The 131,674-nt window shown below is 45.3% G+C and overlaps 28 protein-coding genes and 1 long non-coding RNA gene across 41 annotated transcripts; 17 read left to right on the top strand and 12 right to left on the bottom strand.

Annotated features, from left to right (window-relative positions):
- The first annotated feature begins 460 nt into the window (after nt 1–460).
- LOC6593825 (60 kDa heat shock protein homolog 2, mitochondrial) lies at nt 461–2,439 on the top strand. Its single transcript, XM_002018868.2, has one exon. The coding sequence runs from the start codon at nt 533–535 to the stop codon at nt 2,225–2,227; it is 1,695 nt and encodes a 564-aa protein (XP_002018904.1). The 5' UTR covers nt 461–532; the 3' UTR covers nt 2,228–2,439.
- Nucleotides 2,440–4,394: 1,955 nt separating this feature from the next.
- LOC6593824 (very-long-chain (3R)-3-hydroxyacyl-CoA dehydratase 3) lies at nt 4,395–6,288 on the top strand. The gene is made up of 4 exons (XM_002018867.2): nt 4,395–4,530; nt 4,604–4,955; nt 5,021–5,366; nt 5,429–6,288. Exons 1-4 carry the CDS (start codon nt 4,450–4,452, stop codon nt 5,760–5,762), a joined length of 1,113 nt encoding a protein of 370 aa, XP_002018903.1. The 5' UTR covers nt 4,395–4,449; the 3' UTR covers nt 5,763–6,288.
- A 3,182-nt stretch (nt 6,289–9,470) lies between these two features.
- Nucleotides 9,471–10,664, top strand: LOC6593823 (ficolin-2). Its single transcript, XM_002018866.2, has 2 exons — nt 9,471–10,454; nt 10,522–10,664. The coding sequence occupies exons 1-2, from the start codon at nt 9,481–9,483 to the stop codon at nt 10,661–10,663; spliced, it is 1,116 nt and encodes a 371-aa protein (XP_002018902.2). The 5' UTR covers nt 9,471–9,480; the 3' UTR covers nt 10,664.
- Nucleotides 10,665–11,186: 522 nt separating this feature from the next.
- LOC113565439 lies at nt 11,187–12,002 on the bottom strand. Its single transcript, XR_003408587.1, has 2 exons — nt 11,550–12,002; nt 11,187–11,487 (listed from the first exon to the last, which is right to left on the bottom strand). It is a non-coding gene; the product is annotated as an uncharacterized LOC113565439 (long non-coding RNA).
- Nucleotides 12,003–13,101: 1,099 nt separating this feature from the next.
- On the bottom strand, nt 13,102–16,716 carry LOC6593722 (protein toll). 2 transcript variants are annotated; one of them, XM_026987404.1, is made up of 3 exons: nt 15,394–16,716; nt 14,128–14,850; nt 14,002–14,045 (listed from the first exon to the last, which is right to left on the bottom strand). In XM_026987404.1, exons 1-3 carry the CDS (start codon nt 16,434–16,436, stop codon nt 14,036–14,038), a joined length of 1,776 nt encoding a protein of 591 aa, XP_026843205.1. In that variant the 5' UTR covers nt 16,437–16,716; the 3' UTR covers nt 14,002–14,035. The 2 variants fall into 2 exon arrangements, with proteins under 2 accessions (XP_002018901.1, XP_026843205.1); XM_002018865.2 differs by having other exon boundaries at nt 13,102–14,850; nt 15,394–16,656.
- Nucleotides 16,717–28,238: 11,522 nt separating this feature from the next.
- LOC6593721 (fibrinogen-like protein 1) lies at nt 28,239–29,480 on the top strand. The gene is made up of 2 exons (XM_002018864.2): nt 28,239–29,194; nt 29,274–29,480. Exons 1-2 carry the CDS (start codon nt 28,260–28,262, stop codon nt 29,407–29,409), a joined length of 1,071 nt encoding a protein of 356 aa, XP_002018900.1. The 5' UTR covers nt 28,239–28,259; the 3' UTR covers nt 29,410–29,480.
- A 671-nt stretch (nt 29,481–30,151) lies between these two features.
- Nucleotides 30,152–32,193, top strand: LOC6593720 (sialin). Its single transcript, XM_002018863.2, has 5 exons — nt 30,152–30,243; nt 30,303–30,937; nt 31,006–31,384; nt 31,462–31,700; nt 31,756–32,193. The coding sequence occupies exons 1-5, from the start codon at nt 30,195–30,197 to the stop codon at nt 31,909–31,911; spliced, it is 1,458 nt and encodes a 485-aa protein (XP_002018899.1). The 5' UTR covers nt 30,152–30,194; the 3' UTR covers nt 31,912–32,193.
- Nucleotides 32,194–34,181: 1,988 nt separating this feature from the next.
- On the bottom strand, nt 34,182–44,411 carry LOC6593719. 3 transcript variants are annotated; one of them, XM_026987229.1, is made up of 3 exons: nt 44,295–44,411; nt 37,008–37,604; nt 34,182–34,215 (listed from the first exon to the last, which is right to left on the bottom strand). In XM_026987229.1, exon 2 carries the CDS (start codon nt 37,426–37,428, stop codon nt 37,111–37,113), a length of 318 nt encoding a protein of 105 aa, XP_026843030.1. In that variant the 5' UTR covers nt 37,429–37,604; nt 44,295–44,411; the 3' UTR covers nt 34,182–34,215; nt 37,008–37,110. The 3 variants fall into 3 exon arrangements, with proteins under 3 accessions (XP_026843030.1, XP_026843033.1, XP_026843031.1); XM_026987232.1 differs by lacking the exon at nt 44,295–44,411 and adding an exon at nt 38,228–38,563; XM_026987230.1 differs by lacking the exon at nt 44,295–44,411 and adding an exon at nt 38,187–38,206.
- A 1,436-nt stretch (nt 44,412–45,847) lies between these two features.
- On the top strand, nt 45,848–47,180 carry LOC6593718. Its single transcript, XM_002018861.2, has 2 exons — nt 45,848–45,983; nt 46,039–47,180. The coding sequence occupies exons 1-2, from the start codon at nt 45,886–45,888 to the stop codon at nt 46,553–46,555; spliced, it is 615 nt and encodes a 204-aa protein (XP_002018897.1). The 5' UTR covers nt 45,848–45,885; the 3' UTR covers nt 46,556–47,180.
- A 339-nt stretch (nt 47,181–47,519) lies between these two features.
- On the top strand, nt 47,520–48,031 carry LOC6593717 (vitelline membrane protein Vm34Ca). The gene has a single exon (XM_002018860.2). The coding sequence runs from the start codon at nt 47,562–47,564 to the stop codon at nt 47,958–47,960; it is 399 nt and encodes a 132-aa protein (XP_002018896.1). The 5' UTR covers nt 47,520–47,561; the 3' UTR covers nt 47,961–48,031.
- A 1,272-nt stretch (nt 48,032–49,303) lies between these two features.
- LOC6593716 lies at nt 49,304–62,861 on the bottom strand. Of its 6 annotated transcripts, none has more exons than XM_026987224.1 (7): nt 62,472–62,861; nt 56,132–56,550; nt 52,314–52,445; nt 51,759–52,210; nt 51,613–51,685; nt 49,854–51,149; nt 49,304–49,777 (listed from the first exon to the last, which is right to left on the bottom strand). In XM_026987224.1, exons 2-7 carry the CDS (start codon nt 56,546–56,548, stop codon nt 49,649–49,651), a joined length of 2,499 nt encoding a protein of 832 aa, XP_026843025.1. In that variant the 5' UTR covers nt 56,549–56,550; nt 62,472–62,861; the 3' UTR covers nt 49,304–49,648. The 6 variants fall into 6 exon arrangements, with proteins under 6 accessions (XP_026843025.1, XP_002018895.1, XP_026843026.1 ...); XM_002018859.2 differs by lacking the exon at nt 62,472–62,861 and adding an exon at nt 56,606–56,653; XM_026987225.1 differs by lacking the exon at nt 62,472–62,861 and adding an exon at nt 56,626–56,642.
- LOC6593715 (dynein intermediate chain 3, ciliary) lies at nt 57,153–59,205 on the top strand. Its single transcript, XM_002018858.2, has 2 exons — nt 57,153–58,723; nt 58,785–59,205. Exons 1-2 carry the CDS (start codon nt 57,185–57,187, stop codon nt 59,112–59,114), a joined length of 1,869 nt encoding a protein of 622 aa, XP_002018894.2. The 5' UTR covers nt 57,153–57,184; the 3' UTR covers nt 59,115–59,205.
- Nucleotides 62,862–63,265: 404 nt separating the features above from the next.
- On the top strand, nt 63,266–64,032 carry LOC6593714 (60S ribosomal protein L24). The gene is made up of 3 exons (XM_026987165.1): nt 63,266–63,285; nt 63,445–63,520; nt 63,585–64,032. The coding sequence occupies exons 1-3, from the start codon at nt 63,281–63,283 to the stop codon at nt 63,969–63,971; spliced, it is 468 nt and encodes a 155-aa protein (XP_026842966.1). The 5' UTR covers nt 63,266–63,280; the 3' UTR covers nt 63,972–64,032.
- A 159-nt stretch (nt 64,033–64,191) lies between these two features.
- LOC6593712 lies at nt 64,192–71,887 on the bottom strand. Its single transcript, XM_026987164.1, has 6 exons — nt 71,709–71,887; nt 71,096–71,648; nt 69,764–70,526; nt 66,742–68,778; nt 65,291–66,666; nt 64,192–65,228 (listed from the first exon to the last, which is right to left on the bottom strand). The coding sequence occupies exons 1-6, from the start codon at nt 71,791–71,793 to the stop codon at nt 64,274–64,276; spliced, it is 5,769 nt and encodes a 1,922-aa protein (XP_026842965.1). The 5' UTR covers nt 71,794–71,887; the 3' UTR covers nt 64,192–64,273.
- Nucleotides 71,888–72,579: 692 nt separating this feature from the next.
- LOC6593599 (inhibitor of growth protein 4) lies at nt 72,580–74,011 on the top strand. Of its 2 annotated transcripts, none has more exons than XM_026987615.1 (5): nt 72,580–72,641; nt 72,707–73,063; nt 73,122–73,330; nt 73,596–73,754; nt 73,815–74,011. In XM_026987615.1, exons 1-5 carry the CDS (start codon nt 72,605–72,607, stop codon nt 73,914–73,916), a joined length of 864 nt encoding a protein of 287 aa, XP_026843416.1. In that variant the 5' UTR covers nt 72,580–72,604; the 3' UTR covers nt 73,917–74,011. The 2 variants fall into 2 exon arrangements, with proteins under 2 accessions (XP_026843416.1, XP_026843417.1); XM_026987616.1 differs by having other exon boundaries at nt 73,122–73,288.
- A 914-nt stretch (nt 74,012–74,925) lies between these two features.
- On the bottom strand, nt 74,926–77,498 carry LOC6593598 (interferon-inducible double-stranded RNA-dependent protein kinase activator A homolog). Of its 4 annotated transcripts, none has more exons than XM_026987156.1 (5): nt 77,423–77,498; nt 76,516–77,307; nt 76,171–76,453; nt 75,506–75,643; nt 74,926–75,390 (listed from the first exon to the last, which is right to left on the bottom strand). In XM_026987156.1, exons 2-5 carry the CDS (start codon nt 77,274–77,276, stop codon nt 75,145–75,147), a joined length of 1,428 nt encoding a protein of 475 aa, XP_026842957.1. In that variant the 5' UTR covers nt 77,277–77,307; nt 77,423–77,498; the 3' UTR covers nt 74,926–75,144. The 4 variants fall into 4 exon arrangements, with proteins under 4 accessions (XP_026842957.1, XP_002018889.2, XP_026842959.1 ...); XM_002018853.2 differs by having other exon boundaries at nt 74,926–75,393; nt 77,423–77,497; XM_026987158.1 differs by lacking the exon at nt 75,506–75,643 and having other exon boundaries at nt 77,423–77,497.
- Nucleotides 77,499–80,479: 2,981 nt separating this feature from the next.
- On the bottom strand, nt 80,480–83,633 carry LOC6593597 (coatomer subunit beta'). Its single transcript, XM_026987277.1, has 4 exons — nt 83,279–83,633; nt 82,586–83,205; nt 81,937–82,519; nt 80,480–81,871 (listed from the first exon to the last, which is right to left on the bottom strand). Exons 1-4 carry the CDS (start codon nt 83,631–83,633, stop codon nt 80,682–80,684), a joined length of 2,748 nt encoding a protein of 915 aa, XP_026843078.1. The 3' UTR covers nt 80,480–80,681.
- A 440-nt stretch (nt 83,634–84,073) lies between these two features.
- Nucleotides 84,074–85,028, bottom strand: LOC6593596 (dnaJ-like protein 60). Its single transcript, XM_002018851.2, has 4 exons — nt 84,943–85,028; nt 84,763–84,886; nt 84,369–84,697; nt 84,074–84,303 (listed from the first exon to the last, which is right to left on the bottom strand). The coding sequence occupies exons 1-4, from the start codon at nt 84,993–84,995 to the stop codon at nt 84,138–84,140; spliced, it is 672 nt and encodes a 223-aa protein (XP_002018887.1). The 5' UTR covers nt 84,996–85,028; the 3' UTR covers nt 84,074–84,137.
- Nucleotides 85,029–85,190: 162 nt separating this feature from the next.
- On the top strand, nt 85,191–87,148 carry LOC6593595 (protein disulfide-isomerase A5). The gene is made up of 3 exons (XM_002018850.2): nt 85,191–85,972; nt 86,027–86,638; nt 86,698–87,148. Exons 1-3 carry the CDS (start codon nt 85,315–85,317, stop codon nt 86,958–86,960), a joined length of 1,533 nt encoding a protein of 510 aa, XP_002018886.1. The 5' UTR covers nt 85,191–85,314; the 3' UTR covers nt 86,961–87,148.
- Nucleotides 87,149–87,436: 288 nt separating this feature from the next.
- Nucleotides 87,437–89,440, bottom strand: LOC6593594. The gene is made up of 2 exons (XM_002018849.2): nt 88,511–89,440; nt 87,437–88,430 (listed from the first exon to the last, which is right to left on the bottom strand). Exons 1-2 carry the CDS (start codon nt 89,189–89,191, stop codon nt 87,798–87,800), a joined length of 1,314 nt encoding a protein of 437 aa, XP_002018885.1. The 5' UTR covers nt 89,192–89,440; the 3' UTR covers nt 87,437–87,797.
- Nucleotides 89,441–90,314: 874 nt separating this feature from the next.
- On the top strand, nt 90,315–92,631 carry LOC6593592 (transcription factor TFIIIB component B'' homolog). The gene is made up of 3 exons (XM_002018847.2): nt 90,315–91,372; nt 91,432–91,760; nt 91,819–92,631. Exons 1-3 carry the CDS (start codon nt 90,382–90,384, stop codon nt 92,551–92,553), a joined length of 2,055 nt encoding a protein of 684 aa, XP_002018883.2. The 5' UTR covers nt 90,315–90,381; the 3' UTR covers nt 92,554–92,631.
- Nucleotides 92,632–92,785: 154 nt separating this feature from the next.
- LOC6593591 (NADH dehydrogenase [ubiquinone] 1 beta subcomplex subunit 9) lies at nt 92,786–93,455 on the top strand. Its single transcript, XM_002018846.2, has 3 exons — nt 92,786–92,909; nt 92,985–93,124; nt 93,185–93,455. Exons 1-3 carry the CDS (start codon nt 92,812–92,814, stop codon nt 93,379–93,381), a joined length of 435 nt encoding a protein of 144 aa, XP_002018882.1. The 5' UTR covers nt 92,786–92,811; the 3' UTR covers nt 93,382–93,455.
- Nucleotides 93,456–93,523: 68 nt separating this feature from the next.
- LOC6593590 (DET1- and DDB1-associated protein 1) lies at nt 93,524–94,168 on the bottom strand. The gene is made up of 2 exons (XM_002018845.2): nt 94,087–94,168; nt 93,524–94,023 (listed from the first exon to the last, which is right to left on the bottom strand). The coding sequence occupies exon 2, from the start codon at nt 94,000–94,002 to the stop codon at nt 93,682–93,684; it is 321 nt and encodes a 106-aa protein (XP_002018881.1). The 5' UTR covers nt 94,003–94,023; nt 94,087–94,168; the 3' UTR covers nt 93,524–93,681.
- Nucleotides 94,169–94,355: 187 nt separating this feature from the next.
- LOC6593588 (immunoglobulin-binding protein 1) lies at nt 94,356–95,656 on the bottom strand. Its single transcript, XM_002018843.2, has 2 exons — nt 95,471–95,656; nt 94,356–95,403 (listed from the first exon to the last, which is right to left on the bottom strand). The coding sequence occupies exons 1-2, from the start codon at nt 95,603–95,605 to the stop codon at nt 94,414–94,416; spliced, it is 1,125 nt and encodes a 374-aa protein (XP_002018879.2). The 5' UTR covers nt 95,606–95,656; the 3' UTR covers nt 94,356–94,413.
- Nucleotides 95,657–95,789: 133 nt separating this feature from the next.
- Nucleotides 95,790–96,704, bottom strand: LOC6593587 (glutaredoxin 3). Its single transcript, XM_002018842.2, has 3 exons — nt 96,480–96,704; nt 96,142–96,404; nt 95,790–96,086 (listed from the first exon to the last, which is right to left on the bottom strand). The coding sequence occupies exons 1-3, from the start codon at nt 96,687–96,689 to the stop codon at nt 95,909–95,911; spliced, it is 651 nt and encodes a 216-aa protein (XP_002018878.1). The 5' UTR covers nt 96,690–96,704; the 3' UTR covers nt 95,790–95,908.
- Nucleotides 96,705–96,975: 271 nt separating this feature from the next.
- On the top strand, nt 96,976–99,505 carry LOC6593586 (ribosomal RNA processing protein 1 homolog). Its single transcript, XM_002018841.2, has one exon. It carries the CDS (start codon nt 97,097–97,099, stop codon nt 99,080–99,082), a length of 1,986 nt encoding a protein of 661 aa, XP_002018877.2. The 5' UTR covers nt 96,976–97,096; the 3' UTR covers nt 99,083–99,505.
- Nucleotides 99,506–107,271: 7,766 nt separating this feature from the next.
- On the top strand, nt 107,272–108,486 carry LOC6593584 (phenoloxidase-activating factor 2). The gene is made up of 2 exons (XM_002018839.2): nt 107,272–107,506; nt 107,572–108,486. The coding sequence occupies exons 1-2, from the start codon at nt 107,291–107,293 to the stop codon at nt 108,424–108,426; spliced, it is 1,071 nt and encodes a 356-aa protein (XP_002018875.1). The 5' UTR covers nt 107,272–107,290; the 3' UTR covers nt 108,427–108,486.
- A 4,715-nt stretch (nt 108,487–113,201) lies between these two features.
- Nucleotides 113,202–119,948, top strand: LOC6593582. The gene is made up of 8 exons (XM_002018837.2): nt 113,202–113,727; nt 114,649–114,768; nt 115,837–115,924; nt 116,135–116,610; nt 117,144–117,865; nt 117,923–118,093; nt 118,166–118,319; nt 118,387–119,948. Exons 1-8 carry the CDS (start codon nt 113,374–113,376, stop codon nt 118,891–118,893), a joined length of 2,592 nt encoding a protein of 863 aa, XP_002018873.1. The 5' UTR covers nt 113,202–113,373; the 3' UTR covers nt 118,894–119,948.
- A 1,325-nt stretch (nt 119,949–121,273) lies between these two features.
- On the top strand, nt 121,274–122,798 carry LOC6593581. The gene has a single exon (XM_002018836.2). It carries the CDS (start codon nt 121,286–121,288, stop codon nt 122,717–122,719), a length of 1,434 nt encoding a protein of 477 aa, XP_002018872.1. The 5' UTR covers nt 121,274–121,285; the 3' UTR covers nt 122,720–122,798.
- The last annotated feature ends 8,876 nt before the right edge of the window (nt 122,799–131,674 follow it).

The following is a 131,674-nucleotide window of genomic DNA, read 5'->3' on the forward strand; positions in this document are numbered from 1 at the left end:
CTTTCGTGTTTCCTGTTCCACTGTCTGTCTGTGTGTGTGTGTGTGTTGGGGTGCCTGTCTGCGACTCTCTCTCTCTTTCTCTCCATCTCTTTCTGTCGCTCTGAATCTGCGTTTGTGTGGTAGTTTACCAACACGTGCACGCTACATTTAATAAACGAATCCCGAAAACAAGCAGGAAACATGGCACAAATGTAATATTTGTTGTTAAAATAAAACGACGGAAAGGAAAACAAGTTGTAACATAATAAAATGTGAAGTGTAGAGGAACGACGAGGGCCATACCCTGCAAAAGAGTTGGAAGAGAACGAAATTGATATCAATTTGTTCTGGCTGACGACTAGCCACCTTAAAGGTTTTACCTGGTATTAGTTCTCTACTTATTATATCTTGTATTACAGGAAAAGTCACCTATCTGATATTCAAAATTGAATTTAAAATAGTTTACATTTTTACATTTGCTTTCAAATTTCGATTATAGTAGCAACCAAATTTACTGTTAACCCAAGACCCAAGGAAACGTCTTAAGAGGAAAATGCTGAAGCGCTGTGGACGGGATGGACGCCGCTATGTCATCGGAGCCATTCGCACCTATGCCAAGGACATACGCTTTGGTCCGGAGGCGAGGGGGCTGCTGCTGAAGGGCGTGGATATCATGACCAATGCGGTGTCCGCCACCCTGGGTCCGAGGGGAAGGAATGTCTTGATCGAACAGCTGATGATATCGCCCAGGATCACCAAGGATGGGATCACAGTGGCGAATAATGTCCAGCTGGACGATCGGCGCTGCAACATGGGGGCCCAGCTGCTCAGAGAAACCACCAGAAACACGAACAACGAAGTGGGCGATGGTACCACCACGGCCACCATTCTGGCCAGAGGCATGGCCAGCCAGGGACTGGAGGTGATCCGCCAGGGGCAGGTCAATGTCCACGCGCTGAGGGAGGGCATGCTCGAAGGATCGAGGGTGGTGTGCGATGCGCTCCAGAGCATGTCCCAGAGAGTCGAAACGATCGACGAAGTGGTGGCCGTGGCCAGAGTAGCCCTAAATGGAGACAAGAGACTGTCCGAAATGATTGGCCGCGCTATACAAGAGCTCGGCGAGGGCGGAGTGTTCCTGCTCAAGGAGTCAAAGAGCCTCAGCGACGAGCTGAAGGTGCAACAGGGTATCACTCTGCCGGAGGGATTCGTCTCGCCTCTGTTTGCCTGCCAGGGGAGTGGAAATCGAGTGGAGTACAGCAATGTGCTTTTGCTGGCCACCCTGGCCCACGTTGAACGGCTGGAAGATATTCTGCCCGCTCTGGAGTTGGCCAAGAGCAGGGAACAACCGCTCCTGATCATAGCCACTGATATATCAGAAGAGGTAGTAAAGGCTTTGGTCATCAATAAACTGCGGAATGGCCTCCGAGTATGCGCCGTCAAGGCTCCCAGCTTCGGGTCAGAGCAGCGGGATCAGATGCAGGACTTGGCACTGGCCATGGGGGCCAATCTTCTGGAGAACACGACCCGTCTGGCTGCGGTCCAGGGCGAGGACCTTGGCGTCGTAAGCGAGGTCATTGTCGACTCCAGCTCCACCCACCTTCTACACCCACGCATCCACAACGCGGATCAGGTGCAGGCCAGGGTCCAACATATCAGAGCCCTGCTGGAGGAGGCGATCACCGACGAGGAGGTGGAGAAGCTCAACGAGCGCATGGGCCGACTCCTTGGCCATCTGGCCACCATCTACGTGGGAGGGGCCAACGATCTGGAGGTCAGCGAGAAGAAGGACCGTCTCAATGACGCCCTTCATGCCATGCATGGGGCCATCAGTGATGGCATTGTCCCAGGCGGCGGTACTGCCTACCTCAGGTGCATTCCCGCCCTGGAGTCGCTGCCCCGTTCGGAGATACCGGACCATCAAATCGGCAGAGACATTGTGGGGAACTCCCTTCGCCTGCCCTGCTACACGATAGCCCGCAATGCTGGCGTCAATCCGGCCGAGGTCATCCGCCAAGTGCTGGAGGGGAGCGGCAACTTTGGCTATGACGCGGCCGCCGGGGAGTACTGTGATCTCAAGCAGCGCGGCATTGTCGATCCCGCAAGTGCCCTGCGATCCGCCATGTCCGAAGCCGCTGGCATTGCCTCCCTGCTGGCCACAACCGAGGTCCTTATAACAGAGGAGCGCATCAGACCAAAGGTGCCCCGGAATCAAGTGACCAAAGATCTGGCCAGCCTCATTGGAATGTAGAAAAAAGCATCCCACAAATGCTTTGCTCCGCGGTCCGACGTTTGTCTAAATTTTAGCATGTTCTTAAATGTAGGAAACGAAATCATTTAAAGTATCGATTATTGGTGGTTTCTAGAAAACTTTTCGCCTCAAAACGTTTTCCTTTTAATATTTAAAGCGGTGCCAACATAGTTGCATTGTTTACAGGGTACAATTTAGGCACTCAAAATAAATATTAAAAGTATATCCCACTGTCTGCTATCTGGGCTTTACGTTTTCTTCGATATTTCCTTGTTTTTGTAGTGTATAGCTCTTGTATGTCAAATCCATATTCTTTGAACTTATATGAACACGCATGGCACACGCATGCAGTGGAAACAGGAGAAATAGCTGGTGCCTCCCATTCCCCACTGCGCCTCTTCACCCACTCCTACTGGACTTGACCTTAACCATTCACTGCGTTTTGTTTGGTCGCAGGCAACATCAAATAATGTTGAAGGGACAGCAGTTTCATTAGCGAGTATCTAGATATACTCGTGTGTATCCGTATCCACTTTATGTAACCATGTAGCGACGTCATTAGGCGCAATTAAACAGAGAGAGAGAGAGACAAGTAAAGCCCGGCACGTATACGCCATTGTGGCCTAACAAACTGAAACATCTGTTTATTAAATCCCCACCTTAACCCCAGCCCACGTCTCACACACGACGGAAGTATGCATAATTCAAGGGTGGATCTTTTTTTGGGTTCCTTGTTCGTATTCCCTGGTATACCCTTAATATTGCATTCTGAATAATGTAGAATACCGCAAATCGCACGGAAATAAACAGATACCCATATTTGAAGGGGCGCCTGAGAACTTTGCAATGCTTACGATGGAAGTATATAGTATACAAATATTTAGATATATGTACTGGCTAAACTTACCTTTACACGGAGATACAGATACAGCTAAGCATATACATATATAGATAGATAGATAGATGGGCGGCTCGATAAATAAATCTGGACAGACCCAATGTCTAACGATTCTTGAGAAAGCGCAACATTTTCTGTCGCCCGCGTCCGCGTTTGCGGCTGCGTCTGCGTTTGCGTCTGTGCCGCGTGTCGGTGTGCAAAATGATATGGAAATGTGCGTGCGATGGCTGAAAAATAGATACAGAAGAAAATACGGGTCAGGATTAGCAATGGATATCTCCTCAAGCCCTAACACTGATAACACGTATGCCCCATTGTGATTGCTGTGGTAGTATTATTAGTTGTTGTTGATGTTCGTCCTAAATACAAAATACGAAATCCAGTGGCAGAACACGCTTGACAAGTGGTCGCCTTTTGTTTTGGCAACGCCCACAGCCCAGCCCCGAAAAGGAAGGAAACCCGGAAACAAGTCAAAATAAAAAGGACAAAACACTCTGCCATGTCGTGCCATAGAATATGGATAATTCTCTCCACACAGATTCAAACGCAGGGTCCTCCATTGTGGAGGGTTGGTTGTTGGTTCTACTCTTTGTTTATTCCTCCAATTTCTGCGGTGGCGGGACCATAAATCAAAATGTCCGATTTAGTTGCACAGCGAAAGGGGATGACAAAAGTTGATTAAATCTATGCAATGACAAAAATACAATAGGCTCATTGGAAATGCAATGAAATTCACATACACAATGTTTAAATTTAGTTTTGAATAAAAAGCCGAAAAACCCAAATCATTAATAGTTTTGTTTTATTTGTTTTATTTCCAAGAATTCAAATTCTCGCGGTTTTCTTACTCAAGTAAAAGCTTTGTGCTATGCAACTAAGTGTCAAAGCAGTTAGCTTGCAACAGCTAGAAATTGTGAGAACCTAATATAGCTGTAAGACATTAGACGTTGCTAACTTTGCTGCGAAGACCGAGATAGCAAGCCATCTCCAGACACACCATCTGGCTATTAGTCGAAGAGCTAATGCTAATAAAATTATATTTTCGAAAGCCAGCCAGCCTTCAAAATTGATTCTAAAGCCAAGCTGACTCATATATCTGTCACGCTTTTACCGCATTCTTGGCACCATTGGTCAGTTGGCAAAGTCTTAATGCTATGGGACTATAAGGGTTTGTTCTGCGGTAGTGTGACCAAAGTGACCAAAAATTCTTTGCCTTTACCATATCGTGTCCATAACAATGGACTAGGGCTGCAAGACCATAACATAACATATTAAATAAACTTCAAGTGATGTCGGTGGACACCGACGAATACTTTCCGGAAAAATGGCACAATTGAGCCCCCTGGTATATTGGTCGCAGACCAAACAAACGCTACAGCTGAAGGTGGATCTAAAGGATGCAAAGGTCTGTGGATGTGCGCCGCAAAGTTACTTCATAGGCCGCGAAAAATCAATAATGTGCACCAAAATTTTCACAGGGAGCCATAGCGGACTTTTCGCCGGTTTCGGTGGCCTTTAGTGCGAACGGTCATGGGGCACGAGGTGTAAATGCGTACAAGTTCGATCTGCACTTCTACGCCCTGATTGATGACGAGAACGCCACTTTTGTGGTGAACGACAACAAAATAGAGTTGCAGATAAAAAAACTGGAGCCGGCATGGTGGCCGCGTCTTGTGGCCACTCCCCAGAAACCCCACTGGCTCAAAATAGACTTTGACCGCTGGCGCACAGAAGACGATGTGGAGCTGGAGGAGGCGCCGCGAGATGTGCGACAGGACTATGAGAAGGAATACAAAGATCTGCAGAGGCGAGAACTCGGTTATGTCAAGGGTGAGTAGGGATGAGTGGCATTTAAACTGTGAGTTTCCCCAGCTTCATGCAAATATTACTTGCAGAGAAAACCAAAAAGGTTTACCTGATGTTCTACAACCTGGCCATGTTTGTGGGCTACTTGTATGTGGTGTCTGTCATGGGCGTGCTCTACTACCGCGATGGCTCGGACAGCATAACTAAGACGTACGCCCATGTGGGAAATGCATTCAAATTTATCCAGCTGCTGCAATACCTGGAGGTTATGCACCCGCTCTTCGGCTACACCAAGGGAAGCCCTCTGGTACCCTTCTTCCAAGTGTCGGGACGCAATTTTATATTGTTTTTGATGATCGAATTGGAGCCCCGAATGCATGCCAAACCCGTGGTGTTCTATGTGTTCATCATTTGGTCTCTGGTTGAGCTAATACGGTATGCTTCTGCCCCTTCAAATGAGTATTAAACCCCATTAATTTTCATTACTCTCCGCGCAGCTATCCCTTCTATCTCAGTCAGCTTTTGGGACGCGAGGTGGGCCTTCTCACCTGGCTGCGCTACACCATCTGGATACCGCTCTACCCCATGGGTATCGTTTGCGAGGGCATTATTGTGCTGCGAAACATTCCCTACATCGAGGAAACCAAACGTTTTACAGTGGAAATGCCCAACAAACTGAACTTCACCTTTGACATGGTTCTCTTCCTGAAACTCTACCTCCTACTGCTCATCTTGCCGGGCACTTATCTGGTCATGTCGCACATGTCCAAGCTACGTGCCAAGAAGCTCGGACGAGGACGCGGCAAGCGCAGGCAGCTCCATGCCGACTAGTTCACGCACTGCCAGGTGCACTGTTTTGTTCCTTTTACGACAAGTCGTTGGATATACCCTTGCAAAGGCTCTTTTAACTTTAGAATTTTGTAACGCTCAGAGAAGACCATTTCTGACCATTTAAATATACTCGTATGTATTGTTAATCAGGAAAACAACCCGAATTTATCCAGCCATGTCCGTCTGTCCTGATGTACGAAAGCTTACAGTGATATCCATGATCCGTAACATTGTAGAGTAGAGAGACTTTCTATAACCATACTATCACTGAATGTTTTTCATGACGTAACATATGGCATAAGCTATATCTAACGCGAGATCTGTAACCCCATCTGTTTCGAACCATAGCAACAAACGGATGTTAACAGAGGTTAAATCTGTTGCCCAACTGCAAGGGTATTTGTACATCGGTGCGCCGATGATATTTTTATGCATTTTTCTAGTTGCGTTTTATAAAGCATGAGACCCAAAGAATTATCTGTATTCATCATTGATTATCATTAAATTTTCTCCTTCATATTACAAATGTCGCTGGTTGATTGATTAATGGTGTGGGCTTCCCTGAAGTATCTGAGGCAGTATATATATTGGAACCGTCAAATCGAACCAGTATATAGCTGCCATTAGATCTTTTTTTTAATATTTCAAATTGGATTAAATGTTTGACAAAATAATTCTTAGAAACCTGAGAGAATTATTTTTGTTCCTGAAGATAATTCAATCACATTTTTCCACATTAATATTTCATAAATAAATAATCAAAGAAAAGGCATACAAATCATATAACTCTCGATCTTCATTAACGTTGAAAACTTCAGCTACTGAAGCGAGTCCTTTGCTCTGGTTATATCAGTAGTACCTGTAGAACAGTGAGTTTGTATCTATAAACAGATTTAAAGTAAAGAAACTTCCTTTCTCTGTGCATTGCTGACCCATTCGGACAAATCAAGGGGCAAATCCAGTTCAATTGGTTGGTAAATTAACATCAGCTCAAAGGTCTTTTTTATGTCGAGCGTGATTTGTATGTGGCTGGAATGTGTGTGCACTGTACATATAGAATATCTGAGCCGACATACCAATAGACCACGTGCACTGAGGGCTAACATTCTGCCAGGCGATGACTCGTCCGCCTTTTGTGCCGTCTGATGGGTAATCCAATTTGCACTCGAGAGCGATGCACAAGTAGCTGCCGATCCACTCGATTGGGAACTGGCTCTGATTTCTAGCCGGCACTCGTTTTCCGCTCCTGCCTTTGTCATTTTGAGGCGAGTGCCCCACATGCGGTCCAATTATTATTTATGAGAAATATAGCGTGGATAGACAACGTCTATCTAAAGGTCTAGACCTTTAACTCGGCTCGAGTTCCCTTTGTACTTGGGTAATCAATTTGTGAGCAACGGTTGCGACAGAAACTCAAGTTCCTTCGTTACTTAAGTCTGATGAAGTGGCGCACTAATGGATTCGACGCAAGTGCAGCCAGCAATTGTCACCTGGAGGGTGAAATAAATGATCCCAGCCCAGGCGAGCAATTAATTCAGGCATGCAACTAGGTCCTCCTCCAATGAAATATTCAATGCAATTTGCAGTTTCTAATCTTCATACGGTTTTTTTTTTTTTTGGTTCCTTTTTGTACTTTGGAAAAATCGCATGGTACCGCACACGGAACTGAGTCAGACCGGGGTTAACGCACAACTAATCACTAGCCATGGCCGACCGGGACCGCGACCGGCAGCTAATAAACCCCACGGAGAAGGCTGCCCACTTGCTGATAAATTAGTTTTTGATTAATGCCAGGCACGGTACACTGCGATTGATTTACAGGCACTGACCAGCCGAGCTTGGGCCACAATTCAGAGGCAGACAAATGGTCGGACTTATGCCACTCGAAGGCTAGCCAGCAGGGAGGGGGCGGGAGACGGAGCTGAAGATGAGGAGCTGCAGACGTCAGCAGTTGCTTGCAGTTATGATTTAACTCCACTGTCCTACTGTCCCTTTTTCTACCCTCCCCCTTTGGTGGGTGGGTCATTTATCAAGCACGCCTCTGGCAGCAGCACTAGGCGGAATGGTCAGCACCAAAGCCACGCACCAAAAAGTCCTAAAATATGAACAATTGGCCTAGCGTGAACTGCACACAATCAAAGATAAGTGTCGGTCGGTCCTGACATTATATACAATAGCAATCCCAGTACATAAATCTGTCTGTGGGGGGTGATCAATCAATTTACCAAATTAAATACCAGCAAATAGAAGCAGCTGTCCAGATATGAGATACTTTTTACGTCAGTGAGGGTCTTAAGACTTTCGCCATCTCCGACCCCATTCCGGCAGCTTTACTTCAGCAAATAAGTGATTTCCAGCGCCTTAAGGACCGCCAAGGACCAAAGAGGAGGGAAACCGCAGCCGGCACCACTCTCTGAACTTGTTAATGACCCCTTTGTGTCGGACAACGAAATGCATTTTCCGTGACGACCACATGGCACGGCACTATGCAGTGAAACGAGCACTAATTGCAGAACACAACCGCAACGAGGCTACTGCCACACACCACAGTTGGGAGAGCTGGCAATAAAATGCAATAAAATCGAATGTTACCGAGTGCCAACACACACGTGCTCTTACAATGCAAGCATCAGCAAATAATATTCGGAATTTATATTTGAGTGCTGAAAGGGCAGGAGACGTCGTCAATGGAGCTTCCACAGAAATCGCAGTCGGGGCCAGCAACAATTTTTGGATCCACTTTCGACTCGGATTGGTTGTGGCGCATGACTGAGCCATTGATGCCATCCACTCCCCCCACACAAACATATCTGGTCTTAGGCCCTTGAGAGTCCCATTCTATTTTTGGGAAACTAGTTCATCGGCAAGCATCTTCAGTATTTGAATTTCGGCTGAGAGGAGCAGGAAAAGAACTATTGGCCATCAGGTCACGTCGGTCGCATCGGTCACAGGGGCTTCGGGGCTTCGGGGAAAGGGCACCGGCAACAGACACATTTTTCTATAGTTTATTTTCACAAAAGTTATGATAAATGAAAAGCAGTTGCAAACAGATGTTTGTGATAACTACTTGAACTCACAGACCACCACTCCTCATGCTTTGGCTTTCAGTTTATGAAAAATGAGCCAAAATGATTATTTGATGGCAGCTGCAAAGTGTTGGGGCAGCAATCAAATGTCATTACTTAGAAGCTGCTAAGAAAGCGAATACAGAAAACACTTGCAATTTCAGAGCTTCCCCAGCACGGATGACATGAGGTGGGGAGTCCGCAAGGGTTCCTAAATTCAGTTTATGGATGCACCGCAAACCATATTGCACAAAGCTCGTATGCTACATTATTGACTCCGCCAAACACTGCCACCAAATGAGGCATCCATGAAAAATACTATTCAAAAAGAACCAGAGAACATAAGATAGAAGAGGTCCGTAATATAATGCCTGTTCCCTGAACTTCTGAAGAAAGTGCCCTTGGCATATGGGCATTTTAGAGATGATAATTTTGTAATAAACAAGCTATGCAACGAATACCGAGAATATTATGCACTGAGTTGATAGCTAGAGGAAAAATATATCATGCATGAGTTATCACTTAAAGACTTACATATATATAACATATGAATACATACATATATTATTTTAATTGTGCTCATTTTTACATGAGCATCGGACCCATTTCCCTCAGTTTGCTTTCGAATCGACTGTGCGAGAGTCAAGTGAAACATGAGGAGCTCGGCTTTCTTGGTCATCGTCTATGGGCTTTTGTTACAAGGAGAATCCTCCCTCGCCAGTGAAGACCAAGAAATACATGTCACGCGGGAAGTTAACCTCGGGGATCAGTGCAATGGATATTGTTTCTTAGTGTTAAAGCCCTTCCTGGATTTTTTCACCCAGCTGAAAGAAGCAACCGATGCCAACAATGAAATGAAAGACAAAATAAGCTCATTGGAGGTCACCATCAGCAATTTGCAGAGCCAGCTCCTAAAAAACAATATCGAACAAATCAAGGACAGAGAGATCCAAATCAAGGACAAAGACAACCAAATCAAGGACAAAGAGAACCAACTCAAGGACAAAGATAACCAACTCAAGGACAAAGATAACCAAATCAAGGTCCTCAGAGAGCAGATGGAACTGGTTTCTGGAGTGCTGGCCGAAAAGAACGATCAACTATCGAAAATCAGCCAAACGGCGGAGAACATTCCCGAAACGTGTGGCAGTGGCACCCCAAATGGCGTTTTTCAGATAAAGGTCAGGGGAATAGAGCCGTTCCAAGTTCCCTGCGTATCGGATTCGTCTGGGTGGACTGTCATTGAAAGGCGGTTCGACGGAAGTGTGGACTTTAATGGAAACTGGACGGCTTACAAAGACGGATTTGGAGATATCCGGGGAGAGTTCTTCCTTGGTCTGGAAAAGGTGCACTTGATGACCGTAGCTCAGCCTCAGGAATTGCATATACAGCTCGGAGATGTTGATGGCACTTACCGCTATGCCAGATATGACAATTTTGTTGTGGGAAGCGAAGAAGAGGGTTTTATGCTTAAATCACTAGGTGAATATTCGGGAAATGCTGGGGACTCCCTAAGGTCGCACGTGAATGGAAAGTTTGCTACTGTTGATCGGGACAGCTTTAATAAGTGCGTTAATTCTTTTGACGGTCCGTGGTGGTTTCAAGATCCAGAGTCTTGCGGACACAGGTAATTCTCCAATTTTCCACTCGAAAACACGACTCAACTCATTTTTATTTAAATTTTTCCTTTTTAGTTCGTTAAACGGTAAATATACCAAAGATGGGATAGCCCATGGAAAAAATGGAATTTCTTGGGGCAACTGGAATAAGTTTGATTACAAACTCTCACTGACTTTTGTGAAAATTATGATAAGACCTAAGAGTCCGCAGACCTGAAGAATAATAATATATTTAGTTAAGCTTATCTTTGCTCAAGTAATGTAGATCCAATAAAATTTAAAATTTTTCACCCGACAAAAAATGGTTACAAAATGTCTGCCTTTGAGTTTTTTGAAAATTGGAAGTACTTCTCGGGCTTTAAGCTTTTAATAATTCAGGTGGCCACTTTCCTTGTAATACTCACAGCGAGGCGTTGGCCAGTGGGCAGGCCATGAATCTTCAATGACCCCCACTTACACCCGACCTAAATGGGTGACGGGAAGGCACAGGCAAGGACCAGAAGGCAATTGTGTGGTGAAAGTACTAAATGCGTTTTCCTCTCTTAACCTTTGCCTTACCCTTTAGGATGGCATTATACAATTAGTGAGAAGCAAGCTTTTCCGACCCCGTTATATATTTAATAATCATGAAATCCCAACGAAATTAATCTTATTCATAGTCTTCTATGAAGGAAAACATTCGTGGGCGAGATTTTTCCAAAGAAATTTCCTTGAAATAAGTATTATCTATACCCAAAATATTAATAATCAGTACAATATATTTTTAGAGTTAGATTTAGATTTAGTGCCGTTCTTTAGGGAAATTGGCTTGTTTACTTATCGTTGACTTATCGCTGGCTTGGCTGGTCCAAGGTTTTAGGTAATGACTAAGCAAAGCGTTAATCCACGGAAGTGCATAATTCGAGTTCGACGGTGGAGTTTTTTCAAGAGTTCCTTCAAGTGACTGAATAAATATCAAAGCCATTTGGCTGTGATAATATTTTGTTCCGAGTCTTCGGATATTTCGAATGTGTCAGTTTCGGCATCCACATTTAGTTATATCTAAAACCAGACTACAGGCATATTTATATGAGTTTTTACAAGAATTAAAAAACACAAATTACCTTTAATTTTGTAAATAACAATGATCAAATGTGATTTCTGAATGCTGTTACTATAAGAAGTATAGATCTTGGTGTCTTATGGACAGAAGAAAAGTGAACGAACTTTGCGGCAATGGACATTGATTCGGCCTCAGACTGTTTGTAGCTTTGCCAAGTCCTCCGAGACCTCCGCACAGCTCTTCAAGGATCTCTTTTTCTTCCGACAACCCCCATTTGGCAACTTCCCCTCGTCGGGCAAACATCGCTTGCGCCGGGAATGGTTGGAGCGTTTATTAGTCTCGCAGTATCCATCGACCAATTCGTAACCTGGCTCACAATCATCGAACGCAAACCTTGACACTACTGCGACATCTCGGCACGCGTTACAAAACTTTATTTCCGGCGGCTTGCACCTTAGTTTCTTACGACCAAACACCAGGACCGCGAGGCAGGCCACCTGCAGCAGAACCAACCTTATGTTCATCGTGCGATTGAGTGGGGAATGATGGGTTCAAGTTCTGGGTAACATTAACATGGTTCCCGCCTCATTGGTTATGGATAATACCGGGACATATCAATTTGTTCCCCACAAACAATGTACAATGCACTGTTACTGGTGGAAAAGCAAGGAATATGGAGAAATATATGGCATGTTTCGAGCTGTGTCTCATTTCAGTTTAGTTCTTTAGGTTCTTAGTATAATTCTCCAGTTTTCCACTTGCCTTATGACACTCGACTTTTCGGACGCGTCGCCCACAGCGGAACAGAACGTTGGCCGGCGGCAGGCAATGAATCTTCAGAGACGCCGACAGACCCCGCTCAACCCAGAAGGGTGACGGGGCGCGACAGACAAAGGCCAGGCAATTGTGTGGCGAAAGGACCAAGTGCCACATATATTTTCACTTATAGCTGGTTGAAAATTGGCTTGGCTGGGCCTAGGCCTCGCCTCTGCCTGGGCATAGTCCTCGATTCAGCAATGGAGGCCAGCGCAATTACTGAAGTGGATAATTCGGGTTTGACGCCGGCGGGGGCTCTTTAAAGAGTGTGACTGAATAAATATTTAAGCTAGTTTATCGAACGGAAAGAAACTTTCTTTGATTATTCAAGTGGCAAATATTTTGGTCCGTGTCTGAGGATAATTACATAAATACAGGCATATTAAATCTATTGCGATAGTCAGCCTTTGGACATGCATTCATCCATGCAAAGTAAATAATTATAAAACTTTTTTATTCATTTCACTTCACAAAAAAATGGCAGCAATTTATTTACAACATTTTTCGTATAAAATTGCCTGCATTCCATGCTCAAAAAGGACCTTCATAAATATGACTAAAGAGTGTCTAAGACACAATTTTAATTAAAAATGTATTCACAAAGTGACACAATTATTTGGGCCATAAAACGTAGCAACAAAACAAAAAGGAAACCCCTGAAAGCCCTACAGAAAGCCTGTCTTAATCCCCCATAGAGGAATTATTAATTCACAGAATAATTACAAATTCTTTTGGCTTTCTTCGTGGGGCTGTCCATTTTATTTCCTGAACAAAAAAATGCAAAACAAATTTTTGGAAATTGTATAGCAGTGGCTTTATTCACGACCCTGCAAAACGAACTATACTATTCATTTAATATTTTCTTAAAGTAGATGGTTTTTATTCTTAATATTGCTTTTTGCTGCTTTTTATCACCGGACATTTTCTTAGAAAACTTCATGAATATCAACTAGAACTAATACATTGACTCCGGAATTGATTCTAACCGTAAGCAATGGATCCAAACGCATAGAATCTAGCATTTTTGGCCACAATTTCAGGGTCTTTTCCAGGGCTTGCCCCAATCTACAGTCCTGTCGAAGGACTGAAAGCTTTTTGGATCGGTGCCGACCTGAAGGAAGAAACGCCCATTAAGACCCGAGTAGAGCAGCCACAGAGTACAATATATCCGCATATATCGACTAAATATACGTATATGTTCTCAGACGAGAGGGCCGGCATGCTTCTTTTGGCCCTTGAGCACACGGCGATTGTGGGGCATGGCATAGCAAAGTTTGCTCCAGAAGAGTGGATCGCCCCACTTGAGATAGGTGTTGAGCTTCAGGTAGGCCCTCAGCTCGCTGTCAATGCCGTTCATGTTCTCCAGTTCCCTGTAGAGGATGATGATGATGCGCTTGCGCTTGTCCTGCAGTGTGGCCTGATAGGCAATGCGGAACTCCATGCGGGCCCACACCGAGTCGATGAAGTGCTGCGACAGGATGATGATCACCCTCTTGGAGTCGTCGACGGTGCGCACGATCTGCTCCGGAATGCAGTCACCCACCAGCCAGTCGCGATCGTGCAGACATATGCGGAAGGGATGCGGGCCACACTCGAGCTTGGGCAGGAGTTTGCTGATCAGCTCCTCGTCCTTGTGCGAGTACGAAATGAACGCGTCGTAGGTCTTGTCCTTGTCCAGCTCCTCTTCGGAGACCCACCACAGGCACAGGTTGTTGTTGTACAGCCAGATCTTCAGCTCCATCTGGAACATAAGGTAGAACACGCTGATCAGGCAGACCACAATCACCAGGCCGCCCACAATGCAGCTGATGAGCAGGACATACGACGGGCACAGGTCGAAGGCCTCCATTTGCTGGAGAGCCTTGTTCTGACGACTGCACTGCAGCTCGGCAATGTCGTCCACCCGCTGGGGACTGGTCCTGACAAAGAACAGCAGCGGCAGGGCATCGCAGTCGCAGATCAGGGGATTACCCGACAGGGAAATGGTCATTGAATTGTTCTCCTGCTGCAGAAACGTGATGAACTCCTCGCTGACCACACTTATTTGGTTGCGGCGCACATCCAAGTTGCTCAGGTTGACGGGAAGCTGCGCCCCCGAGCCCAGACTGGTAATCAGATTGTCGGCCAGCAGCAGGGCACTGACATTGGCATAGCCAGTGTGTTGGTTGACAGTCGCGGGCAGCTGGGTCAGGCTGTTGTTTCCCACCTTCACCACGGTGCTGACGAGCGTTGTGTGGGGCAGCGCGGGCAGCTCCTCCAGGCTGGCCCCTCTGCAGTCGACGATCAGCTTGCACGAGTTCCTCTGCACCCAGCAGATGCAGCGCTGGTCGCACTGCCAGTCCTCCGACTTGTACTGGCACGTCTCGTCGTTGGTGCAGATTATGGCCTCGTAGCTCATCATCAGAGTGGCCCCGTAGAACTGGGTGTTCGACATGTCGATGAAGTTCAGGCTTCGCACTTCTCGAAACACGGTCGGCGCCAGGGCAGTCAGGGAGTTCTTGTTCAAGCTTAATATATTCAGCGAAGTGAGTGGGATAAATATCGTGCTGGGGGTGTAGGAGATTACGTAAGGATTAGTACTTTTATCTACCAAACACTTTGCCTGGATCTGTGCGGGCTCTCTCTCTAGGCATTTATAGCTTTCCTGTTTCCTGCTTCTAACTCTTTGAGTGATCGAATCTATGACCTATTCTTATGACACATACTATTCGTGTGCGTAGCTCTATGGCTACTCATACTACAGCCACAACATTCTAAAGTACCGAAAAAAGTTTTTAAATAAAATACTTAACGTAGCATCGATGGAACTCTGATAACACCCTTTGACTGTCTTGGGAGACACGGAATACTCGCTGAGCTATCGCTCTGCCGTAGCTGATAAGAGATAGCAGCAGCCCCAGCCCGAGCCCCAGCCCGAGCCCCAGTCCGAGCCCGAGCGATAGGGCGCCGCTGTCGAGACCCTGTTTTCTGATTAATTGCTCTGTCTTGAGTTGAACCCTATCGGCGAGAGGGCCATCTTTTAATCAGCATAGCACAGCACGCGAAGGCGACAAATGAGGCAGAACAAGAGAGCAGGGTGGAGCACACACCTTGATAAGTTGGTGAGTCTATTTTTGGATAGATCCAGAATGGTTAGGTTGCCCAGGCCGTAGAAGACCTGCTCGGACAGACTGTTCAGCCCGTTGCAGGATAGATCCAGGGTTTTCAGGTTCGCCTGGTCTCGGAACATTCCGCCGGGCAGCCTGGCGAGGTCCTCGTTGCCGTTGATTCTGATCAGCCGCAGCTTTTCGCTGCCCTTGAACATGCTCTTGTTGACATGCCCAGTGGCCTGGGACAAGCGCACCTCCACCAGCTGCTTCATGGAGCTGAAGAGATGCGGCTGCAACTCGTCGTTGCGATCCCGTTGCGGGCCCGTCAGCTGCAGACTGAGGTTCCGCAGCTGCTGGAGCTCTCGCATCAGAGGCTGCTCGAACTGCACCATGCTGGGACTCTCGATGGTCAGCTTCTCCAGGCTGCCCGTGACCGAGGAGAGCAGTTTGCCCGGCAGAACCTGCACATTCACGGAGAGCTCCAGTTCTGTGAGACTGTCGAAGGCGTGGAATATTGTCTCCTGCAGCTGCGTGACATCACTGACAAACTTTAGCTTCTTCAGCCCGGGAACTGAGCCGAAAAACCACGTTGAGATGTTCGCCGGAGGGGCTGTGCTGTCCTGCTGATCGGTCACGTCGAAGACGTCTTTGGTCACGACCGTCTCCGAGGTGCGGTCCCGGAAGCGCATGGTCTCCACTGACTCCACTCCCAGGCCGTCGAGCAGGTCGTCGACAAAGGTCGCGGGCCAGAAGTTGTACGCGTCAAACTCGATCTTGACCAGCCCGGTTATGTTGAAGCGCGGCAGCCAGGTCAGCCCGTCGACGGCGTAGTAGCTGACGTAGATGGAGGGCCCCAGCTCGGACATCTCGAGCAGCAGGGCGTACTCGTCGGGGCAGTGGAAGCGCACCACATTCGCCTCCGCCGCACAGCTGCAGGGCGGGTCCACCTGCTGGCAGAACGTTGGCAGCGGTATGATTTGGCCAACAGTCACTCTCACCGAAACGGCCCAGAGGAGCCACACGACCACCACATTGCCGAACATGTCTTGAGCACTTTGCCCCACTGTTTATTGGCATTTATTATAGATATTTGCGGTGTATTATTCTTGTTATGCGACGCGACGAGGCGACCGAGCGTCGGAGCGAACGCGGCGTTGGACGATGGGTGAACACGGCCACGATTCGGCTATGACTAAATCACAGCTGTTTGGGCACCAGTCAGCCCAGGTGATAACAGGCCAATTGGCTTGGTCCGAAGTTGTTCTCTTTTTTTTTACCCCTTATCACACCGTTTCGTATCGGAGTCGAGAAGGAAGCCGCCGCCAATGCCAGTGCAAACATCAAACTAGGGATGGCAGTTGCCTCAAGTTTCAGCGCGATTTATATCTTAACAATGGAACACTGAGAACTTGGCTTTGAATCAGAGTCGAGTCGTTCGAGGGTCTCACCGAGCCTCGTAAACAAAATTAACCATTTAATTCCGACTTTATTACAATGAAATCAAATTGAAAGGCACAACAAATTTCCCATCTCTAATCGAATGTCCACAAATTTATTGCACACCTTAACTGCTTAAGCAGCAAATCGATGATTTATTTGAATATAACCATCCTAATTTGACAATAATCCCGGTCTCAGAGACACATCACTTTCCCGATAACGGCCACGGAACTCATTAAAAATTTGTCTAGCCCAAATTGTCATAAAGGTAATGGTCGTTTTGTGTTTTTCGGCAAACTTATAGAGTCAAAGCTGTTTGTTTTTCTTTTTGTGAGTTCGTAGAGAACTTTTATCAAAGAAAGCGGTGACTTTCAAGTACTTGCCCAGCTATAAATGGCACGCATGAGTCAATGGCCAAATGCCATTGACAGAACTGTACGAAAAAAGTGTGGCAGACTTTGAGGGAGTTAGCAGAAGTCCCCTGCGGCCCCAGCAAACATTCAGAGTACAACAGGCGACACCGTACAGAGCAGTAAGTGCAATGCAATGAAAGAAATTGTAATTTTCTTTAAAGTATTGTGGTATTTAAATGTTGGTCGGGCAGTATTCTCTGCTCTCCATTTAAATTCAAATTATTTTTAGTCAAATTTCAATGTACAAGCGCCAAAACAAATTGTAGATATTATTGTGGGAAATTTCATAGATATTCAATGAAGGGGCAAACACTAGTTAGGGCTGAGCCGCACCTCCAACTGTCACGCATTGGCCTCCCCTCCGATCGCACCCCTACAGTGGGACCTCTGGTGGACAGCTGTGCGGCCACCCACGCTTCAGTCTCAGGCACCAGACGCGCCACGCATACTTGAAAATAAATAAGCCCTTGTCGCACTGGGCCAAGTCCAAGTCAATCACTCGAACGGGAGGCGGGGCTCCTGAGTCGGCCTTGAGGAAGCCAAGGACATTCGGTAACTATGGACTCTGGCTCATTGTCGGGCCGTCAAAGTTGCTCATAATTTACGGCACGTTGGCGGCTCAAACTCAATTAAACAAACAGTTTTGCACTTCGTTCTGGGCCATTGGGCGAAACTTTTGAGCAATGCAGCATCGCCACGTGTGTCCTCACCCAAAGTGACCTTTCGGCGGGGCTGGCTGGCTAAATGTGAAAAGGCAAACACAATTACACGCCCAATTACACAGATGCGAAGCTGCGAAGGACCAAGCCCCCTCATCATCAGTAGATATAAACGCACACGCACTGTCCCTGGCATTACGCCTAGGCACGGGGCCCTACACCTTTTGTGCCTATACATATACCACCCCTCTCCACCCACGGAACCCCCAGGCATCCCAGAAATGCCAAAAGTGGTTCTCCTGATGAACTGGAACCTCCAAATGGTTTTTAAAACTTGCTTGGGAGCTTTTTACTGAATTGGACCACAAAAAATATCTAAAAATGGAGTACATTTTCAGCTTGGAAGTAAACGTTTTCATTTCTACTTGGACTTGTAGGCATTTACTATTGGAATTATAATCCCCCAGCTAGAACTAGTTCCCTGAACCGATGCTTTCCCGAAATGCACTCATATTGAATGCGTTTTATCTCGTCGTGGCCACTGGCCACGAGCTGTGGACATGCGGGCTATCTATGCCTGTGCATCTGTGGATGCTGGCCATCATCCAAACACCAATCTGGATGCTGCTAAATGCCAGCGGGGAAACAATAGAGCGTCCGACCTTTGACTTTTGACTTGCGGCCTCCCGGCCTCCCGGTCAGCGAAACACTGGACTTGCACTGAAGAGACGGGTTGAAGGAAACATCAATCAGAAAGAGCTGGGTTCAAGCAGCTGTTAAAAGGTCATTTCCCATAAGCGTCAACACTAAATTAACGCAAAACACAGACCGACACTCATGGTCGAAGTCATTGGGTGGTCAGAAGCAGGATTCGGAATTGTCTGTCAACTGTCAACTGTCAGCTAATGCGATTGTGATGGCAGCTGGGATTGGCCCCAAACCCATTTGACATTCGGCCAATTGCATGCCAGCCGAAGAGGAAATGCATTTTGAGTAGCACATTGAGAATTAAATCAAAATATATATATAGAGAAATGACAACGGATAAGCTTTGTGGCTAAACATCAGCAGCCACCAGCCACCAGCCACGAGCGCCCCAGATGTGTCCCCCTTGCCGTTGCAGTTGTCCAACGCAACCGCAAATACATTTTGCTCTATCCTGCCAAAGCAATTTTCGGCTGAGTGGCTTTCGGCGCTGCCTCTGCTGTCTCTGTCTCTGTCTCAGACAAAATCAAATCTACTCCGACAAAAATCGAGAGAATGCCATGGCATAAGAATGGTGAACAAGATCAAGTTTAAGCAACAAATCAATAAACTTTTGTGTTTTGTTAGCAGATTGCCAGCTGAGAGGCACCCCACCCCCACTTGGCTCCACATCGAAATGTGCAACGTTGCGTATACGAAATCTGGGCAAATTTGTGAAGGAACAAGTACAATTTGTTTTCCTACTAGGGTTCCAGAGCACAGCATGGAAAGGCACACAGCACTACACGAAATGCACTTAAGTCGGGCTTCTGGGTGAGCGGTCGCAAGGAAATGGAAAATAGAAAATGGAAAATGCAAAAGGGAATCGCTTAAAGTGGAAACGAATTCTCGGTACTTTGTCGAAAATTTGTCAACATTCACAGAACTTCCAGTCTGCCAAATATTCCCATGGCATAAACACGACTATGCGTAGAAGAATTTTCGTATCCTCTGGCATGGGGGAGCACTTAATATTCCATTGTGTTATCCTTTAATATGCATGACGTGTGCAATAGCATGCTCGTTCGAACGTATGTACATAGGTGGCCCTCTTGGCTCTCTTGGTCCTCTTGTAATCGTCCAAGCACAGGCCACTTTGGAAAATTAACATTTAAATTCATTTTGCATTCCATTTAAAACTCGTTTTCAGCTTTAACGTAATTATTATGGGACATACATATATTGTATTTCAAACTGCACTGCAAACCAATTTTTAAGGCTAAGCCAGCCTTGGCTATCATCGGTGACATCTCATTTCTCATTGTGTCCCAGGCCTGTATATTGAGCGTACGCCATGCCACGTCTGCTTCTGCCTCTGCCTCTGCCACAATTCCCCACATGATGCCCGTCCTTTTGGGGCCACCCACTGCTTTGCTCCCTCCCCGGCCGTGCTTGCGCCACATTAAATGGCAAAATTGTCAAAATGCCGCAACAAATGGCGACCGTGGCACGTCCGGTTATTGTTGCTGTTGTTGCTTCTTGTTTTTCCCGACATTTTCTTTATTTTTTGAAGGCTGATGGCTCTTTGTTGTAGGTGTTTGCTCCCGGGCACTGGGGAAATGGTGGGATTTGGTGGCACAGTGCCTCTGGAGAATGGATGGAGGTGGAGCCGGAGCCGGAGCAACTGCATCCATGTGTGTAGCCCCCGTCCGATTGTCGTTCCAGTTTCTTGCCTTGGGTGCTGTTGTTCCCATTGCAAACCCATTGTCGTGTGCAACAGCAGAAAATGTCGTCAACATTTCTTGCGGCCAGCCACATGTGCTGTCCTTTGTCTCAGTCCTCTATCACCCGCCTCTATCTTTTGGTCGAGCTCTGGCCAGGATTGCACTTTGTAATTCGTGCGCTACATTAAACGATTCTGTGGCTTTTGGGCAAATTTCAGACCGATTGCAATCGCTGTGGTAATTTGGGGCCAGCAACCATCGTCGTGTGCCTCGACTTATAGCAAGCCTATCCTAATGATTCTCTCTCTTCAGCACAGCTAAGCGAATTTTATTCGGTGGCCTGTATACCTGTACCCCAAGGACATCCGTATGGTATGGATACACACATGTGAATGAAAGTTCGTCGAAATTAAACAGCAGCTGAAGCAATGTCTCTTTCCCCTTCCGGCTCTGTCCCGCACTGGGATCCGACTTCTCTTTTTCCGTATATTATTCGGATGCAGCAGCGCAAGTGTTCGAATGCAACGGGGCATGAAGCAACTACGACAAAATAGAGAAAAATCCAACTACAACAGCAGCAGGAAGTAGGGGCAGCAACAAATTCGACAGCAAACAGCGCGAAAAGAAAAGCTGAACAAAAAACGCGAACGAAAAAGAAAAACTACGAAATGCCAGGGCAACAAAGTTGCAAGTTGAGTTCAGCAAACAGCGCGCAGCATGCTGGCTCTATACTATATGCAAGTATATATGTATCTAAATCCTAGTACTAGTATCTGCAACTGCAACTGTGTAGAGGCTGTCCTCCTCTACCTGTGGCGCACTGAAGATAGAACGGATAGATGGATCCAGAGAGGGAGAGGGAAACTTTTTCAAGTGTTGTTGAGTCGGTCCTCTCTCTCCATCTCCTTCTCGTTCTTGCTCTGCCGATTCTCTTGGGATTTTCCTCCTTTTTGGGGCCAAGTTTAAACAACTGCAAGGGACAAGCTGTCGTCCAGCGGATGTGTAGGGTAAACTTTTTACTTAAAATTCGACAGGCAAAAAATAATAATAATAATATTGTGCTTAAGCATAGGACCTCCGTCTCCTTCAGCCGAGTGCAGCGAGTCCGCCAAGTTCGAGACGGAAACTCTTGCCAGATGCCGGGGACAATGGTCAAAGGAAGCAAATTAATGCTTTTTGGGCGAACTTTGCACTCAGCGACAGTACTTTTACAGATAGTTATGGGGTGTGTTGGGGGGGGATAACTATCTGTGGCGCTTATAGGTAGACTATCTGCCCAGCATACATGTGTCTAGAGATATGTTCTCTGTTTGGCCACATTCCATCCGCCCCACTGTGCAGCATTCGCAGGGAGTTGCCTTGGCTAGATTACTTTTTGCAGGTTGCCCAAAACAACTGCAGCGCATAAATTTTGCAAGAGCACACGAACCTTTCAGTCATCTGCATCTTGCCACTTTTATTTGCATAAGCCCCGCTAGTTGCACGAAATACGGTGCGTGCCCCGACCTGCCTTTCACTCATTTTGCATTCCACATTTGGCGTGCGCTCAAGTGAAAGGTAAACATACAATAAATTATAAGCGCCCACACACAGTCCCACTCACACTCGCTGCATGCCACATGCCACGTGCCACGTGGCCTCTGTGCAGGCTGCTGTTGCCACTGCAGTGCTAGTGGAAATTAATGAGACGTGAGGAAAAGGTGCGCTCCGCACAAATGCTTCAAGTTACGCAGTTTAGCAGCTGCATCATTCGATTCAGCGAGCTGCAACATTGCAACATTATCATTGCGAAAATTTCACATTCGACTGGGCCACGGATGGGGGCCCAGGGAATTGCCTATCTGGGTGAGTTTTACTGCAGGTAGACAATTTTGGGAGAAGGAAAAGGAAAGCAAAGAAAAGTGATTTCAGCAACTTGGAAAAGTCTTTTCTGCTGGCTTTGGATGGGGATTTCAACTAATGACCTCGTGTGGGGATTTATCATCATTCAAATAACCCCATCACATATTCTCCTAGAGCTTTAAGGACCTCTTTTGTGTATAGGTGTGTACTACATACCCGTATTCTCGTATGTGCAGAAGATTCGCCCAATTATTATCGGCTTAACACACATTCCAACCATTTTCTCATTTCATTTAATTTCCTTGCGGCAGGCGAACTTTTTCGCCAATAAATAAAAGCAAAAACTTTGCACAACTCTTCCAATATGGCAAAAGATACCAACCAAAAGCTAATCAACGTCAGCTTAATCATTCTCACAATAATCATCATCAGCAGCAGAAGAAGCAGACACCAGCAGCAGCAGCAGCAACTCCAAATGCAATTAGCTGCGACAACGTAAAACTTTGCAGCTTATATTTGCCCCACCACCCCACCACTCCCCCACAACCCAGTCGCCACCCCACTGAACCGCTCACACACTCGACTGCCTAATTAGGAACTTTTTCGCATAGACAGAGGCGGGTGGAAGTCGCTCCGTACTTTGTTATATAATGGCGAGAAGTGCCGGCGGAATGAATACTTTCAGCAGCCATCAGCTGTATCTCGTGTGTCATGTCATCACGGCAGGAAGCAGCCCAACAGCCCAACAGCAACATGAACCTCCTCTGGATGAACCAGTTCTGTCGAGAGTGCGGAAACTGCAGCCTCGATTATGTCATTCGAGTGTCGTCCCATAACCACAGTGGCGTGCCCCACACTCTCCCCCCCAGATGCCGCACCACGCTCCATATTTGTTATATCGCCATAATGCATGTCTTATCTGTGGCATCAACAACATCGACAACATCGACAACATCGGCCGCAGCGACATGCAACAGTTATGTGCGTGTGTTTTTGTAAATGTTTGCTCGTTTACTAAGTGGCAGAGTAAGTAGGGTTGTGTGCAAATATTTTCAAATTTTACATCTTCATTAACCAAGCCAACAGGAAGGGCGCACACAACTTGGTAATCAGCAGGACTTGCGCCTGCCATGAGAGGCACTTTGGGGAAAGGATTCCGGACGTGTACTCGCACCAACATAAGATTTGTTTTCATCCGAATATTTGCAATTCAGATAGTCCTTAATGTAATCACTACGATCCCTTTAAACTTTTGCCATAATTGGTTCTACATTTTGGGGTTTAATTAAGTAATTTTAAATATATATTAATATATTATGGTAAAGGCATGATGGTAATATCTATTCATTGAGATTTAATTGGAGTTGAAAGGGTTCTCAAAAGAAGTTCATTCTAGAACTCTTTTTGGAAATTTTCTATGTGGTCTATGGTTGTACGGAATAAAGTCTTATATGAAAACGTAAAAGGCAACACGAAAATATTGTCAATTAATTAAAAGTTCCTGCTGCTCCTGCCACTGCCTGGTAGACTATAGTATTAGATAATAATATTAAATGAGAGATGAGCGATTGCAATAATATTATTCGTACTTCGGACCTTGAGATAGTCGCATGAATGGGAAAAATATACTGCTTAAGATCCTTGAGATTATGGTTCTAAATATTAAACGAGTTGTCTACAAAATTAAAGAAATCTAAGAAATAATAGCAAGTAATTTTCTATGGGCCAATTTTTGTAAATTTGGGGAGAAGTGAAGGGTAGAAGAAGAAATATGCTTGAAAACAATCCATCGTCCTTGCCATTTGCATAAGATTCATAAAGAATATTATCACCACTTTTTGTTAAGCTTTTGTGAAAATCTACTTTTCCATTTTGGTGAAATTATCGCAAATCGCATTCAAGCTGAATCCTTTCGATCCATTGTGCAATCAATATTGACTGGCAAAAGCAAGTGGCTCTCAAATTTTGGCCAAATTAATACGATTTTATTGCCGCCATTGTCTAGTGCCGCGGCAGGGTGTGACGCCATCCAACTGGAGGCCATTTGGAGCCCCTTTCTGCGCTGCCAGCGCCTGAGGACATAAATTTGTGTATGTACTCGTAGTAGTTGCGTATACGCAATGCCATTAAATTAAGCCTGACATTGTTATTATGACTACAAACAAATATCAATTAAATTTGAATAAAAATGCAATACACATAAATCCAGTTCGGTGGGAGAGAGTGTTTATGGGTGCATGGATACAAGCCAACCCAGCCAGCAGCCAGCACCCAGCAGCCAGCACCCAGCGGATATAAAGATGCATGGAGTGCCAAATGATGCGCAACCACTTATGGCTTCTGCCTGCAGCTGCCTTTCGCCTTTCGCCGCTCGTCCCGCACTTACTGGCACGCATCCTGGCATCCTGTCACGCATTATAAGTTTATTATGTGCTTTTTGGCCCTCGCTGCACTTGGTTTTGCCTCCGAACCAGACCGGAGCCTCTCGCTCTGGTTATCCATCTGGCAGTGGTCCTCGCTCTGGTTCTCCCTGCGACTCCCTGGGACTCCCGGTTGCGTAATTTCCCATTCGCTTTTATGCTGGAACGAATGTGCATAATTTGTCGGCATAAATCTTCGACGAGCACTGGACGAGTTGGGGTCTCATTTCGGTTCGATGCGGCTAGGCGATTGGCTGCCATGGCCGTTAATTTGTGGCCTAATTGAGCGAGTCGCAGGCGGAATCCGTTCGGCCACGTAACGAGGTAGTGGCCGAGTACATCTGGCGATAACAACTGGGCCCAACTGTTGCAACAGCTTACCACTTATCAAATAGACTAGACTAGTAGAATATTTCATCCCATTCTATCGACTCGACTCAAAAATCGTTTAAGAGATCGTACAATTCCCTTTTCAAATCATACATTTTTTTGGTTATTCGCATTGCAGATGCCGAGCCAGAATAATGAAAGTGTGCCAAGCCATCAGATCGCAGTTTCTGAATTTTAAAAAAATATTTTTGGGTACACTGCAAATTCCAAGTATGAGGAAGTGATCTACTCATCCAGTCCTACTGCCCGATTTCTTTCCCATGCAAAAGACTGTCGCACAATGTAATTAGAATCAGAGAACCACCTAGGAATAATTACATCCATTTACAATGACCCTATTGTAGTAGCGAATGAAACAGGAAATGGATCGCAAATTTAATACAAATTAATTTATAAATATTAACCGGGCTGAAGCGATGTAAAACATAAACTGCAGAAATCGCGACAGCCAACAGCAAACATTTATTGGTATTTTTACTTTCTCAAAACATTACAAAATAGTTGTCTTCTAAGGTAATTTCATAGATACATAGATATGTACTGTATAGAATACAGTATTTAATTATAGTGAAGCCATAACTATAGCTAGTGTGAAGCTATTTCTTCATCAAATATGGCATTCGTGTCACGTTTTTTATTTCTAAACAGAATGCAATTTTTCCCAAATTTATTTGATTTAAATGCAAATTCTTTACATTCTTGGACCAAGGCCAGGTGGCATTCAGAGACTCACATGATTACCAAATTGGTCTTGGCGGAGAAATCCCCCAGAGCAAGCCCGTGTCTAGATCCTGTCAGAGCCAGAAGTGGAGTCTGGCCTTCAAATGTCAACCCAAACTAAAGCCCCGTGTGCAACAGTTCAAGCAAGAGCAAAAGCAGGTGGCTCCGGCTTAAAGGGTGAAAGAGTGAAAGGGTGAAAGCCAAAACAAAACTTTGTGTTTTGGCTAATTCCGGGGGCAAGCACGCATGCACTTGCCGCCCCGCCCCACCCCGCCCCGCCCATGGACTGCCAGTCGGATCAGAGTGGGGCCGGAATCGGGGGCGTGGACACGAGCCGGGGAGCACAACATTTCGTAATTGAAGCGCAAGTTTTTGATGCCATGATAAGTTCAAATGCAGCCTCGTCCTCCCTCAACGCTCTGCATGACTGCCGCACAATGCCATACATGAGGCGATTAGGAAGGGTTGGATGGATGGATGGATGGATGGCTGGGTGGGTGGTTGGGTTGTGGGGTGCTGGGCGCTGGGCGCTGTAAGACGCCAACGCGTCCTTGAGCGTACTTTTCTGCCACTTGCCTTCTATTTGTAATTTTAACGAGCTTGCTTTCGCCTTCTCTCTTGCCTTTGCCTTTGCCTTTGCTTTTGTTTCTGTTTCTGTTTCTGATGATGTTTCTGCTGCTGTTTTGCCTAGTGCCGAGTGCCGAGCACTTGTGCAACAATATTTGCAGCAAGCTGCTCAAAGGCCCTGCCACTATATTCTCCTGCTATTTGTGTTCACTTTTTTAGTCATCCATTCTCCTTTCAAATGTTTCTTAGGGGCGAGCGTGTCTCAAAAGAAAATGAGTTTTCTTTGCCATTTCCCGACTGTCGCGCTGTGCATTTGGGAAAGATTTGATACATGCAAGCCATATTTCCCTCCTTCCATGCCACCCTCGGCAATTTCCGGCGGAAGCGCGAGCAAACTTTTGCAGGTATTTAAGTGGCTGCTCCTTTGCCGAGCTGCGAGACAAGAACTCGGCTTGCCCTATCCAACCCACTAGAAGTCGACTCCTCGGCTCCTTGGCCTTTCGCCATTCTTCAATGTGCGCACTTCCGTTTCCGGTCTAGGGCATCGACAAAAAAAAAACTGCAGCCCCCACAGCTGCTTGAGTCGAACTAGCTCTGAGTTCTAAACTTCAATTAATTTACATTGAATTGGGGTTTTTAAGAACCTTGTCTTCTCTCTCACTTCGTCAGCTCGGACTTGGTGCTACGATGGTGCTGTCGTATTGCATAATCCACCACAAGATATTAAAGATACTCTCAGATAATAACTAAAACAACATGCTGTTAGTAAAGATCCGATTGGAAAATCTAAAAATTGTGCCTTAATCTTAATCTATGTATTCAGTTCATAGTTTTCTTTGTTAATTCAAGGCTTTTACTCTTTTTCTTGACCTGTTTTTGAGAATATAGGTCGCCAAGGTCGACTTTGTGGTAAATTAAAGATACTTGGAGTTCCTTAAGAAAGCGTAGCCAGAAGGACCAGCTCCTCTGTGAAAGTACCTACATATATGTACAGTATATTATGTGTATTAGCGTGCTTTTGCCTGCTCCTACTGTACGTATGTCCTACGATTCGAGTATATGCCAAAACATACTTAAGCAGAGACCGCTATAGTGATTTGCATATGTCTCTCCGCTGTGGGGCCCTGGCATGAAATACGAGTTCGTATTTACTTCAACAGCAAATTGCTTTTAGTGGCTCTGGCTTTGGCTCTGGCTCGGACTTGGACGCGCCTAACAAATTATGTAAGCGTTCCCGCTGTCGCTGCTGTACGGTATGGGGAGCGTCGTGGTGGTGGTGTGTGATTTATTAACAACTAACGTCTGGGTCTGGGACCTACCGAAAAGAAAAGAGAAAGAGCCAACCGCAAGTCACCTGCCAGCACAAAAGCCAATTTTAATTAAGGGAAACATTTCAAGTGATGTGAAAATGAAAGTGCAGGAAGAGTGCAATGAAAAAAAAGGAGCACAAACTAGGCGAATGGAAAATGTGTCATGGAAATGCGGAAAATGCCTTTTGCCGTGAGAAAAGTGAAAGCAGAAAAGTGAAAAGTCCACGCCCCCTCCGACACGGTCAAATGGCGAGCCCTGAAGGCAGACCCCTGACGAATGCAATGGGGGCGAGTGGGGTAGGGGCAGGATAGGGTGTAGGTGTAGAAGAACCCCTTACCTGTCCTCAACTTTAAGGCCAAAATGAAATTTTCATGCATATTTTTGGTCGGCTAAGCGGAAACAGCAACAGAAATTATATTGCTTGTGATTCTACAAACCGCTAACGCCTCCAAAGCACCGATAACTTTTTATGGGTCAAATACAGTCAATCAATACAGATAATACTACTCACTGAGTTGATAGCTTGAGATCACACCGTAGCTGTAGGGACGTTTCCTATCATGACTGTGCTATCAGGTTCGGGAATCCAACAGATGCACATACGCATGCACATTTTTAATTGGCATTTTTACATGAGCATCGGACCCATTTCACTCAGTTTGCTTTCGAATCGACTGTGCGAGAGTCAAGTGAAACATGAGGAGCTCGGCTTTCTTGGTCATCGTCTATGGGCTTTTGTTGCAAGGAGAATCCTCCCTCGCCAGTGAAGACCAAGAAATACATGTCACGCCGGAAGTTAGCCTCGGGGATCAGTGTAATGGATATTGTTTCTTAGTGTTAAAGCCCCTCCTGGATTATTTCACCCAGCTGAAAGAAGCAACCGATGCCAACAATGAAATGAAAGACAAAATAAACTCATTGGAGGTCACCGTCAGCAATTTGCAGAGCCAGCTACTCAACAGTGAGACGCAAATAAAAAACAATATCGAACAAATCAAGGACAAAGAGAACCAAATCAAGGACAAAGACAACCAAATCAAGGGCCTCAGAGAGCAGATGGATCTGGTTGCTGGAGTGCTGGCCGAAAAGAACGATCAGCTATCGAAAATCAACCAAACGGCGGAGAACATTCCCGAAACGTGTGGCAGTGGCACCCCAAATGGCGTTTATCAGATAAAGGTCAGGGGAATAGAGCCGTTCCAAGTGCCCTGCGTATCGGATTCCTCTGGATGGACTCTCATCCAGAGACGAGTGAACGCCAACGAGAACTTCAATCGGAGCTGGGCAGACTACAAAATGGGTTTCGGCGACCTCCGGGAGAACTTCTTCCTGGGACTGGAAAAAATCCATCGAATGACCCTGCTCCAGCCTCACGAGCTGTACATTCAACTCCAAGATGTTAATGGAAGCACCAGGTATGCTCGCTACGACGATTTCAAAATAGGAAACGAGGAGGAAGCCTACGAACTGATATCGCTGGGAAAATATTCAGGAACAGCCGGAGATTCCTTAACTAAATATCACCTAAACATGAAATTTTCCACTTTGGACCGGGATATTGACGCTAATGAGAAAAGGAATTGCGCGCAATATTATGGAGGTGGTTGGTGGTTTTCTGCTTGCGCACAAAGGTACTCACTCTATTACGAATTTAACGCTATTAAATATTCTAAACTTATAATGTGATTTTCTTATTTTCTTATAATACAGTCATCTCAATGGAAACTATTATAAAGATGGTACAAGTGAAGTGCGTGACGGCATTTTTTGGGGTACTTGGAAAGACTATGATTTCTCGATCTCGCTTACATTTTCTCAAATGATGATAAGGCCAAAAACGCTATAGAATGTACATATATTCTTAAATGATGTATTCGTAATTAAAGCAGTTCAATTAATGCTAAAAGATGTTTATAGTTAAATTTATATATGCAAATATATATGTATATATAAAAAAATCTACCAATCCTTACGTTCTGACTCACTTTACCACCTTCTAAATATTTCATGTTATGCTTAAACTGAACATAAACAATATATATCCCTGAGATCTGTCTATATCCCACCAGGGGGCGCCACGTTGGACGAGGAAGACAGAGAGAGCAAGCGCGAAACAAGAAAGTCAGCCAGGGGAAAAGGTTTTCCTAAATCTGGCTATTGATCCAACCGCGATGTGATTCTGCTAGATATCGTTACTTTCTATTGATCTCTATGATTCTGCGTTTTATATTTTCTCGTATCTTCCACCTTGTGGATGGCACATGGATTCTCGCGATGTGATACGCGATGTGTAGGGCACACAAAATCGGATTTATGTAACTATGAACGTGTAGACGACTCTGAGATGGCTATGTTCTGAGGGTTGGTAACAAAGGAATTGAATATACATAAGTACCCCTGCACTCTTTACTAAGGAAAATCCCTAGTTCGTTTTTGTTAGGTCCCCCCAACGGGTGATCCTCAGAAGCCAGCTCTCCATGCTCAATATTAAACCATATTCCATTGGGACGAGTAGGATGTATTTTAGCGTCAAAGTATAACTCCATTCACTTCCCACAAACTATTTGTAGACACGCACACACAAAGCATTTGTACATTTTTCAATTTATCAGAGAACTTTCGAGAGTACCGATGGAACAAGAGGATAACAGACCCGAGTGGGGGAAATCCGTTAGTAAGGGTAAGTCGTATGTCACAATTGCATACATATTGCATTTCATTCTCACATCCATGGGGCAGTCTGCCTGTTGCCCCAACGTGTCGTGCTGTCGTTGATGGGATTCTTCAGCCTCATCTGCACCTTCACGTGTCGCGTTTCCTTGTCCCATGCCATCACTATATTGGCGATATCCAATCGCACCACGAATTCTACCGATGATCTGCCAGAAGGCGTTTGCCCAAAGGAAGAGGTGACGGAAGGTGGTGCGGCGTATAAGGGACTATACGCGTGGGATGAGACGCAGAAGGGCATCATCCTAGGAAGCTTCTACTTCGGCTACATCATCTCTCATTTGCCAGGAGGCATTTTGGCCGATTTGTACAGTGCCAAATGGGTGGTGGCCTTCTGCGTGGGGGTGACGGGCATTTGTGAACTGCTCAGCCCCATTGCCATTAACTTGGGGGCGTATTATTTGATTGCCCTTCGTGTGCTGATGGGTATTGCCCAAGGTCCAATCTTTCCCGGACTGAACGGTCTTCTATCCTCCTGGGTGCCGAAGAAGGAGCGGAGCACACTGGGAACCCTGTGCTTCAGCGGCAGTACGATGGGCATCATATTGAGCAATGCCTGCTCTGGCCTCCTCCTGCAGTACTTTTACTGGTCTGTCATGTTCTATGTATTCGGCGCATTATCTGTGATTTGGTTTATTGTGTTTGTAAGTATAGACCGTATTTAAAAGTTCGAATACGTTGTCTATTTTGTTGTTTTGTTGTTCTCCCATAGGTTATCATCTGCACTAATTCCCCGTACGCTCATCCCTTCATTAAGCCCACGGAGCGGCAGTATCTGGCCGAAACAGTTGGAAACGTCAACAAGAACAAGCCTGCAATACCCTGGAAGCCGTTGCTGATCAGCGTCTCCATGCTCAGCCTGATCATTAGTCAGATGGGCCACGATTGGGGATACTACGTGATGGTCACCAATCTGCCCCTCTACATGGCCGACGTAATACAGTTTAGCATACGCTCCAACGGCCTGGCCACCGCCCTTCCCTACGTCGCCATGTGGATAGCTTCCTTGGTCAGCGGCGTTGTTGCCGACTGGCTCATTCGCACGGAAAAGATGAAACTGGTCACCGAGCGGAAACTGTTCACACTTCTGTGTAGGTCCCACTCCACTCCACTCCACTCCACTGCACTCTACACGGACCGTCCTACTTATCATCGCTACCCTCCGCAGCCGCCTTCTTCCCCGGCCTCTTCATGGTAGCTGCCTCATATGGGGGCTGCAACAAGGCGCTCGTGGTTGCCTTGTTCACAATCTCCATGCTGACCATGGGCCTCTACTACGCTGGTCAGAAGCTGTCCGCCCTGGATGTGAGCCCCAGCTATTCCAGTACCATAACGGCCATCATCAATGGTCTCGGTTCGCTGACGGGACTCTTCGCCCCTCCCATAATCGGGCTCCTAACTCCAGATGTATGTATACGAAGCATTCTTTACGAAACCAATTTCCACCCTCTACGCTTTCCAGAAAAACCTTGTTCAATGGCGTATAGTATTTTGGGCCTCCTTCTTGATACTGACTCTGTCGTCCATCGCCTTCTGGTTTATGGGTAGCGCCGACGTTCAGCCCTATGATCCCATGTACAACAAAACAGAGAAGCCTGCAGAAAACAAGAATAAATAATCAAATCTCCCAATAAGCAACACACAGCGATGACCCATATAGAGGCACCTTCAAAATCCTCAATATCTATATAATTCTGTTTCAATTAATAATGATACAAATTTTGATTGACACAACGCCAACAATCAAAGTCTACCAAGGTCCATGGAGCTCAGTCTATGGACGATTAGACGAGTGAAGATCCTAGCCTTGGAATCAAAACCCTTTAAAAACTGTAGATTTAAAACAAGCTAAATTTATTCTGCACGAATAAAAAAAACCCAAGAAGGTGTATATTTTCTAGTTTGCCAATGAAATAATTTGTGTTTAAGGCATTTCAAATTTGAGGGCACTGTTTTATGGCATTTTTATGGCATTTATTTAATAGTTACGCACTAAAAATGGCATCGATTTTTTGGCAGAAAACCGTTTATTTCGTGGCTCCGACACGAACGGGAAAAGTGAAAGCAAATCGATTTTCACCTGGGCCGGGGCGGCCCTTCAAGGTGTGTCGCTTTCTGGGAGGGGAGGGGGGGGAGAGGTGAGCGTGAGCGTGACCAGGCGAATTACTTAATTAACGCACTTCACTGACAGAGCCAAACCTCGTCCTTGTCTCTGTCTCTGTCTACGACTGCGTCTTCGCATAGCAAACCATCGTCCATACAGTCGTGTTTGCAGGGCAATCTGCAGTGGCAGACCTCGACCTTGTTACCCACATTGGGTTTGGCATTTCGTTGACAAACTTGACCTCCTGACCTCTCCGAAGTGGCCGGTACGGTACCAGTTTAAAATGTCTGGCAAAAAATCAATAGAATTCGTGATATCCTAATCACAGGGCTGTCGGCAACAGAATCTCCCAAGGATGCCGAGGCCCTTGCTTTTGGTGGCCCAAATTGACAGGCCTCCATTAGTGTGATCAAATATGCAGACATTGCCAATTAGATGAATTTTTTATGTGCCCAACAAATAAGCCATAAAGAGTGTCAACATGTCCCACACAGACACAGACACACACAGCCCCACGAGATAAACACTCACGTATGGTTTTCACAGGAAAATAGGAAACAAGGAGAGAAAAAAAAAACACAAAGTTTTCCTTCCCATAATCTTGATCTACTTTTCATGTACCATGCAACGAGCTCTTTGGTTTATTATTTATTGGCTTTTCGATAAGCCAAATTGCGTCGCGTCTGTTTTCTGTTTTTTTCTTACATACTTTATGACTTTATAATACCCCCTCAGAGCGCCGAGTGGTTCGCATAAATCTTGTGATTATAGTTTGGGCCCTGATTTGTTTGTGGCTCCTCCGAGTGCCATAAAACAATTACCTGGACTTGTTTAAAATTTGAAATTGGATTTCCCATTGACAAAAGCTCGGCGGGAAGGGGCAAACGGGACACAAGCCAAGCCAACAAACAAGCCCAGGCACAATCACAGGACTGTGGACTGTTGACTGTTGACCGTCTATGATTTTCAGTTGGAAACATTTTGTTGGCCCAGCCCTGGGACGACTGTCGCATGTCAGTCAACAAATTTCACAAAATTTACGTTGCCATTCAATATTGTTGTTTGTCAAACATTTTCGGTCGAGTGGCGCGCAGGGCGTATGCCCCACACACTCGTACTGTGCATTACGCATACGCCCAGTGCCACGAGTTTAACATTTTTTGGTCTTATTATGAAATATGCAAATATTTCTAGCATTACAATGGAGCATACGTGTGTGAAGTATTAATTACTATAATACTAATACAAGTTTTAGGCATTTGTAAGTCTCCAGACAGGGTATACCAAGGAATTTGGGAACAGTCCCTGGGCCAATCAATGACTGGACTATAACAAATGCCTTTACTACGCGCCAACCAAGCCGTTGGCTAATATGATTATGGTGAAAACAATTAAATATAAATCAATACGAGTATTCCTTTCATATGTACTATATGTAGTGTTCTACAGTACTCACATTAAGTCAGCAATTGTTCCATAAACTGCGCCATTCGCCGTGCCCGTCCACAAGAGGCCGCTTTCAATTTGTCGCTTTCATTGCGGTAGAATTGCGGTAATTATCATGGTGTTACCGGTTGCGTTTGTTGTTGTTTGTTTTGCTGAAAGCTTTTCACTTGCCTGGCTCCGACACACGCAAATTGAAAACTGATTTTTCAATGGATATGAGGAAACAATTCACTTTGCACACACGCACACCACCTCTAGAGCCTTTATTTATCTATTTTTATTGGCTCCAATTCGAAAATATAGCTCCTTCTATTGCATATACGTTTCTATGTATCCATCGGGATTATTCTACTGACACCAATCGATTCGCAACTGAAAGTAGACAAAGGAAAATACCGCATTAGCTCGGGTATATCTTATAATATTGTATACGTTGGCATCTTATTCCAGTCACATACACGTACCCTTTATCTAATTTCCCAAAAAGCAATTCCCCGACCTTGTCTGCCAAAGGCATTTATACCCATTATCCCTCATCTAATTTGTTGTAAATGCACGCGTAAGCGCCGCTAACCCAAAAGCAACGCCCACCAAGCGATTTGATTGCACAATGGCTAGACGTAGCCAGAGCCGTACAACAGCAACAATGCGACAGGATCCACTCACTATACTCGTATACTATGCATACAGACCCTGTTTCTGTGTGGGGTTAGACAAATATATAAAGGGTAATAAAGGGTTTAGTTACGCAGACAAGGGCAAAGCACATCCATAGATATGCTGTGCGACTGTGTGTAAATTGAATGAAAAAAGGCTTCGTGTTGCACAGTGGCACAAGCGTTGCAATTCCTACCTCCCGGGATGTAAGAGATCATTCCTCAGCTCAAGATATCCCCAGAAGTTCCTGTCCAACAGCTCTATCAAAACCGTATCTACGGATATCGATTATCCATCTAAATAAGCTGCGGACACTGTGCTTTATGGGGGACTCTTTTTTCAACACTTTCCCTTACTTTCTGTTCGGTTGTGTGGGAACAGCTGTGGCATTGCCTGACAGCCGTACGCCATCGAACTTGAGGTCTTGAGTTTGGGTTTCCCCATTTATTTTTATTTTTTCTGTGTGTTTTCGGGCATTTAATGCACGTTTTTCACATACTGAATGAATTTTGGATTTTTTCTGTGGGCTAGTCCCACGACATATGTGAGTCGGTGGAGTGGCTTGCATAAGAGCGCTATCCGCCGCGAAAAAAAGGCTTTAAAGTCGCATAAAAGCCCGGAGCTGAAGGAGCCACGCGAAATGCATATTAACCTCAGCCATAAAGTCTGATGATAAAAAGAAAAGTTCCAAGCTGACAATACCCCCGAAAGAAATGGCCATTTACGAGCAGACCAGCATGTGGGGGCGTTCTCTATGGGAGAGCATAAAATCCAGTAATTTATATTTATACTTTTTTATATGCGTATTCTTGGAGCTAATTTGAGGTTATTGTTTTGTTGAGTATTTTCCTACCTACATAACCAAGATGTGGCTCAATTAATTTGGCATACAACTCTCTCCCCATTCGAATCCCAATTCTTTGGCCAAACACAATGAATTATTTGCCACACCGTTCAGGGGCTCGTCAGAATTTAAATGCACCTTTAATTATTCATGGGAAATCTTTGAACACTTGCGACTATTTGGATTAATTAATTTCTTGGCCGTAAACGCATTTGCATGCCACATAAATTATGCCCTGCGGCCATATGTATTTTTCTTCTTTTTTTACAAACCTGTGGCCAGACCAACAACAACCAGAGCCAGAGCCAGAGCCTCGCCCACACATGTCCAAAATGTAGGTCAGCAATGTGAATTGAAAATCACAATAAAAGTTAGTTCAGTTTCTGGGACCACAGGCTTAGATACCCTTACGTATTAAGTCCTGTAACTATTTGTTCTTCGACCAAAGAGTGATCTGTCTGAAATGGATATATAGTTCCGTCTCTATAGGGTATGCGGGACACTCAAAGGGACTAAGTCACCATACCTCCTGCAAGGGTATCTTTAAACACGCTCACACATTTCAGCGTGTGTGTACTGCTAGCTTTGTCGCAGTGTAAAATCAATTTTCATGAAATGTGCCACGCGTCGTATGAGTAATCAGCGGGAGACAGGGACAGGGACAGGACAACAAACAAAGCTCGAGCCAGAGCGTATGCGTAATGCGTGCAAAGACGGCGCTAACATATTGCGCCATAAATCAATTTCGCACTAATTTCAATAAATCGAACTGCTTCACAGAAGAAAACAAAACAGAACAGAACAGAAAATTATATAATTCGATAAACAGCAGACAGACTAACAACTACTAACTACTAACTAGTGCTAAAGTGGTGGCCTGGTCTCAATTATTTGCATGTTGACCTTGCTCACTAGATTAGCCCCAAAGCGGGGGCTAATACCCATAAATAATGGGTATCCCTGCAGAAAGGTAAGTACCATCACGTTTGTCATCTTCTGATCTTCCCGAGGGATCTACAAAAGCGCCTATTTTTATCTAAAACTAGCTTCTAATTAAGTCAAATATAAGGAATACATATACAGTAGACGCTCGGAAATTATAAATCTCAGAAATTAGAATCTTCCAGGTATTAGAACCAAACTTTTTTTGCACTGAACTCTCCAAAATTATAATTTCAGAGCGTATTTTGTTGTTTACTTTTGCTGCAATTTCGTTGATCCAAAAAAGGGGGTTTCTCTTATTTGTTACAAAGTCAAGACAGTTCAGTTCAGAAGAGCCAGTGTATAAGTCAGAAGTTGATCAAATCCAACTTTCTTCGGTTGGTTGGTTGGTTCTTCAATCCATTTCTCATAACCATGCTATTGAAAGCGCAAACAATTTACTAAAACGGTGCAAAAAAGACATACACAAATAAACATATACTATATATCGAATCTCCTGGCCCTTCGTAATGTATAAGGTGAAGAAGCCCAAAAAACAAGATGATATGAGACAAAACTGAAGTACTGAAATTTGTATCATGTACAATCAAAATAATTTTCTGTATTGCTTAAAAACAAATTAGAGTCTTTCGAGAATTTCCGAGCGTCTAGTGTATCCATACATATATCTAAACATATATAAAACGAACCACCCAAAAGTATACATCATATAACATTTTACCTGCTTTTTATGTTAGGTCGAGATTAAAATATTGCTTTATATTGTAATTGTTTCGTGTAGTATTTTGTTGGTTATCTGCTTGCAGTTCTTGGTAGAATTGTTCTTAGATCATCATGACTATAACGATGAAGTAGCAACAGCACATAAGAATCTTGAAGTTTGACAGTTTGGGTGCCTTGACTTTAACCGACCTTTGCCTCTTCCTGTTCAGCTCGGACTGCAGTTGCAGTTTGGATTTAAAGTTCTCGTAGTGTGGGTCGGATGTATGGATGACGTTATTCTCTCCACCCTCAACGACCTCAACGACTGCGACTATGTCTTGGGCGTCGCGGTGGTGGTGGTGGTGCTGCTGGTGCTGGTGGTGGTGGTGGCTGCCGTTACTGTCGCAGATTTTGATGTTGTCGCAGTTTTGTATGCACATTTTCCACGGTTGACCTTTCCGCTGGTACTTTTCCACTTTTCTTTGGGGGAATTTATTTGATTGCACTTTCACAGTTTCACAATCGCGTATCCTCGTGTGCGCGCATTTTCCCCATGCAGTTTATAGTTTGTTATCAAAGTCAGCGGATTTCATGGCCGCACCAATTCGGGTTTTTCCTTCATCAGGGTAATTTCCGAATTTCCAAAAAATATGCGAAAAAAAAACAACACCAAAGAGAAAACTTTAGTTAAAGTTTGCCCGAAATGAGCAAACATTTGCTGGCCAGCAATTTGAGAGGTTAATAAACATAAAAGCAAGGCACCAGCGGGGACTGAAAGGGAATGGAAATGGTTGGTCAATGGGGAAGAACAGAGGTGGGGGGCGGATGGGGATGGGGGAGCGGAAGGATCCTCCTAACGCACAAAAGAACAGATTCCTAATAATCCTACTTTGGCGAGTTGTCAAAGAGCTGAAAGGAAAATGATTGGTATGAAGAAACCCCACATCCCAGGATGTGCCTCATATACATATGCTTGACAGTTCATTTTGTTGGGCATGAAATTCCGTTTAACCCAAAACAAAACAGACCCAATCCCGATTCGTGTTTTAGAAGGCTGTGGCATTGTGGGTTTGTTATGGCCAACGCCGAAGACACGCCTGGGAGGGCGAAGCCAAAGCGTTTAATTCAATCTCACTGTGAAATATTACGGAAAGGCCACGTGGGCCTGTCAGAGTGGCAGCCCGCCGACCTGGCCCACCTTGCGGAAAGGACGAATAAATTTGCAAAACTTTGGCCAACTTTCACTTTTCACTTCATTTGACGCGAATTTTGGCGCTCCTTTCAAGCGGTGGTGCCCCCGCCTGTTGTCTCTGCGGCCGTGGGGCCGTTCTGTCGTGCTGTCGCGGTGTCGCGGTGTCGCGGTGTCGTGTTGCCGTCTTGTGTGGCACACACGATGGATTCGCTGCCGTTTTGTATACTAATGGGCAACGGCGATGGCAGGATGCCAAGCAGCTGCGTCCTCAGGTCCTGTGGGAAGACCACTCTCTCTCTCTCTCTCTCTGTGATTCTCTGGATCTGTCGCTCTTTCTCTTCGTTCGAGTGCGCGCGCAGTGTCCTCGGGAGAGGACTCCCTCCCTCCCCCATCCCTATTCCCCTGCCTGGCTTGTTTATACCAACAACTGTAGGAGCCAGCAGCGGGAAGATTGTGTACAGCACAAGTCGTTGATTGTTGTTGGTTTGCTGTTTTCGGTATGTGCCTCTTGTTGCAACTGCAACTGCAACTGCCTATTGCACATCGCTTGAACTTCTCCAGCAGCGGAGCTCTAGGAATTTAGAAACTTCATGCTTGGCCAGACCAAAAGTCCCTTCCCCAAACCCAGACCACACCAGATCCATATGTGATTGCCCCTCATCCTCTTTATAGCGTGGCCAACACGCCCACGAAATGACTTTGAAACAAATTCATGTTGGCCTTTGGCTCCGGCTTCGACTCTGGCTCTGGCTCTGGCATTGGCCACTCGCATTAAAGCCAGAAGTTATAGCCTTCTTTGGCAAACAGAAATAAATTATTCCAAATAATATATGTTTATACATATGTACTCCATGTATCCATGTATTGCCCATCAAGTTGACTAATTTGATGCTTTCAGCTTAGTGTCTGTCAATGGGTCTGTAATGGAGGCCAAACAAATGGCCAGAATGTGGGTGAAAACTTCGGAGATTAATACGCAATCGATTTAAATCATTTCGAGAATATCGAATCGTGAACAACTATCCAGAATATGCAGAAACCAGGGGAATTTTGGGAACAGCTTGGTTTATTTAATGCAGCTTGAAGCTGGGATCACTATAGTCGACTATTCGAATATAGCTTTCTTACTTGTGGGTCTTATGTAAGCTGTGGCCTTGTGATTCGGTCTCCTTTCACGCCAAATGCGAATTTAATCCTCACTATGGCCTCCGTCTACGCGGTTTTCTATTATTCGATGGCGGCAAGATATGGGGACAACTCTTGAAGGATCTCTTCCTTTTTCGACAATGTCCATCTTTGGTCATTCGCTCGTCGCGCAAACAAGGTGACCCTTCTGTCCTACTGGCTGGCTTCATGGTCTGGCAGAACCCTTCAATCATATGGTAGCCGGGCCTGCAATCCTTCAGCGCAGTCTCTGATATTATATTAGGATCTTGACATGCGTTGCAGTACTCGATTTTGTTTGGCGGGCAATCCAGTGCTTGGCCCAACACCAAGAAAGCGAGGACGCCAAGGTGCAGCAGCAGCACCTTCATCTTCGGGCGATTGAATACGCGGCGATGAATTCTGTTGGCTTTTATACGTTTATTTCGGATCACTATTTCACGCTCCATTGGCCACGGTCAAAATTGAGACATTCCCATTGGTTCCGGCAAAACGAGGAACGTAATAGCTTGTAAAATAGCTTCCAGTCACGGTTTAATGCAAAAAGAAACGTTCCTTAATTTGTTAAAATAATAAAATAACATTTCATCGATCGCTCGGCCCTCTATTGGCTCCTTACTCCCTCTGATGTAGCTCTTGGCTAACCCAGGCTATGCAGATCTTGGTGCTGTTTCAAACCCTAAACCAAAGTTTTGCCGGTACGATGGTAAACATTAAGATGGGCATTCTAGTGCTTATAAAGGAGCTGACGGGAACCATAAATGTGCAAAACCACCTGTCGCCGTACTTTTCTCTTAATTTTAATCAGTTTAAGTCAGTAATTAATTCGATTGACTTGTCGATGGCATAATTAGAGGCCAGCATTTTTTCTACTGCCTTCTACTACTATCTTCTTCCTCCACGTTCTTTTCGATGGCAATTACCGTTCGCAAATCCAACTATTTGCATACAAGTTTTTGGATCTAATGGATCTAATGTTTGGGCCAGCACCAGCAAAGCAAGGACGATGTTTGAGCGATTGAAGGCCTGGGCTGATTTTAGTTGATTTTTATACTTTGACAGCACATCGTTCACGGTTCATTTGAATGAGTTCCGGCAATGCCACGGACAAACAGTCCGGTATTGCCGTAACGAAACAAAAACTGTGACGGACGTATTAAATGAATACATTTATAAATACTTATGTACTATGGATGTTATTCAACCCATTGTAGCTGGCTAATTGGCACATAATTAGAGTTCTTTCTAATAGTATACGAACTATGGAAATGAAGAAAAAACTTGTCGCAGTACTTTTGGATACTGTCTTCTCAGTTTAAGTCCATACGATACAAACAGATTGTGATTACTTATCGAAAAGTTACGGGCTACTCGTCGACGGCCTTGGTTACAGTTCTATATATCAGAATGTATCCATAGGAGGATTCTAATGTTCTAATGAACGGGAAGTGTAAGTGCTGGTTTACGGCAGCGGTTATTGGTCGTAGGGTTTTTTTCTAGGCGGGCATCTTGCTGGATAAGGCTGATATACGTATCTATTGAATGTATATAAATATGGACTTTACTGTTCAAATCTCAAATATGTTGTTCGACCGACCGTAGGTATTTACAGAGGGGCGGAATTTGGTTTCTTTTCATACGTTTAAATCGATCACGAATCATTTGTTATGGATACAAAAAAAAATATAAAAAATAAACGTAGCACAAAAATATGGTCGTGATACAACTAGTTCCTCAATTTGAAGGTCATTGACACAATCTTAAAACCGCTAAGTATTATCACAGTATCGTATCCGTAAGATGCACACCTAAGCAAACAGTAGTTATCTACATATTTATATAGTAAATACACCCAGACCTAATAAAAGACGCTGAGTCCCGAATAGTTACTCTTAGATTTAAATATTTATGCCATTCTATTTGCCCCGAGAGTCGAGAAATTAACCAGAATGCTTTCCTTTACCTTAATATGAAAATAATAATAAAGTAAATATATTTCAAATTTAAAGTAAATATTTTCCTCTTTAAATTACTTTTACTTCCTATAAATTTAATATAATATATTGATTTTTGGGTACTTTATATTTAGTTTAAATATTTATATTTAAATCAAAGTTAATTCTATTTCATTTCGTTTATGTATTTAGTTCAAATATAGGTTGGTTTCTTTTGACTATGGCCTTTTTCCCTCAGTGTATACATAGCCTTGGATCTGCATGAACTGCAATGCAGAAACAGCAGCAGCTTGAAGCCCCTTCGTAAAGCCATGTATCAGAACCAGATGACTAAATACTAGCCATCATACGAGCTACGAAGTTTACTTGAGGAAAAGCTTCAGAAATTAACATAGGGGGGGGCTCTACCCCGATGCTCGACTCCCGGTACTCTTGTAAGATCTCTCAATTTCGTTCTTTTTCGCTTAGCGAAATCTCCAAGAAATGGTCGAATCTTCGAATGACTACTTCTTATATATTATTTATTGAAGATAGTTTTCATCTACTTGTTAGACTGGTAGATTTGTCGATTTATTTTTTGGCCTTTGCGAGAGCCATTCTTTTATGTGTTTTGCATATCAGCTCAACACTTAGCACTCCCAGAGCACTCGACCCCCACTCCAACTCCGACTCCGCCTCCGCCTTAAGAGTGGGGGGCAGGAGGGGGGACCCGAGTTGTGTATTCAACGAAATTATCATCTCGCTGTGCACGCCTCGTCCTCGTACGTGCCGCCGCCTAGAAAGGACGAGCTGATGTCTGTCCTTGGGCCATGGATGGAGAGCTTCACATTTTCAGACCCATCCACCCCCGACCCGGACCCGGATCCGGACCCTGGCCCGGCCCCCATGGTCAAGCTGCTTATCTCATGCAAAACACTGGTTGCTTTAGCGACGAAAAAGCCAAATGGAAAGACTCGCCAAAACAGGAACTGGGGCAAAAAATTGCAAAAGTGAAATGTCGAAATCTTTTCCAGCCAAACGAAAGAACGGAAAAAAACGCCTCAAAATTATACACAAGTTTTGGTGTTGCCGAGTTGTGACTCTGCCTCAACAAGTTCCATGTTGGGCCTTTTGGCCAGACTTAAAGCCAGCAAGCCTTTGGGTGGAGGCCATAAACCATCCAGGCCATCCAGGAACTGGAATTGGCAATACCTTGGTACATGCATAAAAGGCCAGAGTGGAGGGCAAAGGCAGTTAAAAGCCAGTTTTATATTCATTACAACAAGTCTAGCAGCAGGAGCAACATCAACAATTTACGACTCCGGACCGGGTGGGGGGCCGACTTCTTTTATGGTCACCACACAGAGCACACCTCTCTCCCACTCTCCCTCTCGCTGTCACTATGTCTCTCTGTTGTCCTGTTCAAGCGCACCCACACACACACACACACACAGCCTTATACATATACATGCATACACGCACGCGAAAACTCTGTCAAAATGGCCGATGGCCAAACTCTAAAAAACTTCCGACTTCTGTTGCTACTCTAGCCTGAGACTGTTCTTTGAATGGGCTGTGAATCCTAGAATGCTATTTATACCAGCCTTAATCGGAGCGATTAAATGTTTCTCAGATATATGTTTCAGATATATGCTGAAAAGCAAGAGTACATTTTCCAGATATTTAATCATATTTTCTTAATTAAATTATTCATTAAGACAATTAAAATTAGTTTTTGCAACAAGTTTTCAGAAAATTGTTTGGCTTGCATTTTTGTTGCGAAAGTTTATAATTTTTAAGTTGTATTATTCACGCACAGTCGTGCGTTCAAGATACACAGATTAAAGTGAAATCATAAATAAGTAATGCCACTGAATGCCAGAGGATGTGGGTAAAGGGATCTGCCCTACCATGCTATGTACATGCTCGTATGAACCCTTCTCTTGGCGTTGTATCTCAACAGTTTTAATGGTGCAAGTGGCAGCAGCAAGCCGTGTTAGCTAGCCCCAACGGAGGTTGTGTAAGAGTGAAGCTAACGGCAAAATTATTGAAGGACGAGTCCGCGCCCCCATACACACCGTAGACACACCTAAAGCGGAGCCCCGACTCGACCTAGACAAGAGCAAGCAGTACAGAACACTGCAGTGCAAAAAGCGAAAGTAATGGGCAGGGCGGAAAACTTTTTCTCTCGCTTAACTAACTCAACGAGAACCCAGATGAAGCCCAACTCTGCTCAGCTCATTCTGAAGGACTTTCTGGTTCACAGAGTTCTTTTTTTTAGTTATTTTTTGTTGGTTTTTTCGGCTCCTGCAATTGCCTATTTGTTTTGCGCTAACAATTAAACGGCAACGAAAAGTTTGTGGGTTGGTAAATTGCTTTACACGCCACTTGAACACGCAGGCAACGAATGGCGGCCGCCGATCGAGTTTAATTAAATTAAAAAATACTAGACAATACCAGAGGGCCCAAGCCCAGGCCGAAACCGAAACCGAAAGGAAAACTTCCAAACAATTCAAGAACTTCTTTACTGAACATCCAGCACGGCCTAAACAAAGAGCTGAGCACCGCCAAGACAAGATATTGAAAAGGTATAGTACCCCCCTAAGAGATTTACCAAAGATTGTCCAAATGTAATTGTTAGAAAGACGCAACTAGTTCTTCAAATGTCTGTGGCTTTTTCACCTAGAACTTCCTTATGGAAACAGAGCCCGATACCCCAGTATCCTCCACAGACAGTAGCCCGAAGTAGGTGACACAGAGCCCATCAATTATGTTCAGTAAAACATTTCAATTCGAACGTTATCGGGGACCAAACACTGCAATTATTCAGCCCACAGGGCATATCGCATGGCGGCTAGTTCGGTGAGTGGCGAAAATAAGAGAAAACTGAAATTGTTAAATTGTTAAATTCGGGCACTCTGGTGGGGCATTCGATCAGGCCGTTGCTGGCCGTTTGCCATTCAAGTGGCACGCATAAACGAAGCTGCCTGATAAGAGATACATTTTTTTTACATACTTTCGGTTAAAGTTACTGCGACGACAGCCACAAAAACAACAAGATGACGACGAAGGAGACGAGGAGACGAGGAGGATATTGCTATTTGCACTTGACACGCACTTCGGGATTTAATTTAATTTAATTGAATTTAGTTTAATTTATTTAACACATTAACATTTATTTGATTAGAACACACAGAAACATCCAAGCTCTTTAGATTATATATATTTTTGCACGGTGAATTATCTATATTCTATATATTTTGACTATATTTATGGGGGATTTGTTGAAGCTACTGTTGCTGTTTCTTCAGTATTTGGTTTGATATTTTTGTGCTGTGAGTGTGTTAACGAAATGAGGAAAGATTGTCTACTGAGTGTGCAGAGCTGTTCGGAGTCGCGTCGAGCCAGAGGACCAGAGAGTGGCGTGGCTTTCGGCGTGCCACCGATTGTGTGCGTATGTGTGATGTGCGTCTCGGGTTTCCTTTTTCCTTGGGAAAGTGCGCGCGCAAAATGGCTTCGGCATCGGCATCGGCAAAGGCCCCACAACAGCTGTGCTGCTCCAGCTGCTGCCGAGAGACGGAAAGTGCGCTGCCGCCGAGAGCGCAGGCCCAGTGAAAGAGCGGGTCAGTGCCAAAGTGAAAGTAGTTTTGTTGATTAACATCCTTCAGAGTTTACCCACATTAGAAAGGTCGCCAATTTCACTGATAATAGCTTTTCTCGCTGCTGGCAATGCTGCCATAAGCTAGTGGGAGAGCCCCAGCAGGCACAGAGCGAGAGAGAGAGAGCCAAAGAGGCAGGTAAAGAGAGAGAAAGCAGACAGGAAGTGACTTTGGTAAGTGGCATTTCCCCAAACAAATTCAAGAGGCCACAAGTCCATTCGCCAGAAAATAAACCAAAAGCAACTAAAATATGCAAAGATTGAGCTTCGAATTGAATCGAATGGAGAATAGTGTACAAAACCTAGCTATTCCGGCAGATCTGCATTATTAGAATAAGTTAGAATAAATATTTATTTGAATATTTGTCGATGGTCTTGTAGGTCTCTGGGTCTCATCATTATCTAGGAATATTTAAGATGAATAAATGCCTTATAAGCTTACTACTTTCATAATTAAATATATTTTCATGCTGTAGCTGATCGATTCTTAGTTCCAAGGCCCAGAAATCGTGACAGATCATCTTTTGCAGCTCTCGAATCCCCTGCTTTTGATTCCACTAAATTCTGTCTGCGTTAAATACAAACCAGTCCCGGAAACACTTGAAATGGGTATCTGTGCTCACGAAGGGGATGCAACTAGTGGATTTTATTATAAGCTTCGGTAGTGGGTATCCTACAGTCGGCATATAAACTATAGTATTGTATAGTGCATCTTAGAGCACTTGTTATAAGTGAGACTGTAACCCACACCCAAAACGTGACGATATATCGCGAGCGATAGATATCTGAGAAGCTCAGTTTTTTAGAATCGAAATGATTTTGGCTTCATTTCCATGTCGGTTGCTACGCTGAACATGAAGCCTCTTCTACAGAAGAAATATAAACAATCAACTATTGTATATAACCCGGTGCAGTCGAAAACTAGCTTCAGTTAGCGAAATCTGTTGAGATGTGGAACAAACCAAGCCTGGGAATCTTTCTCCTCTATCTGATGGCCAGCGGGGGGAACGCGTTGCCCGCCGACGTAGCCAGATACAATAAATTGGGGTATGTCCTTTTAAATCAAACAATAATTGCAGCCCAAAACTCAATCTACCGACAGACAAAGCCCAACAAAGCCAGCCAGCCTGAACTGCAGTGCGGCGACCACGACCAATCGGTTGGGTCTGGACACTGAGAGCACCCCGTCGCCACCGGAATTCGAGTACGCCCTGCTCGGTCAGGATCCTAAGGATCAGCATTGGTATCGCGTCAGTCTCACGCCCACGAAGAACCAGACGGGGTATCGGGCCCAGTTCGCCACCCGGAAGCAGCCGCCCTTCGACGACCAAGTGGCACACAAGCATGACAGGACCATTGGCGAGCTGCTGGATTGGCTGGACCATTCCGAGGAACGCAAACTCCTGCAAGTGTACCGGGACGTGTTGGACGACGAGCAGAGGGAAACAAATCAAAGGCTAGATAATGAAGTCCGCAGTGAAAGCGACTTAAGGCCCACAAAGAGCAACCATCAGCTGCACCTGGTGGGAGAGGAGACGACAACCCCGGCTCAAAGTCCGAATGAAAGTGAGCCGCAGGCAGTCCAGAACTTTGTATACTTTATAAAGGGACTGGAATGATTCCGAAGAAAAGCATTTTCCGATTTTAATTTACTCCAAAACTTTTTGACAATGAATTGTTTGAAACCCTATTCTGTTCTTAAAAGAAATTTTATAAATCTGCATATAGAAACCAAATAATATTAGTAAAGTTCCTTTAAATTTCCTACACGAAACTTTCACCACAGAACAGCAGCTTTCTACCACACGCTCTCTTATACAGGGGCTCTCACATTGAGAAAGGCAAAGACCACCGCCAGACCCTTGTGCGATTGCAGAACATGGCCAAAACGAGGCCTCGTCGAAGAGTTAACTGACACTTGCTGCTCCACTTGGAAGACCATGGCCCATTTCGGGACTTTGAAGCGTGGAAATAAAAGCAGAGAAACGAAACACCCCGAACATGACACGAATCGGATGGTCTTTGGTGGTACCAATAGAATAGGTTGCCCTGCTTTTCGATTCAGAGCCACTTGGTACTGCGAGGTGTAGCCCTGATCCTAGAAGCAACAGTAGGACAGATTATTCACTCGAATATAGCTCCAGCCTCCGCTGGAGGCAGTTGCCTGGGACGACAGCGGCAGCCCAGTGGTTGCTCTAGAATTTCAAACATTCTATTAGCAGACACAAAAATCCAAATCTGTCTCTACACCAAACGAAATTTTAAAAGCTGCTATGCTTGCCATCAGCTGTTTATCATTCTCTTTTGGGAATTTTTCATTAATTTCATTTCGCAAATTTAGCATTCGGAAAGTAGTGAAAGATTGTTTACTCGACAAGCTCGGTGGCCCATAAAAAAGTGGAGGAAATATTTCTAATTGTCGCTTTTTGTTGGCGCTGCAAAACGTAGACTCTGGCAGAGTGGAAGGGGTCATTGGGCATTGCGGTTGACTCGGCATTTTCCGCGAGCTACAGCCAGTTAAGTGAAGTTATCCAGTATATAAAGCAGTCGGGGCCAGCCGAAGAACATCGCAGTCCGCTTCCAGCCAGTCTAAGAAGTCAACACACAGTCGAAAGCCTAATCGAAATGAAGTTCGTCGCTATTATCGCCACCATTTGCCTGCTGGGCACATCCGTTGCCGCCGAGAAGAGGCAGACCGTGGGCTCGGCCTACGGCGGTGGATACGAGAAGCCGGCAGCAGCTCCGTCCTACTCTGCCCCAGCAGCTCCATCCTACTCTGCCCCCGCAGCTCCGTCCTACTCTGCCCCCGCAGCTCCGGCGTACGCGGCCGCACCCGCTGCTCCTGCCTACGCGGCCCCCGCTCCGGTGTCCATTCCGGCCCCACCTTGCCCGAAGAACTACCTGTTCAGCTGCCAGCCCAACCTGGCTCCAGTCCCATGCAGTGCTCCGGCGCCCAGCTACGGATCCGCCGGCGCCTACTCGCAGTACGCCCCTGTCTACGCACCCCAACCCCTCCAGTGGTGAGGAGAGGAGATTAGAAGCATCCAAAAGTGGAAAATGACAACAATAAAAAAATATTTATTATGCAACATAAACTTTTGATTCATTTGTATAACCGGCCCTCAAAGAGTAAAAGGATAAGCATAAGGATATTGGATGCCCACAGATTTTACCCCAGAACCACCTACACTCTTTTAGTACTGCTGTAAAAATCACATTTCTTTTTGAATCAGCTCTTTGCCGTTCCCAATGTATTACAAAAAACACAATAATTTATAATATTTGCGTTGACGGCAGAGGCGAAGGATCAACAGGAGCCCAAAACAGAGCCAAATGCACAGAATATACGGATAGATAGGAGCTTTTTCTTCATCTTCTGTTTTTAGAAGAATCACAATGTCCCGATAATTTAGATTTTCCCGACAGTGTCTACACTCCATGTCCACAAAGTCATCCTCAATTGCCCATGGCCAACCATGCGCCGACTTCAACGAAAACCCGAGCATCTGCATCAGCAAGCAGAGCTCCAAGTAGTACAATATGCGGTGCATAAAACAAGAGTGAAATTTGTGTTGCCTCTATCCCGAAACGACTGAAGGCATACACGACAAGCCTGGTCGTTTTATAGGCTAATCCCACGGATCGTATCACATCGCCACTACCGCCCTCCTCCGTCTGGTCAAGCGAATTCCGGGAGTTGTAATGCAATCCGATCAAAGTCAGAAGCAATCACACATTTACAGAATAATACGATGAATTACGATGAATAATCTTTGTTTATATAGCACTCGAAACTCTGGTCTTTAAAACTAAATTATGGTGTAAATTCAAAGCAGCTGTGGGTCCTAACGTTTCCAAAACCATCCTACATTATTGCTCAGCAGCAATAGCATAGTCGATAATTGCCATATTGCGGAGAAGAGGGAGTGAGAGAGGTATGGATATAGTCTAATACTATCTTCATTCATCGATATTCTTCAAGGAAATGCTTAATTTCTTGATAAATTAATCGCTTCCGAAGACTGAATACCTAAAAACTGTGCCATAATTTGATATGGCTAAGAAATCCGAATAATATGAACATACGATGTGTCAATGAACTGCCTGATAAAATCGTTGGTAAATAACATATAAATCATTATAAGTAACGAAAAGATAACGCAAGATGTACGTATTGACGTCGATAGAACTCAATTGAAAACATAGATAACTTCAATAAAGCTTAGCAATAACTAACAATAAAGTCAAAATATTCGATTGATGGAAAAGAAAACTAAAAAGTATCTAATGCGATATAAGATATATCGTAACGCTGAACATCAGAACTTAAAAGACCGTTTAAAGGGCACTTTGCACGGAGATGATAATTATTTTAAAAGTTATTCAAAATATGTTTATTCACTATAAGTTTTTCTTTAATTGCATCTTTCTAGTTACCACATCAGTGATTAATAAGTATTTGTATAAAAGAAACAAAAAAAATGGCCTACGTAATTAATTTGCTGCAGGAAGCAGCCGAAGCACTTGGAAACAGCCTACCAAAGGGCTATTACTACATAATATATATATGAATTGAAATGATAATGGCAAATGTCTCAAAACGTGAAGAGTTCGAAGGGAATTAAATTCGTTTTACTCTGATAAATAACGTGTGGAAATCTAATCGAAGATATCTCTTGCAGGGCTTCTGCATGAAATCTGTTATCTATCCCTCAATAATCTTCAGGTTCGACAGCATCGTCATAGAACCGGGCAGCCTGTAACTGTTTGCGGATGGCTCCCACCTGAGTGAGGATTTTGGGCGATGAGGTGGAGACAGAGAACTTTTGCACAGCGGGAACCTGAAGAATACAAATAAGAATTTTCTTTTCTTTTCCTTCCCGAGCCAGTCGTTAGCTCAAATTTCATTAAACATACCTCCCAGCGCTTTTTGAGACTGTCGATGCCCCGCTGTCCATTCACGGGCAATGTGGCGCCCGTCTCTTTGCGCGTCATTTTGGGCATTTCACGCAACAGCGGCATCGATAGATTATGCCCAGGGGCCTCTCTCAGGACCACATCGCGTCTGGCCAAAGACTGCGGCATTGTTTGAGTTCCACGGTGACGGGATTCACTCTTGCTGCGGTGCAACTGCAACTGCTCCTGCTCCTTCTTGATGAGCTTCCTTTGCTGCTTGGAAGCCAGATCTCCGTAGTTTTGGAGATAGCGCGATAAGCGCTTGTCCGTTTGTCTCCGAACCCTCTCCATGGCCTGCTCGTCAGCGCTGTCAAGCTCAAGGCTAGCGTTGGCACTCCCCGAAAACGTCGGCAGCTCCTCCACAAAGGACGGCTTGACAGGCGTCGACTTGTAGTCGGAATGGAACACGGAGTTACGTGCAATGTTGATGGAATAGGGAGGCGATGCGTCGGATTGCATCAGGTTGCTGGCCGTTGACTCCTTAGCTGCTGGAACCGCATAATTCAGTTCCAGTACTCGAAAGGCACTGTCCGAATGTGGCTGCCGGTCCGCATCCGTCTCATTGATATGTGTCCGCTCCGTGTTGCGGCCGCAGGCAACCTCCTCGAGGCAAAACGAGCACAAGTTGCGGCGACAGTTCATGCAGACATTCCGCTCTCGCTGGCACGCTCGACACACATCGCTCTTGGCCAGGCACTGGCTGCACATGGCGTACAAGCGCTCGCACTTGTGGCAGACCAGGGCATAGCTGCTCTCGCAGTTGTGAATGGGGTCGCCGTCTGGATCACGCGGCGATTCCTCTTCCTCCTCTCCGATTTGATCCTGGGACTGCTGTTCGTTGCCGTTCTCCGTCTGCTTCAGTTTCACAGCCAGCTTTCGCTGGCACCGCAGACAGCAGCTCTCGTAGCTCTTCAGGGGCTCATCGCACAGCGGGCATATCTTCTCGCACAGATGGAAGCACTCTCGTTCGATCTTGGCCATTTGCGGCAGCTCAAAGTCCAGCTCAACGGCCGGCGGCAGCGGCTGGCCACGTCTGTACTCGTGGTGAGCAGAGTTACTAAAGTATTTATACACCTTGTTGGCGGTGGCTTCGGTGCTAATATTATTTGTGCTGTTGTGGATGTTTTTACTCCGATGCGATCTCGGTGTTTCGGCCAGGTTGTTGCTCTCCTTGACCAGCAGCAGCTGTGCGTCCTGCTCCAGCTTGGCCAGCAACTGGTCGCGCATCAAGCGGTTATGTTCCGAGTCAATGCGAGCCTGACAGCACAATAAACGGAAATAAATATAGAGCGGATTGGTCGAGTCGAAAGTAAAGTGCAGTTAGCTGCCATTAGGTGCGATAATATTGCTCGGCTAACACAAATCAATTACAATTCACTTTACCTGTCGAGCGGCTTATGTATTCTCAGGCAGCAGATCGTAAATCTAATGGTGGTGCCAATCAGAGGCTATTGAATTTAATCGGATATTCGGAAACGCCATCAAAATCTAGCTGTATAAATACACTCAAGGCTCCATATTACGCTGCGTTCACCTCAACCCAAAGGTGTATTAATAGTTTTTGGTTCAATAAATAAATGGCAGCCATAACTAGAGAATGTTTGGGCCACTCCAATCCCGTGTTCCGCTATCTACTCGTATCCTATAGCCCCACTGTGCAAGGGAAGCACAACTAACTACACCATTAAATAAATAAAACTAATATCAAATCAGGTTTTACCTTTTCATTTCGCACGCGCTCCTTTTCCAATTGCTCTTCTAGCTTAATGGTTTTTAGTTGTGTCTCCAGACGTCTGTTGAGGACAAAAAGAAGGAAGCATTAAAGATTTCGGTTTCACAAAGAGAAAATACTCGATAAAAACCCACCTGGTGAGTGCCTCCTCCTGTCGACGCTCCTTCTCCCTGAGCAACTCTATGGAGCGGCGCTTCTCCTCAATCTGTAGCATTAGATCGCGTTGATAATCCTTTTTGCGGGCCGTCTCCAGCTCGGCACTACGCAGATTACGCTCCATAATCCCGTCGCCCGTCACAATATTCGACAGCTCCACATGGCCCAGGTCCTGCAGCAGCTTGTTACGTGTGCTGGTCGAACGGACTTTGGGCGGCACATAGTTCGGGTTACTATTTACAATTAACTCTAAGTCAGTCTTGTCCGTGGTGCTGTGATTCGAGGTGCTTGTGCTGGATTGGCTGGATCGCGCCAGTGTGGAGGCCAAAGCTGGAGCTGGCGCTGGCGCTGGAGCTGGTGGCGGTGGCGGTTGCGATGGCTTCCTCACTTGTCCCGGTCGCTGGTGCTTTGTGACCGGCGGATGAAGCATCTGCAAGGGTTCAAACATTAGGCGCCAGCTCGTAAAATTCACGCTGATTACCATAACAAGGCATTCCGCACATAATCGGAATATTTTTACGGCAATCTCTCACCTGGTGCTTGAGAAAGTTCTGCTGGTTCTCGCGCTGTCGCTCACGCAAATAAGTTTGCCGTTTCTGATTTTCATTGTTAAAGCCGGGGAAATACGAATAAAATGTGTCCGTAACCCATTGCTCCATATCATCCTGCACGGAAAAGAGAAAACTAATGTGAGTGGGCGGCCTTTACACGAGTATATATACACATATATGTATGTATGTATTTATTATATAGCTCTTGTCGCGCGCTTTCTTTTTCTAATTTTCTACGTTTCCTTCGGCGACACTAACCACCAGCAGGAAGCTTGTGTACATTTTCGTATGGCCGGTAGGGCCAGCAAAGCCAGCAAATTATTCTAGCTCCGTGTTCCCTCTGCTTTTGGGGTCAGCAGCACTTTCCGCAGGAGCAAGAGCAGGAGCAGGAGCAGGAGCCGGAGCTGCTCTAGCGAACACTCCACAAAGCCTACTGCCATTTGGCACATAATTTTTATGCCGTCGACGTCGCAAATCGCGTGCACCGATGGCATCAAAAAAATTATATACAATCCAGAGACCAGAACCAGACCAATCAATGGCCAGGGATTCGAATGGAGAAATCCCCAGTAAAACCGAAGAGAGGTGCGAAAGTAAATAAAGTCTTGATCAATAACTCTTCTACCCTTCAGATGATTGTGTCAAGAGATAAATAATATTACCAAAGCACTACATTGGTATTATTCCCATAGTTTATAAGTAAGATTGAAGCAGCCCTAAAGCGCTTTTAAAAAGTGTGACAGGTGAGCCGAATATTCCTCATTGGAAACGTTAAGGAAGAATCATCAGAAACCAGACGAAGGGTTCGTTCGTAGCACGACTGGAGCCGCTCTCTGAGAGTGTCTCAGCCAATGGCACTTTATCAACCAGGCCCAGCTGTTTCAGCCTGCTCTGGCTCTTCTGGGCTCCACTTCTGCTTATTGGCTGCATGCAGTGCGCTTCACTCTCTATTAGCCCGGATGATGGCCACTTAATTAAAGCTCCCCTTAACGTTTTCATCATTGCAGTGGCGGAGAGAAGAGCTAAGCATAATTAAGAGCCATTTGCGAATGAGAGGCTTTTTCAGAGTGGGACATTCAGTGCCGCAACTAAGGAAGAAACATACATAATATAAGCCTATAATTCAGGTCAAGGAAACTATCAAAATGAAGACTTCAAATCCGACGGCTGGAACGGGGTGGCCCGTCTAGAGCTAGTTTGGGTCACGCAGTTCATCTCAGGCAGGGGGCCAAGAGGTGGCAGGCAATTTGGAGGAGGCGCTACAGTGGGGTGCATAGGCACATTGAGAGACTCACTCGATTCCACATTATGTTTCACATGTAATCAAGAAACGGCTATACTTCTTCAGCGAAAAGTACTATCGGTTTGACACTCTCATTAGGACCTTTCCCACATTGACGTACTCCACAGTAGTCCCTTGTACTTCCATGGTCTGTTTACTACGCCCATTCATTGGATTTGGTTGCGTGCCGGCTGGAAATTGGGTTAACTAAGTGCCAGCTTCAGCCAGTGGGTGTACGAAAAGTGCGAAAACTAATGAACCTCAACTGGAATGGAATCATCTGTCGCCACGCAGTAGTGAAAGAGCGTAAGTTCAAGGACGGACGATGGAATTTAAATTGACTTTCATCCCTATTCGAAGAGTGCATGCCTTTTTTTTAAAGGTTGTTCAGTCGTGATGGAGTGACCTCAAGCTATCCTACACTCGAAGGGTGGCTTAATTAAACCCTGTCGTTGACAACCTTGTCCAGGTCATGACTTTCGTTCACAGTACATACACCCATGTGTATGTATGTTGGTCGATATTAGAGTTGGGAAGTTTGTTCAACTGGTTCTGTCCCTTAGCTTAAATTAGTCAGTGTTAAATAAATGTAAATCTTATTGTAGATAACATCACAAACGGCTAGATCTGTGTGGGTGACGGCCCAAAGGTCCAATCGGATGAAACTGTTTGTGGCTTTAGATCAGAGATATAATAGAACTGAGTTTGCAAGCACGTGGCAGTGGCAGTGCCATTAAATATACAATATAGTATGCATACACGCAGCAGAAATAATTATTCAGTGCAGCCCATGCATTCGTTTGAGCTCCTCTCTGAGCCGAACCTTTGTCCCACCTCCAATATCCATTATCATTACCAATTAATGAGAGGCGCCATAAGGCGTCGCTGACAGTTGGGCGTGTCGTGTCCTACACATGTGTCCTCTACGAGGAAGTGAGTCGGCAGAACAAAAAGCCACTTCGGGCCACCTGGGCACTTTGTCAACAGTATTGCATGACTAGGCGCTCCTAATTTTGAATCAAATTTTAAATCACTCGCTAAAAGGAATATAAGAAAGAACAACAGAAAGAAGAGAAGGTACAGCGTGTTCTGGCATTAAGGCAAGGCCCTAATCCCTTTGGATATCCGATAACTTGGGATACAATCCCATCTTTCTTGCAATGCTAAACAAAATTCTTGTTCATGTTAGATATTTCGGGTTATTTCCAGGGACCACTGACACGTTCATAGCCGTCATGCGATTTCATATTTTTACGTTTTAGTTTTCCGAACCGTTAGTAAGCATATATTTAGAAAACGTTCAATTTTTCATTGTTTGTTTTGCGTCACTTTGATTTTTGGGTTAACTCGCGGCATGGCCAAATTTAGTCAATTAGAGGGCCCATTCATTTGGTTCCGTTCGATGGTTTTGATTTGCCGGTAATCAGGGGCAAGCGGCAGGCCCCTCACCACGTGTACGTATACCTCATTTATATATACAAATATAATGTATGGAGAGCAATTTCAAGTTCAGGCCAAACAGAAGCAAACGCAACAAACGAGCTTCAAATTACAACTGAGAGCGGTGCCAGCAAATTCATTAAACGAATGGCTCGTCCACAGCAGAGCCAAAATGGTAACTGGAGCACGGAAGGGGCGAGCTAACAGCGCTAGCAGAACCAACAACAATGGGGCATGCAACATTGATAGCGGAAGGAAACGGGGCCACGCCGAAAACGCAACAAAGCACGGAAAAGTCCAAAGAACTAAATGCTGAATAATTAAAATGCCCAACTAATTTCGCTATACTCACATGCCCAGGGCCTGGAGGCAAGCGTCCAGACAGTCCCCTCAACTTAGAGGGTAGGATGCGGACCTGGACAGGCAACGATTTGCCAGCCAGCTCGTCAATAAGCCAATAAATAATGCATATGGAAATTGAAAAGTGAAAGGGTGGAAGGGTGGAAAGGTGGAAAGCTGGCGGCAAACAACAAGTCTACAAAAACGCTAAATCTATCAACAAACTGACAGCAAAGTGTACAACGTTCTATACAACAACGCTAGTTAATTAGTTTTGAAATACATTGCACGCTGAACGATCTCTAACGAAAAGAAATTTTATGACTTAAGCGACTTATGACTTATTTAAATTAGTAATTACTTAATCATTTCATATAGAATGAATCAAGAATTACAAATTTAAATAATCTTAATAATTTAAATAATCTTTTAGCCGTATGCCTTTACAGCAAGCAGACGGACATGGTCTTAAAAGACTCACCAAGGTGAACACAGAACAAAAGAGGATAGAACACTATAAAATCTTGTATGCAACTGATACTCGAATGAGGATTACGAAAGATATCAGGCAGAGCTTCGGTTTTCAGATTTCTTCCAGCAGCTCAACGAGGCGTAAAGAAACGAATTTCGCACATTTATGGCAATCTCCCAGATAATTGGCGATGAGCCACTGAAGCGCAACACACATTCTGGAGCACGTCGTGCTCGTCAATTTCCCAATTGTGGCCTCCCCACTCACCGTTCGTCGGATTGGCAAGCGATTCTCACTTAGCGGTCGCCCGCTTTCCAAATTGCGTCGCGACGACACATCTGGCGATTTGTATTGACGGGCGCTTCCAACGAGCAGCTGACGCTGGTTTGCGAATTCCTTAGTCGATTTGGATGGGCTGGCATTCCCCTCGGACACCCCATCAGGCTCACACAGGCGGCTCAAGTCCAAGTGAAGTTGTTCGCTTAAGTTTTGGTTGCCGGTTGCTAGGGAAGACGATTCCGACAGGAGTTCATTGGACTCCTTGGCCCTGCGCTGACATTGCACTGGCATGTAGTCGCTCTTTTGCATTAGCAGCGCGGCGGGGCATTTTTGTGCCGTGGAAAGACGCTCTCGGTCCTTCTCCAGTTGCTTGCGCTCCAAGGAAAGAAACTGTTGCAGGTCCATGTCTGAAAGAAACGCACTTTAATTCTCTAACCAATTCTGTTTACAACACAAACACACCATATTGAAATTGACCAGACCTGTGGCATTTGAAAACTTTTAAATGCGCACTAATATTTAAATGTAAACACGATTTGCAGTGTGACCGCGGACTTATGAATAAAATAAACCATTTTCTTTAATATATCTTTAAAAATACCGTGTCTACCCACCACACAAGTTCTTCTTCTTACTTTTGCTATGATTTTTGTTTAATTTTAAAGTTTTTAAAAATTGGACCAATCTCTTTTTCTGCCCGGAATCGCACATGTAAAATCCGATATTGAAATATATTGGAAAATACTAGAAAATACCATGAAAGCTAGATCTAGAATGGTGGCAAGAAAATAAGTGTGACTGCGGACTCATAATAAAATATACGGTTTTAACAAATCACTTTGTTCTTCATCCCTCGTTGCAGTAATTTACTAACGCGTCGAATGTTCAAACACAGTAACTTGGCGCCAAACTTAAATTTAAATTTCCAAAGCCCACAATTCACATCAATATTAATCAGATCAGTGCCTTGTCGTTGTGAAGCAACTACAATTTATATATTTTTTGTAAAGTACAACCGCAAGAATTGTAAGAGGACCAACCATGATGGGATTATTAGGAAATCAGTTCATATTTTCGCGGGAGCGCAAGCGTTTTGGACGCCAGTGCTTGTTTTCGGATCGGAACGAGCTGCTGCTGGCCGTTCACCCAAGTGGACGTCTCCGGCTGAAGTACGTTCTGCGAAACCCACGAGATAATAACTCACAAAAGAGCAAGCAGATGGCCTTGAGCACTGTGGTAACAGAGAACGTGACGTTGGACCAGCACGGCATGTACCACTACGAAGGCGGATGGAATGTGAAGGAGGTGAATATAATGGACGAGGAGTCCACGATGCGATACCGCAAGAAGGTGGAGCGTGACGACGCCTGGGGCGTCGAAGTGGCCCATTTATTGCGTGATTGTATGACGATGAGCTCACAGAACAACGCCATAAACATATATAAAGAATTCTTCGCTGATCTGGACGAGGACCTGGGCAGTGGCATTAGAATGAAGATAACGGCCAGAGCTATTAACATGTTCCACGACTTGTGGTATCCTCAAAGACACCTGTCAATGTGCGACTGGATGCCCAACAATCCCAAGCAGTTCTTGACCACATTTAACAACCGTCCATCAAATCCGAACAATCAAGCAAACACCGAATTTCCTGAATGGGGTAACGAGAACGCTTTATATCTCTGGGATATCAACAATCCGATTCGACCAGTTGCCTACTATGACACCAACGAGACTGTTGCACTGGCCAAGTTGTGCCCCAAGGACGAGAACTTCATGGCCGGAGGCCTGCATTCGGGCAAGGTGTGCCTATGGAATACCTCAGAGCTCGGCCAGCCGAAGGACATGTGTCCGCTGGAGGCGGCACACAGGGAGGTTACCTCGGCGCTGTGTTGGGTGCACTCCAAGTCCAACACGGAGTTCTACTCGGGCTCGCTGGATGGCTCCATCAAATATTGGGATACGCGAGACATGAAGATGTCCCTACAAGATCTGCTGCTCGAGCCATACCCCAAGGACATCCAGAACCGGGCGGATTCGCACGGTGTCACTGTCTTGGAGTTTGAGTACACCATACCAGTGCGCTATGTCATGGGCAGCGACATGGGGTGCGTTTTTGTGGGCAACCGCAAGGCCGCGACTCCATCGGAGACAATCCTCAGTCACTTCCAGATCTTTGCCGGCCCAATTCGCAGCATCGTGCGCAATCCGTTCTTCGTGAAGAACTTTCTGCTCGTGGCCGACTGGCGATGGCGCATCTGGTCCGAGGAGATCAAGAACTGTCCCAGCACCCTATACTTCTACAAGCGAAATCAGCTGACCTGCGGGACCTGGAGTACGGGCCGTTGCTCGCTGTTCGTTATCGGCGACGAGAGCGGAACTCTGGAGTTTTGGGACCTGCTGATGAGCCATCGCACACCCATTGTGACGGTTAAGTTTAAGCAGAGCATTACACACGTGTCGTTCCACCCACATGGACACCTGCTTACCGTAAGCCTGGCTGGCGGGGACGTAGTGATTCTCCTAATCGAGGATGACATGAGGACAGCCACCGCAAAGGAAAAGGCTCTCATGGCGGCGGTTAATTATGCTACAATTATCATATACACAAACGATTTTTATTTTCACTTTCTTTCCACAGCTTTTCGAGCGGGAGATCTCACGAGGCAAGCTTCTGGAACAGCGCGAGGAGGAAATAAAACTGAAGAAACGTAACTCCAAGCTGTCCGAGGTAGAAGAGCTTCGGTCTGGCGAGAAACCTCCCGAGCACGTTGTAAAATATGATCATAAAAGTCCCGAGAAATTCGTCAAATACATCGAAGAGGATGGAGAGCTTCGGAAAGCCATAATAGAATTTAACGAATCAATAGACTACGTCGCTTATAAGCGCTCCAAAAGAGTTTCCCACATTGAACGCACTATCTTTGAGCTAGAACCGGAGTCGGAGGACCCCGTCCCAAAATCTGAATAACTTTTTTTTTTATCTTGTTGCATCTTTTTGTTGTATACTAGGGCATAAACTCAGTATACTTTTTCATCTTTATACCTTCCTAATTAAATAATTCAAGAGTTACCAGAAACTTTTTCTAGGATTGCGAAATGATAATGGATTACAAGTGATAATGATAACTTTAGTCACAATTGGAACGCACAAAATGGAAGTCTATGGAAGAACCTGCCAGGAAACTTTTTCCTCGATCTGGAGTAAATCCATGATCCTGGGCCAGCCTCAAGACTTTATGGCTCCAAACACGAGTAAGCAGGGAAAAGAATGACCAGTTAGCTTAAAACTCAAGTCGACTATTCTATTTACTGGTGCTTGATTATCACCACGCTTTTCTTCAAGACTTCTCTGATCTTTTGGCACAATAGTACTCGTATATATGATCAGCCTGAAGGCCTTGTTGCGCTGCCTATAACCATTAATATAAGCATTTAAATTAAATTAAATTACGTTAAACATAGCTTTCATTGGTAAACCAGGTGCTACGCTACGCTCATTTTGACAAATTCAAAATAGGGACCGAGATGTTAGACTATGACTAATAAAACAAACAAAATAATATTTAAATAATATAATGATTCAAGATGTCGCTGATACGAGCATGCGTTTGCAATTGCATGTATTTACTTTATGTACGGAGGGTCAAGGGTCAACTTATTATAAGTGTATAAATATTAAGCTTAAGCACAATCTGGACATACATACATAGTCCATACATATATATGCATATAAGATCATAAGTATACGAGTACACACATATCATAAGTATTTATATGATTTGCTATACTTGTTATCTCGAAAACATGCCAGAGGGATATATATGCATATTATATACTATATACATATGTACACCTACTTATTTCACAACTTAATTGATATGACAGTCAAATGTTTCATTTTGCATTTAGTCTGATTTAAGTCTTTCAACGGAAAAGTCATTGAATTAATGGTGATCGGAATTGTGGTTTGGCTCTCTTCTTCCTCCAGGATGAAGGAGACATCATTTTTTCTACTGAAAATAGTTACTACCATGCCGTAAGACTTCAGTGCATTGAGAAATTAGAATTAAAACAAACTAATTAGTTGTTCTAATTGTTCTGTTTCTAGTACTTAATGTGAGCTGACCACGGAAGAGGAGGAAGAGCGTTGTGGCGCCATTTGCTGTCCGATGGTTAAGCCATTACGCCGGTACGATGCCATATGCAAGGGGAAGGATTCAACGATCACCGAACTCAAGGACCAAGTCCGAGAGAAAGATGTTTACATCGAAGCTCGGAGGCAATGGAAATACAGACCATAGATGATAATCTAGTGTCTACTATGAAGAAAAGCAAGCAACTTCTGGCTTCATCGATCCTAAATAAGGATAAGAAAATGAATTATGTACTTGGGAAGAGTCTAAGCCCAATGACACAAAAGTTCCAATCGATGGGTAGACACAATTCTATAACCCAGCTAATGGAAGATCAAATTACAGATCTTGAGTAAAATAAAAAAAGGGTAAAAGTGTGAAAAGTCCATTCGCGAACTGGAAATGGAAATCAAAGAAAAATCTTATCAGTTATAAAGAAGTGCTCTATAAACGGTAAATCAGACGTTAGCAATCATATGGATGATCAATTTGCAAACTTCACAATATAAGGTTGCACGAAATAAACCCACTCTGGATCTGGATGGACTGTAATCCTGAAACGAGTCAACGGCAATGAGAGCCGACTACAAATTAAGTTTTGGAAACCTAATCCTACGGGAGACTTATTCATTGGATAATCGTATATTTGTATATAGACCCCATAATGTATATATATATATATATTCTTGATCAGCAATTTTAATGGATCATCATCATATGGTAAACAAACAACATTATTGAGGCATATATAATTCATTAACTCATTTTTTCTTCAAATCTCCCTCCTATAAAATGTAACCTCTTCAATAAGGATGATCATATAATTGAAGCCTTCTGACCTCCCATTTATTGTGCGCACCTTCGCTTCTAATTTATCAGCTTTTTTCTTTAATTTCCATTCCAAGCTCGCGAATAAACTTTGACAGTTTTATTTTGTGATTTAAGATTGGAAATCCGATATTCAATCAGCTGTGTTGTCAATTGAATTTTAATTGTTATTAGGCTTAGTCCCTTTCCAACTAGATCATCAATTTTCTTATCCTTCTTTACGATCGATGAAGACAGAAGTTGGTCGCTTTTCTTTATAGTAGACACTAGATTATCATCTGTTGTCTGTATTTCCATTGACCTGTCGAGTTCAAGCTTGCTTTGCAATTGGGCGATGCAAACATCTTTCTCTCTGATTTGGTCATTGAGTTCGTTGATCGTTGAATCCTTCTCCTGGCATAGGGCAGCGTACCGGAGTAACGGCTTCACAATCGGATAGCAAATGGCACCACACCGCTCATCGTCCTCCTCCCGGGTCATCTCACATTACTAGAGACGGAATGAAATATTACAGCATGCTCGTAACTATTTTCCGTAGACAGAGTGATGTCTCTTTCCCCTTGGGGGAAGAAATGGGCCAGAGTCCAAAATATTGGCATAACTTTTCGTACAATGAATTTTCACGTTGTAAGACTTAAATCACACTAAACGCAAAATGGCAGACTCTAAAATCTTCTTATTAAATAAAATGTAAAATATAAGCGACTTGGATGTTTTATATCGCAATAATCGTAATTCCTGTATATTCTATTCTACTAATATCTATATATAATCTGGCAATTAAATGCTGTCTTTTTGATACGAACTTTCTGAATAATAAAAATGAATTGTAATATAAAAGTAAAAAGAGTTTTTCATAATCACTTTGTTTCATTTATGTTGCCAAGAAGTGGCCAAAACGCCACAAAGGCAGCACAGGATAGGTCCTTCACTTTCTCGAATGATCAAAATTGGTGGAACTGTTCCGAAGAAGAGGTAGGACTGCCATGAAGGACTTAGGCAGGCAGAAAATGGCTTTAAATTTTTTGTAATTTAATTTCACTTGTCTATTGCTCGCTTACTAATGCCCATATAATTTGTAGTTTTTACTAGTTTTTGCATCGCTATTATTATTAACGTGATTATTTGGCAAAGCTCCTTTCGATTTAAATGTCTAAGATCATTATTTGTTATTTATTTCATCGTTTTTTCCGTGCTTGAATTAAATATGTATATTCAGTTGCTTAAATATCAAGCTCGCAACAGTGGAAGCGTTTTTGTTCATATCAACCAAAATATTAAGCAGCGTTTTAAAGAGACAAAAAATTAACCTCACCTACAAAATCGCAATTAATGAAATATATGTACATAGTTAATACACTTACATATGAATGCATTATTCCCAGCCCGGGTATGCGCTATAATAATGTATCACCAACGTCTCAGCCATCGCTAACGTCACAGTCCAAAAAACCATGTGAAGATTTTAGATTTAGGCTGTTTACATCATCCCATCCCACTGTCGGATCTAATTTTCAAATATTGGAGATTCGTGCAGCGATCGAAACACAACTGTGATACGAGTTCTCAACAGTTCTCTTGTTGTCGCCTCTATTACGTTCGCGAGCGATTCTAAACATACAGCGTCTTTTTGCGTTATGTTATATTATCAACCATTAAGTATGTACGTTTGTATATATGGATTGGTAATTTATATGTACACAGAAATGCTCTGGTTTCCACACTCAATTTACTCTGGACTAGCCAACAAGTGCGTTCTTGATCTATTGATCTCGCTGAAAAGGGAGCAACTCCAGCCACAGGTCGACAAGTAGATACGCGGTAACACTGATTTTAGACACCTTGTCTAGCTAAAACACCCTGCATGTTCTTTTTCTATTATGTGTATAGTATTTTCCAGTAATCCAATGCAGAAGATAGCTCAAAATGAGCGAATCTTGCTGGAAATTGATTTATCAATCGGATAAAACTAAGAGTTCGGAGATGAAGGTCATAGCTCGCGAGTAATATTCAACCGAATATTAAAAACTAGGAATATGATTGAATTTGTATACAAATAATTCGTCAGTATATTTTGAAATATATGACGTATCGGTATATTTCTGAGGTATATTTTATCGATAACTCCGGTCCACTTCCGTTTTCTTTTCTTTTCGTGTATTCGCCCAGCAAGATGAAGTAAGTGGCAAAAATAATTTTGGAAAATCATGGGCATCCAGGAACCGAAGCCGACAATAAATACACTATCAGAAAGTAAACAGAGCAAACTTATGTTTACTGATGAGATTTTTCAAGTAGTATTCCCAGCTAATAATGAATAATGTAATCTCCTTACAGAATTGGCTTGTGTGCATTCAGCGGGTACAAAATCTACCCCGGCCATGGCAAGACCATGGTCAAGATTGATGGCAAGGTAAGTAAACAAATCAGATGCCACCCAAGAATGAGGGTATTAACAACCGATTGGCTTCTTTTAGAGCTTCACCTTCCTGGACAAGAAGTGCGAGCGCTCTTACCTGATGAAGCGCAACCCTCGTAAGGTTACCTGGACTGTGCTCTACCGCCGCAAGCACCGCAAGGGCATTGAGGAGGAGGCCTCCAAGAAGCGCACCCGTCGCACACAGAAATTCCAGCGCGCTATTGTCGGCGCTTCCCTGGCCGAGATCATGGCCAAGCGCAACATGAAGCCGGAGGTTCGCAAGGCCCAGCGCGATCAGGCCATCAAGGTCGCCAAGGAACAGAAGCGCGCCGTCAAGGCAGCAAAGAAGGCGTCAGCCCCAGCTCCCGCCAAGAAGTCTGCTCCCAAGACGAAGGCCGCCAAGGTCACGCAGAAGTCTGCTCCCCGCGTCGGTGGCAAGCGGTAAACAAGCCCAAGCAGAGACGGTAGTGAAGTGCTAATTTTCTAACAAGATTTAAGGAAACGAAGAAGTGAAAACCAATTAAACGCTGCAAATGCAAATTTGCAGTTAACAAAAAAAAAATACCAACGCGTTTTTTGTTTGAAACAAATGCATTTACCTGCAGCCACAACGATTTTTCCACAGCAGAGTTATTTGAAAACGATTCCCAATATTGTGCAACGCGTAAACTAAACAATTGTGTGGCATCCACTTTATTATGTGACCAAAACGAAGAAGACAAAGTGGTCCCGATATTCCCGATCACCTTAAATGAACTCGGTGCTATACTTTTTGCGGCCAATGAAGCTGGTCAGGCGTCCGATAGCATCGCCGTGGGCAATGATATAGGTGAGGGTTGGCTCATACAGCTCGGTCACTATCTGCTCCCCGCACTGCTCGTCTTGCGTGGTCTCCACGTGGACTTTGTGCGTCTGGAGCTCCATCAAGTGAAGGCACCCCAAATCGGTGAGCAGCTCGAGCAGGAACATGACATCCACTGGCACGAGGTACGGAAAGCGCAGAAACAAACTGTGGACTGTGCATCCAATGCGGGAAATGCACTCGCTGAGGACGGCGCCCAGCCAGCGGTCCAGGACACGACGGTTGAGCGATGCATTCAGTCGAATCCACGGCTGCGGTCGCATCACAATTGCATCGTGAGAGGCTTCATTTCGCACAGCGTTCACAAATGGTTCTTTTTTAATGGATCTCTTGGGTCGCTTTGCCACAGATTCCGCGCCAGCTTCGTCGCTTTCCGAGTCACTGCTATTCTGCTCTGCCAGCTTAATCTTTTTGGATGGATGTGCTTGCTCTGTCTCCGGCTCCTGCAGCGCCTCCTCCTTGCGCTTCTGGCCAATGACAGCCTGCAGAGTCGCGGGTGCAGCCGACACCTGAGTCTGCACCCTTTCCCGCTCCAGCCGCTTGATGTGGAACGTGTGCACCACCCAGTTCCGTATGTGCCGCTTGTGCACGTACATATAACTGGCCACGCCCACGCGCTTGATCAGATCGTGGTCGGCGAGGGCATGCAGGGCCTCTAGTAGGAAATCGCCCAAGGGGAAACTCGTTCGCAGCTCCATCGCAGGCACCCCTAGTGGCAGTCGCTCAATGTAGTTGAGTATGTCTTCCATGTGTCGGATGGCATTGGCATCGTAGCGTCTTTTCTTTAATGTTGGTAGAAGCGTCGCAAACGTGTTCTCGGTGTACCGCCAATATGTGGCCCTGAAAGGTAGGGAAACAATCGGTTAGAAAGCGGCTTCATGGCCAGACTTGGCCCTACTTACTTGAGCACCTTTGCCAGCACAGCGGTGCGCATGTCATCCGCATCCTGTTTGGCCTGCTGATGATCCTCTTGCTGAACAGCATGCATGCCAATGGCCGGCAGATGGACCACAAATACGTCTTGTACCCTGGCCCGTTCTTCCTTGTTCATGGCCGGTTCGAACTCTTGCGAGCGTTCTGCCTCCCATATGTGCGCCTCGTAGTCGATCAGTTCCGAGCAAAGGGCCCGCCAATCGGTGAGCTTGTGGAGGGTTTTCTCCGCCAGCAGTTTGCCCAGATCCTTGCACTCCAGCGGCTGCTGGATCTGCCGCCAATAGGCCTCCAGCTGCTGGGTCAGTGCCAGAATGTTCGACACGCTCACTGTGAGGGTTGTGTCGGCCGAATTGACTTCCAGCTGGAACTGGGACTGGGGCAGGGCATCGGCTACCAACTGCTTCAGCAGGGGACGCTGTTCATGGACAATCCGCTCCACAGCATTGAGATAGTTCCCACTACGCATGATGCAATTGGGAAAGGGACAGTCAAGCTGTTCCAGGCGCGCGCTGACGAGGGTTATCGAATCGCCCAATGCGTCCAGGCCACAAAAGAAGTGCATTACTCGCAGGGGCAACTTCGAGAGCTGAATATATGCACACGCCTGGATGCGATAGCTCAGATTGGCGGGGTGGAAGCGAACCCGCGAGGCCTGACGACTACTGCACTCGCTCTCCAACCGCTTTGAGTACTCCGTCTGCGGGGCGTTGTCCAAAATGCAGCTATAGTGATCCAGAATGCGATCGGTCGAAGAACCGTTCGGTCTGGACATGCTTGTGGTGTCGACGGTCAGAATGTTGGCGGGCAAGTGCAGCGACAGCCTCAACTTTCCCTTGGCCAGCCATTCGCCCAAGAGCAGCAGCTGCGCGAAATGGGGCGACGGCAGGTGTTGCTCCTTGTCCAAGTTAAGCTTCTGCTCAAACAAGAAGTAGCTGTCGAAGACGGTGTGGGCCAGCTTCACATAGGTCAACCGGTACTTGTACTTGGAGCTCAGCACATGGGCTGGGCCAGATATCTGGCGATTGGAGACGGCCTGAATGTTGCGTCGCTTGACTGCCACCAACAGGGAGTCCGCGCGGGCCTTGCTGAAGGCGGCATTCAGCACTTCCTCGGAGAAGTGCTTGTATATCTCGAAAGTCTGCAGATTGAACAGCGTCTTGTCCTTGGCACAGCAGACCTGGCTGTGCAACACACCATGCGCAATGGCCGCCTGCAGCTCCGTTTCCGTACTGGGATTGGAGTACAGCACCTGCTGATCGTCATTCAGGCGGGTGGACTCCCTCAGCTGGCTCCGATATTCGTCGACAGTGTCGGGCAGAATAAACTGGTTCCGGACAGTGCCATGCTACAAAAAAAAAGAGATACCATTCAGGATAAAGGCTATGAGATGTTGTGATTTGCCAATCGGAATGGCACTCACCGAGTTCGAGATCATCTGATGTAGCTTGCTTAGGACGAGCACAAAGTGGACCAACAGGGCCTCATTTTGTTCCGTTTTGGTGGGATACTCGCGCTTCAGGCTGCTCATGAACCGATCGTTGTAGATCGAATTGAATTGCGGCTGCGTTTGCATCAAGTATATCCAGCTCGGCACATCAGGGGCATCGCGCTTCATGCGCATCAGGAACTGCAATCTGCGCACACAGGCCTGCGTGGTCTTGTTGCAGATACCAAGGTAGCGACGGATGACGTCGCGGCAAACGAGGCCCACATTGTTGAGGGCAAACGATAGCACCGGAGCGTCAAAGAACAGATACACAGCCCGTCCCATCTTGAGCACGCGATCCTCCTCGGGCAGCCAGTGGACGCGCAGTGTGCGCATATTCCTCATGGCATCCCGATCAATATCATCCCGTGGACCACATTTCCTTCGCGGAATCTTGACGCTACTGGCCGTTCCACCCGCAGTTCTGCGAATCGGCATCTTGGGCGTCACCTTTATGCGGGTCAACGCTCCCAGCTTCCGCGTGTTGCCGGAATAGGTTTTCAGAGCCCCAGCGCCCGCACCCTTGCCCTGCTTCGTCTGCACCCACGACCAGTTACGGAACTGATGGGCAAAGAGGAGCGAGCTCAGACCAGCGGCGCCCAGCTGGTCTCCGGGCACTGTGCCGTTGTCCAGCTCCAGGGCCTGGTCAAAGTGCTCAGGCCCAAAAAAGGACAACGGCTTGAGGCGGGCCGCCGTTTTCTTGCTGTCGGCCAACTCCTTGCGGAATCCCAGCTTTGTGTAGACGCAGATGTGCTGGAGTTTGGCCCAGTACTGGGCTATTTGGTCGCGATTCTGGAACTCAAATCTCAGCTCCATGTAAGTGCGGTCAGCGCTGACCTTCTTGTAGTTGTGCTCGCTACTGGCGGTCGTGTCGAGGAGGCGAGCACGCTTGTTCAGATACACCCAGCGCTGGACGGACTCGCGGCCCAACTGCAGGTCACTGACCTGAATCAGTCCCATGTGGTTGAGGAGGCAGAGGGTGCGGGCATATAGCTTCTGCAGACGCGATCGGGATACTATGTTCTCCAGATTGAGTTGGGAAAGCAGGTAGTGCTGGCGTATGGGATGCTTCAGCTGCAGCCTCAGTCTTTCCGCGCTGTCCTCGCGCTCAATGCGACAGATGCGGAGTAGCAGCGAGAGGGGCATACGGTCCATCGCATCCATAAAGTACACCCACCCCGAGGGTTTGTCCACATAGCACGGAAGCGGGGGTATAAAGGTGCGCCAGCTTATCTCCGTGTTGTAGGGCAGTACGACCGTCTGGTCAGCGTGCCACTCTTCCAAAAACTGACGCGTCTCGAGAGCGGGCTCCACCTTCTGCCACTGCTCGACTAGATCCGCCGTCATGGGCAATGGTTTCTGCTCTCTGGGCATCTCGTAGATCACGTAGTATAGAAACTCGTGCAGCGTTCTGGCCAACAGCAGCTTCGGAGCCGGCGTTTTGGCTGCCTGTGCTTTGTGCCGGTCAGCGCTAAGCTTCTTGCTGGGAATCAACTGTTTACGCTCCTTGGCCGGCAGCTGCGAGGGTCGTTGCAGGCGCTCTTCGGTCATTAGGTGGAAATTACTCTTGAGTCGTAGGATCTCCCTCTTCAGCAGCTCATGATCCGAGTCGATTTTGGGATGTGTCACCAAGCGGTAGAAACGTATCCGCTGCTCGTACTGCAGCGTCAGCTCGTACACATTCACAATCTCAGCATCGATCATGGACCTCAAGAGACGAAAGAGTGATCGTCGGCACAGTGTGTCCTCGTATCCGGCTTTGCGCTCTTCCCTCTTGATGCTGCTCGATACATTCATCAGCTGCACGATGCAGTTCTCATCAATCATTTTCACGATCTGCTCCTTGCGGCGCAAGTGACGCTGCGTTTGCCTGTCCAGTTTGACGTCCTTCAGGTTGAAGCTAAATGGATTAATATTGGCCACAATCTCGGTCATATCTCGAATCGCCACGTCCGAGCTTGCAGGAATATTCTGCACAGAATAATGTTGAAAATATAATTATTTGAATTGGATATCTAAATCGATAATATTTTTTAAATGCACAACTAATCATAGTTTTCATTGATGGTTGAGTTGCGGGTGTCCGATGCACTATTCGCAACGGAACACGCGGATTCCAGGCAGGAACGAAGCCCTCCTCCCGCCCAACCGACCGGGGGGCGCTGCCGCATGACGCGCGACGTGTTAGCCGAACCGATCTCGAACATGCAGGAAAGATGAATAATATTCTGATTATAGACCAATATTCGAGGAAAATTTTGTGCACCAAAATCCCAACAAGATTTTTTTCTTCGATTAACTAAGGTTGGAAGGTTTATTAAAAGCATTCGATTAGGGTAGGATGGCAATTTCTAACTGGCATCCTAATTATATATGTACGGCCCTGGTGTACTTTGTACTGAAGACCATATGTACAAAACACTAGCCGTATTCTAAAATCGAACGTCTGTGTTATATAGGGGTCATCTAATTCCTTGACCACCTCTTTCAAAACCCATTGATTACCATAATAAAAATGTGTGCAGAAAACTAACAGTCTAACAGAACACCAAGATCATCAACCAGGGAAATTCTCTCAAGAGAACCTCCGTTTTGAGTGTAAAGCGCCGACAAGGGGCTGGAACGATGAAATTTCATTACTTTACATTTCAAGGCTGAAAGTAATTGAGATCGGATTGCAGGCGAGATCAAAGTGAAATGTCCTTATACTGGACACAGAGCTTAACATCATCCGCATACATGAGTACTCGAGAGTAGGTTATTACCGAAGGAAGGTCATTAATGAAGATTACAAAGTAAGGTGCTCCAGAATTAACCTTGACTGGTGAAGGAGTTTTTGAAGAGGACTAATTGAGAATGGGAACAAAGGTAGCTAAAAATTCATCTCAGGAGGATACACCTCTAAGCCCTAAAAGGGTCATGAGTATCTCCTCAACGAAATGCACAACGGACTTACCGGCTCATCCTTGCACTGAAGCTGGAGTAAAGTCTGCTTCAGTTCGATCTTTTTCATTTCGACATCAGGGGCTTGTGCGCTGGCCACATACCGTATGATGCGCATTCTCCCCAGCTGCTCGGAGTAGTCCTTGATCTGGCCGAGCTTCATCAGGTGCTTGAGGAAGCCGCGTACCGCCACCATACTGATTCCCGCATATAGGCACAGCTCATTGGCGGTGAGTCCGCGCTTTCCGAATCGTGCAATGGCCCGATGGCATTCGCGTTCGGGCGGCATGTCCACAAAGCTGTGGCGATGATCGAGGAACTCGAGCTCCAGCTTGTCCTCCCAGGCTTCTTGATCATTTTCGTAGAGCTCCTCATACGCCAGGTCGGGGTTCCTAAGCTGCAGCACAACCTGTTTGCGCTTCGATGGCTTTGGCTCCTTGGGCGATTTTGAACTGGAGCTGGAGATTGGAGATTCTGGGGCGACGCGCGTCACATGATTTGTCTCGAAGAACTTTCGAATGCTGTGGGTCAAGAGGAGCTTCTTCACCTGCTTCCGACTGAGGTGTCCCAGTCGATCGGGTATCTCGGACAGCGGTATATAATGACTGCTGCTCTGTGTAATATCCAGATATAGCTTGTCAATGCTCTTTTGTGTGTGGCTCTTGAAAATGCGGAAGAATCGGGGCAGCATCAGCACCGACGAGTTGGTAAAGCGACCATTGTGACGCTCATTGTAGGATTGGCCGGCAATCAGCTGGAGGGCCAGCAGCTTGTTCCTAAAAAAGGAGATGCTCCGGTCAATTATGGAATGAAATTTTGTATTGCTTATTGTTATTTAAAGTCTAACAATGTTCAGCTAAACTGTAAGGGGAAAATGTATTCTAGTTACGGCAGAGGCTACGGAAAGATTCATGGACAGTAGTTCTAAAGACAGGGTTGAAGATTAAAAGGAAGTAATGCCTAGACGGGACAGCAATACTAATTAGACTAATTAGGGCAGTGGATACAAGCTCACCAGAGTGAATTTTGTGGATCCATTGCAGATCCTACGGTCTTTACGAGAATTTTGGAAGATAAGGGAATAGGATTTGATATACACGGAAGTAGGCAGAAGATTATTGAAAGGAAAGTAGCAAAGTTGCAAAAAATTATGCGAAAGGATCAGCTATGTTACAATCTTTATCAGCATGAATGTCGTTTAGGAATCAAGAAGAAGGAAATCGAGACGAATTACTTTTGAAGTTAACAAACCTAAAGGGGAGATCCTCTACTAACCAGTTTGCTCAATGCAAGAGTAGAAAAAACTAGATATAGAAGCTGGAAATGGATAGAATGTTTTCCTCACTTGATGTAGAACACGACGCTAGCGTCCTTGCAGTAGTTAATCAGCCCCCAGGGACCCACTGTCGTTAGTCCATTATAGCGAGAGCGTCCTATTGCCTCCCAGCACACGTATTGCTGCACGGGCATTTCCTTTGGCGTCAACAAATTGATCGGTGTTAGGGCCATGTTCCGCTGCTCTTGTGAGGCTACAGCCACGAGTCTCTGGTCCCAGTGCTCCGTCGCCTGGGCGGCTGTCAATGAGCGGAGCTGGGCCGCCTCGACAGGCTTGCGGGTCTTGTAGTCTTCACAATTGCCCATTACGTTGTCCTCTTCCACGGGGGCATAGCGGTATAACATGTAAGGACACTGCTCTGCCACCATGGCTACGCCGATCTCTGGATCCTGATCGTTGGATCGATCGTAGGGGGGCATAAACGGTCGCGGCGAGGGCAGTTCATAGAATTCCAATTTTTCGGGGCAAGAGCGCAACAGCAGGGCCCACACCTGATCTCGCAAATTGTCGGGCAGCGGGGAGGGGGCAAACTCCAGTCGCACCGCCAGTAAGCGCCACAGGTCTATGGATTGTACGTAAATTGCAGACCAAACCAAAGAAAGTTTAAATAAGAGTGTCTTACCTGGCAATGTGACGCCCTCGAGGCCTTCGAGAGCAACTTCATCGAAGATCGCATTGATCCAAGATCCCCCCGATGTGGCGTACATACTAGACGCTAGTTAGTTCAGGTACCGTAGAGCAGTATAGTATAGAACCCTCAGTCCTGCCCACATAATTCTATCCAATTAATGAATCAATTTTCTACTTGACTGGCTTGTTTTAAATACTTGACTTTGATTGTTTTTGGCTCCTCAACAACAATATAGCGTCTCATATGATGAAGAACCGAACTTAGCCCACTTAAGCCCCCTCGATTTAAATAGTGCAACTACTTGAGGTAAATGGCAAAAAATATTAACGATTGTAAGTTCTTCTTGTAGATCCATCCCTCTTTCCTCTGAACTTAAAAGAAACCACCATTTCTTTCAAATGAACTGCGCTAAAATTATGAAATTTTCATTATTTTCGGTTTAATATTAAAATACCCCCTTGGCTTATAATAGGTTAATCGTTCTCCGCCAAGGATTTTGATATTCCGTGGAATATTACTAGCTATCTAGATCTCTCAGCCCTGCCCACAAAATTGTATCCAATTAATGAATCTATTTTCTACTTAACTGGCTTATTATAAATACTTGCTTTTATTGGATTTCTATATACCTTTTAAAATAAAATTTAATAGATTGATGAAATTGACAAAATATACCATTATATACCGATATACCGTAAATATACCATCGTTTCAAGTTTGACCCCTGACCTCGCGTTGCCAGTCACATGAAAAATTGTTATTAAATACTTTCGCCACGCTGGCAACTCTGGCATAAAGTAAACAGCTGGTTCCTGCATCGTAAATAGACGCTTGTTTCATTTATTTTTTTGTAAATTGATATATATTCCACAAAGCTCGGCAAGAAAATGTCTTCCGCCGTGTACCTAGAGAACTATCTCGATGGTAAGGGCTTTATTTTCAGAATGGTGCTTGTGTGTAACTTCCTTTATTCCCCTTCCAACATCTAGGATTGGAGAGTCTGCCGACAGAATTGGAGCGAAACTTTAAGCTGATGCGCAAACTGGACGATCGCGCCCAAACGGCTATGAAAAGCATTGACAGCCATGCCAAGGACTTTATGCGCAAGCTAGCCGAGAGCGGGGCCCTGAGCGAGGAGGAGCGGAAAGAGCGGTTGGAGGATATCAAGGCGCTTTTTGGCAAGGCCAAGGAATACAGCGACGACAAGGTGCAGCTGGCCATACAGACTTACGAACTGGTGGACAAACAGATCCGTCGTCTGGACAATGATTTGGCACGATTCGAGGGGGAGATCCAAGAGAAGGCCTCGTCCACGCGCGCTAAATCCGAGGAAGCGGTGGCCAAAAGTGAGTGTAGCCCCTTGGTTTGCACATATGGCTTAACCATCCGTTCTTTTCATTGCAGAGGGTCGAAAGAAAGCAAAGGACAGCAAGGTGACTGGGAAAAAGAAAAAGTCCGCCTCCTCGGATGAGGAAACTGGGCGTGGCGGCAGCACCCAAATCAATGCCAATGTCAGCCTCAACTCCAGCAGCAATGCTGGAGGCCAAGGTACCAAAAAGAAAAAGTCAAAGGTAAATCAAGAAAAAGAAACACGCAAGGGGGGCGCACAAAAGGTAAATCATCATCATCAACATTTCGTCTATGAATCTTTTAGAATTATAGTTTGATTACCCCTCCGTTTAGTTCAGTTTCGGTTACACGTAGTTTCGTTGTCCTGTAATCTCAAAGATTCCACGTATTCATTTCCATTAGCATAGCTATCCTCCTAACTCATAATTTCTATCAGTTGCATTACTCATTTTTCCCCTCTCTGCACGTGTCGACCATTTAAAATCGCCTTCTCACTGCCGCACTCTTCGATTCTCTTCAATCCCACAGAAAGTCGTCGAAGCGGATGACTCGGAGAAGGACTCCTGCCATACGGCCGCCACGCATCCCAGCGATGTCATGGACATGCCGGTGGACCCCAATGAACCAACGTACTGCCTTTGCCATCAGGTCTCCTATGGCGAGATGATTGGCTGCGATAACCCCGATGTGAGTATAACCCCCACATCCATCCATTTGGAAGCTTTAATTTCATTCCACTCTTTGCAGTGTCCCATCGAATGGTTCCACTTTGCCTGCGTCGGTCTCACCACGAAGCCAAAGGGCAAGTGGTTCTGCCCCAAGTGTACGCAGGACCGGAAAAAGAAATAGATCAATTCGCTTTTAGGATCATACTTAGTCGCTAGCTACTTTAAGTACACGTACAATTTTAAATAAAGTTCTACCTGCCTATGTCGAACATCAAACTGAGATTACTCGAATACATTCTGATGGTGTACTTGGAATTACCTCTGGATCTCGCTTGCATTTCATCCAAAGAACGTCAACATCCAGCTTATTTGTCCCATTTCAACTGAGCTTTGATGGTAAGTTATCTAGCAGAATCCTTATCCTCAGACTGCCAAGTTAATCACACATTAGTTTAAAACGAAAGAAGCAGTTCCATTATCTGCATTACTATACTTGAGGCTCAGTAATATAATGAAGTCTTTAACTGCTGCAGATCCATAAGGATAAGGGGCTAAAAGGATTCAAATAGACTTCTTCTTCTTTGGAAACAAGTAACATAGATAATTTAAGACATTCTAGGAAGTATTGCATCAAACTAAATAACAAAATTGAAACTCATTAGGAAAGGGCTAGCTCTGAAGAAAGTTAATGGCTGGTGATAGCTAGTGCGCTCCTTTTAAGGACATGAACACTCAACGTTTACTGCTATGCTAGTAAGCTAATTTGAAATACACTTTATACAGTGTGAAATAACAGGAGTCTGCACTCAGAATCCAGTTACTGTAGCTCTTATAGTATCTGATATTTAGGTTATATCAAAGACTATACAATATTTTTATAGTCTTTGGTTATATTGACTCTGTGATTGATGATTTAAAATCTTGAAATACTTTATGGCAGCTGTGGGCACAATTTTATCGAGTCTAGTCAATGTCATTGTGCACGCAAAGTAAGTTTTTCTTGTACTATTCTCTTGAACTCTCCTTTGGAGCATTCGCTTGAGCGTCTCGAGTCTAGCCTCAATGGGTATTTCTTTTGTTTGTGCATTCGCGGGTGTGGTTGGATACACTTTCTTCTGGCTATACAATTTATATGCTGCTCTTGAATTGACTCGAATCAGGGTTCAGCTAATAGACTAATACTTTCTGTATTTTTGTTACATTTTTTTATTTTTAATTTTAATTTAATTTTTCAAAACGGTTCAAGGATTTAAACTTAGAGCAAACACTGTTCAGCATATGCACACGTATATGAACGTGTTTCATGATATAGAAGGTAATTTAACTGCCGAAAAAAGAAAAAAAACAAGGAACAAACAACGCATAACAACGTCTGATTACTGGGATTAAACGTGCCGTGCGTCTGGTGTTTACTTTTTGGTCATTATTTTCAGATACTCGAGCGCATTTTGGGCGGCATGCCGTTGTGCCTCCCTAGCCGTGGGCCCAGTGCCATGGCAGACGCCAACCGGCAGCGTGGACAGCTGCACCAAGCACTGAAATTGGCCGGTGAAGGTCTTTTCCTCGATGTCCACGTAGGTGACCTCGAACTGGTTCTCGGCTGCAATGTCGGTCAGAAGCTTGGGATGGTCGACCGTGGTGTTCTTCAGACAAGTCTTCTGAAATAAAATACATTAACAGATTATAGAATATACATATATGTATAGGCATTCAAGAATCGAGGAGTGGGCAAAGCGGTGCTGCTGGCCATCGATTCGCGATTGAAATTACCTGTAGTTTAAGCAGTTTTTTGCCCGTCGCATTTTTCAGGGTCTTGTGGAACTGTGACACTTTGTTACTGTGCTGCGTGGTCAGCGTCGGCACAGTGATATCTTTCAAATCACCATAATAATTATCATTAATGCGAGACTGTAAATAAGAGCGCAGCGTTTTCTGTTTACATTTTGAACTCTTTACATTTGCATACACGAACAAAACACACACCCAGAGCTAAATGGTGAGTTGAAATATATCACTTGGGAGTGAGCATGGACTGGATTGTGCAGAGTTATTGTTAAATAATTAACTAATAAATTCATATGACAACAAATCATTACATCCGCCCACTAAGGCACTTGGTAACGATAGTAAGCAATGGTAAATGTTAGACCAATTAAATGATTGCTGTTATTTGGAGGTTCAAAACGAAAGAAAAGAAAATACAAAAAAAAAAACAACTAAGAAAAATTAGTATAAGTAAAAGAAAATGCAACTGATCTACATTCAATTTAATTGAAATTTTATAGGTAGATAGATGTATATATAAAATTCAACATAAGTTTCGTAACTCAGGAGTTGCACAAGTTTAAAATGGAAAATATATAAAGAAACTTCTAGATTTCCATCAATTGAAATTCGGGACTGACAGCAAGGTAAGCTAAGCTAGGTTTACTCACATCGCCCTCCAACTCGTTGCAGACGTCTAAAACCTTTGCTGCATCGATGGGCGTGTCCTGTAGACGACTCCACATTTTGTGGGCGGCCGAACGCTTGGCGATCTTCTTGCTCTTCCCCTTGCCAATCTCACGGTACTGCAGTATGGTACACGCTATGGTAAAGAGTCGCTCATGGGGCAGTCCCATTTCGGTTTCAGTCGCATACGTTGGCGGCGGCCACCGGCGCTGCATACACAACTCCTGCAGCAAGCCAATGGGATTGCCCACAATCTTGTCGTCAGGGCTGTAACAAAAACCAAATGTTTATTCTGCCGGCATCAGCGGTGTCGCGGAGACTGCACTTACTCGCCAACTGCTGTATTGCAATCCCCACCACTCCCAGCCGCCGTGGGGTCAGCCGCAGATGTGGCAGTGGCACTGCTAGCAGCCTCCGGTAGCTGGGCGCCCATCAGTTTGTCAATCAGAGCACGAGCCGCGGCATGCTTGGCCTCCTTTTTCGAGCGTCCAGCCCCCATGGCCGTGAAGGGTGTGTCCTTTTCCTTGAAAGAGACGCGAAAGCGAAACGTTGGCTCGTGGATGGCCCCCTCGATTTGGACCAGCTCGTAGCCGGGTGTGATGCCTCGGCGACTGAGGATCTCTTGGAGTATGCTAACGGGCGTCTTCATGGCCAGCCCATTGGCATCGGTTTCGCTGACAAAGGCGATTGCCTCGTCGGTCGACGATGCCGCATCTACTTCGCTCAACTGCAGCTGGATCTGCTGCTGTGGCTGTTGCGGCTTCTCCTTCTTGACTTTGCTCGGACGTTGTGTTCTGGTGGAGGTCCCGTCGACGTTGCCATTGGTCAAGCCCCCAGCTGCCATGGCTGCAGCTGAGCCACCCGAAGTATCATACTGACGCCGGGGAGCAAAGCCAGTCTGTGCTGGCTGCGCCGGTAGTGGCTGCTGCTGCTGCTGCTGTGGATGCTGTGGATGCTGCTCATGTGGCAGCTGCGGCGAATGCTGTTGCTGTGGCCGCTGCATCTGGTGCACCTGGTTCTGGTTCTGTTGGAAACTCAGGTTCTGCAGCTGTTGTACCAGACCGCGGCCATGGTAGTTTGACTGCTCCATATTTTCGAAAATAAATTCCAAACGTATATGACTGTGAAATATAGTATTGTTGAAAAATCAATATTTACGGGCGTGCTCGGGCGAGAATCGGAGCTGCCAAGCATCGTTTCGCTAGAGACTGCCCTCTGCGTGATTTCATTACTTACGGTTGATGACAGATTTTTGCTGCCTTTTATTTAAAAATAATTTATTAACGAAGTTAATAATTTATTCTTAAATAAAATACACCAAAATCAAGTCGCAACGCGAGTCGAGCTGTACGCTGTCGGTCAGTTGGGGTATTCCTGAAACGGCTTTTGTTTTGATGCAGTTGTTTCAATACGAAGAAAGTTCAGTCCATGATGGAATTACAATTGCATCATGGTTCAGTCCTTTGGGCAAATAACTGGCCACAAATAGTCAGGCAGCCAAAACGTTTCGTTTTAAGGTCCAGTTTTCACATATTTTTTCTATCGATATGTTTATCGTTTTTGGCAATTGACCTGGCTGTTTTTTAAATATACAGCGTGATTAAAATGCCTTTTATTTTTCCAATTGCTTGTTTTGAAGCAAAACGACGGCAGAAATTACATAATCTAAGAAGATCCAGACATCTTAGATGCAACACTTGTGTATTTAACATGTCTGACGAACTGTGAGTAACAGTATTCAAATTGAAAATTAAATTGCTAATGGTCAAGATTTTAGATTTGTGAAGTCTTTTCGGATCGACAAGTAAACTTTCAAAATGATTTTGGAGAAATATGATTTATACTTTCCTCTAGATATAAAAAATAACAAAGCGGTAATTTCCGATAACTAAATCGGACTGCGTCACCAAAACGAAAATTGTTATTGCCCTGGCCAATTTTAGCGAGCCAAATTTAAGGTTGGGTTAAAGTAAAACTATCCATGAAGAAAGCACAAGTTAAGCTACCCTGATATGGGTGTCAAGTTTATGTTAATGTGTCACCTGATCAATAAGTCATCTACTTTTTTCCTTTTGCAATTGAGGTTCGTTTTGCTGTATAAAAAGCCGTTTACTTTTCATTTTGTCAACGAAAATGTTTTCGTTTTGAAAACGAAGAAAGTGAAACGAAAGTGAAAAACGGAGCCTGGCCGAGTATAACTAAATATACCACAAGGCTTATTTTGTACAACGTTGGTTATATTTATTGCCTCTTATATATTTGTTGCAATATACACTCCCCGACACTTGAATACGACATACTAAAATGTACACTTTAGGCACCAATATTTCCGGCACAAGCCAAAGAAAACGGTGAATTTTAATTTTCCTCAAATCTCTATTCAATTTAGCATAAATTAAAAAAAAAATAATAGCAATATTCATCAAAGTAGATTGAGAAAAAAAATTTAATTGACATAACTCAAATTTCCGCTCCCAAAAAATGCGACACTTGAATACGACATTCGCATTGAAAAATTTTTTATTTTGGATGTGGTCGCGACCGGACATTGAATAAATTCTCAAAAATCAATTAGGGTGTCCTTATTACGAGAAAAAAATGTGGGTTATGGTAAGTCCTTTTCAAAGGACGAAAGCTCCACAATAAAAGCCTCGAAGGAAGTAGGTCCATCAATAATGAAAATAAGTGATGAAATTGGTAAAACTAGGTGTGTTCTGAGTGATTTCATAAAGAACGGGTCAAATTATGGCAAAACCATAATAACCCGAACAAAAATTGCTACTTCGGAGACCTCTATGAGATCTCATCTGCGAGCCGCATCTAAAAAACACGACTAAAACTCGATTTAAAAATCGAAAACTGTACTTTTAGCTAGTGCTAAAATAATAAAACATGTTTTTTCGAAGACTCCACACCATAAGGGACTGTAATTAATAAAAAACCTCAGCCAACGGACGAAAACTTAGAATACTCCCGTACTTTTGCATATTCATATGGCGTGGAGTAGAGACTGTCGCTATATAGCATTTTCAAAGGGACAAACATTTTAATTTGAAGGGTCATAAGGGTTTCTTTTTTATATTTATAAGGACTAAAGGAAGTGAGGAGTAAAGAAGAATTACAATTGGATAGTTTTCACAGCAGTGTGAGCGCTATTATTCTGTGGTGAGCAAGATCCTAAAACGGCGTGGACCAGTTGATTTTTCATTAAGTCGAGTTTATCAAATATGCAACAAAGTTGAGGGGTTTTTTATTAAATACAGTCCCTTATGGTCGTCGAAAAAACATGTTTTATTATTTTAGCACTAGCTAAAAGTACAGTTTTCGATTTTTAAATCGAGTTTTAGTCGTGTTTTTTAGATGCGGCTCGCAGATGAGATCTCATAGAGGTCTCCGAAGTAGCAATTTTTGTTCGGGTTTTTATGGTTTTGCCATAATTTGACCCGTTCTTTATGAAATCACTCAGAACACACCTAGTTTTACCAATTTCATCACTTATTTTCATTATTGATGGACCTACTTCCTTCGAGGCTTTTATTGTGGAGCTTTCGTCCTTTGAAAAGGACTTACCATAACCCACATTTTTTTCTCGTAATAAGGACACCCTAATTGATTTTTGAGAATTTATTCAATGTCCGGTCGCGACCACATCCAAAATAAAAAATTTTTCAATGCGAATGTCGTATTCAAGTGTCGCATTTTTTGGGAGCGGAAATTTGAGTTATGTCAATTAAATTTTTTTTCTCAATCTACTTTGATGAATATTGCTATTATTTTTTTTTTAATTTATGCTAAATTGAATAGAGATTTGAGGAAAATTAAAATTCACCGTTTTCTTTGGCTTGTGCCGGAAATATTGGTGCCTAAAGTGTACATTTTAGTATGTCGTATTCAAGTGTCGGGGAGTGTACCCTTAATGTTGACGGTTTTTGTTATCGGTATTTCACTTTCCATATCAATGTGGGTCGCAGGGTGACGGTTTACGATCAAAATTGAACCGACGGTATATTAACGGTATATCGGTATATATTTTGCCAATTTTATCAATCTATTAAATTTTATTTTCAAAGGTTTATAGAAATCCAATAAAAGCAAGTATTTAAAATAAGCCAGTCAAGTAGACAATTGATTCATTAATTGGATACAATTTTGTGGGCAGATCTGAGAGATCTAGGAATATAGAACTGGAATTCGCCAGTATATTTACGGTTCCTTTTTAAAATGACGACAAATCCGCGGTCACCCTGCTTGGTCGCCAACGTATTTGTATATAATATATTTATTGCTCCACTATTGTTGTACATACATATTATATATTTATTTTACTCTTGTATAGGTAGTGCACGGGAAACGGCATTCAATCAAATCAAATGCGATTGCATGTGCGGAATTGTGTGGCTTGAAATGCTCATGTGGGACTCCCCTAGCAATAAACGAAGAATTTTATAGTATTTCTAAATCTGGCGCTCCTCTCCTCCCCTCTTCTCTGCCCCACCTAATCGTCGCTTAAGAAATCATCATCGAGATTGACATCTGCCGTATCAATGTTATCATCCAGCGTTATGCCGTCAATTTCCAGATCCAGGTCGTCGTCGTCGTCGTCCACAACATTGGCGGAAGAGCTTGCTTCCTGGGCGCTGGTCACGGGAACCTGGGCAGATACAGGGCCGGCCTTTATTTTCTCCTCCGGCTGGCCTCCACTCTGCCGCTCGGCTAAGTTCAGTTCCTCGAGGGGATTGCGCTCGCTATTCAGGGGTAACTGTCCAGCCAAGCGGGCTGGCACCCTGCGTGTCCTTTCCTCCTGCAGATGCTGCTCCACGCGCAGGGCATCGGTTAGCCCAGGAAAGAGATTTGTATACTGAGCTGGATCGGCCAACGATTGACCAGCCTTTTCGTTGACCTTGCCCAGCTCCTCGCGCCACAGCCCGACCACACGCGACATTTGGCTAGGCAGATAGGTGCGGGCAAAGAACGCCGCCTCCGGCAAGCGGTTGTTTTCAATGAGAAGATCGAGGCAACGGTGCACATCCGAACGCAGGAATGCGGCCAGGAAGGAGGCATTGTGACGTGCCATTACAGAGGACACAGCCTCCACCTCCTCGAGCATCTGGGCATCGCCCGAGGCCGTTGAGAGCAGCAGTAATCCACTGAAGTCATTCGCCTTTCTCATGCACTCCTGGACCAAAGCCATGTTATTCTTGCGCGCAGCCACATCCGCCAGCTGTGACCATTTTTGCGAGTTCTCTGCCTCTCGGGCCAACTTCAGGGCTACGTCCAGCTCATCAATTTGCAAGGCCAGGTCGAACTTGTGGTCAGCGTCGGTGGAGACCTGCAGAGCCTGCGACTTGAAGCCTTGCTTCTCCAGGAAATGTGCCACTCGAGTGCGATGCTCTTTGGGTATGGTCGGCAGCACCTGATCGGCCCGCTCGAAATCCCGACGCATCACGGCCGTCTGGTATTCCAGCACTGACAACTGCAGGCAAAAGCTGATCACATTCAGCTCCTTGTCGCCCAAATACAAGCGATTATCCTTAGGCACGTAGCCCAGTAAGTACATGGTGCGATCCAAATGCGACACGGTCACAATTTCACCGCCCACATAATAGTTGATGCGATTCACAGAGTTCGTATAGATGAAGCAGTCGCCGACCCACAGTCCCGTCTTCACAGATTCAGAGACCTCGCCTGCGACGATAAAACAACATCAGATCCTGGTCCGCACAGATCAGATATGCCACTTTTGTTCTTACCTAATACATTGAAAGCACTCTCCACACCATCATCCTCCAGACCCTCCTTGGTTTCGACGGCGTTTGCCACTAAGGCTGTGTCCACGCCCAGGATGAAGTAGGAATCGTCTGTGGCCAAGCAAACGAGGCTGCCGCTCTCATTCCAGAACACGTTCTTTGGCTGCACTTCGATGCGACGCACCAGCTGCAGGGTCTCCCAGTCGTAGAAGGCCAGTCCCGAAGAGGTCTTCACACCAAAGTAGTATCCACCGTAAATACTCTCAGCCCCGTACTCGGGAGTGAAGCTCTTCCGATCCTTGAAGTTGCGGAACAGTCGCACAGTGCCATTGTTCTCCCGTATGGCATACTCGTTGCTCTCTAGTGCCCAAACGAATTCCTGGGCCGAGCCAAAAGCCTTGTTGCGCAGAGCCATCGATGTATAGATTATGTATTCGCCATCGCCGCAGACAACCACAAAGCGTCCATTGGGATTATGGGCAATTGTCTGTGGATAGATCTCGCAGGCGCCCATGTCCTTGACGGCAACGGGCAGACGTTCGCCATCCTTAATCTCAGTGCCGTCGGCAATTGTCTTTAGGTTCACCTAAGCGAGCAAATAAAATGATGTTAATTTTGCCTCAATTCGAGGATTAGAGGGGGGACCACTCACCTGCTGCATTTCAGAGTGTTTGGCCCAAACAATTTTACCGCCCACTACGTCCATGGACATGGCCGGCTCCTCACGTCCCACCTTGATGATAATGGAGCCCTCGTCATAGCCAAGGGCCACGTTGTTGGTGCCACGCATGCTGGAAATGGTCCAGACGCGTTCGAAACCATAGTTGAGGCAGGTCTCAAGGCGGTACGTGCCGGAATGCCAGATGCGAACGGTGCCGTCCTCGGAGCCCGTCAACACAATCGGCAATTCGGGATGGAAACAGACGGCGGAAATATTCTGTGCGTGTCCCTCCAATGTTTGGACGCACGTCTTGTTCTGGTAGTCCCAGATCTTGACCAGGCGGTCATCGGCACCCGAAATCAAGTAGGGCTTATCCCCACCGTGATAATAATCGACACAATTGACACCCTTTTCGTGTCCCTCCAGCGTAAAGTTGGCAAAATTGGAGCCCAACTGCCAGACCTTGACCGTGCGGTCCAGTGAGGCAGAGGCAAATGTATTGTTATCCTTGGGGTTGAAAACGATCTGCATAACATAGTGGGTGTGACCTTCGAAGACACGCTGGCAAGCCCACAGCTTCTCCCAGTTCCATAATTTGATGAGCATGTCGTCTGATGCAATCCGAGGGAGGAAATCGAAACCAGAATTAGTACGGATTACGCAGATTAGTCCTTTCCAACCTACCGCTACTGGTCAGCACGAGCGGCTGCGTGGGATGCACGGCAATGCAGCGCAGGTAATCCGAGTGCGCCTCATACGAGTGCACCTTCTCCAGAGTGTTGTAGTTGAAAATACGGATTTGCATATCATCCGATCCGGTTATGATCCAGTTCTTGCGTGCCACGAAACGGGCGGAGCGTACCGGGACATCGCACACCTCGAAATCCTTAACCATTTGCTGGTTTTCATAGTTCATGATGTGTACGTGGCCATTGTATAGGGCGCACAACATCCACGGCTCGGCTGGATGGAGATCGACGCACTTGACGCGATCCGAGCGCGACGTCAGGCGACGCTTGATGTCCAGTTTGAGAGGCATCGCTTATCAAGTAATCCAACTTGGACTCTGTGCAAAATATGGTAAATTGATTGCGGCGAGATGAAAAAAACTCTTTTGCTGCTATTTCGTCTTCCTCTTCCCCCTCTTGATAATGTGTCAGACCTGTGCTAGAGTTGTCGTCTGCCACGTTCAAAAGGCAATCGATACTTCGGTTCAACTATCGATACATGTATTCGGTTCCACGGGTGAAATTTTTTTTAAAAAACCAAATTGCAGAATTTGTATTGCATTGGATCATTTATAGCCAGCCTTGCATCCTAAAATCAGAAGCAGAAAGCGTAGCTTGATTTTGGCGCTTCTCAGTACGTTTAAATCCGTTCCGCGACAGCCAATCGTCAGCAAGATTAGCGTCATGTTGAGATTACATGGGAGCCTAGCTTGTTTGCACAGTTTGCATTGATCCAAAATCAAACAACTAGTTCATCGTACTACTCTGTCGTTTAATTTAGCTACACTACATATACAAAAGCCGGTTGATTTCTGCTACTTTGCTGACTGATTGTACGGGTTTCGAGCCAGCCGATCCGCCATTCGACGCATCTGCTCCTCGTTGCCATATTTCTGTGCTTCTGCCACCACAGCGGCATGGTGGATGGTGGCGTCTGCCGAGACTTCGTCTTGAACTTGACGATGCAGATCGAATGAGTGCCTTCATCGTGTAAGAAATGCGATGAATTATACAAATATATTAACCGAAATACTCGGATAACTTACTTCACGGAAGTGAAGCCAAAGAAAGCACCAACAATGCCGAAGGCGATCAGAACCAACGCGACCTGCCAGTTGGACACACGCTTCAAGCCCCTTATGCCATAGTAGGGGCCGGGACTTGGATCGTAGTTGGGCCTTACATTCCAAGGCTGCGAGGGATCACTGTGTTCGGCAACAGGACTGCGTTCTGAACCATTTGGTAGCCAGATCAGACTGTCGTCATAGTCCCGGCGAGACTGTGGCTTAATAAGTGTGCGATATGCCTCAGAAATTTGAACAAAACGAGCGGTTCTCTCAGAACATGCGGCATTGGTCTTGACATCAGGATGGTACTGGAAATTACCGAAGAATACAGAAAACCATGCCTATATACCGGTCTGTTCAGCGAAATTGCTACCTGCTTGGAGAGCTCCACGAATGCGTTGCGGATGTCTTGGGTGCTGCAGTCGCTCCTTACGTTTAGAACCGTATAGTGGGTCTCCGCCTTTCTAGGCTTCAGCCTCCTACCGTCGTCCGCCAAACTGCGCAATAAACATAGTATTATTTTATATAACTACAAAAACTAAAATTTCCTTACTTACGGCTACAGGTGGACTTGACCCTGAGCCTGAGCCAGGTAAGCCTTAGCATTGTAAGCCTTCGAGGACCGAGTTTTGTAATTTAGTTCATGTTTTTGAGCGAACGGAAATAAATAAACTATTTTTAAAAACAAATAGTTTGTGAAAACAGCTGACAGCAGAAATAAAATATCACAAAAAACTATCGATAATGATATTTTTCATAGATATTCAACAACCCTACGTCCACGTCCTCTTCTCACTGCATTTGGCTATAAATTGAATTGCCGCTTAAAAACTGTATAAAACATGTAAATGCTCGGTTAAGGCAACAAAGACTATATCAATATACTCCGATAAAGCCCTTTAAGTGGGGAGTGCGAACAGCCCTGATGTGGATCTCAGGCCAGCTAGTATTGCTCCTTCTGGTGGCACTTGTTGCCGCTAAAACGAAAACTTCTGCTGTGCAGGAGGACGTGTCCGAATACAAGGACTTTAAGAAACTACTGCGCACCAAGAACAATGTCCTGGCCCTCTATGTGACCAGTGCCAAGGCGGCGGGCACCGAACTGAGGGTGTTCCGTGAGGCTGCAGAGGCGATACGAGGCACCGGTACCATGCTGTTGGTGGATTGTGGACAGCAGGATAGGAAGAAATTGTGTAAAAAGCTGAAAATCTCACCGGACCGGTATACGCTCAAGCACTACAAAGATGGCGACTATCACAAGGATTACGATCGACAGGTGAGTGTCGGTTCCATTGTCACGTTTATGCGTGATCCGTCCGGTGATCTGCCCTGGGAAGAGGATGCTGACGGCAACGATGTGCTGCACTTCAGTGATGCTGCCACATTCACGAAACACCTGCGCAAGGACATACGTCCCATGCTGGTTATGTTCTATGTGCCCTGGTGTGGCTTTTGCAAGAAAATGAAGCCGGACTACGGCAAGGCGGCCACAGAGCTCAAGTCCCAGGGTGGCTATCTGCTGGCAGCCATGAATGTGGAACGCCAGGAGAATGCCCCCGTGCGCAGACTTTTTAACATAACAGGTAAGCCTTTGATACGTAAATTGCACACCAAAGTCTAAACAATTTGCTGCGCAGGATTCCCCACACTGATCTACTTTGAGAACGGCAAGCTTCGCTTTACCTACGAGGGTGAGAACACCAAGGATGCCTTGGTGGCGTTCATGCTAAATCCCAACACAAAGCCCACGCCCAAGCCCAAGGAACCCGAATGGTCAGCGGATACCAACTCGGAAATAGTTCATCTCACCAGCCAGGGCTTTGAGCCCGCATTGAAAGAAGAGAAGTCCGCCTTAGTTATGTTCTATGCACCCTGGTGCGGCCACTGCAAGCGCATGAAGCCCGAGTATGAAAAGGCAGCGCTGGAGATGAAGCAGCAAAAGGTGCTCGGTTTATTGGCCGCGTTGGATGCCACCAAAGAGCAACCGATTGCCGAGAAGTACAAGGTCAAGGGATACCCAACGGTCAAGTACTTTGCGAATGGCGTCTACAAGTTTGATGTCAATGTGCGGGAAGCATCGAAAATAGTTGATTTTATGCGGGATCCCAGGGAGCCGCCGCCGCCACCACCGCCGGAGAAGAGCTGGGAGGAGGAAGGTGATAGCAAAGAGGTGCTCTTTCTCAATGACGAGACCTTCAGCTCGACGCTAAAGCGCAAGAAGCATGCGCTGGTCATGTTCTACGCCCCTTGTAAGTACGAAAATGAGTCCACAGTTGAATCAAATATTGAAATGCTGCCTTTTTTACAGGGTGTGGACACTGTAAGCACACTAAGCCAGAGTTTACAGCGGCCGCCACAGCGCTGCAGGACGATCCACGCGTTGCATTTGCCGCCATTGACTGTACCAAGCATTCCGCACTCTGTGCCAAATACAATGTCCGTGGATATCCAACTATTTTGTATTTCTCCTACCTCAAGATCAAGCTAGACTACAATGGTGGACGCACCAGCAAGGACTTTATTGCCTACGTGAACAATCCGCCGAGCACAACGGACCACACCGAGCTGTGATACGCTGTCGACAACCTAACTAACGATAGTTCTCTCTCTCAATCTCCTTTGCAATCTCAGTTCGTGTAATAATTCTAGTTGTATTCCATTTATATTATTAACTTCCCCATTTACCGCAGAGTATATACATTTGTACGTATGCCTACGCCTGTGTTTACTAATAAATTATGTTTAAGCTTCATTTGAAAGCGACTCGTGGAAAAGAGAATTCCCGGGAATAGTAAAAAAATCCATATGAATGTCGTGTGCATGGCAAGGCCCACTCGAGACTGGCCCGTGAATGCAAAAGAGAATGACAGATAATTTTAAAACAACATGCATGTCGTGTGCATCACGCGGTACATTCAACGTTCCACTTTGACAGACAACAGGCCATGTTCTTCTCATATGAGAATGTTACATAAAACAATGGAAAGGATGGTTTAATTTTCCACTCTTAGCATTTGACCTATTTTATAATATGGTACATGGAGGTATATGAAGTATAATTTTTATTGTACACGTAATTTCAATAATTTCTATTTGCTTTAAAAACAATATTTAACCTAATATATTAATATATTTTGAATTCAATAGCTATATAGAGATATATACTATATATATAAAGCCTTATCCTTGTGGCACACATTTCATGAGGGTAAACTGCCTACACACTCTCGAATATTGCACATTTGCTTCGCTTTGGTGTTCTATGAAATTGGATTTAATGCTAGAAATATGTAGGTTTATTTTGCCAAAATATTTGAAAAATCGTTAGAAATAGATGAAGGGATCCAAGGGTATGTTTTGCAGGGCAGGGAGGAGCCTTATGAATGAGAAGAGGAGATCCAGCTTAACTCAACGCTTCGTCTCATTGTCACGACTGTTCACCTTGGTCCGGGACAGACTTCCCAGCCAGCTGCCACGCTGAGCATTGGCCGTGTACTCCTCGTTGGCCAGGTTAAAGGTACTGAACATGTCCTTCATTTTGAGGGCACGCGTGCAGGCATAGTTCTTTGTGGCCACATACATTTTGGTTAGGAACTCGGGCATTTGCTTCTGGGTTACCCAAGACTTGATGTTCTGCGGTATGGGTATCCCTGGGTCATCGTAATAGGTGAGTATGAAATGCAGGCCAGGCTCGTGGAATCCGCGGAAGGGCTTGATAACCATAAGGCTCCAGTAGTCGGTCACCCTCACCTTTCCGGGCAGTGCTGGATATGTGCTGTGCTTGGCCCCGCGATTGCAAATGAATATCATCTTTCGCGTCTCATCCCTTATGTAGCGCCGACAGTAGACATAGTCCCGGTTGGCAAACAGCCGCGGCCACTGCATTTCCCAGTAGATCAAATGCGAATTACTCCCCGGCACGGGATCCTCGCTTATAAGCTCCAGTCTCAGGGCCGTATCGTCCCACTGTCGGCGATAATCAAGATCTGTTTGCACATGGAGGAAATCGTCTGCCGTGATGTCATCAAAGCGTGCATATACCTATTGGTAGGGTAGGGAACCACAAGCATTACAACCTCTGAAGATGTACTGAACATTGCACAATTTGCACTTAAGTTTACCTTATATGAGTATAAAGAGGACTGTTCCTCTCGCCTCCATATGCTAAACTCGTTTTTACTAAAGTACGGCTCCCATGTGTGATCGTCTTGTGCCTGAATCCGAACCACTCCCGCTGGCGCATCTCGAGTATCCAACTCCAAGGGCTTCTGGCAGTTGCGTATGGTGCCGGTGTCCGGACCCGGACCCGGACCCGCACCCGCACCTGGAACCAGCCCCTGCTTGCCCATCGACGGGACGTTTGCACCGCCCTTCCGACACCTCTGATTCCCCAACAGGCAGTAGCAGTATTTCATGTTCTTTGCCTTGCAGCGATCACATAGCTGGTTATTTGGCAGTGTGTTGATGAACTCAATGTCCCGCCGGCACATGTCGAAATTGGAGAGCGCCAGGCGCTCCTTGTTCCAGTCGAAGCCATCGCTGCCCATCCGCTTGATGTTCAATCCCATGAGGCCCACCGCACTCAGCATTAATCCACGTATAGGCGGTTGCAGCTCGCGACGGTAATAGGCGCGCCATAGCTGCTTGAGACCCTGTGTACCGTAGACCGACTGATAGAATGTTAGCAACTGCTGGATGCGGCGAGAGCGCTGGGCGAAAATCGACTCGCACTGATAGCTCCAGGCGCGTAGAGTCTCCCTGGACTGGGTCTTTATTGCCAAGACAAATCGATTGAGCAGCATGCCGGCTAATTCAATTGTCTGCCCCCTGCTTGCATAACAGCTGAATGAGGGACGGGGCAGCTCGCTCTCTGTTATTAATGTTCCTTCCGCAATAATTTACTCGCACACTTTGTCACATTCGTTGACTTTAAACTGCAAAATTTTGTTTCTGTGTCCTGGCTATCGACTTGACAGGTGTCCCAATGCACGAGAGGTTGGTTATGTTATTTCAATGCTTATCATTTCTAACCAATTGAAAAAAACGTGCATGCTGCACAATTGTGCTCGGCTTATGTTATTGTTGGTGTTTTTGTGTCGTTACAGGGTGAAGTGCTGTGAAATCTCAGAACAGTGTTGCCTACTTTTTATCAGAAAAAAAGCTGTTTCTAACTTGAAGAAAACGAAAAACAGCTTAGCATTTTCAAACAAAATCAAAAAAAAAAATAAACCTAAATAATGGTGTTTATAATTTTTTATTTAAGTGATATTTATTATGTGTTTTATAGAATTTTCATTAGCTCATCCGGCTCTGTGGGGCTAGCTTCTGATTCGCATTCGTACGACATGGTCGTGCCATGGCACTTCGTGGTCAAAACAGCCTTTTCCAAGGCTTTGCGATCACCACCTGTATATTTAAATAAGAACTAGTTATATCCTTTCACTGAATAAAACTTTACTTTATGCACAGAATGCTATTGGTCCTGATTAGTTTCATGGAATTCCTTAGTTATGTCTTAACCAGATTGACCTGGCGTAATACCCGCTCCAATTCCGCGTTTGATTCCAATGCAGAATTACTGCTTCCCGCATTTGGTCTTCAAAAAAAACCAGATCTGACGGAAAAAAGCATAATTGGCAACACTGTCTGTAATAGACTTCGAGCAGTCGACAGCACTGAGCGCGGGACAGTGGACACTGTAAAACACAATAGTCATATAAAGGCAATAAAATATTTGTATACAAGAATGCACCTATGCTCTTAAAAAAAAAAAGTAGTTTGGGGTGTCTGTTAAATATGTAATAGATATGATATTCTTCATAAACGTTTTTCTGCAAGCCTTGACGCACTGTGCTGTAGTATTTAACGTTTACCAACTCTAGGCTAAAGAAACTCGTGGTGCGATTTTGTGTTTGTTGCACCAATTTTTATTTCAATTTGATGTGTGAAATTGCATTTCAGTTGGAAAAGGACTTAATAAAACTAGGAGAGGATGTCAATGCGGCGCCAGCGCTTCAAGGCTATGGCCAATCTTTCGCACGTTAAGCGCAAGGCGCGTAAAGAAGATCTTCAAGTGCCGAAAGATGAGCCAGAGGAGCAGGCGATAGGGACAGACGTTGAAGAAGAAGCCATTGCGGCGACTGGGGAGCTTGAAGATGCCGATGCAATGGCTTTCAAAATGCCCGTCAGCTCGGCTGGGCAACTGGAGGAGGTTTTCCAATCTGAGATCGAGGATAATGTGATACAAATGGATTTGCAGAAAACCGCGAATGGATACCCCATGTCGCCGAGCAAGACCCAGGCACGCCAACGAGTGCGTCCGACCCCTGTGTTTGGCCAGAGAAGGAATAGCTTTGTTGGTTCACCCATGGCCGGCGACTACGATGGGGAGTATCAGTCTCCAGCAACGCCCACACGCAGGGAGCGCTATCTCAGCGGCTCGTCGATGGGCACGCCGCAACAGGCAGCCTCGCCCATGCCACCGTCCCCGTACAAATACTTTCCACCTGTCATGAGTCCTGGAATGGGACGCATCCGCACGGAATCCACTTGCTCGGCTTACTCGGAAGGCGGCGGAAAGCTTCGCAAGGGGGACGATAAGAGCCAGGCCATGCAGGCGGGACAGCGAGTGAACGCTCGAAGAGATTTCGAGACGCGCTTCAACAACGGTATTCCAGACAAATCAACTTTTAAAATGTTCGACATGATCTTCTACAACCCCCTAAACAATCCCATGGAACAAAAGCCCCTGGTTACCACAATAAAAGCAGAGTCCAGTGCTGAGGAAACGAAGCCCACTACAGATCAGCTGATAGACGCCAAAGAAGAGCCAACCTCAGCCATGCCCGTTCCCCAATTGAAACTCGATGCCAACGGGGAGATGATCATTGATGAGAAGACCCTGGAGATCGAAACCACAGCCGAGGTGGAAGCCCGCAAGGTGCTCGCCAACTCCTCGCTAATACTCATGGATGAGACTACTGGTAAGGCTGAAAAATGGTTATATTTCATATATATTATTATTTACATTTATCCTGCATAGGTGACAATGGATTTTATAAGCGTCACAGGCGCACCCCGTACTGGTCTGCCGAGGAGACAGTACGCTTCTATCGAAGCTTGCAGATTATCGGCACGGACTTCTCTCTGATGTGCCAAATGTTTCCGCAGCGTACGCGGCGCGATCTCAAGCTCAAGTACAAGAGGGAGGAGCGAACCAATAGCCAGCTGATCAACAAGGCTCTGCTCTATCCCAAAGCCTTTAATATACAGGAGCTGAAGGATCAACTGGAGCAGGAGGATCGCGACCGTGTGGAAAAAGAACGCCAGTGGCATGATATTATGTCTGCTCAGGCTGGCAACACTAAGAAGGTGGGTTTGAGTTGTCTCAAGGTGTTATTTATAAATCTTAAAATTGTTCTTATTGTAGCGTACAAAATCGCTGGTAAGCAAAGCAGCGCGAAGCCTGAGCGATGGAGATACGGTCTATGAAAATGAGCATGTCACCAAAAAGATGTTCGGAAAACACGCCTGGGCCAAAAGATGCAAGGCTTTGAATGCGGATGAGAATGAAGGAGTCGGTGCGGCCAAGCGAAAGCCACGCCAACGCGTCTCGAAGAAAAATCAAATGGAGGATCAGGCCATGAAATCCATTAAGGAAGAAGCAGTCATCAAAACCGAACAAACTGGATGTAGTAATGTGAATAGAGGAGAGCTGCAGGAGGACTTAAATGCGCTTTTATCAGACGATCAAGAGTGTATACTAGATATTAGTAGGCCACGTGATAAAACCATCGTTAACATGGACGATGGTACCCTAAGCAATGTCAACGACATTGAAGCTGGATCTGATGGGCCAACGGACAAACCAACAGGGGCATTTTTAGTTGATTTAATTGCCGATCAAACATTATCCTCACCAACATTAGGCCCGGACAGGCCTGTCGCTTCGCCTGCTACCGAAAATGGCATAGAACAAATCCTTTCCGCGCTGTCAGAAGGATCATTGGTCCTTGTATCGTCCCAGGATCCCGAGAACGAGAATCGTGTCGTCAATGAAATTTATATGTATGACAAAAATACTGACGACTTGTGCGAGAGCCCGCTGAATATACCCGATCATATTGTTCAGTGTATCGTGAATGTTATGCAGCTAGAAGATTAATATGCATTTTGTATATACAAGATATCTAATTTTAATTGCTTATTATGTATAATTTATTAAATAATTTTGTTTGATACATTTACAAATATTTTCATAAAACTGTTGAAAATGAGACGGTATGTTTCGGTATATTTCTGAGGTATATTTTTTTTATCGATAAGTCCGATTTTGACACCACTATTCGACAGCTGTTTTTGTTGCTGTGCTGAATCGGAGCAGTAATTTTATAGAATTTAACAAATTTATCCAATCAAAACGATGGCCCAAGTCCCCTTGGCAATTGCTTCGCACAAGCGCCAGGTGTGCAGCTTGTACAAGCGTGCTCTACGCAATCTGGAGGCGTGGTACGACCGCCGGCAAGTTTAGTTAAACATATCTGCTGCAGATTATATAATGACGAAGTGCATCTTGATTTGTTAACTCCCTAATAGACATGACTACCGCTATCGGGCTGTGCAGATGCGCGCACGTTTCGACGAGAACCGCTGCAAGGATCTGGGTGAAGGCATTCGTCTATTGGTCTGTGGTCAGAAGGAGCTCTTCGAGACGAAGCATTTCCAGCCCAAGACCTGTAAACAAAACAACCTGCCTTTAATTGTAACGTGAAACCATTGACATGTACCATTTACAGTTGCAAACAGCGCTGGTGGCTGCGCCTTCGAGCGTGAGGTCATCCCGCCCGATTGGCTTTTGGATTACTGGCATCCCCTGGAGAAGGCCCAGTTTCCCGAGTATTTCGCCAAGCGGGAGCAACGAAAGCAGCAGTACGTGGTCTGGTGGCAGAAGCAGTATGGCAAACCAGATCCAAAAGACCTGGGACACCATTAGATAGCCGTTAAAGTACTGTAGTCAATTCCAATCATTGTCTTTAAAAAGGAAAAAATATATTGGAGCACCTCATACATGGTTTTTATAATTTTTATTTTGGATTACAGAATGTCTGCAACTCTGAGTATGTAAACAAAAAAAATCTGGTAATTGGACATTCGTTTAATACATATTCATAAATGTTTTTGTACTTGGTGAATTGATTAAAACATATTTATGTGTGCACATGAGGGGAGGGGGGGATAAACGTAAGTATATATGCGTTCGTAGGTTCCTTCAGATTGGTCGGTGTCCTGCCGCTCAGTTCAGCTCGTTGGGATCTATGCGTGGGCGCTTTTTGCTGTTGCTGCCATTGCCAATGGGGGTGGAGCTGTTGGCGTTGCCCTCGTTGCCATGCTCCCGTTTACGCTGCAATGTCTTCTTGTCCCACTGTTGGGTGAGATAGCGCAGTAGCACGCATCGCTTGTCCATTACAATAAGCTGCTCCGAGGCCTCATCTTCGGTGGGCAAATACACAGAGGCGCGCTTTTGAGACGTTCGTATTCCGTGCTCGTTGCTCAGGTGAGTGAAATTATTGGAATCATGAATTGGCAGGCCCTTGATGAAATCGCTGACAGACATCTTGCTGGTTCTGTGTTGTTGCTACGGAATAACCAAAACTATTTGTTATCACTCTCGTTATTCGGACAACTTGACTGCTCTCACTTGCTTAATTGTGCGAGGAGTTTATTGAATTGTTTGCAATTGCGTATTTGTGCTTTTAAGCAAGACTTTTGATAATTTGTATGTGCCCTCAAGCCTTTTTGTTGTTATTAGTGGTGGTGGAGTTGGAATTAGAGCTGGAGAAAGATCGATGTTATCGATGTTTGGGACACCGATATATTTTCTCACGCACCGATGTTTTTATATTGACACTAGTAGCATCTTATAGGCTGACAAATATATATTTTTAAAAATAAATCTGCACGCTGGAGTGTTGAGTAGTGTTTTTCTGTTTTTAATTATTAAAATACAAAAGTTTAAATGAGTTCCTTAGCTGCGATTATGACGATTTCCGTCCCCTCGGCGCACCACATCTTTGTACTCATCCATGCGCCGCATACGCGCCAGATTCTCTGGATCGTCCTCTTCAATTAGCTGGTCCTCCACGGCTTTCTCCTCATCCTCCTTCTCGTTGGGATCACGGGCAGCCGCTATTGCCTGGGCCTGATTTATTTTGGCCGACTTCTCCGCATCGGGGAATATGCCCTCGTCAACGCGCTGCTGATAAAACTCATCCACGCTCATGACGGGCAAGCTGGGATAGCCCAAGCCAAAAACGGCCTTCTGTGTAGCATTACGTGTGATGATAAATGGTTGCAGTGGCTTCGGCTTGGGTGCATGGTGGTGGTGATGACTATGACCATGACCATGGCCTCGTGATCCCGACGGTTTGCCAGATGTGGATGGAGTATCATCATCAGTGGTGGCTTCGCCACCTGCCAATCGAGCAATACGCATTTTGGACAGCTTTTGCATCATGCACAACGATTCCAATTCGTGCTTGCTGTCGATGATGCTCTTGTCCAGATATTTCAAAAAGAACTCCCTGCGAACTTCATCATCCGCCGTCTTATTTTGAACGGCAGCCCGCATTCTACCCATGTACTCATCGATTTCCTTCATCTTACGATACTGAGCAATTTTGTCATTGCGGTTAAAGGCGGCTTCCATGAGCTCCCGCTGCTCGCTTTTTTCCACTTTGTTGTCCTCTTGCACTGTCCCCTTAGGGGCCTCACATAGCTCGTACTCCTGGCAACGTTGCAGATGGTCCTTGAAATAAATTTCCGCCAGATCCAAGATCTCTGTGCTGTTGGGATTGTTAATTTTGGTGGTAAGCTTCCCCAAAAAGTAAGGCAACAACATAAACGGCAGCGAATCGGTGGAGACTTCGTCAATCAGCTCGTTGGGACTGAACATGCCGACTTGATTCACGATCACTGTTGCCTCTTCAAAGTGGCCCAAGGCAGTTTTTACCTTGTTCTGTGGATACAAAATTACAACAATTTGCAGACTCCTACGCATACATATGTCGGATTGTATATCTCACCTGAAATTCGCTGCCATTGAATGGAAGCTCGCTTACGTCTAGCTCTTCATATAGATTCCAGCCACTTAGGAAAATATCCGACAGCTTTTTGTCCTCGCCGCCTGCAGCTGCTGCGGCGGTATTTTCATCAGCCATAAATATTATTAATGATTTGCGAAAGGGTTTAAAATATATATGTTTATTTAACTTGCTTCGGTAAGAAATTTTGCGAATTTGACGCCGGTGACACAGCTGACAGTGTTGTACACTATCGATACTCGTCTGACCCTCAGAAATATACCGAAAAATACGTTCTCAGTTTTAAAATATACCGTAAATATAGGGCTTGGCATAATTTCAAATGTATTTTGTTCAATTCTTTTATTAAATTATATAAAAGTCATTGGACATAGCGTATTTGTTCCTGATGTTGACGAGTCTAATGGAAAGGTCGTGCGTCTAACCCTTGAGGGTGGTTTCAAGCTCCTTGTTGGCCAGCAGTTCCTTTATAATGTCCAGGCCACCAATCAGTTCACCCTTTACATACACCTGGGGGTATGTGGGCCAGTCGGAGTAGGTCTTCAGGCCCTGGCGTACTTCCTCATCACTTAGGATGTCAAAGGTTTCATAAGGCAAGCTGTTGATGGAGAAATCTAGTCAATAGTTCTGATTCAACTTAACGATTTGAGTACCTAGTGTCATTTACAATAGCAATGAGCTGTTTGGAGAAGCCGCAGCGTGGAGCATTGCGATCCCCCTTCATGAATATCATTAGAGGAGCCGTATTGACCAAGGCCTTTAAGCGGTCATCCAGTGATTGCCCCGTGGCTGCCGCACTGCTAGCACTCTCGGCCAACTTCTTAGATTTGCTACTGATAGCGGCAACGTCCACACCGTCCACACGATCCACAGCGGAGCCCTTGGCAAAGAAAATAACTGTGGGAACGGCTTCAATCTTGTTGCCAAGCCCAGCCACAAATGGTTACAAATATCTGTGTCTGCTTCGTTTCATCTATTTGATGATACTCACTTGATGCTTCATGGAAATCTCTGGGAATTGTTCGGCATTTAGGCTAATGAATTGCAGTTTGTCACCTAGCAGTTTCGACAGTTCTTCTAACACATCTTTGACCTGAGCACACTGCTCGGCCCAATCGGCGGCAAACAACGCCGCCGTTGTCTTGTCGGCATTTATCAAATTTTGATATTCCTCGGCATTGGACACGCTCAACACAGGCATTTTGAACACAATTTATTTGTATTTAATTTATTGAAATGTAAAATGAAATAAAAGCAAGCTGTATTTTTTATTATATCAGCTGGGAATAGTGTTGGTAAGCGGCGTGCGGAAATCGAACGAGTAGATTAAGTTTTTATAAATCAATGCAGTGTTATTACTTTAAATATACCTTTGTATAAGTATATTAAATGGAAAATAATACATGCCCATGCAGGTTTACGAATATTAACCATTGTGGGGCATCAAACGTACCTTAAGCGAATGTACCTTTTCCGCAATTAATACTGACAATTACCGTGTTGTTAAACGACGCGAAGGGCCTGTCTATTATAGGATTTGTTTCAACACGTGCAGGCCGCATTCAATACACACAGCATACGAATTTTTGCAATTGAAATTAAAAGTTGATGAAAGCAGAAATGGTGACAAGGAAGAAGCCAGTCAAGCGCACTGCCGACGTGGCGGCCATTGATATAGATGGGGAGGAGCCGACACAGCCAAAGGTTCCGAAAGAGCTACTCGTCGTGGCCCAAGAGGTGAAAATTGTCCGCGCCCTGGCTTGCAATGATGTGACAAAAAGAAATCGCCAAATACGCAAACTACGCAAATGGTTCAAGCTACGAGCCAACAGCTCGTTCTCCTTCACCGAAGATGACTTTCTGCGGATCTGGAAGGGGCTGTACTACAATATGTGGATGTCGGACAAGCCGCTGGTGCAGGAGGAGCTGGCCGAGCAGTTGGCCCAAATGGTGGACAGCTTCGACGGTAATACGGCTTGCAGTTTGTCGTATTTCAGTGCTTTCATGCGGACCATGTGCCAGGAGTGGTTCGGCATTGATCAATGGAGAATGGACAAATTCCTGATGCTTGTGCGCCGCATGCTGAGGTACGTGCTGCGGCTGCTCAAGCAGAGCAAGTGGTCGACCGAGCTGATCGAAGCGTTCAACAACAGCATGCTGCAGTCTGTCCTGGCGGATCAGCCCAAAAGCCGCGGCTTGACAATGCATTACTTGGACGTTTTCTTCGAGGAACTGGCCAAGGCGGCCGATGGCGAGATTACTGCCAGCCAAGTAAATCTCTTTCTGCGTCCATTTGTCAACTATATGGGCACTCAGCGCGATGCCAAGCTGGTGGCCCAGTGCCGGACAAGAGTTCTCTACCATTTGCTGTACCAAAGCGAATTGGGCCGAGAGTATAGCGAAAAATACAACGCCTGGAAGCAAATGGGCTTTCCGACCGCTTCCATCGATGACATCGAGAAACACGACTCGGGCTTTGACGAAGAAGATGACGAGGGCAACACTGAGGAGGAGCCGCAGCGTGCCACTTCCCTTGATCCACGCGCTGGCAATGTTGATGTACACATGCCAGAGCTGCCCCTCAATGCCGATTGTGTTTTGGATGAGCTCCAGACGCTGCTGCGCACAAACGAGTTCAACAGCAAACGCCGCAAGGGTTTACGCAAACTCCTTCAAATCTTTGAGACCTATAAAAACGGAGAATTCCCATTGGGTGTGCGCACCATGCCCAAGGTAGAAGGCACAACTCTATCCGAATTGGTCGAGCAGAAGGTGGCCGACATTGAGGAGATGGAGGACGAGGTCTTTGGCACTGGCAGAAAACTCAAGAAACTCAACAAGTCCAAGCGCAAGCGCCTGCTGCAGTCCATCAACTTTGAGGAGGTCGACGAGCACAACTACGACGACATAATCGGCAAGGCTCTACCACCAGAGCTGCAGAAAAAGGTCAAACGCAATGCGAAGGTGCGTTCCAGTATCAACAACGCCTGGGTGGTGGAGGAAGTCAATGACGCCGAGGGTGCCGAGGTGGCCAAGGTGTCCAAGGTGGCCAAGGTGGCCAAGGTGGCCAAGGAAGCGAAGAAAGCCAACAAATCCAAGGAAGACAAGGAAGGCAAGGAAGAGACGCAGACCAAATTGAAGGCAAAGAAGGCGAAGAAGGTAGAGAAGTCGCAGCCCAAGGCGGAGCCAGAAGCAAAACCTGCAGATAAGAAAGCTGCCGACGCTCCAAAGCCAACCAATGGTTGGGAATCACCTCTCGAGGCTGGTGAGGAGGAGATCTTTGTTCCCTCGCGCAAACAGCAACTGAAACAGGTAAACAGCACACTCCAGAAGTCCACGCCGCAGCCAGCCAAGTGTCTTCCACCCCAAGCGTCCACACCTCAGACGGGCAGTGCCAAGCGCGTCCAGATCCAAATCAAGCGCAATAGCTTCTATCCGAAAAGCGATTACTATCGTCAGCTGAAGCTATCCCCCGCATTGCCATACGATGCGGACCGTTTGCCCGGCAAGAGCGCCCTCAAGCCGCACGTGATGCCCGGACCCATCAATCCCAACTACAAGGGAGGCAAGCGACTCTTCAACGACACCCTGTGACGTTGCGTCCGCTGGATGGGATTTGGACAAGGACGTTGACGTGATTGCTCGAACGAGTCATTCACCGACCGCCACGGACAGGCATATCCCCCAATATCGGACCCCTGGAATATTATTTAGGGTTACAACTCCTGTAGGTCTTATACGATTTCTAAATATTCTTATTCGCTACCTACCTACCGCTTGCATAAGGCATTCTGTTAGATTACACTGAATATTGATTCTATTTAGTATAAGACCCTTTGTTAGATTCACCACCAACCATATGCATCATATCCTTCATGTACTGCAGTTACTTTCATTTTGCTTGCTCCAGATACAGCGCTAAATCAAGACATTTTATTTACGCTATAGGTATGCGTAAATGCGTAAATGCTGAAATTGATTGTAAAACACTTTAAGTTCTTAGGTTGCTATCTTTTGAGCCATTACTGAAATAAAAGCTAACATGCATGTGTAATATGAAACACGAATCATTGAATCTATGGTTTATCCCGGGAAACGGGTCGCTCCCGTCAAGTCAATGATTGAAACTAGATCTACCATGTGAAATACGAATCCCATTTTATATGTGGGGAAATTCTGAACTGTTTAGACAATGAATGGTGGATCGCAGTCATACGATCCATCCATGAGTGTCCACGAGTCAGCGAGAATTGAATTCCTATTCGGCCTATTCGGTATTCTATTTCTCCAAAACGAAGGGTCGGTCTGTGCTTCCGAGATGGGGACTCGACTCGTCGATATTTTAGCTGTGTGTTCAGTATTATTTTACAGCAATATTAATGAATCGAATTAAGAAATAACGTGGGTTTTATTTGCAGAAAAACAAAAAAAGTAGAGAAGCGCTGACGTTTATAAATCATAAGGACCAGGATCTGTTCTCAAATGGAAATCAAACATATACGACCTCGGAACCACTTCATTTGCATTAAATCTGTTTAATTTTTTGCATATTTATTATAACAAATCATTTTTTGGCTCTGAGTCTGTATAAATCCCATAGGTATAATAATCGACATATGTATGTGTGTAATTTATAATGTAATAATATTCCCATCATTGCCAAGTGAACTTCCGATTCGATCAATAGAATGATATAATAAATTGTCATAGCAGAATAATTGAAAACTGCACACCGCATAGGCGAATGCCTTAGTGGGCGGGCTGTGGGGGTGTCGGGTCCATAGATTGGTAGGTCCAATGGTAGTATTCATTTCCTCGAGGATAACATCTGTTCCACAGTGCTGGGACATGATGTAAAAAATTTACTTTCTACACATTTGACGCATGTCGTGTCCTGTCGCCAGCCCCAGCCCAGTCCCAAGCTTCCTTCTTCCACCTCGTTGCATGCTTCGCCACTTCTGTTGACAATCTATTTAAGCTGCGTAAATCTCCGCCAACGAAGTCCGTGCAACAAATTTGCAGACACTCTTATGTCTGCATGAGGGTCTATTGTAGGGACTCGTCTTTAAGTCGTGTGTCTATCGAACAGCCTGGAAACTATACCATTCCCATATCCATCTGCATCTGCATCTCAATCTGCCTGCGGCCCACTCCCTCCTTCTGGGCGGGGGTTGTATGCCAGTCTTGTGTATTAAAACTTGTCGAAATTTTATTCAATTTACGTGCACTTAGGCGACGATTGTGCACTAAGATATGACGCAGAAGTGGAGCTAGTCCCCCATCCGCCCATCCCCCCACACACAGTCCATCTTCACAGCGTTCTAGTGCACGGTAATAGATACGTATATTGTATTATATTATAGGAGATGCAATCGTTCCAATTCCCACCCACTTATCCAGCCCAGGCGCGGCTATTCAGAGCTATTTATAGCTCTTTAATGGGTCTCTCTAGGCAGACTTTAAGTTATATTTAACCCAATCAAGGGGCTGTCCACCGCCTGACCCTCGAGCGATCATCCAGTCGCACAGTTCAAGTTCAAGTGCAACGAATAACGATGTGGTTCGATGGGGGCGATAGTTATCTGTACAGTGGAGCCCTCATAGCCCCCCAATTATACGCAGAATAATACGCTGCCTAAAATGTGCAGTTCTTCAGACAGTTGACAGGCCAGAAGCTCAGGGAATTGTGTTTCGAGTGTAGACAATCCAGTCCGCATATATGTAAACAAAGATTATTCAACGGAACTGCTTCTGCGATCGAATGGGAGTTGTATTACAGCTCCCGGAATTCGCCTGACCAGGCGGAGGATTGCGGTGGGAATCGTGGGACTGGTCTATAAAGCAGGCAGACTGGTGGGGTCTGCCTTCAGTCGTTTCGGGATAGAGGCAAAGCTAAGCTCCCTTTTGTGTTGGCTGCCAAATATCGTTGCACTTGGATCGAATCCTTGGAGATGTTGGGACTCTGCTTGCTGGTGCAAGTGCTCGGTCTTTCGCTGAAGTCCGTGCATGGATGGCCGTTCGAATTACTTCAGGAGGATGACTTTGTCAGTGATAACCACGAAATTTGTAAAGACTGTGTGTTGAATCATCGAGACTATGTGATCGTCATGCATTACAAAGAGGAGGAAGAAAATGCCCTTTATCCGTATATTGTTTGCACATGGTTCTGTTTTGGGCTTCTGCTGGTCCTTCGCCACTTCCGTCAACGTCATTATAAACTATAAGTTTTATAATAATTATATAACGAAACTAACAAAACAAAATATGACCTGTAAACGCACTATTCAATTATATGCACGATAATGTGTGTTTCGATTTGTATTTCACAATTATTGAGGGACCTGCTTTATACCCCCTCTTGATTTTAGAGGTCCAATGAAACTATATACTTCAAACATACTGCTGGGCTCCGAGAATGATCCTCCTCCAGTCCTCCAAAGCTGGAAAGTCCACGGGTCCACGGCACGGTGGTCTGTGTGCCAAAGGTAGAATCTCTGGCTTTTGACTCGGAAGATACGATCCCCTTAAGAGCAATAAACCAATCGTCCATAAACTTCCTGTGTCTGTTGATTCATCTCGTAGTTAATCGTGCCTTTCGTCCCTTACTTCTGCCAATTTTTTCATTATGCAAAATCTTTTCAAAATTCCATTGAGCCTATCCGTCTAAGGTATATACTCTACTCGTCCTAATGGAATATGGTTTTATATGTGGGGATCATCCTGGATAACTAAAGATTTACTCAAAGATTACAGGGGTACAGCGGTATATTCGATTCTTCTGTATGTGACAGCCAGAACGGACCGTTTCCAACCCCATGAAGTTTATTCACTCTTGATCAGCAGCAATATAGCCTAGTTCTCAGAGAAATTGGATTTTGTGTGCCCACCGCCCTATCACATCGCGAGAATCCATGTGCCATCCACAAGGTGGAAGATACGAGAAAATAAAAAACGTAGAGCCAAAGAGCACAATAGAAAGTAACGATATCCAGCAGAATCACACCGCGGTGGGATCAATAGCCAGAATTAGGAAAACCTTTTCCCCTGGCTGACTTTCTTGTTTCGCGCTTGCTCTCTCTCTCTATCTGCCTCTCTTTGTCTTCCTCGTCCAACGTGGCGCCCCCTGGTGGGATATAGACAGATCTCAGGGATATATATTGTTTATGTTAAGCTTAGGCGTAACATTAAATATTTAGAAGGTAGTAAAGTGAGTCAGAACGTAAAAATTTGTATATTTATTTATATATACATATATATTTCCATATATATTTAACTATAAACATCTTTTAGCATTAATTGAACTGCTTTAATTACGAATAGATCATTTAAGAATCTATGTATATTCTATAGCGTTTTTGGCCTTATCATCATTTGAGAAAATGTAAGCGAGATTGTGAAGTCATAGTCTTTCCAAGTAGCCCAAATAATGCCGTCCCGCACTTCACATGTACCATCTTTATAATAGTTTCCATTGAGATGACTGTATTAATAAGAAAGTCACATTATAAGTTTAGAATAATTAATAGCGTTAAATTTGTAATAGAGTGACTACCTTCTTCCGCAAGCAGAAAACCACCAACCACCTCCAAACATTTTCGCGCAATTCCTTTTCACATTAGCGTCATTATCCCGGTCCAAAGTGGAAAATTTCATGTTCAGTTGAAATTTAGTTAAGGAATCTCCGGCTGTTCCTGAATATTTTCCCAGCGATATCAGTTCGTAGGCTTCCTCCTCGCTCCCTATTTTGAAATCGTCGTAGCGAGCATACCTGGTGCTTCCATTAACATCTTGGAGTTGAATGTACAGCTCGTGAGGCTGGAGCAGGGTCATTCGATGGATTTTTTCCAGTCCCAGAAAGAAGTTCTCCCGGAGGTCGCCGAAACCCATTTTGTAGTCTGTCCAGCTCCGATTGAAGTTCTCGTTGGCGTTCACTCGTCTCTGGATGAGAGTCCAACCGGATCCAGAAACATTGGAACAACAATGCACAATGAAAGGGTCTGTATCGAACAACCTTATGCTGTGGACATTGGTGGAGTTGACAAAGGGTAAGCAACTGCTGGCTTCATATTTTCCTCTCAGCAGCTCTGTTTCTGAGGTTAGATTTTTGAATTGTGACTCTTTTTCGCGAACTGTGGATTCGAATGCTTTTAGCAAACCCTCTTTGATCGCCAGCTGGTCTTGGCCGTGTTTGATTTCCACCTCCTGATCCTTTATTTTGGCATGGCATTTTTCGATTTCCTCCTTTGTGGAGATCAATTCATCACGGCTTTTATTGGTTTCCGTTTCTAAAAGTTTTATCCTGACCGTAAATGCTTTGATATCTTCCGTTTTGTTGTTCAGTTGTAGCTGGTACTCTTTTATTTGCGTTTCCAAATCGATTATCCTAGAACTTTTTAGCTCGTTTTTCTCGATCGTAGCATTTAGCTTAATAATCTCTGCTTCCGAACTATTTATTTTAGCTTCAAACTGTTCTCTCTTGATTTGTTCGTCTTTGTCTGCAATTTGTTGGTTTTTCAACTTGATTTCTTCGTCTTTATTTTTTAGCTGCGTCTCCAATAAGTATATTTTGTTTTTTAAATCTCCATTTGCATCGGATGCCACTTTCGACCGGATAAAATGATCAAAGAATAACTTAACAACTGAAAAACAATATTCACTGCACTGATCCTCGATGCTGAGTTCCTGCGGCAAATATATTTCTCGGTCTCCACTGGCGAGGAAGGATTCCCCTTGCAGCAAAAGCCAAAAGATGAACACCACAAAACCAGAGCTCCTCATATTCCACTTGACTCTCGCACTCGACTCTCGATTCAAAACCAAACTGAGTGGAATGCAGCCCATTACCATGTATAAATATAAATTATTTCTTCGTTTCTCACAATTAATCACATTTAAAAATGTATAGCAAAATGTAATATCACATTCATGATAAGAAACGTCCCTTCCGTTGTGGTGTGATCTCAAGCTATCAACTCAGTGAGTAAGATTCTCTGCATTCGTCGTATAAGAAATATGTTTATTTATAAATTTGAATGCACTCCATAAGAAACTCCAACTCAAGCGGTTTGTAAAATGAAATGCAGTAGATCAGTTGGATTCATAATAACCCTCAGTTAAGAGGGTGTTGCATGACGAAGGATGTGCTCATTGCATTCGTCAGGGAAGTGCCATTTGATCCTGTCGCTTGGGGTCGAGGCATATTGTCTTGTCTATCTTCTGACTATTGTCCCAAGGCATTTTCCATTCGGAGAAGCACAGAATCGTAGAGAGCGACCATGGCTGGATCAGATTGGATTATTATTATAGCCAGAAGGAACACAAATAAATATGCAGTGGCTCGAATCCGGCTTTCCAATTCTCTGTCTCACTCTCACACACTCTTCCTCGTGCAGTGTGCGTGATCTGGCGGAAGAGAGCAAGATAAAACGGCTGGTGTGGATGTGGGAATAAAAAAGGAGATGTACAAAAATATTTACAGAATCTATATCTATATACCTGTATCTGTATCTATATATCTGTATACCTATATCTATATCTATCCCCCCTATAACTGATACACCTTTTGGGAATGTGATACCCTTTATACCCCTTCGAGGGTATGATACCCTATGTACATACCCGTCGCTGGACGTTCCAATAATAAACAAAGTAACTATTTTCATACAAAAATCACCATCAAACACTGCGACTGTCGGTGACTCCAGAACTGAGATTTCATTAGCTTCAAGCTTTTTTTATAAACAAAATCTTTTTATGGATCCAAATCCCAGAAGAATCGGTTTCAAGGATATGTTTTAAGTATAAGTTATAATAAAATATATTTTAATATGTTTTAAGCTAAAATATTGTTTTGGTTTCAACTTTATCTGTTTATTTTCTGTTCTCAGGACTTGCAGCTGAGTTGCAGGACTCCAATCGCAGCTAAGAGAGTCGCTGGCATGAGTCATATATATTATGCTCCGCTCAGAACTGAGTTGAGTGTGGCCCGGAGCCAGAATGCACTTAAGAGAGCCAACTGAAACCGAGTTGAGTGGGTGCTGGAGCCGAAAGGTAGCTAAGAGAGCCGCTGTAGCCCAGTTGCAGTGAATATTGAGTCGATGGCTTCGGCAAGAGAGTCTGAACTGGCGACTCAACTCAATTTGGATTTCAGCTCGGGACTGAGTGCACCAGAAAATCATTGAGAATGAGCTCTTTAAGTGGAATACTTTATGGAATAAGTGGTGTCTAGTGCAAGCCTTTTTAAGCCTTATTTTGTCAGTAGTTTTACTGAGAATTCCTAATAATAATAATACCTAATATAGCCAATAATTCCTAATTACAGCATTGATTTCAATAATAAAAAAAAATTACAAAAAACATTTACAATCAATAACACTTTTGTTTTTAATAATTTTATACTTTTAGAATAGGTTTAATTTTTGTAGCTCAAAACATTTATACATTTGTCCATAATATGTATTGCATATGCACATGAATACAAACCTTAATTTAACATAAAAAACGCCTATAAAAAACCAATAACAAATAAAAGTAAACACACAAAATATATATAAAAATAATACATATAAAATACATAATATATAAAAAAAAAAAAAATTGAAATGGAAAATATATTTAAATGGGCGATATCTTAGCATTACCTGACGAAACAAAGCAGCCCCAACTGGTTGGATGCACTTCCAATGCTCTGAGCTCTGTTTTTCACCGTCATCGCAACAGCCAATCCGCGGAATGATTTTTTACTAGAATTCTAGGATACTAGAATCATACATCACCTGATGACAGAATACGACCTCGGAACCACATCATTTGCATAAAATCTTTGGCTCTGAGTCTGTATAAATCCCATTGGTATAATAATCAACATATATTTAGTATATAATGTAATAATATTCCCATCATTGCCAAGTGAACTTCCGATTCGTTCAACAGAAGGATACAATAAATTTTCATAGCAGAATAATTGAAAACTGCACACCGCATAGGCGAATGCCTTAGTGGGCGGGCTGTGGGGGTGTCGGGTCCATAGATTGGTAGGTCCAATGGTAGTATTCATTTCCTCGAGGATAACATCTGTTCCACAGTGCTGGGACATGATGTAACAAATTTACTTTCTACACATTTGACGCATGTTGGGTCCTGTCACCAGCCCCAGCCCAGTCCCAAGCTTCCTTCTTCCATCTCGTTGCACGCTTCGCCACTTCTGTTGACAATCTATTTAAGCTGCGTAAATCTCCGCCAACGAAGTCCGTGCAACAAATTTGCAGACACTCTTATGTCTGCATGAGGGTCTATTGTAGGGACTCGTCTTTAAGTCGTGTGTCTTTCGAACAGCCTGGAAACTATACCATTCCCATATCCATCTGCATCTGCATCTGCATCTCAATCTGCCTGCGGCCCACTCCTCACCTTCTGGGCGGGGGTTGTATGCCAGTCTTGTGTATTAAAACTTGTCGAAATTTTATTCAATTTACGTGCACTTAGGCGACGATTGTGCACTAAGATATGACGCAGAAGTGGAGCTAGTCCCATCTTCACAGCGTTCTAGTGCACGGTAATAGATACGTATATTGTATTATATTATAGGAGATGCAATCGTTCCAATTCCCACCCACTTATCCAGCCCAGGCGCGGCTGTTCAGAGCTATTTATAGCGCTTTAATAGGTCTCTCTAGGCAGACTTTAAGTTATATTTAACCCAATCAAGGGGCTGTTCACCGCCTGACCCTTGGTGAGGCTATAAAAGCCGGGGGTCGACCGATCATCCGGCCGCACAGTTCAAGTTCAAGTGCAACGACGACGATGTGGCTCACTCCGATAGTGGTTGGGTGCCTTGTGGGCTGCCTTGCAACGGCAGCTCTGGGATACAAGAGCTGTGCGGCGGAGAAGCAATGTGTGCCCTCCGAGCAGTGCAACGAGGGTCTCCTGGTGGATGGGCACTTCTATCCGGATCGCAGCCGGACCATGTTGGACGAGCAGTGTCATTATATGGAGAAGTGCTGCAATGCCCACGATACGGTGAGTACTGATCATTATTCACAGATAGATACTCCTGTACTCGTGCTCGTACTCCACTCGAACAGCTACCCGCGGCCAGAACTCTGGAAGGAGCCAACTCCTGGCAATGCGGAGGACGCCATGACCTCTGGTACTATCTCCGGCCGTGGGGATACAAGCAGCAGGAGGCCAAGTTCGGCGAGTTCCCCTGGCTGGTGGCCATCTACGGGTCCGATGGGTATCTGTGCAGTGGCGCTCTCATATCTCCCCGAGCCGTCCTTACCACGGCCCGTTGCGTGCAGAACGAGAGTGCCGAGGAGCTTCGTCTGGTGGCAGGCGAATGGGATGCCGCCGTGGAGTTGGAGCCGCAACCCCATCAGAGCCGAGCGGTGGCCGAGCTGCTGCTGCATCCCAACTATACGCAAACGCCAGTGGCCCACAACATAGCAGTGCTGCTGCTGGCCAAGGAGTCGTCTCCCTTTGAGCTGGCGCCCAATGTTCAGCTGATTTGCCTGCCTCCGCCCCAGATGGTGTACAACTACAGCCAGTGCTATGTGTCCGGGTGGCGGCGAAGGGACTTCGGTGGGTCCGAGACCCTGCCCAAGCGCTGGACCCTCTACGCCCTGCCGCGGGATCAGTGCATGGCGAAGCTCCGGCTGTCCTACCTGGGTCGTCGCAACTCCCGCAATGACACGCTGCTCTGCGCTGGCGGGGACAAGGGTGACTTTGTCTGCGGCGATGGCGGCATGGATGGCGTGCCCCTGATGTGTCCGCTACCCGGCCACGACGATCGCTTCGTTTTGGCCGGCCTGCTGGCCAGGCCCGGACGCTGCGACGGCCCCCAGCTGCTTGGAATTTACACCAACTTGCTGTTCTACCGCCAGTGGATAGACCAGAAGCTCAGGGAACGCGATCTCGACATACGGCAGTACATGGTGTAACCGGATTGGGTGTCGAAGGTATCGAATACCCGCATATAAACAACGATTATTCCACGGAAACTGCTTCTGTGAGTGCCTTTGTTTCTGAGTCTGATCGGATTACGGAGTCTGATGCCGGGAACTGTCGTGGCACTGGCACCGTAAGCCCCTTTCAGTCGTTGAATGCCGCTTTGGAGAGGCACACGTGCCTCATTTCCTCCATAAGTATTTTCTTCCTTGCACGCAAGAGTGCTTTGAGGTCCCACTGAGAACCGCCACAGATGGGGAGTGCTAATCCACACTGGTGTAGAGAAAGAGAAAGGTGGGTAAGATACTTGCCACAAGACCTATAAATAGGTCTTATCGTGGCTTCAATTGTGCAATGATGCAAAACTTGATTTGTTCTTTGTCCTATTCGAATGTTAACGTGTTGACGCGGTGACGGTGTGACGGTCTGCTCGAGGGACCTTGGAAATGTTTGGCTCCATTTCGGTACACCCACGGGTGTGCGGGCTTTTTGGCAACTCCCGATGAATTATGGTCCGGGCGATATGTGGCTGCTGTTTTGCATATCCTGGTCCAGCCGATGGCCGTTGTCCTTGACTGCCCAAATTGAAAATTGAAAAATTGCTTATTGCAAATTTGTTGCCGCAATCGCTTGGGCAGGACAGGGCAAGGCAGGGCAGAGAAGAATAGCGAAATAGCGTTACATGCCCTTTGCTCTTTGGCTCTTTTCAACTTCCGTTTGCCATTTTGGCGTAGTGCACGTGCCGGACAACAGACAACGGAGAACGGAGTACGGACACGGAGAACCCTGTCCGTTGTCCACCCGCTGGCTGTTGCTGATGTTGCTCCCGTTTCCTGTGCGAGAATTTAGCAATATATTTTTCTTACTTCGTTTGACGTCCCTCGTATCTGGCGAACTGCAACTGCCAGGACACTGGGCACTGGCACTGGCACTGGCACTGGCAATGGCATTGGCAATACCGAAAGCAACACCAACGCCAAGGGAAAGCAGAAAACTTTTGCATATTTCGTACTTTATGCTTGAAATATTTATGATCTCATGCAATTTGTGGCTTACTTCTTGGTCTGTGCTGTCTGTGCTGTCTGCCTGTCCTTTCGTGTCCTGTGATGGTCTGGTCTGCTTGGTTGGTTCCTCGGCTGGCCACAGGACCAACCACATCTAGCGACGTGTCTGCCAATCTGTGAAATATGCTGCTAATGCACTTATTGCCATCGTTCTATTGAATTTATGTCGAAATCGTCTCAGACTTGTGGCCTCTGCCACAACCACTACCGTTTTCTCTTTTCACACTAATTTGAAGATAAGTTTTTAGGGTAGAAAAAGGACTAACCAGGCACTCAGCCTAATTGTGCATCCGGCACGGCCTGCACAATCAAATATTTATCTACTGCTACGTTATCAAATGATTTCTTCAGATATATGAAGGTTGAGAGCGGACCAGTAATGTGGCACAAAAGAATTGTAATGCCCTCGGACCTTGGCAGATTAATTGCCCATCCATTGGGTGGCTGGTTCTGTTCTGTTCGGGCCCTCATGGACAGAGAGACAGACAGACAGACAGACAGAGAGAGAGGCAGATTCAAGGGGATTCCCTGTCGTTGACACGGCTGGCTGTGGAAAAAAATCTGTTGCCTAATTTATGGCAAACGGTAGGAAAAGAAGTCCCCAGAGTGCATTTGAAGAGCAGTTAAAGACCACCGGATAGGGGTCGGGACTGGTTGGTCCTCACGATTTGTTTCACATTTCCCTACCAATCGATTAGGGCACAGGCTGCAGGCTGCAGGCTACAGGATCCAACGTCCAGGTTGCCAGATGTGGCCTTTGCTTGGGGATTTTGTGGCTTTGTGTTTGCCCTCAAGTGTCCAATCAGTTGGAAAAGGCTGTGGGCGCCTTTGAAAGCTCCATGACCAACGGGCACCGGAATTTGGCAAACAAATTTTGTGCTAAAGCCATTTTTACACAAGCCCACATACTTAAAGAACACACTGGCACACATTGACCATCTCACAGCCGTCTCCAGATCGTTGTGGTGGTGCTGGTGCTCCTGTTCCTTGTCCTGCGACTGCATGCACATCCGTTAAGGAAATTACCAAACAAGCCGCGCATCCGGCAGATATGCGCCTGCAGTGCTGCCAGCCATTTCCAGACTTCCTCCTCGTTCCCGTCCGCAACCTCTCACATACGATAACGAGAGCATCAAAACGAAGTGGAATTAATAAAATGCCCCCAGGCATGCTAAGAAAATACCGAAAGATACTCGGGATTCTATGGATCTATGGCGTGGGGCTTTTGTAAAACAGATTTGTCTTTATCTAAATGAATCTTTACCAAATTGAAACAATAATAGCCACAAAAAACGAATGTAAAACGCGTGAAAAACGAGTCGGAACACGTGCCGCGACCCTAAGATACCCGCAACTGGTTTGAGATGAAAAGAGGTGCTTGCCGGACCGCTAGGCCACTCTCTGGATTCCTTTGCTAAGAACCTGTATTGCATTCCACATTTTATCCATTAATTATTATTGGCAATATCTCCATTGAATATCTAGAACAGGTAACTATGGATTGAAGCTTTCTGGTTAGCTTCAGATCAAACAGAGCTAGATCCAGGCTAATATCTTCCGCTGTCTGTTAGGGCCTCATGATTTTCGTTATTTTAATCATAATTTCAAACACGCTCGACTGCAGCTGGCACAAGGAGGGAGCAAGGAGCGGCACAGGTAAGTCCATGGCCCTCTCCGGCAATATACGAGCAAACCAGCCATGATTTTACTTTTTACTTGGCAAACTCATCAAAGTTAAGTTGCCTATGCCCGGGCAGTGGTGGAGTGGTGGCAGTATCTTAAGCTGCCACAACGCCACTTCAACGGGAAAGTTGCCGAGTGAGTAGAAATATTTTCGGAAAGAGGCGGCGAGCCAAGGGAGAAGGACAAGCTGAATGTATCTCATAGATGCTGGCAACGGCTATTGCTCCGAATTTGTTTGCCTTGCTGAATTTTCATTTCAATTTCCTTGCTGTTTTATTTAATCTCACTTGAGGTGCAACGACGAATGCATTCGAGTGCCTGCCACGTTGGGGATTAAGCGAATTGGTTGTTGGGTTCCCATCTCTTTGTTGGTTTGTTGTTCCCCTTTTTCTCAATTTATTTCCGTTCTTATGATGCAAGAGGCGACGAATAAAAGTGTCAAAGAAATGGCATTTCATTGATAATTGATCCAACAGATGATTGCCCTCTTGTACAGCTTTTATATCATATTATTATTATAACGATGTCCGACCTGATGGAATTTCCTTTTAATTATTGGTGGGGCGATTCTTATTCAATTTTTACCCAACGCCATATCCTCTTCGACTCTTAGCGATGGCTTTGTTGATATTTCTATAGTTTCTAGCGTGAATTTCCTGAAGGTTCTACATCCACTTCTTTCTGGGTGCTTTTGGCGACTACTGTACCATTGTTGTCACATCTTTGCATCCCCAATGACAAAAGTTGAGCAAACAAAACTGTTTTTGCCGCTGGTTCTTCCGCTAACTTTTCGATTGCTCGGCTACAGTGTTCACAGGGTCAGAGTGGGTATCCCCACACATCCCCCCATCCCCCATACGTATCCCTTTTGTTCAATTTTCTTGCTGGTTGATTTTGCCTGTTGCAATTTGTTCCCAATTGATTTCCAAACACTTTGAATTTATTGGTTTTCAAAAAGTTTGAGGTATTTTATTGTTTCCGCTAATTTCTTTTGTCCAGCCAGGGCTCGAGAAGATGCCATGTCCCCGGGTCCCCCCCGGCCCCAAAAAGTTGCACCGGAAATGAATGGGAGGCGAGTGTGTGGCCAGGGGATGTGCCTCTTCAGTGGCTTGGGTATATGGGTCTCTCTTGGCGTTGATTATCATGGATAAAAGTGGGCAGATGCAAGATATTTTCGTCTGAGAAAGTCTATATAGTCCACTATAGTCTTGAGTTCAAACATATTGTAGATGAATCCCCTCATTTTCCTTCGCTCTTGCTCTGTAATATTGCCCTCTTTGGCACCGTTAAATCCATTTGTTCTACGTATTCCAAATGTGGCTAGGTCTGGCAACGCAGGCCCTCGAACAGCTGCTTGCCTCTGGCAGGGTCCTGTGCGCAGGTCCTTGGCTCTGTGCTGCCCAGCTGTGCCGCATTGTTTTCCTGCTGCCTTCGCCGAGAGTTAAATGTTTTGGCGTGTGTGTTTCGGTTATCCCCAAAAAGTTGTTAAACAAACCAATTGATAAGTGCTCAGCCGAATCGGTGGCCAGAGGGGCAAGTGAAACGGAAAGTTGTCCTGGCAGCGTCCTGTCCTGGTTGCGGCTTGCAGATTGGGGGCCAGCAGCACCAGTGCCGAGTGGAATGCTGTACAAAGGTGATGAAAGCACAACGGAACATCATCCAGAGCCAAAATGTACATAGATCATCGCTTAAAGATCAATCTCCATTATAAATAGACCAATTGTTGTATTCATATGGAAGGGATTCCAGTTCTTTCAGGCTGAATCGTTTCGGGCAAAGCCTTGCACAGATTTTTATTGATTTTTCCTTTATAATTGGCCAACGAGGAAAAGTTCGAGTGCCCAGAGAGTACGCACACACACACTCTCTCTCTCTCTCTCTCTCTCTCTCTCTCTGTGTGTGTCTCTGGACTTCCCTCTCTTTCGCTGTCGCTTTTCTTTTTGGACTTTTGTTTTGCTAAGCTTATTCGTAAAACATATGCAAATCTTTTCCCAGCTTATGTACAAAATACAAATGGAAACCCTATAAAATGCTAAATAAATAAATAAATATAAATATCGAATCCCCAATCGCATATCGCCGCCATAAAGTACACCAAGAAAAATCTCCATTAAACTGAGTCAAAAACAAAATAAACAAGTAAACTGTTGTCTGAACGCTGAAAACTAATCCCCCTGCTCCCTGCACTCCGACATGCTGAATAGCCGGAGCCCCCCTCAGTACAAGCAGCAGGCAAGGGGGGGCTCCGTTAGCTCCGCCAGCTCCACCAGTTCCGTAAGCGCCTCGGGCTCTTCGGCTGCTCTTCCCCTGCTGGGCCATTATCAGACCACCTACGGCCATCAAGGACACTCGCACGCCTGCTACCATCACCAGCAGCAACAAGCCCAGCAGCAGCAGCAGCAACAGCATCATCACGGTGGCCGCACCTCACTGACACCCACCATGAAGCGGGGCAAGAAGCAGTGGGGCACCAGGGAGCGATCCGGCATGAGTTTCCTCATCGTCATTACCTTCTTTGCCGTCTTCGGGCTGATCATCTTGACCGAGGTGAGTGGGCTCTATACTCGTCTACCCTTACTTAACGAAGGCTTGTGGCCGTGCCTGTTTCAAGGACACTGCGGTGGGGTATATAGGGGCTTACACTGGCAGAAGCGGAAATAGCTTATTTAGTATGTGTTTGACGAAGGGGAAAGTCATCCAAAAGAAACAGGAAATAGGCTTTATGCTTATATTTTTTATACCCGATACTCCAAAGGTTTAATGTACTTCTGTATATTCTTGATTACCATCAATAGCGGAGTCTGCTTGTCCGTCCCGATGAGCGTCTAGATCTTAGAGACTATACACATACGCCCCGCCCTCTTCCGCCTCCCTAAAAGAGAATGCCCTTGTCTACGAGACTGCAGAATCTGAATCAGATCGGATCATTATTATAGCCAACATTAGCAAATCAATTTTCTATCCCTCGCCCACACACTTTTCGTCGTGCAATGTGCGAAGGAGAGCCATGATGATTGAGCATCGGCTTTGAGCCGCAGCTTTGAATACTCTGGGGGGTTTGAGTTCTTCCTCACACCATGAGCACCATCGATGTTCTCCAGGAGCGTCTTTATGGCCCCAGGGGTCCTATCCAATGAAACAATTGGTTTAAAGTTTTTATTTTAAGGGCAATATGCATATTTGTAGCACTTACCTCAGCCATTTTGATTTTCTGAACTATATTCGATGGGTATCCCTCGATATTTTGGGTTACATGAACTATGTATTATTTAAATATGGGTGGACTCAAATGGCAGGAAAACTGTTCAATTAACTTGAATTTAAAATTCAGCTCAGGTTCAGCTTCATTATGCCAGTTAGAGCTGTGGAAATTAGAGAGCTTGAAATTCAAATTTCCCACAGTAAACACTTTCATATTCCATATTCCATATTCCGTGTTCCTCTGCCTTTGTCTCCGTCTCGTTGCAGGTCTTCATGATCGACGAGCGCACGCACAGCGGCATGCTGGCCATGCGGGCCGGTGGCGGCGGAGGCATCAGCCTGGGCGGACGGATGGGCGACTCGATGCCGGATTATGATAATGTTAAGGTAAGTTTTGCTATGCAAATCGGGCCTGGCCGCAGCATCCTGTGGGAACACAAAAGATGCTTTCGCCGGAATATGCCGGCGTTTTTTTTTTTGTCTGGCTTCCCGGGCAAAGGGATTTGCATTTTTAATACGTATCCATGGGTGCCACAATTAGCACTTCAACCGATTCGGTATGCCCCTCAAATTTTGCCCATAGGGAGACAGGGAGCCTAGGGAGACTGTGTAATATTTGATAAATATTTTACTTTCGTTAAAAATTTATTTATTGACACGAAGAAAAAGAAATTAAACAAATCGGATTGTGATTAAACAACATTTGTGGAAGAGTGAGGATTTTTTTGGTCGCTGATTGTACATTAAATTTCAAAAAAATCTTATCACAATCGAAATTACAAATCTTCAAAGTGCTTCTGGCCTGGACTTTTTCAAGGATCACGACGGCACGATGATGGTCTGAAGAGGGTCTGCGATAAGTTGTGGCCTCGTAGGCACGGTCCCGACTCCGTAGGCCTTGAAGTGGCGAGGACTCTACTCCAAGGACTAGGTGCAGACTGAGAAGATTTTAAAGTCTTCAAAGCGGCGGCGTGATTATGATTATTATCCAGCATAGCCATATCGATGGGTTGATCCTTGATTTAAAATATTTTGATATAGTGGTAATAAAGGCTGTCAGCTATGGAACTCGGAACCTTGTTAAATTTTAATTTTAATTAACTTCTCTATTACGCACTTCCATGCAAGGTGAATTTCTATATAAGGAAGTTTATTTCCAGACCATTGCAATGCTACTTATATTCTGCAAAAACAAATTCTATATTACGAATTTAACGTACAACGAATTCCCTTTGAGATTCGCTATATGGAAGTTCGACTGTACAAGCCTGAGGTTTATTGAGTTTTTATTGAATATCTTTATATACAAAAATTGTCTCTATTGATAATTCCGAAGGTCCTTGATAAGTTTGCTAAGAACAGTTGAGATGTCCTTGTACTTTATGAAACTTGATTTAGAGGAAATGATTTAATGGTATTATCCAGTCCATGATGTGTTTTTTTGTTCACTTGCAGGAAGACTACGATCTACTGGATGACAGCATTCTGAGTGATAATAAATTAGGTTTTGTACAGCTTCGTGACAATAAACTGAAAATTCAAGGTGAGTAGCAGCCAAGGCATCCTCTGCCTCTGCCTCCGCCTCCACATCCATTCCCAAAGCAATCATTGACACAATGGCCCGGTCGAAATCGAATCCTTCGATTCGAGCATAATGCTATTTGAGGAGCATTCGATTACAAAGGAGACGACAAAAGGGCCCATTACGTATACGCCGCATGTCTCATGCATTTCTCAATTTCTCATTTCACAGAAGCCGCAGGCGCCGATGGTCAACGCTTGGCCGGCATGCTGCTCAATGGAGCCAGGGCCGGAGCTGCGGTCGGACATGGACCGGGACCTGGACCAGGACCTGGCGCCGGCACTGGTGTGGGTGCGGGTGCGGGTGGATTTGGTGTGAATGTCCCGCTCATACCCTGGGGCCAGATGCTGCCCGGCAAGGTGGAGGAGACGCTGCCCCACTTTCCATTTGGCACGGCGCCCAGCGATGGTGCCTGGCAAATAGTCAACGGCACACGCTTCAAGTTCTTTGTCTACTCCGCCTACTTTGATCGGCGCGAGGGGGCGCGTCTGGTGCGGATTGTGGGGGCCACCAAGACACGGGGACCAGAACGTGTCTGGTGCCGGTTCTGGTTCGGTCCGCCCCCAGCCAACGGTACCGAGGGGCCGGGGGCAGCCGCAGCAGCCCGTGCCAAATATACCTCGGCCACAGTGATGGCCCGCGTCAAGGTGAGTGCAATTCGTGTGGCTTCAGTCTTGAAAATTCGATGGGAATTGTGCCAGTGAGCTTTTTCAGCAGCTTAGTTTGCGAGATATTTAATGATAAATCGATGGTTGTTTAGCGGCAGAGCAATGGCGAAAGAAGTGCGGACTGAAGAGCAATCAAGAGAGAGAAGTGAAGGGCAGCCGAAGGGCAGGCAGTCCGAATGCAAGCGAGGCTTCGACTAGAGCGCGACAGATCGAGAGAGCGAGAGCGAATGCGAAGATTACGCTAACTCTCTTTCGCTCAGCCCTACTGAGAGCGCTTTGAGGCCTTGCTTGATGAGAGAGAGAGATAGAGGGAGAAGAACGAAGTTTGCTGTTGTGTCGAAAAGAGCTTTGCGGGAGCTGCTCTACCGCTCTCCTTCTATCGCTCTCTCACTTTTCTCGTTTCTGCGCTTGCCCTTGGACAATCTTGAGCACAAGCAACGGCTATCGCTTTGGGTCTGGGTAACCCCAGAGAATACTTTCTTCTAATTTATGAAATCGTATTGAATCCGTAGATCATACGTGAGAACTGGAACCTCAAGTACAGTGCCTGTTTTATCCTCTGCCCGGTGCGAGCCCCGCCCCTGGATGTGCCGCGGTATGTGAGCGTCGTGTCGCGGCTTCGGGCGCCGCCTGGCAATCTGCTGACGCTGCGCAACACCGATCAGGATGAGGACTTTTCAGCGCATCCGCGCAACGCCAGCTCTGGCACTGGAGAGGGCAAGCGGGGTCAAGGGGTGCCGCCTCGGGCACCGCCCAGCGGCGATAATATACCCGACCGCATCGCCGTCTGCGTGAAGCCGTTCCACTTCAACTACGACAAGGCGCTGTATCTGATGGAGTACCTGGAGTTCTACGCCCTGCTGGGGGTCTCGCACTTCACCTTCTACAACCACACGCTGGGGCCGCACGCCTCCTGCGTGCTGCAGAGCTATCAGCAGGGCCTGGTGCCCGGCAACCTGACCGCCTTCGATCTGGAGCAACTGCAGCCGTCGGACGTGGCGAACAATGCGACGCCCAAGGTGCTCAAGTCGCTGCACTACCAACGGCCCACGGTCAGCATTCTGCCGTGGAGCCTGCGCATGCGCAGCCAGAAGGAGATCCGCACCGAGGGCCTGTTCGCGGCCCTCAACGACTGCCTGTACCGCACGATGTACCGATACAAGTACTTGGCCCTCGTCGATCTGGACGAGTTCATTGTGCCGCGCTACTCGGACACGCTCAACGAGCTCATTGGGTGAGTCCGGACCGTACTTTTGCGGGCCTTCTGTTCTCATCCCCGATTCCCTTCCAGCTCCCTGAATCAGCGCTTTCGCAATCGCAACACTGGGGCCTATTCCTTCCAAAACGCCTTCTATTACCTGCAGTTCGCGGACGATGCGCTGGCCAGTTCCGGCATCGTGGGAGGCAGCAATCAGCTGGCCAATGTCCGGGCCTCCCTGGTGACCCAACGCAAGACGCGCAGGTAAGTGGTCCCCAGAGGTGTACGAACTCCCCCACCCTGAACCCCCCTTTGTTTTTGTGTGTGTTCCCCAAGGCGGTACAAGCTGCATCCACAAAAGCAAAGATCCAAGTACATCTGCAAGCCAGAGGCCGTGGTCGAGGCAGGCAATCATTTCGTCTGGGAGTTCGGACCCGGCAAGGTATCCCTCAATGTCCCGCCCAAGGAGGCCATTCTGCAGCACTATCGCGTGAGTACATCCAAAGGGGAAACATGTATTGGCCAAATGACTCAATAAACGGTATTTTGTACTTTAGGTGTGCGAATTCGGTGGCAATGACTGCATTAAGGCCCCATCCGTAGTGGATCGTACGACTTTCAAGTACGTGAACCGCCTGTCGCAGCGTGTGGATACCGTGTACCGCCATCTGCGCCAGCGCTGCGATCTGCCGGCCCTGCCAACGCTGCCCAAGCCCAGGCCCAAGGAGGCCGACGATGTCCAGCCGGAGAAGCCAGGGGTACTGCATCAGATACGGCAGCTGAATGCCCAGGACACGGCCAAGGCGCCAGTGAGTGCCACAACAGCAAAAGCAACAACAACGACTACAACGACAAGAAAAACGACGACGACGACGACAACAACAACCACAACAACGAAGAGAACGGAAGTGAGGAAAGAGAATTTGGGAGAAGCAGGGACCACGGCATCCCCCAAGCAGCCCCATCCCCATCCCCAGTCCCCGCCAGTGCGCAAGAAACGAAAGCTGATCGTCTTCGAGGTGAACGATTTCGGGGTGCCGGTGGCCCGCGTGGAGTACCAATGAGTGAGGGACTTGGCTGGCAACATTTAACCACAGTCCGTGCCAATGTCCGTTTCGGTTGTGCCCCAGTGCTACGCTACGGTTGTTCGACTACATTTAACCATTGCCAACATGCTCAATGATCCTCTAAGCTGATGATGACTTGCTCACACACCCCAAAAATAAGGATAACGAGGAGGAGAAAAACTCCTCAGAATTAAGTGAAACCAAAGCAATAAAATGATACATACATACATATATCTCCCATCCAACACTTTGATCTAAGCTGCATTTTACATAGGCTTGATAGAGACTTCATTCCTCGATTAATTAGGATTAAATAGTAAGCATAGAAGAATACTCGTATAATTTCATTCGGTTGTATCTAAACTTTATCCACTATATTTATGTATATTTTGAAATACACCCATGTTTCATTACTCCCGGGCACAACAACAACAACAACAACAACTTATGAAACAAACAACAATGAGACTTTATGTTTGGTCGAATACGAGTACTTTGATGAGATATTTTCGGTGATTTTGGTACTAATTAATTCCTATGCAAAATTCAGAAAATTCCTAAAGAAAAACACACACACAAAAGATCGTGCTAAACGAGTAGTAACTAGTGCACAAAAATATATACATACATATAGGAAATAAACACCCTATGAACTGTTAGTTGTACGAGTACGAAGGCATTTTAGTTGCAAGACTCCGGGATATTATGGCCCGGAGCCAAGCCGCATAGACTCTGAGTCAATGGATAGTTTAGGCCACCTTTGCTAAGCTAACTAGTCTAGTGCTAACCGTAAACAAATTAGTTTAGTTAAGGCAGACAAGACATTTAACACAACTGAAACGAATTTTCAATGCTTCGAACTTAAAGTAGAACCTGGTTTGGCCTAGGCGCGCAGTGACATCTAAGAGTATAAGATACTAAATGAACGAATTCCACAACTAATTATAAACAATACAGTGTATGTAGTTCTTAAGCAACAAACAACTAAAAACTAAATACTAATGGGCATTCGTGTATTCGATTATCATAAAGTCAATAAACAGAAATCAAAAACAAAACCTTGAGGGGCAGATATGCAGGTGTACTCGTCATGTGGCAGAAGCACAAGAACGTAATGGAGGCTACCATCCAGCACCTGTTGCAGGGAAAGGAGTACAAGGTCACGGTCCTCAGCCGGGACAGACCCAGCATAAGTCTATCTCAATGGAGGATAGAGCAATTGCCATTGCCTTCTCTTGCAGCGACTCTAAATTGAGCGAAGGCGGATTGGGGGCCTCAGTGACATGAGCAACCAGCGGGGCTGGTGAGGATAGCCATGTACGAGTCGTGGACATTAAGACAGCATTATAAGCCCCCCATCACTCGTCTAACGCCGCTATTTCTAGCAGACTTGGCCATCAAAGACTTCAGCACAACGATCATTACGGAGACTGATGAGCTAACCAGGGGTTTTCATAATTTTCTTTCTTTAAATCGATATGTTGGATCAATATTTCTGAGAACAGATCCAAGAACTGGTTCCATTGTAATAGATCCCCATCAATCTTTGGGATGCTGATGCGCGGGAGATGTCATGAATGCCAGGCAAGAGAACCCCAGTGCGGAAAGACCTACAGATCTCTCTAGGATATTATCTTTTCCTGGTACAGCCGGGCCTTGTAATATTACATCTTTAAAAGCATTTTCAAAGCTTTGGATTATTATTTCTTCCCAATTTGTAACCTTCAACTGGGCTTCCATTTAACCCCTCCAAAGTTCAACCTTCCTGTGTGGTCTCCCGCCTTTTCCCATCTCAGACATTCGTAGACAGACGATCGAATCTTTATGCTCAATCATTTTTCCCCAAGCCCCTACAAAAACGAAGCGAAAAAAAAGTTAGGAAGGATATTCAATAGGCAAATCGATGGAGAGCTACGATGGAGTATACAATATATGTTGTGGCAATGTTATATGCTCCTTAAGAGAAGATTTGTTTTAAAGAATTTTAAGGAATTTTTCAAAAAGTTTGTTAGACCATTTCGTATCCCACAAAAATATATATTTGAAACCACAACTCCGCAGAAACATCCCTCCAAAACCCCCTCCCTACAACCCGTCGTTTGCTCAGAACTAACCCAAAACTATCCACAGAAATATCCTCAGCAATATCCCTAGATCTATCTAGATACATAGCTCCCCGCAGAAACCCCAAAACGGACTAAACTTTACCCTCCAACTCTTCGAACAATCTGTAGAAATATACCTGAAATCTACCGAAAGAACTACCCCTAGAACTTTCCTTCAGTGTCACGTTTGGTTCTGGTTCGTTCGAAATTTTAGTCGTATTCCAAATTTCAGTAAAGCAACACCTAAAAATCTGAAATAGTTCCGATCCCTAGATCCTTAAATTATGTTCTCTCCCAAGAAGTTCGACGACCGTTGGGTATCCCACAACAAGGAAACCGACGAGAGGTCGCGACAGTCCAGACCGGGGAGCTCAAGAGGCAGTCGCAATACGATGACAGAGAGGGCTGATGGGAGAAATAAGAGCGAGCCAGGAACGGTCTACGATGCCACGGTAAATCTGAACATCAGTGACTGCCTCGAGATGCTGGAGAGCAGCCCCCAACCCGAGGAGGCGTTCCACCCGAACTCCCGGGAATGCTATTGCGCGAGGGCGTGGCTGAATGCTCTGACATCCATGCAGTGCAACACGGTAATGGAGGCGTGCCTGCGCAACGGATACATTAGCGCGTTGAGTGTGTGCCTCAACCAGAAGAGCCTCTACGGGATCTTCGAGCAGATGCCCCCCGAGGAGCTCAACTGGATGGACATTCTGGACACCACGACTAATGCGTCGTCGATTCATGTATCATTCAGGTCAAATGAGGCGTTGAGGCAGCAGTTTGTTCCCTTCGAGTCAATGAACTTGTCCAGTCTTCCGTCCTTAAGCGAGCAGGAAGAGATGGTGCGACAGCAGCGTTTCATAGAAGAACCTCAGGTGTTCCGGGCAGAAGAGCTGCAGAGATTCCAGCAAGAGCGGCAGCGATATCAGGAACAGCCCCCCCAAACGGAAACCTTTTACGATCCTGACACCTTTCCACCGCCGCCCCATTTGCGTCAACAGTCGGGCGCCTACTACAAGCCGTCGAGCGTTAAATTCTACTCCTTCGGGGCGGCCCCTCGCTTCCAGGCGGCAAACCAAGAAGGAGCAGACTCCTGCCCATCAGGTGCCGAAGGAGGAGGTTTGGCAACTGCCGTCGTTGGTCCCACACGTTCGATTCTTAGGCGGAAGTGCTTCAGCGCGCAGGTCCCTCGTGTTTATCCATCATATCTCAAGACGCCACTGTCCTTCAATGCCAGACGTTCGGTTGATGATGAGATTTGGTACACAGGTCCAATACAATCCTATAGAATGAAGTTCCCAAGCCAGGAGTACGTGTTCAAGGGATCCAAACAGTTCAAGCGATCGAAACAGGTGCAGCAAAAGGCTCCTGGCACCCAGACGAATCACTGGAAGCCTGAGGCCATCGAGGAGGACTCTGACAGGGAGAAAACCGGTCAAACTGTGATCTCAAGGAGCCAATGCGACATGTCCCTCCTTAGGGACTGCATCCGTCGCGAGCTGCGCGGGGAATCACCCGTGGGAGCAAACGACTTTCTGGAGGCCGAAATAGTGCGCTACAAGAGCATTAACAGCCGATACAGGCGCGACGATCCCGAATACAAGGAGAAAATGCTCGCAGGGGATCCCAAGACGCAGAGGACATACCTGTTGCTCAACATGGAGAAGGATTTGACCAGTTATTATGCTGTTCAGAGGCAAAGAAAGGTCACAATTTAAGAGGATTTAGAAGGATTAAGGACTAATTTCAAAGATTTCAGAATAAGACTAAAATTTATCAGGAATATGCTCATCGAAACCACTGAAACGCATTTTGAACATTTTTTGGGGGAACACAAAATGGGTATTGGGGTGGGTATATCAGATTTGAGAGGATAATGGGTGTGTGTAACGTCCAGAAGGAAGCGTTTCCGACCCCATAAAGTATATATATTCCTGATCAGCATCAATAGTCCAGTCGATTCAGCCATGTCTGTCTGTCCTTCCCTATGAGTGGCTAGTGCTCAAAGACTTCTGTGATATGTCACTGTTATATTTCAAAACTTTGCAGCAGCTGAGTTTTGACGCCAATGAGACAAGACACCCACCTTTAATGTTACTGTTAGACATCCTGCTATTAATTCTTTATTTCCAGGATTATGGCTGTGGAAACTGTCACTAGGAGAAAAGAATATGTCCTACGTTAACTTATACTCGTATATCTGTGTACATAATTATTTTAGCCAAGACAACTACCTTTAATGTTTCTGTTAGACATACTGCTATAAATTCTTCTATCTTCTGTTATAAATTCTGCTACATTATGTGGATTAGCTGAGAAGCTACTGTCATACTAGCGGAAAAATATGTCCTACATTAACTTAAGCTCATAAGCATGTATACATAATTATTTGTGCTACCACCTTTAAACCTTTAAACACCTTTTACCACCTTTCTATTAAACATTCTGCTATATTACGAGAATTAGCTGAGAAGCCAATGTACATTAAATTAACTTATACTCTTATACAAGTGTATATATATAATTATTTATGCTTAAGCCAAGACAACCACCTTAAATGTTTCTGTTACACAGACTGCTATAAATTCTGTTATATTAAGAGGACTACAGACTCCTTTCGAGGATTATAGTTGAGGCCACTGTCATTCTTTGAGAAGAATATGTCCTACGTTAACGTATACTCTTATATCTGCCAAGAAGCCAAGACAACTACCTTTAATGTTTCTGTTACACAGCCTGCTACAAATGAGACTGCTATGAGGATTATAGCTGAGAGCCCACTGTCATACTAGGGGAAAAATATAGGTTTTACCCCACATAGATACGTTTTTCGCAAAACATTCCATAAAAGTTCATCAAAGTTCTCCTTATTCATTCAATGGAATGACTGAGTGGAACTTCAACTGAATGAGTGAGTGAATGCATTAGTGAGTGGAGCCGCATTTTTATCGTTATCTTTTTTGCTGTGTGTGTTTTTTCGCCTGGTTTTTGTCATTGAAGTACGACTATTTGGTGGAATTTAATTTACTTGACTTTCATTTGCAGCAGAACACGCAGAACACAGAAGAAAAAGAATGCAATGCCAAGATAATAAATAGTTTGATTCGAATTCAGTTTCAGTCTCCATTTTCCATTTTCCATTTTCTAGTTCTTTTTTGGTTTCGTACCTAAATAATGACTTTTGTGGGTGGGCTGGGGGGCGGTAGACACAGTTGGAACGAAGATAAAGATCTGCCAGCAAAAGAAATTTGTTTTTGCAGATAAATTAAGGCAAGCGGTGGGCTACAGGGAGGAGGGTTTTTTTTTTAATTAGATTAAGTGTTAGTTAATAATGGGTTACAAATTAATTTATCCACAAATCCACAAAATTATTTTAAAAATACAGCACTGTTCTTTTTAGAGATGTTAACAAAATTGTTTTTATTTATTTATAACTAAATATAAATCAGTTAAATTTATTTTTTGATTTACTAGAGGGCACTATTTACTATTTAACTATTTACTATTTATTTATAAGCATAAATCTGTTAAATTAATTAATTAATTTATTTACCAGAGGGCAAGCCCTGAGAACCCCTGGCTCACTCGCTTCGATCGCTGGCGACGGTACGAGTAAAAAATCGAGCCACGACGACCCACAACTTCTTTTATAACACAGAGAGATTATAATATTAATTGATCCCATCTTTGAATCATATAAAAATCCATTAATACCACTGTAATTCTATCGACTCTCATCAAAAATAGTCCTCGATTTCCACGGTGTCTGCCACAAGCCCCTGGCTGTAATGCGGGTTTCATGGTTTGCGGCTACTTTAATCTCTCGTTTAAATACTTTTCCGCAGATAGTATCATGGGTATCATGGATATCAGTGTTAATTGTAACCCTAAAAAAACGTGTATCATATCACAAAACAAAGTGCAGTCCACACACGTCTGTCTGTCTGTCTGTCTGCTCTGTGGCCTGCCACCGATGACCGCAAAAACAACATCAAATGGGAGACGGGAGACGGGGGGCGGGGGGGCGGGCGAGCCTTTTCCTGTTGATTGGAAAAACTTAACACGCACATTAACACTGGGGAAATGGGGGAAAAATGGTAAAATTTCCATTCAACGAAGCGGCAAATTAATGAAATAAAACTTAACCTCAAATTTCATAATAAATACCAAGGTATTTTCCACGCTGGCAAAGAGATTACCAAAGTTTTGGTATCCCAAAAACTTCCGCACAGACACTTTATTCGTGCGGTTTTCATCGTTTTCATCAGGTCTTACCTACCGCAGTGGAACTTTATTAAAAATCACTTAAAAATAACCAAAAATAGCGAGGAAAATGGCCACAAATGATGACAATGATGGGAGGCTGGCGATGGTGGTGGCTGTCGATGATGCTAATGATGATGCCAGGGGTTGATTGGGTAAACGAAACGACGATGATGATGATGATATTGTTGGTTCCCACACTTTTTGGCGGCTGTGTTGGGGCGTAAATTTAGCATAATTCAGGCCGGCAACAGCTGTTGCCACAAACGATAAAGGACGCCCCACCCCCATGAATGGGGAAGCAGCAGGAATTTACACCCTTCTCTCATCCCTTTTTTTTGTGGGGGGGTGGCGGGGAGGGGCAAATAGAGCTATTGGAATGTTTATAAACACACAAAAATTTTTAGCACGACTTCATTTTTCAAATTCCTTGAAAGCCAGCGGCAAAAGCCATTCCCCCCACGCTCTTTCCCTTTCCCATTCCATTTTCGTTGCCCTTGCCAGAAGGCAACACACACACACACACAACCCAAAAGAAAAGCGGAAAAGCTTCCAGAGAGCACAAGTCAGAGAGTCAGGAGCCAAAAGAGTCGTCGCTGGCAGGTGTTGCATTGAATTAATGGTGCAAATGGCATTTCTATTGCCTGCGAAATTGAGTTGCAATAAATATTTATGCACTAAAGTGAAAAATTGGCAAAGCAAAAGACACTCCCAGGGGGGACACACACAGAGAAAGAGAGAGAGAGAACTCACATGTGTGTGCGTGTGTGTGCGTCTAAGTGTGAAATCAAAGTTTTCCCTGGGTTTTCCGGCACAAAATGAATATTCCCCATTATTTAACTTCATTTTTCAATCGCTGGGGTTTCCGGGGGCTTGGAATGCGTTGCAGTGTCCCTCCTCTTACCAGAAAAAAATCTATTAATATTCATATATCGGAGGCCCCGCCAGTCGAAAGTCGACAAATCAAATGCAGCAGGCGCCAAATGCAAACAAAGTCAGGGTTCGACGGGGGAGCCAGGAAAACATATGAAATGGAGGGATTGATGGAGTCGGGAGTTTCGAGGGAAGTATCTGTGATAAATGACGAAGTTCATATGCTCTAGGGAAACAGTTAATAGGCGGACATTACTCAGAACCATAAGGGATTGGGACAAGAATCTAGGATAATAAAAGAGCCTATCTAATAGAGAAGTATTCGATGGACATTGATCTTGATGCTGCACAGTCGGAATTGTCTTCCAAGAAAGATCTTTGAATGTCACCGTGTCCTGCAGCAGCGCCCCTCGGTTGGTGGAGGGCCACGTTACAAAAGATCACTTTTTTCTCCCTTAATTTAATTCAATTCAAGGCTAATTAGAAGATATTCCACCAATCAAGTGTGTCCCTCCTCTTAGCCATCCTTGAGGTCAAGTTCCCGGTGCGTGTTCGTCTGTGGAGCACGTTCGTCTAGGTATTATGCCATTTCCTGGCAGCAGGGTAAACAAACATAACCAGCACAAACGCAAACTGAAACGAGTTCATTGTTTCAGCCTTTAGTTTGCATATGATGGGCATGGGAGGAGGACCAGACTGGCAGACACCAGGATGGTATCCTTCGGTTTGCTTTCTGCAAAAGGTTCGGGGACTCAAGTTGGACTCGCTTTCAGTGAGTCGCCGTTGAACGGCAACGATGTCGTTACCATTGTCCAGCCATTACGCTGCAAAAAATCTGTCAATTACAAGTAAGAAAAGCGCAAAAGCATGTCTATCACACGACGTCGAGGCCAGTCCTAGAGGCCGGTCCGTAGCAAAAGCAAACAAACAAATGTTGTGCCCCTGAATGTGGCAATGGAGTGGAGTAGAGGGGAGTGCTGTGGTGTGGAGTGGAGTGGAGTGGAGTGGAGTGGAGTGGAGTGGCTGTGTAGGCAGTTACGGGCAAGGGACTCTTTTGATGGAGGTGGAAATGAAAGCAAGACAGTGGATCGACCGCGGCAGGTTGCATGTCTAATGTTTTGGTGGGGGGGGGGGGGGGTGACGGGGGGACAGCCAGATCTCCCCGCCCCAATACTTACCATTTTCCTGTTTCTATTTCGAGTGGTTGGAAAAACCAACGGAAAATTGTGAAAGAACCTTTGTTTCAGGTTTGATTACGCGTCATGCAGCAGCGCTCGTCGGTCGGTTTGAAATAAACTAAAAGATAAAAATGATAGAAATTCGAATCTTGCCATTAACTATCAAAATCCTTGAGCCTTGATCCCAAACACATTGTCCGCACAAATCCCCCAAATATTACCCCCTCTCCCCCCGCACAAAACGGCAACCAATCAAATGGAGCCGAGCCCCTAAGACCTAACAGGAATATTTGAGCTCTCGCCAGAGCCCCCCCTCCTTCCCAATGCCATTACAAAAGAGGATTCCAAAGAGATGTCTCTCTACCAGCCCCTCCCTGCCCCTCCATCATGTTTCCGTGGTAACAGCGGTCCGCAATGGCTGCGAAAAGACAATGAAAGGAGAATCCAAAAAAATAAAAACGGAGCATAAAAATCATAGAAAAAATAAAGCAATGAGCACAGAATTTTGCACTATTTTCCGTTTGCCTTTTATACCCCCCGGTATTTGTAGAGGGTATCAGAGGGTATTTTGTTTATGCCGTTATTTGGATTTTTTTTATATGTAATTTGTCGCATTTACCGATTACGTAATCGTTTCTCGAAAACTATAGAATCACTTGACAATTATTCCGATTAGTGGGTATCTTTTGGTCGGCTTATTTTTTGTTCTTTTCTTGAAGGCTCGGTTTGTTTTTCAGCAAAAGCCTGACAAACCTGTCACGTGATTGCTCAACTGAAGCTTTCCCCGGACTGGACTCGAAAGTTTTTTATGCAAGGGCGTAGGCACTGTTTTAAAGGGGGTGGAAATTGAATAAAATTCATTTGGAAATTATTCCTAAAAAAAGGGAAAGTCTTATCAATAATATAATGCAATAAAATATAATCGCCTCCAAATACAATAATTTATTTATAACAATTTCTTACCTTGTTGAGTGCATTCATGGAATAGCTGAAATTTTAGTAAAATTTAATTAATATTACTTTAAATTAAAACTTTAATTAAAATAATAAATGAGTTTATTCAACAATCAAAATATTTTAAGGCAATGTAAGAACTCCATAAACTCCATGAAAAAATTAGTACGAACGCTGCCATAGTACGAATAGTACGAAGAGCATTAGTACGAGTATTTTCGTCAAGGTGAAGTCTCGTGTAAAGATCAGAATTCGGCTGGCAGCGAGCGCGTCTATACACTCAAGAAAAAACTTTAGAATAAGGAACGAACGACGGCAGTATGCACATACATATGTACGATTGTTTCCTTTAAGGTGTAATGCCTCTCGCATAGATCACAATTCTGCCGGCAGCGAGAGAGCAGCGAAAAGGGCGAACAAAAAGGAATTGTGCCGGCAGCGAGCGAGCAGAGCCCATACACTCACGGAAAAATTAGGAATTACGAACGAACGATGCCTAAAGCACCACGTATGCACTTGTGTACGATTGTTTCCTGCAATGTGTAATGCCTCCCGCATTAGATCACAGTTCTGCCGGCAGCGAGAGAGCGGCGAAAAGGGCGAACAAAAAGCAATTCTGCCGGCAGCGAGCGAGCAGCGCAGAGCCCATACACTCAAGGAAAAATTAGGAATTACGAACGAACGATGCCAAAAGCACCACGTATGGACTTGTGTGCGATTCTTTTTTGTGAGGTGTATGCCTCCCGCATAGATCGGAATTCTGCCGGCAGCCAGCCGAGCAGCGAAAAGGGCGAACAAAAGGCAATTCTGCCGGCAGCGAGCGAGCAGCGCAGAGTCCATACACTCACGGAAAAATTAGGAATTAGGAACGAACGATGCCAATAGCACCACGTATGCACTTGTGAACGATTCTTTTTTGCGAGGTGTATGCCTCCCGCATAGATCACAGTTCTGCCGGCAGCCAGCCGAGCAGCGAAAAGGGCGAACAAAAAGCAATGCGCAATAGCCGATGCAGCGGCTGCACCTGTTGTTGCTTTCCCCAGAGACAAACAACAGCAGAGCAGGCTTCGCTTCCTCGGATGGAAAATAAATAATTTCGGAAAGGAAAACGTTTGCTTCTTTTTAATCGAAGCAGCCCCTTGGTTCTACGCCTGTGTCCTCTGGCAGGAGGAGCAGTTGTTAGGCCTGGCGTCAGGCTAGCAATAATGACACGGGCCTCTCCGCACCCCCGGTCCCCCACCCTTGACCACCCACTACGGGCCGCACCAGCATTTGCCAGTCACTTGTGCGACGCTTAGTCACTGCCGCCTGTCATCGCCGCGGTGAGAGGAATCGAGAGAGGGTGCTGGCGGGGTAGAGATGAGAGAGAGGGAGAGAGGAGAATCCTTTTCGCACAAGCCATAGGACTGCCCTGCCCCGGCTGTACCTATGTCATAGTCATAGCCATGGCGACGATATTTTTCTAGTGGCTGAAGCTTTTTAATTGAATTTTCCGCTATTTACGGGCAGCAAAAAGGAGAAGAGAAGAGGAAGAGTGGGAGTGGGAGTAGGAGCAAAGTGAGAGAAAGCGGCAGAATTGAGAGACAGAGAGACAGTGACAGGCGGACGGGATGGCGCACTAAAAAATATGGCGCTGAAAAGTTGAAGAAAAGCAAGAGTTTTGCCTCCCACAAAAAGGGAAATTGTGTAAAATTATTCATCATCAAGAAGGACGTGGCGGCATAAGCGCTTTTCACCAATTCTTCATCCCACCTTTGGGGATTTTCATAGTCATTTTTCTATTACCATTCCCCACCCCCCCCCCACTCTCCCGCCCAGTGGAAAATGGCGTGAAAAAAATAGGCACGAACAATCATCACTTTGCCCAACGTGTTGTGGAGTAATTATGAATAAAAGTTAAAATTCCATAGGGAAATCCCATAGACCATGGCAACCGAAGGGACAAAAGGGACACTTGGGAGTGCATTTTTGTTGGTCGTAAAGTCACTTAATTGTGGTCTAAATGGGGGAGAAACAATTGTGTACTTGGCCAAAGGAATCGGCAACAAAATCCATTCCAATTAGGCAGGATCCAGCGTCCAACCAATCCATCCACTCGCACTCGTACGAATACGCATGCCCTTCGACCGCATTGCTTTTGTGATTTTGAGACTGAAAATACGAAATTCGTATCGTATCGGAAAAGCTTCAATTTCAACCGCAATTCATACAATTTATCCTTGAATACAATGAGCAGGAGACCGCAGGACGACAAGTTCTCTGTCAAATTTCCACAAAAATATCCCCAGCGAATGTTCCACATGTGAATAAAACTGAATTTAGACAACTTTAGATAGCTCAGGCTTTTGGCTCTCTATATTTTTCAATTTGGGCTTCATTTATGGCCCAAAGCCCACACACACACACAACACTTAATAATAATCAAATGCACTCGATGAACATATATCTTAATTTCTGGCAATCGACAGAGGGCCATAAAGGACCGCCACCCAACCTTACTCCTTCGTCCTTCGCCCCAATAGAAACATTTTCTTTAGTTGGGATGTAAATAGGAATTTTCTTTTCGAATTGGAGCATACTCTTTCGGAGATTTGTTTATTTAATTTGTTGTGTGGGAATACCCAACAAAAATAACCAGTCGAAAAGTTTTGGGAGTCGAGGCACACGTGGCGCAACAGTGGAAAATCTGCCACTCAGTGGCTAAACTAATTTAATTTTCTCCATCTCCCTCTCTCCTACAAAAATACCTTTTCCAAAATGTACATGCTTGATTCTTACATATCCTAAAACATCTGAAAACAAATCTTAATTGAAAAAAAAACCCACAAAAAATAAGCGAAAACAAAGCTTAGTTTTCAGCATTTTCTCAATTGTTTTACATTTGTTATTGTTTAAAGAGAGAGAGAGGGAGAGAGCGGGATGGACTCTGATTCCTAGGGAATCCTGGCTGTAGAATATTTGTGGTTGCATTCCGTACATTTTCGTTGTCATCTCGTTGTCATCTCGTTGTCTGTTGTCGCGTTTGTTTGGTTTTCCTGCAAGTGCCTCCTGCTGCACTTTGTTTATCAGTTTTCGTAGAACAGTGCTCACAGTGTCCTGGAGTCGCCAGGAGTCGCCTGCAGTCTCCTGTAGTCCTGTAGGATACTCGTACTGCTTTTGGTTTCTGTTGGTACAAAAGTACACGTAATTGGGCTAATGGATATTTCGGTACTAACACAATTTTGCTAATAAAGTTCGCAAACACACACACACACGCACACGCACACAGGGACCAAAGGACGAAAGAACAGTGGAGCTGTGAAGGAGCTCCTGCAGTAGCATCTCCAAAAGTGTGGCGGCAAAGGCAAAAGGCACCCAGGCGGACATTCGGACAACAAGGAGACATTTGCTGGGTGTCCAGGATGA

Source organism: Drosophila persimilis, unplaced genomic scaffold (assembly GCF_003286085.1).
Source record: "Drosophila persimilis strain 14011-0111.01,24,50 unplaced genomic scaffold, DperRS2 tig00000124-arrow-pilon, whole genome shotgun sequence".
Classification (NCBI taxonomy): Eukaryota; Metazoa; Arthropoda; class Insecta; order Diptera; family Drosophilidae; genus Drosophila; species Drosophila persimilis.

Excerpts from the sequence above, each read along its gene's own strand:
- LOC6593825 (XM_002018868.2), top strand. The coding sequence starts at position 533 with ATGCTGAAGCGCTGTGGACGGGATGGACGCCGCTATGTCATCGGAGCC.
- LOC6593824 (XM_002018867.2), top strand. The coding sequence starts at position 4,450 with ATGGCACAATTGAGCCCCCTGGTATATTGGTCGCAGACCAAACAAACG. Across the intron at positions 4,531-4,603 it reads TGGATCTAAAGGATGCAAAG|GGAGCCATAGCGGACTTTTC; the intron begins GTCTGTGGATGT and ends AAATTTTCACAG. Across the intron at positions 4,956-5,020 it reads AGAACTCGGTTATGTCAAGG|AGAAAACCAAAAAGGTTTAC; the intron begins GTGAGTAGGGAT and ends TATTACTTGCAG.
- LOC6593823 (XM_002018866.2), top strand. The coding sequence starts at position 9,481 with ATGAGGAGCTCGGCTTTCTTGGTCATCGTCTATGGGCTTTTGTTACAA. Across the intron at positions 10,455-10,521 it reads CCAGAGTCTTGCGGACACAG|TTCGTTAAACGGTAAATATA; the intron begins GTAATTCTCCAA and ends TTTCCTTTTTAG.
- LOC6593722 (XM_002018865.2), bottom strand. The coding sequence starts at position 16,436 with ATGTTCGGCAATGTGGTGGTCGTGTGGCTCCTCTGGGCCGTTTCGGTG. Across the intron at positions 14,851-15,393 it reads AGACTCACCAACTTATCAAG|CACGATATTTATCCCACTCA; the intron begins GTGTGTGCTCCA and ends CTACACCCCCAG.
- LOC6593721 (XM_002018864.2), top strand. The coding sequence starts at position 28,260 with ATGAGGAGCTCGGCTTTCTTGGTCATCGTCTATGGGCTTTTGTTGCAA. Across the intron at positions 29,195-29,273 it reads TTTTCTGCTTGCGCACAAAG|TCATCTCAATGGAAACTATT; the intron begins GTACTCACTCTA and ends CTTATAATACAG.
- LOC6593720 (XM_002018863.2), top strand. The coding sequence starts at position 30,195 with ATGGAACAAGAGGATAACAGACCCGAGTGGGGGAAATCCGTTAGTAAG. Across the intron at positions 30,244-30,302 it reads GGGGAAATCCGTTAGTAAGG|TCTGCCTGTTGCCCCAACGT; the intron begins GTAAGTCGTATG and ends TCCATGGGGCAG. Across the intron at positions 31,701-31,755 it reads TCGGGCTCCTAACTCCAGAT|AAAAACCTTGTTCAATGGCG; the intron begins GTATGTATACGA and ends TACGCTTTCCAG.
- LOC6593719 (XM_026987229.1), bottom strand. The coding sequence starts at position 37,428 with ATGTGCATACAAAACTGCGACAACATCAAAATCTGCGACAGTAACGGC.
- LOC6593718 (XM_002018861.2), top strand. The coding sequence starts at position 45,886 with ATGTGGAACAAACCAAGCCTGGGAATCTTTCTCCTCTATCTGATGGCC. Across the intron at positions 45,984-46,038 it reads GCCAGATACAATAAATTGGG|ACAAAGCCCAACAAAGCCAG; the intron begins GTATGTCCTTTT and ends ATCTACCGACAG.
- LOC6593717 (XM_002018860.2), top strand. The coding sequence starts at position 47,562 with ATGAAGTTCGTCGCTATTATCGCCACCATTTGCCTGCTGGGCACATCC.
- LOC6593716 (XM_026987224.1), bottom strand. The coding sequence starts at position 56,548 with ATGGACCTGCAACAGTTTCTTTCCTTGGAGCGCAAGCAACTGGAGAAG. Across the intron at positions 52,211-52,313 it reads AGAACTTTCTCAAGCACCAG|ATGCTTCATCCGCCGGTCAC; the intron begins GTGAGAGATTGC and ends GAACCCTTGCAG. Across the intron at positions 51,686-51,758 it reads CAGGAGGAGGCACTCACCAG|ACGTCTGGAGACACAACTAA; the intron begins GTGGGTTTTTAT and ends TGTCCTCAACAG.
- LOC6593715 (XM_002018858.2), top strand. The coding sequence starts at position 57,185 with ATGATGGGATTATTAGGAAATCAGTTCATATTTTCGCGGGAGCGCAAG. Across the intron at positions 58,724-58,784 it reads AAAAGGCTCTCATGGCGGCG|CTTTTCGAGCGGGAGATCTC; the intron begins GTTAATTATGCT and ends TTCTTTCCACAG.
- LOC6593714 (XM_026987165.1), top strand. Across the intron at positions 63,521-63,584 it reads TGGTCAAGATTGATGGCAAG|AGCTTCACCTTCCTGGACAA; the intron begins GTAAGTAAACAA and ends GGCTTCTTTTAG.
- LOC6593712 (XM_026987164.1), bottom strand. The coding sequence starts at position 71,793 with ATGTACGCCACATCGGGGGGATCTTGGATCAATGCGATCTTCGATGAA. Across the intron at positions 71,649-71,708 it reads CGAGGGCGTCACATTGCCAG|ACCTGTGGCGCTTACTGGCG; the intron begins GTAAGACACTCT and ends TACAATCCATAG. Across the intron at positions 66,667-66,741 it reads ATCAGATGATCTCGAACTCG|CATGGCACTGTCCGGAACCA; the intron begins GTGAGTGCCATT and ends TTTTTTTTGTAG.
- LOC6593599 (XM_026987615.1), top strand. The coding sequence starts at position 72,605 with ATGTCTTCCGCCGTGTACCTAGAGAACTATCTCGATG. Across the intron at positions 73,064-73,121 it reads CGAGGAAGCGGTGGCCAAAA|AGGGTCGAAAGAAAGCAAAG; the intron begins GTGAGTGTAGCC and ends TTTTCATTGCAG. Across the intron at positions 73,331-73,595 it reads GCAAGGGGGGCGCACAAAAG|AAAGTCGTCGAAGCGGATGA; the intron begins GTAAATCATCAT and ends TCAATCCCACAG.
- LOC6593598 (XM_002018853.2), bottom strand. The coding sequence starts at position 77,276 with ATGGAGCAGTCAAACTACCATGGCCGCGGTCTGGTACAACAGCTGCAG. Across the intron at positions 75,644-76,170 it reads GCAACGAGTTGGAGGGCGAT|TCTCGCATTAATGATAATTA; the intron begins GTGAGTAAACCT and ends TCTTATTTACAG. Across the intron at positions 75,394-75,505 it reads AAAAACTGCTTAAACTACAG|AAGACTTGTCTGAAGAACAC; the intron begins GTAATTTCAATC and ends ATTTTATTTCAG.
- LOC6593597 (XM_026987277.1), bottom strand. The coding sequence starts at position 83,633 with ATGCCTCTCAAACTGGACATCAAGCGTCGCCTGACGTCGCGCTCGGAT. Across the intron at positions 83,206-83,278 it reads GCTCGTGCTGACCAGTAGCG|ACGACATGCTCATCAAATTA; the intron begins GTAGGTTGGAAA and ends GGATTGCATCAG. Across the intron at positions 82,520-82,585 it reads AACACTCTGAAATGCAGCAG|GTGAACCTAAAGACAATTGC; the intron begins GTGAGTGGTCCC and ends TTGCTCGCTTAG.
- LOC6593596 (XM_002018851.2), bottom strand. The coding sequence starts at position 84,995 with ATGCTAAGGCTTACCTGGCTCAGGCTCAGGGTCAAGTCCACCTGTAGC. Across the intron at positions 84,887-84,942 it reads AAGTCCACCTGTAGCCGTAA|TTTGGCGGACGACGGTAGGA; the intron begins GTAAGGAAATTT and ends TTTATTGCGCAG. Across the intron at positions 84,698-84,762 it reads TCGTGGAGCTCTCCAAGCAG|TACCATCCTGATGTCAAGAC; the intron begins GTAGCAATTTCG and ends GGTAATTTCCAG.
- LOC6593595 (XM_002018850.2), top strand. The coding sequence starts at position 85,315 with ATGTGGATCTCAGGCCAGCTAGTATTGCTCCTTCTGGTGGCACTTGTT. Across the intron at positions 85,973-86,026 it reads CAGACTTTTTAACATAACAG|GATTCCCCACACTGATCTAC; the intron begins GTAAGCCTTTGA and ends TTTGCTGCGCAG. Across the intron at positions 86,639-86,697 it reads GGTCATGTTCTACGCCCCTT|GGTGTGGACACTGTAAGCAC; the intron begins GTAAGTACGAAA and ends CCTTTTTTACAG.
- LOC6593594 (XM_002018849.2), bottom strand. The coding sequence starts at position 89,191 with ATGCTGCTCAATCGATTTGTCTTGGCAATAAAGACCCAGTCCAGGGAG. Across the intron at positions 88,431-88,510 it reads CCTCTTTATACTCATATAAG|GTATATGCACGCTTTGATGA; the intron begins GTAAACTTAAGT and ends CCCTACCAATAG.
- LOC6593592 (XM_002018847.2), top strand. The coding sequence starts at position 90,382 with ATGTCAATGCGGCGCCAGCGCTTCAAGGCTATGGCCAATCTTTCGCAC. Across the intron at positions 91,373-91,431 it reads ACTCATGGATGAGACTACTG|GTGACAATGGATTTTATAAG; the intron begins GTAAGGCTGAAA and ends TATCCTGCATAG. Across the intron at positions 91,761-91,818 it reads AGGCTGGCAACACTAAGAAG|CGTACAAAATCGCTGGTAAG; the intron begins GTGGGTTTGAGT and ends TTCTTATTGTAG.
- LOC6593591 (XM_002018846.2), top strand. The coding sequence starts at position 92,812 with ATGGCCCAAGTCCCCTTGGCAATTGCTTCGCACAAGCGCCAGGTGTGC. Across the intron at positions 92,910-92,984 it reads GAGGCGTGGTACGACCGCCG|ACATGACTACCGCTATCGGG; the intron begins GCAAGTTTAGTT and ends ACTCCCTAATAG. Across the intron at positions 93,125-93,184 it reads GCATTTCCAGCCCAAGACCT|TTGCAAACAGCGCTGGTGGC; the intron begins GTAAACAAAACA and ends TACCATTTACAG.
- LOC6593590 (XM_002018845.2), bottom strand. The coding sequence starts at position 94,002 with ATGTCTGTCAGCGATTTCATCAAGGGCCTGCCAATTCATGATTCCAAT.
- LOC6593588 (XM_002018843.2), bottom strand. The coding sequence starts at position 95,605 with ATGGCTGATGAAAATACCGCCGCAGCAGCTGCAGGCGGCGAGGACAAA. Across the intron at positions 95,404-95,470 it reads TCAATGGCAGCGAATTTCAG|AACAAGGTAAAAACTGCCTT; the intron begins GTGAGATATACA and ends TTGTATCCACAG.
- LOC6593587 (XM_002018842.2), bottom strand. The coding sequence starts at position 96,689 with ATGCCTGTGTTGAGCGTGTCCAATGCCGAGGAATATCAAAATTTGATA. Across the intron at positions 96,405-96,479 it reads AGATTTCCATGAAGCATCAA|ATTGAAGCCGTTCCCACAGT; the intron begins GTGAGTATCATC and ends CTTGGCAACAAG. Across the intron at positions 96,087-96,141 it reads GCTATTGTAAATGACACTAG|CTTGCCTTATGAAACCTTTG; the intron begins GTACTCAAATCG and ends CTCCATCAACAG.
- LOC6593586 (XM_002018841.2), top strand. The coding sequence starts at position 97,097 with ATGAAAGCAGAAATGGTGACAAGGAAGAAGCCAGTCAAGCGCACTGCC.
- LOC6593584 (XM_002018839.2), top strand. The coding sequence starts at position 107,291 with ATGTGGCTCACTCCGATAGTGGTTGGGTGCCTTGTGGGCTGCCTTGCA. Across the intron at positions 107,507-107,571 it reads GCTGCAATGCCCACGATACG|CTACCCGCGGCCAGAACTCT; the intron begins GTGAGTACTGAT and ends CCACTCGAACAG.
- LOC6593582 (XM_002018837.2), top strand. The coding sequence starts at position 113,374 with ATGCTGAATAGCCGGAGCCCCCCTCAGTACAAGCAGCAGGCAAGGGGG. Across the intron at positions 114,769-115,836 it reads CGGATTATGATAATGTTAAG|GAAGACTACGATCTACTGGA; the intron begins GTAAGTTTTGCT and ends GTTCACTTGCAG. Across the intron at positions 115,925-116,134 it reads CAATAAACTGAAAATTCAAG|AAGCCGCAGGCGCCGATGGT; the intron begins GTGAGTAGCAGC and ends CTCATTTCACAG.
- LOC6593581 (XM_002018836.2), top strand. The coding sequence starts at position 121,286 with ATGTTCTCTCCCAAGAAGTTCGACGACCGTTGGGTATCCCACAACAAG.